The sequence below is a fragment of the Podarcis filfolensis genome (genome assembly GCF_964270895.1).
Source record: "Podarcis filfolensis genome assembly, chromosome: 13".
NCBI lineage: Eukaryota > Metazoa > Chordata > Lepidosauria > Squamata > Lacertidae > Podarcis > Podarcis filfolensis.
The window spans coordinates 963173-1098958 of NC_139615.1; the positions used below are offsets into that span (position 1 = coordinate 963173).

At 50.9% G+C, this 135786-nt stretch overlaps 7 protein-coding genes and 1 pseudogene across 15 annotated transcripts; 4 read left to right on the top strand and 4 right to left on the bottom strand.

The window, feature by feature from the left end:
• Nucleotides 1–6587: 6587 nt before the first annotated feature.
• On the bottom strand, nucleotides 6588–15736 carry LOC310746905 (2-acylglycerol O-acyltransferase 2-like). The gene is made up of 6 exons (XM_083581149.1): nucleotides 15571–15736; nucleotides 14247–14425; nucleotides 11080–11284; nucleotides 10202–10376; nucleotides 8425–8624; nucleotides 6588–7197 (listed from the first exon to the last, which is right to left on the bottom strand). The coding sequence occupies exons 1-6, from the start codon at nucleotides 15662–15664 to the stop codon at nucleotides 7043–7045; spliced, it is 1008 nt and encodes a 335-aa protein (XP_083437275.1). The 5' UTR covers nucleotides 15665–15736; the 3' UTR covers nucleotides 6588–7042.
• A 906-nt stretch (nucleotides 15737–16642) lies between these two features.
• Nucleotides 16643–43149, bottom strand: LOC310746861 (uncharacterized protein). 2 transcript variants are annotated; one of them, XM_083581051.1, is made up of 9 exons: nucleotides 42964–43147; nucleotides 41897–42013; nucleotides 39718–40104; nucleotides 25672–25788; nucleotides 23112–23498; nucleotides 20646–20759; nucleotides 20357–20384; nucleotides 18771–18835; nucleotides 16643–17877 (listed from the first exon to the last, which is right to left on the bottom strand). In XM_083581051.1, exons 1-9 carry the CDS (start codon nucleotides 43007–43009, stop codon nucleotides 17693–17695), a joined length of 1446 nt encoding a protein of 481 aa, XP_083437177.1. In that variant the 5' UTR covers nucleotides 43010–43147; the 3' UTR covers nucleotides 16643–17692. The 2 variants fall into 2 exon arrangements, with proteins under 2 accessions (XP_083437177.1, XP_083437178.1); XM_083581052.1 differs by lacking the exon at nucleotides 25672–25788 and having other exon boundaries at nucleotides 42964–43149.
• A 2522-nt stretch (nucleotides 43150–45671) lies between these two features.
• LOC310746830 (calpain-5-like) lies at nucleotides 45672–59187 on the bottom strand. Its single transcript, XM_083580974.1, has 12 exons — nucleotides 58994–59187; nucleotides 57342–57473; nucleotides 56595–56803; nucleotides 54264–54456; nucleotides 52525–52721; nucleotides 51754–51831; nucleotides 50797–50980; nucleotides 49771–49896; nucleotides 48141–48337; nucleotides 47296–47417; nucleotides 46658–46794; nucleotides 45672–46121 (listed from the first exon to the last, which is right to left on the bottom strand). The coding sequence occupies exons 1-12, from the start codon at nucleotides 59156–59158 to the stop codon at nucleotides 45942–45944; spliced, it is 1920 nt and encodes a 639-aa protein (XP_083437100.1). The 5' UTR covers nucleotides 59159–59187; the 3' UTR covers nucleotides 45672–45941.
• Nucleotides 59188–60193: 1006 nt separating this feature from the next.
• On the top strand, nucleotides 60194–64214 carry LOC310746932 (uncharacterized protein; the record flags this gene model as incomplete). Its single annotated transcript, XM_083581193.1, has 3 exons — nucleotides 60194–60373; nucleotides 61207–61327; nucleotides 63653–64214. 3 exons carry the CDS (start codon nucleotides 60194–60196, stop codon nucleotides 64207–64209), a joined length of 858 nt encoding a protein of 285 aa, XP_083437319.1. The 3' UTR covers nucleotides 64210–64214.
• Nucleotides 64215–65457: 1243 nt separating this feature from the next.
• On the bottom strand, nucleotides 65458–83432 carry TAF6 (TATA-box binding protein associated factor 6). Of its 2 annotated transcripts, XM_083580934.1 has the most exons (14): nucleotides 83261–83432; nucleotides 81138–81312; nucleotides 79507–79593; nucleotides 78215–78368; nucleotides 76950–77006; nucleotides 76527–76646; nucleotides 75803–75945; nucleotides 74093–74170; nucleotides 72194–72295; nucleotides 70116–70298; nucleotides 68478–68552; nucleotides 68245–68370; nucleotides 67237–67410; nucleotides 65458–66430 (listed from the first exon to the last, which is right to left on the bottom strand). In XM_083580934.1, exons 2-14 carry the CDS (start codon nucleotides 81291–81293, stop codon nucleotides 65837–65839), a joined length of 2049 nt encoding a protein of 682 aa, XP_083437060.1. In that variant the 5' UTR covers nucleotides 81294–81312; nucleotides 83261–83432; the 3' UTR covers nucleotides 65458–65836. The 2 variants fall into 2 exon arrangements, with proteins under 2 accessions (XP_083437060.1, XP_083437061.1); XM_083580935.1 differs by lacking the exon at nucleotides 83261–83432 and having other exon boundaries at nucleotides 81138–81749.
• Nucleotides 83433–83637: 205 nt separating this feature from the next.
• LOC310746894 (uncharacterized protein) lies at nucleotides 83638–94515 on the top strand. 2 transcript variants are annotated; one of them, XM_083581123.1, is made up of 6 exons: nucleotides 83638–83819; nucleotides 84967–86082; nucleotides 90435–90500; nucleotides 91831–91994; nucleotides 93025–93214; nucleotides 94252–94515. In XM_083581123.1, exons 2-6 carry the CDS (start codon nucleotides 85450–85452, stop codon nucleotides 94264–94266), a joined length of 1068 nt encoding a protein of 355 aa, XP_083437249.1. In that variant the 5' UTR covers nucleotides 83638–83819; nucleotides 84967–85449; the 3' UTR covers nucleotides 94267–94515. The 2 variants fall into 2 exon arrangements, with proteins under 2 accessions (XP_083437249.1, XP_083437250.1); XM_083581124.1 differs by lacking the exon at nucleotides 83638–83819 and adding an exon at nucleotides 83921–84060.
• A 2033-nt stretch (nucleotides 94516–96548) lies between these two features.
• Nucleotides 96549–101730, top strand: LOC310746951 (transmembrane protein 272-like; annotated as a pseudogene). Its single transcript, XR_014552308.1, has 5 exons — nucleotides 96549–96674; nucleotides 96904–97221; nucleotides 97914–97964; nucleotides 100177–100368; nucleotides 101510–101730. The product of XR_014552308.1 is annotated as a transmembrane protein 272-like (transcript).
• Nucleotides 101731–112355: 10625 nt separating this feature from the next.
• On the top strand, nucleotides 112356–132542 carry LOC310746895 (2-acylglycerol O-acyltransferase 3-like). Of its 5 annotated transcripts, none has more exons than XM_083581126.1 (8): nucleotides 112356–112654; nucleotides 113388–113483; nucleotides 114643–114822; nucleotides 122705–122775; nucleotides 122973–123177; nucleotides 124612–124783; nucleotides 129136–129338; nucleotides 129876–132542. In XM_083581126.1, the coding sequence occupies exons 2-8, from the start codon at nucleotides 113417–113419 to the stop codon at nucleotides 130028–130030; spliced, it is 1053 nt and encodes a 350-aa protein (XP_083437252.1). In that variant the 5' UTR covers nucleotides 112356–112654; nucleotides 113388–113416; the 3' UTR covers nucleotides 130031–132542. The 5 variants fall into 5 exon arrangements, with proteins under 5 accessions (XP_083437252.1, XP_083437254.1, XP_083437255.1 ...); XM_083581128.1 differs by having other exon boundaries at nucleotides 112369–112654; nucleotides 114715–114822; XM_083581125.1 differs by lacking the exon at nucleotides 112356–112654 and adding an exon at nucleotides 112961–113161.
• Nucleotides 132543–135786: the final 3244 nt, after the last annotated feature.

Consider the following 135786-nt stretch of genomic DNA (forward strand, 5'->3'; position numbering starts at 1 on the left):
CCAGCTCCCCACGAAACGTGTGGATTTACTGGAAATGTTGCAAAAGGAGTTTCAAACTCGATTTAAAGAGCTTCACATCCATGATCAGGGCATACAGCTTTCCCAGAACCCATTTTCATTGACTTTGAAACTGCTGATCCAATTTACGAAATGGAATTGATGGAACTACAGAATTGTGACTCTCTGAAAGATGCATTCAAATCAAGCAGGCTCACTAATTTCTGTGCATCTCTCCCCTCTGAGACATCTGAATCTCAGGAGTCATGCACTCAAATTTGCAACCATCTTTGACAGCACCTATGTCTGTGAACAGACTTTTTCCCAAATGAAACGCATGAAATCCCCAACCAGATCCAACACTTGCATCGCTTGCCACGACTAGCAGTGACAAAAATGGAACCGGACACTGACTATCTCATTAGCCAAAAGCAGGCCCATGATAAATAGAAGTTTATGTTGATTAAAATTGTTCTTCATTTTAAATTTTGTATTTTTCCTGTTTTTAGTGCACTACAAATAAGATATGTGCAGTGTGCATAGGAATTGGTTCATTTTTAAAAACTATAGTCTGGCCCCCAACAGTGTCTGAGGGACAGTGAACTGGCCCCCTGTTTAAAAAGTTTGAGGATCCCTGCTCTACATTGCCTTTTCCTTACCTGTCTTAAGGGTGCATTTGTGTACAAATAGAGTGAGCCTGTGACCTGGTTTCAGGAACTGAAATTTCAAAAGGAAATGCAAATAGGCATAAAAATGCGAGAAGCAGCCAGAGACACTGGGACTCAAAATGCCCTGATGGATAAGTTGCAAACCATGCACTCAGATCTCTCCTTCTTCTATTACATTTCTCCCACTTTTTGTGGGGAGGGTTTTCAATAATGGCTGGGCGAAAAGTGTACTTTGTCCGGGGCAATATAAGAAATTGAAGTCCCAAAAAATAAATGCAGGAATCTAAGTGCATTATCACATGTCCACAAGCACCAAAACATGACACCCCCTTTAAAGTCTTAAAGGACCATATTTTTCCTTTGCAAGAGCGGCCCCTACAGGAGCTCCTGCTGCTACTGCAGCCTTACAAAATGTTGCTTGCTGGCACCTTATCTGTCAGCCAGCAAGGGGTCGATTATTACTCCATTTCCAGCTTGTGTCCAAATGAAGTTGTTTGCTGAATTTATATACCGCCCTGTACCTGGAGTTCTCAGGGTAGTTCACAGAATATAAAAACCACAAAATACATAATAAAAATAAAAACAACCCAATACACTCCCCCCCAAAAAAACTCTCCAAATTTTAAAAGGGCATATGATTGATTAAGCCCTGTATCTCTAGCTTTACACACTTTATCAATGAAACACAAGCAGAAATAGTGCAGGGGGACCTGCAAACAACATGACGGCCATGTTTAAACCCTGGTCAACCTAGAAGACCCTCTCTCTCCAGGGAGGCAGGAACTCCTGGATGGATCACCTGGCTACAAAACCTGTCTGACAGGTGCTTGCCAAAAATAGAGCAGACTTGCAAAGCAGGAAGGAATGGGGTGGCAATCATCTCTGGGGCTACCTTTGCCATCCCTAAAGGATGTCCTAGGAAGGACCATTATCAAGGATCCTAATGGACAGGTGGGAAGTCAGGCCCTCAAATTTTGCTGGCCAATTCTTCCTTTCTTGACATTTGGTTATGCTTTGGAGTGGCCTTTCTGCCAAATATGGGGGGGATACTTTCTGAGGTTTTAAAAGGTGTTACACACCTTTGTGGGCGTCCCTCCTCACTTCGCAATTTGGCGGGGAGACACTGCTACCAGGCCAATAAAAATCAATAGTTTGTGTCCTTTTCAGGTTTATACATTTCCTTAATTTCACAATCATTTTAACATTTCAAAACTTGACTTCATTGTAAATTTTCTGTATTTGTATTTTAAACCAATAAAGATTTACCATGGGGGGGAATCAACTTCCTTCCCCCTCTTTCTGCGGTTCCTTAAAACTATGATATCTTCTGCATATGCAAATTCATATAATTTGCTCACCTATTTTAAATATATACTCTTCTCAAACTGCAGGTCATTACAACAATCCTGCTAATGTTTTTATCTGTTTGCAAGTTGTCTGTAAATATTCACTAAACCATTTCCATTCTTCTATAAAAGTTTCTTATCTTGATTTCTTATTCTTCCATATTCCATAAGTTTTTGTATCCATTCTTCCTTTGTGGGGACTTCCATGTATGTACCGTATTTTCCCCCCTATAGGACGCACTTTTCCCCCTCCAAAAATTAAGGGGAAACCTGTGTGCGTCCTATGGGGCGAATGCAGGCTTTCGCTGAAGCTTGGAGAGCGAGAGGGGTCGGTGCGCACCAACCCCTCTTTCTCTCCAGGCTTCAGCAAGCCTGGGGAGCCCGCGGGAGTTCCCGCAGGGCTCCCTAGGCTGCGGATAGCAGCCTGCTGCCCGGCGCGCCCTGAAGCAGAGCGCCACACCACCAGGCAGATATCCGCAGTCGAGGGAGCCCCGCGGGAGGTCCTGCAGGGCTCTCTAGGCTGCGGATAGCAGCCTGCTTCCCAGAGCGCGGGGCACGCTGAACGCAGAGCGCCCGGCGCTTCGGGAAGACATCCGGCAGCCCCACAAGCTCGGGGGACAGCGGGGAGGCGCAGCACTGCCATCCCGCTGTTCCCCGACCTGGTTTGGATTCCCCGACCTGGTTTTTTTTGGGGGGGGGGGGAAATAAAGGGAAATTTTTTTTCCTTTATTTCCCCCCCAAAAAACTAGGTGCGTCCTATGGGATGAAAAATACTGTATATCTCCGACCGACAGCTGACCTTGATGGACGCAAATTCCCTTGGATGGGGATACGGGCTGTAAAAGCCAGCCAGAATTTTCTTACAACAGGGGGTCTCTCTTCTCTTGCCGCTGGAAGTAGGAACCCTGTTGCAGCACCTGGGAGACCCCCCCCATGGGGAGAAGGCTCAGCCCCCCAGGGAGTGGGATGGCAATGAGTGGCCAGAGGGAAAAGACAGAAGAGGTGGTGTTGGAAGCAGAAGGGGTGACTGGGCTTAGTGAGCAGGGGGAGTCTATGGCAGAGAATACTTAGAATAATTTATAATAATTTATTATTTGCACACCACCCATCTGGCCAGGCCTCCCCAGCTACTTTGGGCAGCTCCCAGCAGAATATAAAAAACACGGTAAATCATCAAACATAAAAGACTTCCCTAAACAGGGCTGCCTTCAGATGTCTTCTAAAAGTCAGGTAGTGCTTTATCTCCTTGACATTTGATGGGAGGGTGTTCCACAGGGCGGGCACCACCACCAAGGCGGCCCTCTGTCTGGTTCCCTCTAACCTCACTTCTCGCAGGGAGGGAACCACCAGAAGCTGAACGATGGGGGAGGAGACGCTCCTTCAGATATACTGGGCCTTTGAGGCCATTTAGGGCTTTATAGGTCAGCACCAACACTTTGAATTGTGCTCAGAAACATACTGGGAGCCAATGTAGGTCTTTCAGAACCAGTGCTTTATGGTCTTGGCAGCTATTCCCAGTTCACCACTCTTGCTGCTGCATTCTGGATTAGTTGTAGTTTCCGAGTCACCTTCAATGGTAGCCCCACATATAGCGCATGGCAGTAGTCCAAGCAGGAGATAATCAAAGCATGAACCACTGGCCAGACAGTCCGAGGGCAGGGAGGGTCTCATCCTGCGTATCATATGGAGCTGATAAACAGCTGCCCTTGACACAGAGTTGACCTGCGCCTCCATGAAGAGCTGTGAGTCCAAAATGACTCACAGGCTGCACACCTGGTCATTCAGAGGCACAGTTACCCCATTCAGGAGCTGGAAGTCTTCTAGGCAGAGAGGCAGAGATGAGTCAGATGGTGAAAGGTCACAGGTGCCTCCTCCTCCTCCTCCTGCTGCTGCAACAATCTCCCCTCTTTTCGGGGTCTCCCAGAACCAGAAGAGGCATGAAGAGGGCGTAGGAGAGGTGGGCTGTGGGATCTCCCAGAACCAGGAGAGGCATAGGAGAGGTGGGCTGTGTGCAGGCACAGTCTCCGACTGCTTGCAAACAGAAAGCCCTGGAGAGGAGGGGACTTAGGTGGCTGTGGGGAGGCAAGGATTTTCAGTTTTGGCAACTGATCCATGGGGCAAGACCTACTGACTCCCGACAAACCCTGCAAATAGTGGCTCTGCTAATAAAGAGTTAACTCCATCTTTGACCGGTGTGATTTTTTGCCTGGTCTTTGACCTCAGGCTTAGCATCCTCTTTGTGTTTACTTAACCTGGTGGCTGCCTCTGATCCTAATCTGACCCTTGAGGCAGCGTAATAAGTCTCTAGAGTGGGGCTGGGGCCATTTTTTCCGCTCCCCACTCCGGGGAAAATGGCAGACAGAGTGTTTCATCACCAGCACCTGTTGGGTGGCTCTGAGGATGTGGAGGCAGATCTCTCTTTGCACAACTCTCTCCAATTCCGCCCTCCAGCGCGGAATCTTGGCAAAGGAAGAGGAAGGTGTCCCCAGTGAAGGTGGAAGGGGGGAGTCTCTGCTGCTGCTCCAGAACTCAACCGATCCGAATGACAAGAAAGGGGAATCCGACTAAATATCAGGAAAAACTTTCTGACAGCAACAGCCGTTCGATGGTGGACTCTCCTTCTCCGGAGGCTTTTAAACAGGGGCCGGATGGTCACTTGCCAGAGGGTTCTTCACCTGCGATTCCTGCATTGCAGGGGGTTGGACTAGATGACCCTTGGGGTCCCTTCCAACTCTATAATTTGATGATTCTTGTTTGGTTCCACTGAGGATTCAAAGCTGGGAGCTTTAAATCTCCTTTGGCAACATTTCAATCATGGTGGGGAGGAATCTAGTGTATTAAATCCACATTTGTCCAGTTGAAGCTGGGGGGTTGGGGAATTAAACACTCCCCCGCCCCATTCCAACTTGCACCCTGAAACGTATTTGCCAGCATCAAATAGCGAGGAGGAGGGAGGGTCTTCCCTATCCCAAGTTGTTGGGCTTCACCCCTGAACCTATTTGACCACCTTTGCTCAGCGCATGCGATGCTTAGCCAAGAATGCCTCTGAGCATGCGCAGAGCAGCCTTCCTCCTCACCCGACAGAGTTGAAGAGCTGCACAGGGCAAGCGTTAAGCCGCCTGCAGGATGCCAGCTGTGGCTCAGCTCTCGGCCGCAATTCCTGCATTGCAGCGGGTTGGACTAGATGACCCCGGGGTCCCTTTCCAACTCTACAATTTCGTGACTGCATGCAGCCAGTAATCATCTGCTTTAGGCCTCTCCGCACCTCCCCAGCCAGCCCTTGGGCAAGAAAGGTTATTCGCCTTAGAGGAGGCCTCCGCCACCGCAGCCTCTCCTGGGATCCATTTTCCGACAGGGCCTTTGGAACAGCTGGATGGGATGGGTCAAGCGAGGCTCTGCAAGGGGGAGCAATGCCCCTATCTGTCACAAAGCGCAGGAGGGGAAAGAGATAGAGGCAGGATGAGGCCAGGGGGCCATGATATGCCCCCAAAGAGAAGCCAGCAAGCAGGACTTGAGGGCACCAGTCTTCTGCAACTGTGGCTCCCCATTATCTGGTATTCACAGGTAGACTGTTCCTGGGCATGGAGGGTCAGCTGCAAGAAAAGGCCTCCATAAGAGACGCCTGCTGAATCTGGCAAATGGCCCACCTAGCACAGCATCCTGCCCCCCCCCCACAGTGGCGGAATCAGAAGGGACCTTGGCAGTCCTCTAGTCCAAGCCCCTGCAAGGCAGGAATCTTTTGCCCAAGGTGGGGCTCAAACCCACGACCCTGAGATTAGGAATACAGTGGTACCTCAGGTTACGAACACTTCAACTTACTTTTTTTGGGTTACGAACAATTGTAACCCGGAAGTAAGTTGTCCAAGCTCTTGGAGGCCTCGCCGCTGCCTGGAGGCAAACCTGGACATTGGCGGGGCCTACGGAGCTCTCGGAGGCCTCCGCGAATGCAGGGAACGAAGCCCCGACATTTGCGGTGTCTAGCCAAGCCAATCGTGATTGTGGAAGAGGACCTTGAGCCCCCTCCAAACAGTGAGTGCACGTAAGAAAAATACTGTCTTATTTATTTTATAGTACAGTACATTCTTCCCTTCATTTTATGGATCAATGGTCTCGTGAAACAGTAAAACTTGTGTTAAATTGCTGCTTTAGGGGGTGTTTTTCATTGTCTGCAACGGATCAATCCACTTTCCATTACTTTCAATGGGAAAGGCCGCTTCAGGTTAAGAACAGACTTCCGGAACCAATTAAGTACTTAACCTGAGGTACCACTGCATCGTGCTCTGCCGGCTGAGAAACCCACAAATCTCCACTCCTTGTGCTTCCCAGGCTCTGGAATTCAGACCAGAGCCCTCCTGGCTAGGAGCCATCGACAGCCTGAGGGAGTTCCGCAGTTTAACTCTGCGCTATGCAAATATTTCATCCTTGCCGCTTTCTTCATGCTGTATTTTTCGGGAGTGGATTGTGGGGTGGGGGGGCAGTAGGAGAAGAAGGTGGCAGCCCATCTCTGAACCAGGTAAAGAGGGCAAGGAGGGCAGGCAACTTTCTGTCTTTTGCACAAACCCTGCACCACACATCATTTTGAAAAGACAGCTCTGCCCTTTATTACTTCTGCAGAAGGAGAACAAGGGGGGGCAACTGCTTAGAGGCTGAAGGAGCATTTCATACAAGGGGGGGCAACCCACACCCCCCTTGGTTCAGGCAGGCACAGAACAGGGAACTACCCCCCAGGAGGCAAGTATACAGCTTTCATAAAAGCAGCCATTATCCAGCTCCCCCATCCATTTAAGTGCACATCACCCCCCTCCACCTCCTTCCCTGGAATCCTTCAAGGGTCAAAAATCAAGGTGCCCCCCTCCTGAGACTGGGGGACACCCCCCCCCCCCAGTATTGGAATGGTTCCTCATCCGTCTCCTTTGCCAGAAACCCCTTCATGCAGTCCAGGAAATAGGCTGTGACGCCCCTCCTCTCCCCACAGGGGATTTCTTTCAGGGTGGGGGGGGGTGTCCGTGGGTTTCTCTCCCCCACCCTGCCCTACACAATTTCGAGGTGCCTGTCTTCGGGGAGGCCGTACGCGGCCTTGTTCTCCTCAAAGAGCTGGTTGAGCTTCTCCAGGTAAGTTTTGTGCAGTTCGTCAATGGCCTCGGATGACGGGTGGGGGGTCTTGGGCACGAGGATCGGGGCCCCCACTGTGGGTGGGAGACAGAGAGTGTGTTAGTGCTCGAACTCGGCACAAAGAAGTATTCCAGCTGCTTGGCTTATCCCAGATTGCAGGGGGTTGGTCTGGATGACCCCTGGGGGTCCCTTGCAACTCATTTCTGTTATTCTATCCCTTGGGGTTACCTCCCCCCCCCACTGATGGCTTCTTTTAGGGTCACAACAAACTCCTCTGCTGGCTAAGTGGTTAGAGCAGGACTCAGCGGGCAAGGCCAGGATTCGGCCCTGAAGGATGCTAGTTGCACAGCCAAGTGCTTGACTGCCCCCCCATAAAAACCACATACACACACTCACACCCCAGGCTTAGGGGGCTGCTGGGGCAAGGGATTCCTTCGCTACGACTCCAGCATTGTGAAAGGGGGCTGGACTAGAGGACCTTTAGGGGAACCTCCCAAAGCTACAGTTCTATCCCAAGGCAAACACACTAGCTCCCCCCCCCCCATAGCATTTGGGTCGCAAATGTAGAAGCTTGCAGCAAAACATCTGGGCAGGGATTAGGAAAGGAAGGCGGCAGAGGGAAGGTTAGCCTTTCCCCGCCAAAGGGGGGGGGGTGTCAAAGGGTCCGGTTTTTGGCTTCTGCAAAGAGAGACCCTCCCCCCTGGGAGTTGCAGCCTGCTGAGTCAGCCCGAAATCCCCCCCTTCTGCCAAGGCCAAAGTCCAACGCAACAGCTCTGCTGCCAGGAAGGCCCCGAGGGGAGGGAGGGTTGCAAAAGGCAGAGATGGTACAGAAGTCAGCGTTGGGGGGGGTGTATGTGTTGCATCAGCCCATGAGCAAAGTGGGGCAGAGACGAGAGGTGCTGTGGGGCAGGCAGAAGAGGCCCAGGTTGGGTGGTTAGGAGGGGAGGCCCCACCAGCCTCATCCAGAAATGGCTTTGCATAGAATTGTAGAGTCGGAAGGGGTTCCCTGGAGGTCATCCAGCCCAACCCTCTCAAATGCAGGGAGTGACAGCCAAGATTTCCTGATTAAAAGCCTCCCGTGAAGGAGAGCTCACCGCCTTCTGAGGTCGCAGAAGCAAAGAACCGTACGCGGGTTGGGTGGGACCCCCCAGAGGCCATCTAGCCCAACCCCGGCAATGCAGAGATGGCGGCCAAAGAGTCCCAGGCAGGCGGATTGCCAACTTTCCAAGGGAGTCGACTCTGCTGGCAAACAGGTCAAGCCCACCTGGGAGACCCCCACACTGCCCCTGCGCTCTACCCACCGACGGTGTAGATGGGCCTCCGGAACGGCAGGAGCCCGAAGTTGTACTGGAAGACCCCCCGGGCATGGAAGAGGGGCAGCGCCAGCCCCATGGCCTTCTGGAGCCGCTCCTGCGCTGCCCGGATGAAGGAGCCCTGGGGGTTGGAGACCTGGTTGAAGAGCTCGTTCTCCCCGAAGGAGAAGACGGGGACCAGGGCAGCTCTGGAAGGGAGGGGAAAATGGGGGGCAGAGAGAGAGAGAGAGAAAATGAGCAATGGGGTGCAAGATGGGGGTTTTTCCTGGCCGGCAAGCTGCACCTTAAGGACGCTCCTGGATCAGGCCGGGGGGGGGGGCACCCAGTCCAGAAGCCTGTGGCCAAATACCCCTAAGAAATCTAGAAATCTGGATAGACTGCTCTTGGAACAGGAGGTTCCATAAAAAGAGCCCTGCTGGTATAATTCATAATCAGTTACAGCTATGGGTCTTATTCCAGTGCTTTAATAATAATAATAATAATAAATTTTATTTATAGCCCGCCCTCCCCGGCCAGAGCCAGGCTCAGGGCGGCTAACACCAATAAAATTACAGTAAAAACATAACAGCGAAAAAAACAACCAATATAAAATACAGGTTAAAATGCAATTTAAAATGCAGCCTCATTTTAAAAGTAGTCCATAGATTTGGGGGTGGGGTATGCAGGGGTATGCACACCCCTAAACATTTTGTTAATCTTTGTACTTTTGTCCATTTGCTGTATTTATTTTTCCTGATTTGAACTACAAAATGGTGATTTTCTTGAGTCAAAACGAGAGTACCCCCCAGAGCACTGTCTTATTCTAGAAACACAGCAAAGAAACTCATGAGGAATAAAGAACAAGGAGTGAATATTTCTTCCTAAATCGGGCGGTGAAGCTGTGAGGTTGAGACTGGAGGAAGATGAAGGCTGACTCTTACAATAAATAATAATAATAATAATAATTTTGGACTTTTGGATGGGAAGGAAAAGGAAAGAACCTGTGGTGCCTGGATTTAAAATTGGGAAAGTGTCAGCTAGCAGAGGGAGGAATATCTGGACATTACTCGGGATTGAACGTCAGATTATTACAAGGAATTTTGCAGGAATAACTGATGGATGGATAATTGCAAGTCATTTTTTCAAGTGAGGGGGAAAAGTATTTGATCCCCTGCTAAATTTGCCCTTCTGACGAAGAAATGACCCGTCCATCATTTTAATGGTAGGTTTATTGTAGCTGTGAGAGACAGAATAACAACAGGAAAAAACCCCAGAAGACAAAAGTCGGAGATTGATGTGTATTATAATGAGCAAAATAAGTATTTGTGAAGATACCAGGTAGTCCTGACATCTGGCTGGTTGATTGGGGATCAAATACTTATTTCACTCATTATAATGCACATCAATCTCTGACTTTTGTCTTCTGGGGATTCTCCTGTTATTATTCTGTCTCTCACAGCTACAATAAACCTACCATTAAAATGATGGACGGGTCATTTCTTCGTCAGAAGGGCAAACGGGCAAATTTAGCAGGGAATCAAATACTTCCTCCCCCTCACTGTTACTTCTCCCTCCCTCTCTCCTGTTATTATTCCTATCTCTCTTTCCTCTTCGTTCTCTTTCCGATATCTTTGTTTTGCTTCTGGTTTTTTTTAAAATTGCATGTTGAAAAGCCTTAATGAAATTATATTTGAAAAGAGCCCAGCTTGATCAGGGCTAGGGGATTTTGCTACGGACAAGTCGTGAGAAGCAACAGCAGAGGGGTCCCCTGCACCCCCAAACTCACCCGTGCTGCAGCGCCATCTTGATGAAGCCCTTGCGGTTGTGAAGCTGGAGGGTCAGAGCCCCGGGTCGGGCGTCAAGCGACTCAGGAGGCCCCCCAACAGCGATCACGGCCACCTGGCCCCCGCCTTCGTGGCCAAGGAGGTAGGCGGCGCTGCTCTTGTCCGAGGAAACCAGCCCTGCGGGAAAAGAGAGAGAAAGAGCTCCCTTCCAACTCTATAATTCTAAAGACAACAAACTTGGTAGCCATCCCCGGCTCCTGTGGCAGGGAGTTCCACAGTCTGTGCTACAAGAAGGACTTTCCTTTCTGTGTCCAGAACCTTTCAACATTCAGATTCCCCCAAGTCCCAGTGCTTTGAGAAAGGAAGAAAAACTTTCCTCCGTGATGTTTTAATTTGCTGTTAAGCCCCCAAAGAGTGGCTGGGGCAAACCAGTCGGATGGGTGGCCTACAAACAACAAATTATAGTAATAATAATAATAATAATAAATAAATTTTTATTTATATCCCACCCTCCCCAGCTGAAGCTGGGCTCAGAGCGGCTAACAAGAATAAACATAACAACATTCTAAAATGAATTCATTTTAAAATCAATTCAAATCAATATTATTATTATATCCACCTTCTCCATGCCACACATTATTTACTAGCCTCTTGCTTGCCTTTAAGCTTAAAAGCCCCCCCCCCTTTCCTCATAGGCGAGTCGCTCCATCATCTCCTTCTGAACTTCTCCCAACTCTTCGATATCCTTTCCAAGGCGAGGCGACCAGAACCGTATGCAATATTCAGTTCATATAATGGCACGTGGAGGTTCCTCTTGCCCCACACCCACCCACCCACCCAAGCCCAGCAGCCCCCTGCCCGGGTCCCCCAAGCCTCTCACCGCCGCTCATGATGTAGTCTCGGAAGAAGGGCACCTTGAACCAGAAGGGCAGCATCAGCAGGTGTGGGGTGAGTCCCGGGAAGAGGGTCGAGAAGCCGGTGCCCTCCGTGCAGAAGTTCCCGAAGGCGCCAGCCACCAGCACTCCGTGGGGGTGGAAGCCGAAGAGGTAGTTGCGCGAGGGGTCCAGATCCACCGTCTTCACCAGCTGCCGTGGGGCAGGGGGAGAAAGAGGGGGGCAGGGTGAGGAAGCAGCCAGAAACATGGGGGGGGCAGGCATCACAAGGGGGCATGAAGGGAGGCAGGGGAGATTCCACACACACACCCCTCACTTTTCGGGCAGGGGAGGGCACCCGAAGGTGGTAGGGGGAGAGGGCTATTTGGTGACCCCCGCAATGAATTACCCTAGAGGGATATGGGTGTTTCCCCCAGATGTTGTCACTGGACCCCTGCACTGCAGAGGGTTGGGCTGGATGATCTTTGGGGGTCCCACACAACCCTACAATTCTGCAGCTCAAAGCCGCTCTCTGGTTCCCAGGGCCAGCCCCATTGGGGAGCCCCACTTCTGACCCCAGATGGAAACCTGCAGCACACCTGTGGGGTTTTATTTATTGCACACACACAAATAAAAACCTGAGAGCAATTGGTGAATAATAATAATAATAATAATAATAATAATAATAATAATAATAATAATGTTTTATTTATACCCCGCCCTCCCCAGCCAAGACTGGGCTCAGGGCGGCTAACAGCAGGTATAAAAACTATGGATTAAAATACCACATAAAAGCAACATTAAAACACAATGTTAAAATGCAGCCTCATTTCAGTAGAAACTGAAAACAAAAAATTTGGGGATTTGAAAACGTCAAATCTTCACCAAGGCCAACTAAACTGAAGAGAGTCAGTCAATAAAAGTATTGGTAAAAGCAACTCTTCAGAACAATCGAAGAATAAAGCCAGCAATCAACTAAAAACAGATTCAGACATCGGCTTTCTAAACATCTGGACACGCCTTGGAATAACAGTTCGAAGGGACCCAAGGATCATCTAGTCCAACCCCAGGAATAGGCAGCTGTGCCACACAGGGATCGAACCTGCAGCCTTGGCATTATCAGCACCTTGGTCTAAGTATCAGCTATCCTGAAGGTCTGTCTCTGTGCAGAAATGTTCTCAGCAAACAGAGCCCTGCAAAAGCGCCTGATGGATATCAATAGGCAGGGAGTTCCAGAGTTGCAAAGAGGGTATTATGAGGCACCTGCAGCAGCGCCGGCACCACACTGTGGAAGGAAAGGCACTCTGCGCATGCTCCGTGTCTCAGCTCAGCCTTGCCATTGCAGCCTCCCCCTCCCACACACCTCTCCAATATGGGGCAGACACTGACCCCCTCCCATGGGGCTGCAGAGATTTATGGGTCTGCGAAGGACTCCAGGGAAGACCTCTCTATTCCACAGAAGGAATGTGGCTCTTCCTGAATGTTTGCTCCTGCTGTTCAAACAGAGGTGGAATGTGTGCCTGGGTCAAGTGGGGCAGAGAGGGAAGTCCGGCGAGGGCATGGGGAGGCAGGCAGTGGCCAAAGGAGGATGTGGAGAAGCCAGAAGGATATAGAGATTATATCTCTCTGCATATTAGATTTTCATCACTTTAACCAATTAATTCTCAATGTGTTACACATTTCTCTTATTTGACTTTACAGATAACAACTTTCTGTCTGCAAGAGGCGTTCAACTGACCCAGAAGCCAGTGGGCTCCCCTTCCGCAGAGGGTTTCTAACAGAGGTTGGCCGGCCATCCGGATCAGGGATTCGTTAGCTGCAATTCCTGCAAGGCAAGCGGGTTGGGCTAGATGTCCCTTGAGGGTCCCCCTTCCGACTCCTGCCTCTGGCATCTCTCTGTCTCCTGGGGCGAAGTCTAACCGCTGGGTTTGCAGCATCGAATGCACAAGCCTGGGCAGTGTGTCTGGAGGTCCTGGGCTGCCCAGATGCCAAGACCCCTTGGCCTCCAAAGGAAAGTAGGGCAAGACGTCTGGCACCAGCTGGGCTGCAACTCTCTGCACGCCACCCTGCCAAGGAGGGCACAGGCCACGCCAGGCCCTGTTGCAGGAATTTATGTATAGGTTGGGGGTGGGGGTTGCCCCTCCAGCAGATATCCTGCACATGCAGCCCACTACCAAAATCAGCACAATCACTTTTGTGACTTTTGTGATTTGCCCCCATCACAGTTTCTTCCTATCTATTCAAAGGGCCTCTGCTGCACGATACCAAAGGTAAGAATTCACTGATAAATGTCTCTATGTACTGGCTCCCTAGGAAAACTTCAAAAATTCCTATAGACTCGTGAGCTCAGCTGCCCAGCAGCTCCTCTGCCTGAATGATAATTCCTGGCATCCTGATACCTGAGTGCCAGACAGGTAGCCATTCCAGAAATAACAAACCCAGATGAAGACAAAAGGGTGGGATTCACTTGGCTGGGAAACAGGGAAATGTAAATATCTCTTTTGCTACACTTGATGGGTGTTTGGTGGAGGGCAAGGGGAACCATGGGGCAGGGTCCAGGATGCTCAGATTCCTGCCACCAGACCTCCCCTTTCATGATGTATGGGTGATGTAGTTGGGGGGGGGGGGGTAACATGAGAATTCAGGAGGAGGGTAGCGCTGTGGGTTAAACCACAGAGCCTAGGACTTGCGGATCGGCAGTTCGAATTGCTCAGTCCCTGCTCCTGCCAATCTAGCAGTTCAAAAGCATGTTCAAAAGTGCAAGTAGATAAATAGGCAGGAAGGTGAACAGCGTTTCCGTGCGCTGCTCTGGTTCGCCAGAAGCGGCTTAGTCCTGCTGGCCACATGACCCGGAAGCTGTACGGCGGCTCCCTCGGCCAGTAAAGCGAGATGAGCGCCGCAACCCCAGAGTCGGCCACGACTGGACCTAATGGTCAGGGGTCCCTTTACCTTTAACATGGGGATGAGCAAAAGTTTGGGTTCTCTTTTGTTTGGGGCTTCCATCTTGTTCCACCTGGTGGCAGGTGGGAGTCCTGTGGCGACAGTCTTCCATCAAGACCAAGCTGACTGGCTGCTGTTTTGCTCTGGGATTCCTGGCTGGGGTCCTTGTTTTTTGTCCAAGGGAGCCCTCAGATTTCACAGCCCCAAGACACACACACACACACACAGAGCTCACCGTCATGGGGAAGTAGTCTCGGAAGTAGCGCCACACAGTCCAGTTGCGGACCCAGTTGGAGCGACGGCCCCCTCTGGCCGGGGTCTCCCAGTCCAGGTACAGCCAGGCGGCGTAGAGGACAGCCAGCACCCAGCCGTCTCCCAGGAGCAAGACGAGGAACAAGACCAGGCAGCATTGCGCTGGGGAGAGAGGCAGGCCTGGGTTAGGTTAGGTGCCCTCAAGAGGCTAGTCCTCAGTGTTCGCCCCACCCAGGAAAACCAACACACATACAATGCCTGCAGATCCCACACCACCTCTGAGAGGTTGGCTGCTGGGAAAGGGACCAGCCCCTGCTCCACCGCAGCCGATTCCTGCCTCGGAGGGGGTTGGGCTGGATGACCCCTTGGGGTCCCGTTCAAGGGAGGCTCAGCTTGCTCCTTCACGATACATAAAAATGTTTCTCTTGAACATGATATGATGAAAATAATTTTATTATTCATACCCCACCCATCTGGCTAGGCTGCCCCACACTGTGAAAGGAACGGCACTCTGTGCATGCTCCATGTCTCGGCTCAGCCTCTGCCTCTGGCTGGTTAACACCCAATACCTTTTGAAATATGTATTTCTTTATTATTTTGTCTTATTATCTATTTTGCGTTTTTTACGTGGCATTTTTAAGCTGCAAACCGCCCCAAGACGAAGGTCAGTATGCGAAGTTAAACTATACAAAGCAGGAAAGTGGCGGTGACTGTCTGCTCAAACAGCCAGCAAAAGGGACCTCTCTCTGCACATGCTCAGAGGCACTCTGCTGCGGCCTTGGCTCTGGATGCTGCAGAAGAGACCCCTCTCCAAGCCCCCCCCCCATTTCCCAGCCTCCCACCCACCTGCGCAGCCGACCCAAAGCTCATTCCCTGCTTCCTCCAAATCGACGCCCTCTTAGCAGGGCGGATTCTGCACCCTGCTTTCAACCAAGGTGGCAGAATCGCCCCCTTTCCAAGTGGGGAGCTGGGAGGAGGGACCCCCCCCGCCAGGCAACGCACGTTCAGCCAAGCAAGGCAGCCCACAAACTCCTTGAAAGATGCCAAACTCTCCCCGCCTCGACTTTTTTTGTTAAAGAATCCCCGGAATTGCACAGCCCCCCAAAAAGGGAAAATCCTGCAGCCCCCCCTAAAATAGGCACTGAAAAGTCTCTTCTCCCCCCGCCCCGAAATGAATACCTGCCTCTTGGCCACCTGCGGGCAGCGCCCCCCGAAACCAGCCCCTTCCCAACGCGCCCCCCAGGCAGCAGCGCCCTGGGTTCCTGCCCCACAGGAGGAGCCCCCCCACCCCTTTCCAGAGCCCTCACCCAGCGCCAGGAAGGAAAAGACCCACTGCAGCACCGCGGCGGTTTGGAGGCGGCGGCGCAGCGGCAGCCGCAGCGGGGCGAACTGGACCAGCATCGCGAGCGCCGCGGGGCAGAGACCGGAGGCAGAAAACGCCGCCCGCGCCGGAGCCCGGCTTATCAGGGGCAAAGTCCCGCCCGCCTCGCCCCCCAGGCTCCCATTGGACGGGCAGCGGCCCCGCCCGCCTCCCAAATGGGCAGGCTTCACCTGGCGGGCCGTCATCCCACCGGGCAAAAGCTGCGCCGGTTGGATTTGCGCCTGTAAAAGCGCAGGGAGGAGGCGGACAGGCTGTTTCGGGGTGGGGCGAGCCTGTGCGGGCTCGGAAGCTGAAACGCCGCTTTTATTCAGGGGCCTAAGGAACCCTAGAGTTGTGGGGCTGAGAGGGACCCCAAAGGCCATCTAGTCCAGCCCCACTTCAATGCAGCTGACGAATCCTTCGCAGGTGGCCTGGCCCTCCGGCCTCTTTTAGAAACCTCCGCCACCTTCCCAGCAAGTTAAAGGGGACAGAGACCGAAAAAGGAAGCCACCCCAGGCACAGCCTCGAGGGAATCACTTTGCACGTGCTCAGGGGCACTCCTTTGCCATGATTTCACATGACACCCCCTACCAGCCGGCCTGTGTCCCCACCTGGCTCTGCCCCAGAGGGAGGTGTGGTGTCTTGAATGTGGGAAGAGAGCAGCAGCAGCAGGATCAGGCCCAAGATGCCCCCTGCCTCTCCCTCAGTGACCAGGCAGGTGCCCCAGCATGCAGGACTCCCCTGCCCCCCCCCCCATCATTCCATCCCATAATGCCACCCTATTGGGTCAGTCCTTGCCTCTGCAAATATTTGGAATGGAGACACACGAACCTGTTGGGACTTTATTATTATGCAAGTAGAAAGGTGGTTTAGCCCCCAAAATCGCCCCTTTCCCTTGAGAGGTTGGGCGCCCTGCTCTCTGTTGGCCTCAAGAACATCAGAAAAGCGCCAGGGCTTCATCCTGCACTCACAGGAGGAGGACCTGAGAGAGCAGCAGCAACAGCAACTCTCCTCACTGCTGATTTCCACCAACTGAAATTATTTATTATTATTTCCGAAGCTGTTTATTGTTATTATTAAAGTTTGAAAAACGGAAGAAAAAACAACATACAGAAATCAACATCTAACAGCAAGCACTATTTTTTACAACAAGAAAAAGAGAGAAAATAAAGGAAAGGCAAAGACTTCGGATTCTAACTTAAGGTTACTAGATTTTTTCCAATGAATGCAGGGACACTTTTCAACTTCAATGGATTTTGCCAGGGGACTGATTTGTAAATCTGGGGTCTGTCCCTGGGAAACGGGGACGTCTGGAAATCTTATTCTAACTATCAGCTTTAAAAACTGCAGACCTCTTACTCCATATAACAACGTGCAAATTTCCTACTTTCCGTAAACCAAACTTTTCAGTCTTCAGAGCTCTTTTTCCTTTTTCGCACAGGAAGTCCGTAAGGGGTTTCCAATCATTCATAAATCCAACAATGTTTTTCCCCTTCTAATTCAGAAAGTCAACTTGGCCATCTCTGCCAAATCCCTTAATTTCAGCAACCATTCTTCCACAGGGGGCAATAATAATGTCATAGGTCATCGAATTGTGGCGTTAGAAGGGACCATCAGGATCATCTAGTCCAGCCCCTGCAGTGCCGGAATCTTCCGCCCCACCTGGGACTCGAACCCACCACCTGGAGATCAAGGGTCTCACGCTCGACTGACGGAGCTGTCTTTCCGTCTCTGTGCATCTCTTGCCGCTGTGATCCCATATTGCAATAATTCGTTCGGGCATTATTCGGGGGCAGTTGGCTGGCAGAAGAGCGGGGAGCGTTTACAGTACGCCCCCCCCTCTGGTTGTCTCAGGGCTCCTTACGACACCCCTGCAGAGCAGGCTGGCTTAAACAGGCTTCCTTTGCAGCCAGAAGGCCATCCACCCAGGGCCCCGATCCTGCAAGGGAGGTTGCTCGCTCCCACCTGGGAGAGGGAGAAGCAAGCGGAAGAGGAGGAGGCTGGGGGCAGGAGGGGGCTGGAGGCAGCCAAGGAAAGCGCCCCCCCCCCCAGTCGTCCGTTGCCCCCTCTCAGTGGCGCAGGATGGCATAGGTGCTCTCTTCGGCCCTTCCTCCCTCGGGCATCTTCTTCTTCTTGCCTCTGCCTCCAGCCAAGTTCAAGTCGGCGTACAGGAGGCTGCCGGAGTCTTTGGGGGCAAGCGGCGGTGGGGCACGAGGAGGAGGTTGGGGGGAGGCGGGAGGGGGGGCTTTTGGACCTGGAAGAGGAGGAGGGAGGGGGGACAACGCAGGTTAGAAAGAGGAACAGAATACCACCCTTCTCCTCCTCCTCCTCCCTCCAGTGGCAGAGCAGATCAGAAAGGCCCTGGGCAGAGGAGGAGACTGCTCAGAGGAAAAGCCCAGCACCCTGTCCTCACAGTGGCCAAATACCCCCAAGAACCTAGGAACCAAGGTAGACTGCCTCTGGGCATGGAGGTTCCACAAGAACATCAGAACAGCCTGGCTACCTGCATCAGGCCACAAGAGACCAGCCCATCTAGTCCAGCATCCAAAGGGAACCCTGCAAGCGGGGCCTGGCTACAAGAGCAACTCTCCCCTCCTGTGGCAGGGAGTTCCGTAGTTTAACTTCACGCTGCACAAAGGTGCAACTTCCTTTTATCTGCCCTGAATTTTCTGCTTCACGGTATGCCCAGAGTTACAGCATTATGAGATTCAGGTAGGTAGCCGTGCTGGTCTGAGGCAGTCGAAATAAATTAAAGAATTAAAGAACGTCCACTAGCACCTTAAAGGTAAAGGGGCCCCTGACTGTTAGGTCCAGTTGCGGACGACTCTGGGGTTGCGGCGCTCATCTCGCTTTACTGGCCGAGGGAGCCGGCGTACAGCTTCCGGGTCATGTGGCCAGCAGGACTAAGCCACTTCTGGAGAACCAGAGCAGCGCACAGAAACGCCGTTTACCTTCCTGCCGGAGCGGTACCTATTTATCTACTTCTCCAGAAGCGGCTTAGTCCTGCTGGCCACATGACCCAGAAGCTGTACGCCGGCTCCCTTGGCCACTACAGAGAGATGAGCGCCGCAACCCCAGAGTCGTCCATGACTGGACCTAACGGTCGGGGTCCCTTTACCCTTTATCTGCTTTTCCACCCCAGCTCACCTTCAATGGGAAACTCCTCGTATTCTCTCTCCTCTGGCGTCTCCTTGCTCTGGGGTGAAGCTCTCCTGCAAGAAAAGTTCTGGGTGGTCACATGGGTGCCCCCCCTCGAAGCACCCTGGGGCTGTAGGGGGTGCCTTGCAAGAAGGACTGAATTCAAAAGAATAACTGATGTAAAAGGAAAGAGGCAGATTTTCACCACCAGGCTTAAAACGGTTGTTTATGCCTGTAACTACAGCAGCTAGAATTCCTTATACCCAGAAATGGAAAGATGAAGAAATTCCCACCGAAGAAGAACGAATAATTGGTAAAGGGATGATGGGCAGCCTTGAATCAGAAAACATAACAAGTTAAATTAAGAGAACCAAATGACAATTGTTTTGTGGATGAATGGAAGCCTTTTTCGGTCTATGCAAAGAAATGTTATAGAATGATGAATTTGTGGGCAGGATTTGAACTGAGCAACAGATGGAATGAGAGATTACTGCATTGTTATGATATAAGAGAGGGAAGACAGGGCTGTTGCAGGAATTTATGTATAGGTGGGGGTGTTTGCCCCTCCAGCAGATATCATGCACAAAACACTTCGTCACAGTTTCTTCCTGCCTATTCAAAGGGCCTTTGCTGCACGATACCAAATGTAAGAATTCACTGATCAATGTATCTCTGTACTGGCTCACTGGGAAAACTTCAGAAATTCATATCAGTGGTGCCTCGCAAGACGAAATTAATTCGTTCCGCGAGTCTTTTCGTCTTGCGATGTTTTTCGTCTTGCGAAGCACGGTCCGTCACAACTGCGCCTCTTCAAGCGGCTTTAAGAAAAAAGCGAACAAACTCGCAAGACATTTTCATCTTGCGAAGCAAGCCCATAGGGGAAATCGTCTTGCGAAGCAACGCAAAAACCGAAAAACCCTTTCGTCTTGCGCGTTTTTCGTTTTGCGAGGCATTTGTCTTGCGAGGCACCACTGTAGACCTGTGAGCTCAGCTCCTCAGCAGCCCCTCTGCCTGAGGGATAATCCTGGCCTCCTGATACCTGAGTGCCAGACAGGTAGCCATTCCAGATGAAATAACAAACCCAGATGGAGACAAAAGGGTGGGATTCACTCGGCTGGGAAACAGGGAAATGTGAATATCTCTTTTGTTCCACTTGATGGGTGTTTGGTGGAGGGCAAGGGGAACCATGGGGCAGGGTCCAGGATGCTCAGATTCCTGCCACCAGACCTCCCCTTTCATGATGTAACCATGATGTATGAGTGATGTAGTTTGGGGGGGTGTAACATGGGGATAAGCAGCCAATAAAAGTTTGGGTTCTCTTTTGTTCGGGGCTTCCATCTTGTTCCACCTGGTGGCAGGTGGGAGTCCTGTCGTGACAGTCTTCAATCAAGACCAAGCCGACTGGCTGCTGTTTTGCTCTGGTATCCCTGGCTGGGGTCCTTGTTTTTTTGTCCAAGGGAGCCCTCAGATTTCTCCATTAACAGGATGTCCTGCCCACAGGTCACCAGCCATGGCAGAGCCAATCTAGGGCCACGGTCAGCCCCCCCCCCCCGCAGTTAGGAAGGAGACCAGCAGGAGGCAGGAAAGGCACTCACCTCCTTGGGGCACACTTTGGGCAGCAACCTGGGGAGGAACAGAGAGGAGAAAATGTCCTTCAGAGAGAGCAGCTCCTGGAGGGGGGGAGCCCTGGAGAATGGGGTGGGGGCAGTGGTTTGGCCCAGGCTGAGCCTCACAGGGCTGGGGTGCCAGGTGCCTGTGCAGGTGAGATGCAGGAGCCATCGCCACACTGGGAAGAAGCGCCACCTGGAGGGCCAGGTCAGAGGGAGAGCCGGCCCCTGGCACAGCCACGACCCTCTCCCTGCCCCCCCCAAACAGCCCCCGTACCTTTTCTCCAGGCGACGAATGCCAGCAGGCCCAGAGCAACAGCAACGGCAGCAGCTGCCCCGCCGGTCGCCAGACCCACAAGGTTGAAGTTGGGGGGGTCTGGCACTGGAGGACCTGGTTGTGGGGGGAGAGAAAGCAGGGGTTGAGGCAAAAGCAGGGGCACCCACAAGCACCCTCCCCACTGCAGTGGCCAGGCACAAGGGCATTTCTTCTGAGGAGGGGGGCCCACACCTAGCTGCCCCCAGGTGAAGACAGTTCCCTGCGCCCTGAGTTGGGCGTCAGCGTTAGGCCGAGAGAGGCAGATGCCCGAGAAGAGGCAACATCTTGCAGAAACAGAGAATCGTACGGTTGGAGGGGACCCCCAAAGGTCATCCAGCCCAACCCGCTGCAGTGAAGGACTCGCAGCCAAAGGCCCTTTGACATGTGCTCATCTGACTTCAGTTTAAAAACCTCAGAGGAAGGCAGGGTTGAGGGCTCCTTTCTAGCAGATGGAAACCTTTAAGCACTGTACACCAGCCAGATTGGGTGAAAGGCTGAATGTCCAAAGCTTTGGGAATGAAAGCTGATCGTATTTTGCCTACGGTAGTAACTGGTTAAGGGATGCGGGTGGCGCTGTGGGTTAAACCACAGAGCCTAGGGCTTGCCGATCAGAAGGTCGGCGGTTTGAACTCATAACCCACCTACTTTCAGCAGCCAGAAACACCATAACCAGACACTGGAGAGACCTGTCAGGAGTAAGCATGGACCAATGGTACCAAATAGTATGGGAAACAGCCCTACTAGAAAAATTAACTAATAAACTGAAACTGACACGGGGACAAACAGAAGAAGACACCTTCACCCCGGTATGGCTCCCCTTTATCACATACACAGCCCAACAGGACAACGACAATAATCCACCAACAGCATACAAATCAATATGGCTAACCTGATCCAAAACACCCACCCACCTCACTCACACACGAAAACAAAGATCACCACAGCCAATCACAAACAAACAATCACACCCTAGGCCAACCCCAACCTCTCTCACCACCAAAGGAACACAAGTGAACAACACAAGCACGCTGACACCAAACTCTACATACATTAAGCATAACAGAAACACCGCTACCCGACCCCACCCCCATCCATCTCCCCTCCCTCCACCCCCTTTCTTTTTTCCTTTCTTTTTTCTTCTCTCCCTAATGCCTCATCAAATGAAACGGATTTGTAAAAATGTTACATGGAAGAAGAAAAAATACGAGGCATTACACTTACACTGTAAAACAAGAAAACCCTTAATAAAATATTAAAAAAAAAAAAAGAAGGTCGGCAGTTCGAATCCCCGCGACGGGGTGAGCTCCCGTTACTTGGTCCCTGCTCCTGCCAAACTAGCAGTTCAAAGGCACATCAAAGTGCAAGTAGATCAATAGGTACCGCTCCGGCGGGAAGGTAAACGGCGTTTCCGTGCGCTGCTCTGGTTCGTCAGAAGTGGCTTAGTCCTGCTGGCCACATGACCCGGAAGCTGTACGCTGGCTCCCTCGGCCAGTAAAGCGAGATGAGCGCCACCAACCTGAGAGTTGGCCACGACTGGACCTAATGGTCAGGGGTCCCTTTACCTTTAATAATAGAAAACCTCCAAGGAAGGAGAGGCCTCATGAGTGAGTCTCTTCCACTGTCGAACTGCTCTTACTCTCAGGAAGTTCTTCCTCATGTTTACTCCTGGATCAGGCCCTGTCATCCGGAGCAGCACCAGGGAGCAGGCTGGCTCCACTTTCCACAGGGCAACCCTTCAGATGTTTGAAGGCGGCTATGCTCTCAACCTAGGGACGCGGGTGGCGCTGTGGGTAAAACCTCAGTGCCTAGGACTTGCCGATCAGAAGTCGGTGGTTCGAATCCCCGTGGCGGGGTGAGCTCCCGCCATTTGGTCCCAGCTCCTGCTCAACTAGCAGTTTGAAAGCACCCCTAAGTGTAAGTAGATAAATAGGTACCGCTTTATAGCGGGAAGGTAAACGGCATTTCCGTGTGCTGCTCTGGTGCCGGAGCAGCTTCGTCACGCTGGCCATGTGACCTGGAAGTTTCTTCAGACGGCGCTGGCCCCCGGCCTCTTGAGCGAGATGAGCGCGCAACCCTAGAGTCGGTCACGACTGGCCCATACGGGCAGGGGTACCTTCACCTTTACTATGCTCTCAACCTCTTGTGTTATTTCTGCAGCCTGGGAGGAGCATCACTTGCGGAACTCCCTGCCTCAGGTGCTGAAATACCTTTGGGTACCCTGCGACCCCTCAGCTGGGGGAGGGTGGAGACCCATTTTCTGGTCTGCCTCAGGCACCACGGCCACACACACACCCCATACTCCTTTGAACCAAGCAGAAAAGAGGGCCAGCCCTGGGGAGAAGGGGGGTGCTGTGGAGAAAGGTGTGGGGCAGAGGCCCAAGAGAGATCCAGGCACAGAGGGGTCCTCCTGAGGATGGGGCAGCTCACCTGTGACCGTGAGGTTTGTCCCCTCGATGTTTCGCCAATACTTCACACCTTCATGAAGTGTCTGTACGGAGACGGAGCAGAAATATAGATTGGAGTCCGACTCCCGCAGATTCTCAATCTGGATTGAGGCATCGAGCCCCTTTGACAGGTCCCCGACCAGAGACACGCGCCCTGTGTAGTTCGGGTGGGTGTCCCAGTGGGTGGGGTCGTGGGTGTGGTTGAAGAGGAACTCTCCGTGAAAGTTTCCTAAGCGCCAATACACCTGGGCCGTCTCTTGAGCCTCCCAGGTGTAGTTGAAGGTGCAGGGCAGGGTGACGGATCCCTTTGTCCTGGCCGTGAGATGGCAAGGTTGCCAGATGTGGTATTCCGGGAAGCAAGTGGTACAATCTGCCAAGGAAGCTGAACAGAGAGAGAAAGAAAGAAAAACAGAAGAAAAGACTGTTTATTTTAGTATTGGGGTTAACGGAGAAAAGGAAATTTTTCTGGAGGCATAAATCCAAGTTTGGGAGCAAGTACTTTTTGACGAGACAGCCCCAGCAGAGATTTAACATCACAAAACAGGCAGCAGACGAATATAGGCTGTTTTACCTTTAAAATATCTCCTTCTAAGTCTCTTCCCAAAGTTTCCCACCTCCCTTAGCATAAAAATAGACCACCTGTTTGGTAAGTTAAAAATGGTTTACTTACAAAGTCTTTAAAGGTCATTTTCATGTGTTTTCCCATACAGCAGCAAGAGAACACAGGCAGTGCAACTTAGTTTCAAAAAGGGTAATAGTTTCAAAATTATTTGTACAGAAACACAATGGTAAAAAGGGTAAAGGTAAAGGACCCCTGGATGGTTAAGTCCAGTTAAAGGTGCTCATCTCTGCTTTCAGGCCAAGGGAGCCAGCTCCTGCAGGGCGCTTCTTGGCTTCTTATGGTTCCTAAAGGGAGCCTCCATGGGCAGAGCTAGTCTGTCTTAAAACACTGGAGAATAAGAGTGGGAGAAAGTTTTGCTCTCCCCTACTGCCCGGGGCTTTCCTATGTTCTTATGCTCCTTCCCAATGAGTTTTTGTGGGATAAATCCAGCCTTATATAACCAACCTGATTAATTGAAATGGAAATACTTGATTGTCACTTGTACAACTTGTATACAGTGAGATTACATGAGCATCCCCAACTCAGCTCTCTTAGTCTTAATTCCCCTCGTTTACTGATGCACACCCACCAAACCCGAAAGTCCGTTGCCCTGTTGTTATCTTTTCATTCAGCAGCCTAACAGCCCACAGATAGAAGCTGTTCTTTACCCTGTTGGTGCGACTAATCCTGCTTCTATATATCTTCTGCCCGAGGGTGCTGGCCTGGGGGTGAATAATCATCCCTGAGAATTTTCCTCACTCTCCTGAGGCAATGTTCTTCAGTGATGTCATCCAGTGAATTCACGGGACAGCCCATAATATCTCGTGCTGTATTCGCCACCCTCTGTAGGCACTTCCTATCAGTTGATGTCAAACCAGCGTCCCACACCGTGATTAACCACCTGGGTTGTATTTATTTTCCAAGTAAGGTCTTCACTGAGATAAACTCCTAAGAATTCAAAGGAAGAGGCTCTCTCCACACAGTTCTCCTCTCTTCCTCCAAAAGTCCAACACCATCTCCTTTGTCTTGCTGATATCAAGGTGCAAGTAGTTCCCTAGGCACCATGTAGATATTTTTTGGACCTCCCCTCTATACACTGATTCGTCTCCACCGGTTATTAAACCCATTATGGTGGTGTCATCTGCAAACTTAATAATTGCAGTAGACGGGTCAGATGATGATCGTATGTATACAATGAATACAGGTAGGGACTTAGCACACATCCCTGTGGGGTGCCAGTGCTGATTTTTAAGGAATTAGATGTTACATGTCCAACCCTCACTGTTTGTGTCCAATCTATCAGAAAGTCTTTAATCCATTTTTAACTCTACTGCACGAAGAGGTTAAGATCATAGAGTAAGCTGTCCTGACAGGTTAGCTAGGTCACATGCTCTCAACTTGGGAGGAAGAGTTATCAAACTCTTGGTTCTTTCTCTCTCTTCTTTTCACCATGTGAACGTCCCAGTTTGAGCTAGATGCCATGAGCTCAGACCTTGTGGAGTTAGCCATGCACCTTTGTGTTTCTACGGACGTGGGTGGCGCTGGGGGTTAAACCACAGAGCCTAGGACTTGCCGATCAGAAGGTTGGCAGTTCGAATCCCCGCAACAGGGTGAGCTCCTATTGCTCAGTCCCTGCTCCTGCCAACCTAGCAGTTCGAAAGCACGACAAAGTGCAAGTAGATAAATAGGCACCACTCTGGCGGGAAGGTCAACGGTGTTTCCGTGTGCTGCTCTGGTTCACCAGAAGCGGCTTAGTCATGCTGGCCACATGACCCGGAAGCTGTACGCCGGCTCCCTCGGCCAATAAAGCGAGATGAGCGTCGCAACCCCAGAGTCGGCCACGACTGGACCTAACGGTCAGGGGTCCCTTTACCTTTACTTTTGGTGATAGAGCCACAGCAGAGATTTAAAATCACAAAACAGGCAATATAGCCTGTTTTACCTTTAACAATTCCTTTCCAGCTCGAAGGGTCGGGTTCCAAGCGCTTGCATCTCTGAAACGCCCCATTGCTCTCGCCAGCTGCCGCCCCATGCAGCGTTTTGGATGAGTCCGTACTCCCTGTTGCGGGTAAATAAGAATAATAATAATTCGAGAGATGAAGCCACGGGTTCAAGTCCTGCCCTCCAGGAGCAGGAGAAAACAAGGCTGCTCCCTCTTCCATGGGGAGATCTTGGGAGATGGCCAGTATCTCAGCCTCCTCTTTCCCAGACCCAAAAAGGCAGAAGTTTGTGGGCTTCTGCTTTGGAAAGGAAGTAGCAAAAGCTCTTGGTGGTTTCAGGGAGAAGGAAATGGCATCACACGGCCCTTTCCCTTCGTGTCAGCAGGGGCGGCTCTGAGGGACACAACCGAAAGTGTCCTGTGACGGCAAATCAGGGGACTCATTTATCATTTAAGAACATAGACCAAGAGCCCTGCAGGCTTAGACCAGGGGCCCATGTGGTCCAGCCTCCTGTCCTCACAGGGACCAAGCAGATGCCCCAATAAGAAACCCACAATCAGGATTCGAACACAAGAGCCGCTCTCCCAGTTTTCACCAACTGGCATTCAGAAGCACCGCTGCCTCTGACAAATGGAGGCAGACCAGGGCCATGGATACGTCTCGTCCTCCTTTGAAGCCATCCAAGTCAGTGGCCATCCCTGCCTCCGGTGGGAGGGAGTTCCACAGCCTAACTACCCGCATTTTTCGCTCCATAAGACACACTTTTTTCTTCCTAAAAAGTAAGGGGAAATGTCTGTGATTCTTATGGAGTGAATGCCTGGCTCCCCAGGGTATCCAATCAAGTAAGCATTAACAGGAAACCTGCCAGACAGGAGATAAACAACAAACTCAGATTTCTGTTGTAGACTGCCCTTTCTGTGATGTATGTATGATGTTTCTGGGGGTGGTCTTGGACTCCAGGGCGGGCAATTTAAAATGTCTATATAAGGGCAGACGCACCTGCGTTCTGGGTCCTCCTCCTTTCCTGCGTGTGAGGGGAGCACCCTGTTGCAACAGTTCAATAAAGATCAGGCTTACTAGCTGCTTTGCTTCTCAATATTCTCTGCTTGGCCTCTGTTCCAGTGGCGTAGCGTGGGGGGTGCAGGGGGGGCCAGCCGCACCGGGCGCAACATCTGAGGGGGGGCGCGCTAATCTAGTGGAAGAGACTCGAGTGCTAAAATCCACAGGTTAGGGGGTGCAAATTACTTGCCTTGCCCCGGGTGCTGACAACCCACGCTACGCCACTGCTCTGTTCTTTTCTCCGACTGATGGAGAACCTGCAAAGGGCTCTTGTGTCCCCCATAAGGAAAGAAGGGCAGATTTCTGTTTATTACACCTGCTTCCTTCAGCCACCGTGAGAACAGGATTCTGGACTAGGTGGACGACTTTGGCCTGATCCAGGAGGGCTCCCCTTCTGTCCCCCCCCCCCCCCCGCCGCCCGAGCTTCCTTCCTTCCTTCCTGCCGCTGCCTCACCCTTTCACTCACCTCCACCCAGGACCAGGAGGAGCAGCAGCAGTCCCTGGCGGATCATATCCTTTGCTGGGGGTGGGGGTGTTTCTCTGGTGGCTTCAGGGAGCAGGATCCAGATCTCCCTGGAAGCCCAGCTGCAGTTGCAGGAGCCACACACGGCCAAATCCAGCAAGCCTCTTCTCCCTTGAGCGCTGGAGATTCGGGTGGCAGATTGCGCGACTCAGCAGAGCCCATCTGACAGGGAAGTCCTGTTGCCACAGCCAGCAAATAGGCAACGGAGAAGGAGGAGGAAGTGGGGTGTTGCTCGCCTGAAAATCTGGGAGGCCTCTGAGCAAAGGCAACCTAGCCCCCCAGCCCAGCAATGGATGAGGCCCCCCACCTTCCTGGCTGCCCCACCAGGCGGGCTCCTACCTCCTTGGCCAAGGACATCCTCATTGGAGATATTTAAGCAGACGTCGGATGGCCACCTGCCTGGAATGCTTTCGCTGAGATTCCTGCATGGTGGGGGTTCAGCTAGATGACCACTTGGGGTCCCTTTCGAATCTCCTGTTCTACGGTGCCCTGCAGAGCTGGCTCTCACACCACAACACTGACTGATGTTGTTGCCCAGTGAAGGTGCCCCCCTTTGCCCTGAGTCTGCGCGTGTGGGCATTTGGATTTCCGCAGCTAATGCTGCTTCATTTGAAACCGGATATTTCATTTTTCTTCTTCTTCTTGGGATTATTCCTTCATTTTTCTCTTAAAAGGTAAAGGGACCAGTGACCATCAGGTCCAGTCGTGGCCGACTCTGGGGTTGCGGCGCTCATCTCGCTTTACTGACCAAGGGAGCCGGCATACAGCTTCCGGGTCATGTGGCCAGCAGGACTAAGTCGCTTCTGGAGAACCAGAGCAGCGCACGGAAACACCGTTGACCTTCCTGCTGGAGCGATACCTATTTATCTACTTGTACTTTGACATGCTTTCGAACTGCTAGGTTGGCAGGAGCAAGGACTGAGCAACGGGAGCTCACCCCATCGCGGGGATTCGAACCGCCGACCTTCTGATCGGCAAGTCCCAGGCTCTGTGGTTTAACCCACAGCGCCACGCACTTAGGCTGTTTTTATTTCTGTCCTGCAGGGAAAAGATCAGATTCTCAGAAGCACTTTCAATCAAGAAAGAGATCACCCCTTCTTGCAAGAAACAGGCAAACAGGCATCTGCCGGACCCCCTGCAAGGTGAGAAGGGGATTCAGGGACACAGAACGGCACAGCTGGAAGGGAACCCCAAAGGCCATCTAGTCCAGCCCCCTGCAATGCCAGAACCACAGCTCAAGAATCCCTCTTTGGCCTGATCCTGCCACAATGAGCCAACACATGACCCCCCCGTACCCTCCAGATATTGTTCTCAGGATCCCTTGCAATGCTTGCTGACGCCATCAAAATGTCCATCAGCTTTTAAGTATTTGCAATGCTACAGATGATGTTTCTGCTTCCTCCTTTGCAGTGACACAAGCAAAGTGCCGGGGGGGGGGGCAAGGAGGGGGCAGTCGAGGTGGCCCCAGACGCCTGACTCACTGCCACAGAACCAGCCTCCTTCCTTCCTTCCTCTGAGGCAATGGTGCAACTGGACTTGAGCCCAGGGGGAGGAAAGGGGGAAGTTGAAGAGGGGTGGGGAGGGAGGGAGGCCCCATGGCACAAGCCTCCCAGCTGGCGGGGGAGGGGGGTAGAGTGGAATTACGAAACTTTGCCTGGCACCTCGTGCCATAACAGTGGAACCTGCAGACATTGAATGAAGCTGGATCTTGGAGGACTCAGGGCAGATGAAACAAAACCCTTCACGCAGTGCAGACTGTGGAACTCCCTTCCACCAGAAGCAGTGGTGGCCACCAGCTCAGATGGCTTTGAAAGAGGACTGGGCCAATTCATGGATCACATTCACCCGGTGCTATACCAGCTGCACTAGCTCCCGGTGGAGTACAGGATCAGGTTTAAGGTGCTGGTTTTAACCTTTAAAGCCCTATACGGCCTAGGACCCTCGTACCTACGGGACCGCCTCTCCTGGTATGTCTCACGGAGGACCTTACGGTCTTCAAACACTCTGAAGATCCCAGGCCCCAGGGAAATTAGACTAGCCTTGACCAGGGCCAGGGCCTTTTTGGCCGTGGCCCCAATCTGGTGGAACGCTCTGTCCCAAGAGACTAGGGCCCTGCGGGACTTGACATCTTTCCGCAGGGCCTGCAAGACAGAGCTGTTCCACCAGGCCTTTGGCCAGGGCACAGTCTGACCCCCTCTCTCCTTCTGTAATCCTCATAGCACTCTAGCCCAATGGTTGCCATTAATTTGATTTTAGAATGAATTGATTTTAGAATGCTGCATTACTTTTTATTGTTGTTAGCCGCTCTGAGCCCGGCATTGGCTGGGGAGGGCGGGATATAAATAAAAAAATGTTATTGTTATTATTATTATTATTATTAGTATTATTATTATTAAGTGGGAGGGGGCTATTGAGGGCTGCTAGCCAGGATGGCTCTGCTCTGCCACCACAGTCAGAGGCAGCAAAACTTCTGGATGCCACCTTCTGGAAACAGCAGGACAGGAGAGCTGGTCTTGTGCTCAGGTTTTCCCATTGGGGCATCTGGGTGGCCACTGTGAGAACAGGATGCTGGCCTAGACGGGCTCCCCCGAGCAGTGGCGTGGCACGGGTTGCCAGTGCCTGGGCAAGGCAAGCATTGCGTCAACTAAAAGCAGCAGCGTTGGATGCCCACCAGCCCTGGAGGTGACTCCTGGGTTTGCCACACACCTCCGTCTGAGGACCATCCCACGTTGGGCTTATGAAAGCTTGAAGGAGAGCCCGACCCTCGCCCTTCGCTTCGCTTCGCCCGGGAAACCTGAGAGGTCTCCAGATGAGGGCAAGGGCTGCTGCTGCTGCCTCCACGGAGTTCAACCCCCCCCCCCAGCAGCATTTGCTCCCAAGCCGAGGAGTCAACCGACTCTGGGGTTGCGGCGCTCATCTCGCTTTACTGGCCAAGGGAGCCGGCGTACAGCTTCCGGGTCATGTGGGCAGCATGACTAAGCCACTTCTGGCGAACCAGAGCAGCGCATGGAAGCGCCGTTTACCTTCCCGCCGGAGCAGTACCTATTTATCTACTTGTACTTGGACGTGCTTTCAAACTGCTAGGTTGGCAGGAGCAGGGACCGAGCAACGGGAGCTCACCCCGTCACGGGGATTCGAACCGCCAACCTTCTGATCCGCAAGCCCTAGGCTCTGTGGTTTAACCCACAGCGCCACCCTTCTAATCCCTCTTAAAAAGAATAAACACATGAATGTGACTAATGTTAATATAAAAGTAGTTTACTGACAGATTCATTCAGGTTCACAGGCATATCCCTGAAGGCAGGCTTTGGTTACATAAGAACTAGAACTATTCCATAAAGAAGTCAGTCCCAAGTGACTGCGACTAAGCAGCCGCTTCTCCAAACACACAGCAACATCCAAAATGGAGAAGAGACACAGATCCGAACATGGAGGCCATGGGCTCCTCCATGCTAGAACAACAGACCGCACCCTCTTCAAGTCTGTCCCAGCTCAGGAGGAAACTGGAAGTCTTCTTCTGAGTGGAACAAAACATCCCCTAACATGTCCGCTGTAGGAATGTTGTGCTTGACTGCAGTTTTACATCCCACACTCCCTGCACCCCGTTGCACCGCTCAAGCCCGGGTCTGCCTACTGGGAGTCTGCGACCTGGGAGTGTGTCCCTGCCATGGACGAACCTCCGTCTCCGGTGTTGTTTGTGACTTGTTCCTGCATAATTCGGATACTTGGCATGAATCAAGAGGCGCTCCTGGACCAATATATGTTAATGGGCTGCAATCAGTCAGCTGCCGAAAGGACTGGGCTTGGCTCTTTGAAGGTATCTGAATATTTTTTCCCCTGAAGCTTGAGAATCCTGACAACAGCCGGTAAAGGAAGGGGAGGACAAGGTACTTTGTGCTTTCTTATGGGTTTCAAATTGTCTCTTTTCTTCTTGTCCTCCCCTGCAAAATGAAAGAGACGTGTGCAGCCGCTGTTGTGCTATTCTGTTTGTTACTTCGGAAAAGGGGGAGAGACTTTTGATTTATGCTCAGCAAGGAACTTAACAAGTCTTGACTATGCCCTCCCCCCCTCAACCGAGGCTGAATGGACTTTATTTAAAATTATTCCTGGACTGGACCAGGAGCGCTGATGGAGCAATGAAGTGAAAAAAGAATGAACTGCTGGCGAACAGATCTGGCAAAGAGGCTGAAATAGAGAAAAAAATATTGTTTCTAACTGTGTGCCGAGGAAGAACTCCAGAGCGGAATTTTAATGGCGGAGACTGGAGATGCACTCTGTGAGTTATTTATGGCTGCAGCTCGTACGCTAGTCTGTAAACAGCGGAAGGAACAGAATGTGACCTTATACCGTCCAGGTAAACACTGCAAAGAACTGAATAATGGAAGATAGTACAGTTGCACCTCTGGTTATGTACTTAATTCATTCTGGAGGTCCGTACTTAACCTGAAACTGTTCTTAACCTGAAGCACCACTTTAGCTAATGGGGCCTCCTGCTGCTGCTGCGCTGCCGGAGCACGATTTCTGTTCTCATCCTGAAGCAAAGTTCTTAACCCAAGGTAATATTTCTGGGTTAGTCTGTAACCTGAAGTGTCTGTAACCTGAAGCATATATAACCCGAGGTACCACTGTAATGAACTCTCCCAGCACACCAGGTCTGGAACAACAATGTACATGAAGGAATACACGCGTGAAAGGGATTACTTATTTTAAGATGTAATGGAGGTGCTGTTTGTAAGGTAGGAAAAGCAGCCAGCTGGAAGAATGTCTAACGGCAAGCGAAGGACGTCAACTGGACTCTAAATAAGAAATGATGCGGCGATGCGAGGAAATGATGATGATCCTATGCTTGGAACCAGAGCGGGTTTTAAGAAATTGTATTAAGTTAATTCAATTTGATTTGTAATAATTTGGAAAACTAATAAAAATCATTGGGGGGGGGATTGCATCCTCTTGTCCTTGAACATTTAAAGAAACCTCGGACCCCCTTGCGCAACAGCGACCTTGTCCGTCAAACAGCAGGCAGTGAAGTGGAGACACGGGCTGAGTCCTGTTTTGTGAATGGAAATAGTTTAATGAATGGAATAGTTTGTGAATGGAACTCAAACCAAAGACCTCATGCACAGAGTGAACCGGAGTGATTCTCTGAGCAACAGCAAGCGTCCTGGAATTTCGAAAGCCACCTCAGCAAAATAAATATCAGGCTTACTAGCTGCCCTGCTTTCTATATACCTGGCTGCAGTTTCTTGCTTTCCTCCTGACCCACAAGTGGACCTTGCAGGACTGCAAGTCCCTCGAGTGAGGTGTGGGCTGCAGCAGCGACCCCTATTTTTCTTTAACCTCTGGCACCATGAGACAGCTATTGTTAATATTAATTAAATATATTTGATATATAATATAATATAAATATATTTGATTCATTAATAAATGTATTTATTTGTTATTGTTAATTAAATTTATATACAGCCCACTATGAAAAGACCTTGTAGGCACCTTGTGGTTATCCAAGAGATCGATTTCTGAGACATTTATTCACACACGCCGGCAGAAATGGGTCGGTTTCTTTTCTTTTGTTTTTGTTGTTTTTTTTTTAAAGAAATATTTATTAAGATTTTACAAAAACAAATATACAAAAACACATAATAATAAAAATAAAAATTAAAAAAATAATTAAAACATACAGAAGAAACAAGAAAAGTTAAAAACAATTATTTTTCATAACTTAAAACTCATTTGCTTGTTTCATTGACTTCCTCACACCTCCCCTTCTTGTATTCCCATTTAACTAATCAAATCAGCAAATCCTTACCCTCTTTCATTCATCTTATATATATAATTTAACATTTTATAACTCAGTATTTTCATCCATTATCAATTCATTTTTCCATATTCTTAAAGCATTACAGCTGGAAACCACTTAATTTCTATCCAACATCATTCTAACATTCATTAATTTTGCAATATTTCTGTAGGTAGTCTTTAAATTTCTTCCAATCTTCTTCCACCGCCTCTTCTCCCTGGTCCCGGATTCTGCCAGTCATTTCTGCCAGTCCCATATAATCCATCATCTTCATCTGCCATTCTTCCAAAGTGGGTAAATCTTGTGTCTTCCAATACTTTGCAATAAGTATTCTTGCTGCTGTTGTAGCGTACATAAAAAAAGTTCTGTCCTTCTTCGGCACCAATTGGCCGACAATGCCCAGAAGGAAGGCCTCTGGTTTCTTCAGGAAGGTATATTTAAATACCTTTTTCATTTCATTATAGATCATTTCCCAGAAAGCCTTAATCCTTGGGCACGTCCACCAAAGGTGAAAGAATGTACCTTCAGTTTCTTTACATTTCCAACATTTATTATCGGGCAAGTGATATATTTTTGCAAGCTTGACTGGGGTCATGTACCACCTGTATATCATTTTCATAATATTCTCTCTTAAGGCATTACATGCCGTAAATTTCATACCTGTGGTCCACAACTGTTCCCAGTCAGCAAACATAATGTTATGTCCAACATCTTGTGCCTATTTAATCATAGCAGATTTCACCGTTTCATCCTGAGTATTCCATTTCAACAGCAAGTTATACATCCTTGACAAAATCTTAGTTTTGGGTTCTAACAGTTCTGTTTCTAATTTTGATTTTTCCACCTGGAAACCAATTTTCTTGTCCAAATTATATGCCTCCATTATCTGATAGTAATGAAGCCAATCTCGCACTTTGTTTTTTAGTTTCTCAAAACTCTGCAATTTTAGTCTATCTCCCTCTTGTTCCAAAATTTCCAGGTTTCCTTTTGAGCGACAATCATGGCTTTGTGACAGATGGAGCAGCTCTCCTGGCACAGGCTGGTAAAAACAACAACAGGAAAAGAATGAGTCAGATAAAATTGCTATAAATTGTTTTGATGATTCGGAGGTCTAATCTGAAATCAAGATAGATTTAGGTGTAGGGATGTGTAGAGATGTGAGGAGAGGATTGTAAATATCCCACAGTACGTCTGTTGCTGTGTCTGGCATCGTCTCTCTCTCTTAACTCACGGATGTTGGAAAATCTTAAAAAGGCGAAATATTGTTAGAATTGGAGCTGTCAGAGATGCACAAGGGAAACTGCATTTTAATGATCAGGAACTCTGCAAAGTCAAGTTTTTATATTGTGGATTTTAAGATTATGGGTGGATGTTCTGTATAATTTTATTAATACTCTTGCCAAATACAAATTTGACATGGCCTTTGGCTAGAACACTAAACCAGGGGTCAGCAAACTTTTTCAGCCGTGGGCCGGTCCACCGTCCCTCAGACCATGTGGTGGGCCAGACTATATTTTGAAAAAATAATAATGAACGAATTCAAGTCTGGCTGGCAGGAGAGCTCCCAGGGCTTGGACCGGGTGACCCAACATTAAGAGATTGTAGAATTGTAATGTTGGGATTGTAGGGATGTGAATAGATGCTGAGAGAGCATTAGAGATTCTCCTTCCTTCCTTGTGAGTTCAGCAGAGAGCATCCCTTTGCAGCTTAGAGAGGCAAGTTTTAGGCCAGGGGTCAGCAACCTTTTTCAGCCGTGGGCCGGTCCACTGTCCCTCAGACCTTGTGGGGGGCCAGACTATATTTTGGAAAAAAATAATAATAATGAACAAATTCCTCCCCCCCCAATAATTTTTTATTATTTCCTTTAAACATACAGTTGTAATATACATATATCACATAATTACCTTAGCTCTGCTGAGCTTATGACTTCCCTCCACCCCTTCAACGAGTATCTTATATTTCCTTATATCGCGTATTCTATTTATTTAACTTTATATCTGCCATATGTTGTAAGTGTTATTCCAGTCCTGCCAGTGTTTTTAAGGTTTTAGAATTATCTTTTATGTACACCATAAGTTTACTCCAACTTCCTTGAAACTTCTGTTCATCCTGGTCTCAAATTCTTCCCGTCAATCTGGCTAGTTCTGTGTTACGCAGAATAATGAACAAATTCCTTTGCCCCACAAATAACACAGAGATGCATTTTAAATAAAATGACACCTTCTACTCATGTAAAAACATGCTGATTCCCAGACCGTCCGTGGGCCGGATTGAGAAGGCGATTGGGCCTGTTATGTACTGAAGTTCTCACCCTGGGCCAGCAGGGGGATACTGTAGATAGTTATGCATATGAAGGGTTGAAAGTGACATTCAGTGATTGGATAGTTTTAGAAAGTTGCTACAGTAACGTTGTAGTGGAGCTCTATATAAGCAGGCTGACTGAGCCCTTCAGTTCAGTTCTGTTGTGGCCTCTGAATAAAGAAGAGCTGTTTGAAGAATCGCTGTGTCGTCTGATATGTTCACCCACAACTTAACAGGGCCGGATCCAGCCCCTGGGCCTTAGGTTGCCTACCCCTGCACTAAACTTATGAACTGAATGTTGAAATACAATTCTCCTTGCCCCCACCTCCCTCCGCTCATCTTCCTCTGCCTCCCCTCTCCTCCCCAACATCTGGTGCTGGGAGCTTTTTCCTTTGGCCATAGAATCACAGTTGTAGAGTTGGAAGGGACCCCCAAAGGACATCCAGTCTGGCCCCCTGTCTTACAGGAATCTCAGCTGAAGAATCCCTGACAGAGGGTCACCGACCTCTGCTTAAAAACCTCCAAGGAAGGTCCTGTGCCTTTGATGTTTCACTGAGCAACCTGAAGCCGTCAGGGCTGGCATCTCACAGCCTGGTGGCCCTCCAGATGTTTTGGGCTGCCGATCCTATCAGCGCTAGCCAGCACATCTGTTACACTGTGGAACTCCCTGCTGCGGGAGGCAGTGATGCCAACTGTTAACAGAGAAATCCGAGGGCTCCTTTGGACAAGAAACAAGGACCCCAGCCAGGAATACCAGAGCAAAACAGCAGCCAGTCGGCTTGGTCTTGATTGAAGGCTGTCGCGACAGGACTCCCACCTGCCACCAGGTGGAACAAGATGGAAGCCCCCAACAAAAGAGACCCCAAACTTTTATTAGCTGCTAATCCCCATGTTACACCACCCCAAACTACATCACTCATACATCACAGTTACATCATGAAAGGGGAGGTCTGGTGGCCGTAATCTGAGCATCCTGGACCCTGCCCCATGGTTCCCCTTGCCCTCCACCAAACACCCATCAAGTGGAACAAAAGAGACATTTACATTTCCCTGTTTCCCAGCCAAGTTCATCACACCCTTTTGTCTTCATCTGGGTTTGGTATTTCTGGAGTAGCTGAGCTCACAGGTCTAGATTTTCTAGTTTTCCCAGTGAGCCAGTACATAGGAACATTGATCAGTGAATTCTTACATTTGGTATCGTACAGCAAAGGCCCTTTGAATAGGCAGGAAGAAACTGTGATGAAGTGTTTTGTGGGAACAAGTCACAAAAGTCACAAAAGTGATTGTGCTTATTTTGGTAGTGGGCTGCATGTGCAGGATATCTGCTGGAGGGGAAACACCCCCAACCTGTACATAAATTCCTGCAACACCACCATCCTAGATGGCTTGGAAAGAGGAGAGGACAAACCAGGCCAGGCTGAGCTCAAAGGCTGCCCCCCCCCCGCCCTCTCCTGGCTGGTCCTCAGGGGGCAGAAGGGCTGGCACAGAAATGCAGGAGGGGCTTCCCCGCTGCCGCCTCTGGAGGGCCAGGTTGGAGGGAGAGACCCGACCCTAGCGCAGTAACTGCCCCCTCCCTGCCTGCCCCACAACAGCCCCCCTACCTTTTCTCCAGACAAGGAACACCAGCAGCCCCAGAGGGAGGGCACCTACGAGGGCTCCCCTAATCACCAGACCTACAAGGCCGAAGTTGAAGCTGGGGGGGTCCAGCAGTGGAGGACCTGGGGGGGCAGGAAGAAAGCAAGACTTAGGCTGAGGCAAAAGGCAGAGGCTGAGGCTGGGCACACACTGCAGTGGCCTGGCACAAGGGCATTTCTTTCAAGGCTGGGGGGGACCCACAGGAGCCCACAAGCCGTTTCATGCACCCTCAAGGGCCTCCTGATCTGGGCGCCTGCCATTTGCAATTGCACCTCCTCAGCATTGGGGAGAGCGCGGCACCTCATTGAAATATAAAATTGCATGTTTGGAAGGGACCTTCAAGGTCATCCAGCCCAACCCCCTGCCGTGCAGGAATCATAGCTGAAGACCTGTTGACAGGTGGCCATCCAAGGAAAAGGCCCCAAGGAAGGAGAGGGCACCACCTTACGGGGAGACCATTCCTCTGTGTTGTTGTTGTTTTTTTTTTTTGAGACCGTTCCTCTGTTGAACAAGCTCTTACCCTGATAAAATTCTTCCTAATGTTTAGTCGAAATCTCCTTTCTTGCAATGTGGATCTGTTGGTTCAGGTCCTGCCCTCTGGAGCAGCAGGAAGCAAGCTGGCTCCATCTTCTCTCTGGGAAGATGTATCTAATGTGTTTTCTGTGGTGTGGTATTTTTGCTGTCTAGGGTGGTGGTGGGGAGGCACTTGTGGGTCTACCTGCCTCGGGTGGTCACTTTGGGTCCTCCGCAGCCCTTTGTCTGGGAGAGGGTGGACCCCCATTTTCTGCTCTGCCTCAGGCTCCACTGCCATCCCCCGGGGTCCCCTTTGAACCAAGCAGAATGGAGTGCCAGCCCTGGGGAGAAGGGGGCTGCTGTGGGCAATTGCTGTGGGCTGAGGCAGCGTTCGAAATTAGCCAGGTGCCAGGCACATTTTGTGACTGCGGATTGTCAGAATGTGAACACTTTGAGAAGTCTTGTCATCATGAATGGTGGCTGAGGTTCAAGAATAACATTGCCGCCATCGGGAAAAGGCCTTCGACAATGTCTCATGGACCTTTATGACAAAGATCCTAGATTATATGGACATTGGATTGGCCTTTACGAATGGTGTTCAAGCAATTATATTATGAAGCAACCTGTCTGAGCTGGATGAAGGAGTGGGTCAAATTGAAGGATGCAAATGTACTGGGCTTAGAAGGAGCTGATTTGCTCTATGGATGGTATGTGTACCTCTGGTATAAGAAAACTAGGGTGTGCAAGGGATTTTTGAATCACATGATTAGAAGGAGTCTATGGAAGGTTTAAGGTCCTTATAGTTAAAGCTCTGGTTTTCCCAGTAGTGATGTATGGAAGTGAGAGCTGGACCATAAAGAAGGCTGATCGCTGAAGAATGGATGCTTTTGAATTCTGGTGCTGGAGGAGACTCTTGAGAGTCCCATGGACTGCAAAAAGATCAAACCTATCCATTCTTAGGGAAATCAGCCCTGAGTGCTCACTGGAAGGACAGATCCTGAAGCTGAGGCTCCAATACTTTGGCCACCTCATGAGAAGAGAAGACTCCCTGGGAAAGACCCTGATGCTGGGAAAGATGGAGGGCACAAAGAGAAGGGGACGACGGAGGGCGAGATGATGGGACAGTGTTCTCGAAGCTGCCAGCATGAGTTTGACCAAACTGCGGGAGGCAGTGGAAGTGCTCTGGTCCAGGGGGTCACGAAGAGGCGGACACGACTAAGCAACTAGACAACAACAACAACAACATGGAAGGTTTGGATGAGACATAAAGGTATTTTGGAAAGAAAGACTCCTGGTTGGATCTCACCGGTGGAAGTGGTTGCAGTGAAAAGGCTAGACGTGGACAGGATATGTACAAAGATCTCCTTGGATACAAAGATGGCAACATAACATTAAAAGATAGGGAGGAGGTGTCTAATTGGATACACATCTAGTTTCAATACTTCCAGATAAAGGAGAAGCTTTAGAAAGAGAAAGAGAGAGGATTTGTCCAAGAAGGATCAGAATTTGAAAGGGTGATTTTGGGGCCCAATAAAAAGCTAATCTCTAAAATATAAACTGCTGCTAGAGTGGGAGACTAAAGACAAACTCATTAAGGAGGCTATGATAAAATGGGCTATTGATATGGGGCGTAATATCAGAATTGATGAGTGGGGAAAATTATGGACAATGAATTTTTCGGCATGTTATCAAATAAGAGAAAATAGATATAAAATGCAGTATAGATGGTATTTGACACAAGTTAAATTGGCTTAAATGTACAAAATAAATTCCAAAAATGTGTTGGAAAAGTCTTGAAGGTTCCTTTATTCATTTATGGTGGAACTGTAAACGGGCCAAAGACTTTGGGGAGGTGGTGTACAATGAGAAACAGGAATGAATTACCAAAGAAAGCCCACAACCTATTTTTATATGCGACAAGGATAGAATATGCAAGAGAGTGGAAACCAAGAGAATACCTAGGGGTATATTTGCAAAAAAAATGGACCTCAAATATAAATTCCCGGTAGGGGGTACTTTGTGACCAACAGTTGTTACTATGAAAGATGCGAGAGTGTGGAAAATAGGGAGAAGGAATAATTAATGTATTTGCAGCTAAGCAAGACGTAAAAAGAACAGACATGGGACGCTGGGTGGGAAGTCAAAGAAGGGGATGAAAGTGTAATTGTAAAACTGAAACACTCAAAAATAAGCATCATTTTTAAAAATGTGCCAGCTCACCTGTGACCGTGAGGTTTGTCCCCCCGATGTTTCGCCAATACTTCACACCTTCGCGAACTGTCTCTACCAAGACGGTGCAGAAATATAGATTGGAGTCCGACTCCCGCAGATTCTCAATCTGGATTGAGGCATCGAGCCCCTTTGACAGGTCCCCGACCAGAGACACCCGCCCTGTGTAGTTCGGGTGGGTGTCCCAGTGGGTGGGGTTGTGGGTGTGGTTGAAGAGGAACTCTCCGTGAAAGTTTCCTAAGCGCCAATACACCTGGGCCGTCTCTTGAGCCTCCCAGGTGTAGTTGAAGGTGCAGGGCAGGGTGATGGACTCCTTTGTCCTGGCCGTGAGATGGCAAGGTTGCCAGATGTGGTATTCCGGGAAGCACATGATACAGTCTGCCAAGGAAGCAGAACGGAGAGAGAGAGAAGGAGAGAAAGGAGAAAAGACTGTTTATTTTAGTATTTGGGTCAACGGATAAAAGGAAAATTATCTGGAGGCATAAATCCAAGCTTGGGAGAAAGTGCTTTTGGTGATAGAGCGACAACAGAGATTGAAAATCACAAAACAAGCAATATACCCTGTTTTACCTTTAAAATATCTCCTTTTGAGTTGCGTCCAAATGTTTCCCACCTTCCATGGCCTAAAAGAGACTGCATGTTTGGTAAGTTAAAATGGTTTACTTACAAAGTATTTCATGTGCTTTTCCATACAGCAGCAAGAGAACACAGACAGTATAATTTAGTTTCAAAAAGGGTAACAGCTTCAAACATTATTTGTATTAAAACACAGTGATGGCTTGATAACTCCACAAGGTCTACAGGGCAGGTGCCACTACCAAGAAGGCCCTCTGCCTGATTCCCTGTAGCTTGGCTTCTTGCAGGGAGGGAACCACCAGAAGGCCCTCAGAGCTGGACCTCAGTGTCCGGGCAGAACGATGGGGGTGGAGACGCTCCTTCAGATCTACTGGGCCAAGGCCATTTAGGGCTTTCAAGGTCAGCACCAACACTTTGAATTGTGCTCGGAAACGTACTGGGAGCCAATGAAGATCTTTCAGGACCAGTGTTATGTGGTCTCCCAGTCACCAGTCTGGCTGCCGCATTCTGGATTAATTGCAGTTTCCGGGTCACCTTCAAAGGTAGCCCCACGTAGAGCGCATGGCAGTAGTCTAAGCGGGAGATAACCAGAGCATGCACCACTCTGGCGAGACAGTCTGCAGGCAGATAGGGTCTCAGCCTACGTACCAGATGGAGCTGGTAAACAGCTGCCCTGGACACAGATTTGACCTGTGCCTCCATGGACAGCTGTGAGTCCAAAATGACTCCCAGGCTGCGCACCTGGTCCTTCAGGGGCACAGTTACCCCATTCAGGACCAGGGAATCCTCCACACCTGCCCGCCTCCTGTCCCCCAAAAACAGTACTTCTGTCTTGTCAGGATTCAACCTCAATCCGTTAGCCGCCATCCATCCTCCAACTGCCTCCAGACACTCACACAGGACCTTCACCGCCTTCACTGGTTCTGATTTGAAAGAGAGGTAGAGCTGGGTATCATCCGCATACTGATGAACACCCAGCCCAAACCCCTGATGATCTCTCCCAGCGGCTGCATGTTGAAAAGCATGGGGGAGAGGACGGAACCCTGAGGCACCCCACAAGTGAGAGCCCAGGGGTCCGAACACTCATCCCCCAACACCACTTTTTGGTTGGCCCCTGGGGGAAGAGGATGCTGGGCCAGGTGGCCCCCCTCTGGCCTGATCCTGCAGGCCCTCCTTATGGTCCTTGGAGGAAGGCCCTGGTTCCCCCTCTGCCCTGGGGGGTGTGTGAGAGTGCCCCGGGGGGTTTCTGTGCCCCCTTCCAACCTTGGATTGGTCCGTTCCACTTCAAAGGGTCGGGTTCCAAGCGCTTGCATCTCTGAAACGCCCCATTGCTCTTGCCAGCTGCCGCCCCATGCGGTGTTCTGGAAGAGTTCCGTGCGCTGCTCTGGTTCGCCAGAAGCGGCTTAGTCCTGCTGGCCACATGACCCGGAAGCTGTACGCCGGCTCCCTCGGCCAGTAAAGCGAGATGAGCACCGCAACCCCAGAGTCGGCCATGACTGGACCTAACGGTCAGGGGTCCCTTTACCTTTACTTTTGGTGATAGAGCCACAGCAGAGATTTAAAATCACAAAACAGGCAATATAGCCTGTTTTACCTTTAACAAATCCGTTCCACCTCGAAGGGTCGGGTTCCAAGCGCTTGCATCTCTGAAACGCCCCATTGCTCTCGCCAGCTGCTGCCCCATGCAGCATTTTGGATGAGTCCGTACTCCCTGTTGCGGGTAAATAAGAATAACAATTCGAGAGGTGAAGCCATGGATTCAAGTCCTGCCCTCCAGGAGCAGGAGAAAACAACGCTGCTCCCTCTTCCATGGGGAGATCTTGGGAGATGGCCAGTATCTCAGCCTCCTCTTTCCCAGACCCAAAAAGGCAGAAGTTTGTGGGTTTCTGCTTTGGAAAGGAAGTAGCAAAAGCTCTTGGTGGTTTCAGGGAGAAGGAAATGGCATCACATGTCAGCGGGGGCGGCTCTGAGGGACACAACTGAAAGTGTCCTGTGACGGCAAATCAGGGGACTCATTTATCATTTAAGAACATATCCCAAGAGCCCTGCAGGCTTAGACCAGGGGCCCATGTGGTCCAGCCTCCTGTCCTCACAGGGGCCAAGCCAGGCAGAGGCAAACCTGGCCCTCCAGATGTTTTGGGACTACAATTTCCATCATCCCTGGCCACTGGTCCTGTTAGCTAGGGATGATGGGAGTTGTAGCCCCAAAACATCCAGAGGGCTGAGTTTGGGGATGCCTGTGAGGACAGGAGGCTGGCCTAGATGGGCCCCTGGTCTAAGCCTGCAGGGCTCTTGGTGTTTGGGTGGAGCCCAAATTCACCTTTCTTTAAGGGTCAAAATGGCATTGGAATGAGGAGAGGAGGTTAAAGTATGGATTTTCTACGAATTTTAAATATGTGGCCGCCCCCATGTCATTTCCGTAACACCATCGCTTTATTATTTATACCCCACCCATCACTGACTGGGTTGCATTATGGAACCTCCAGGGCCAGAGGAAGTCTACCTTGCTTCCTAGGTTCTGAGGGGTCTTTGGCCACCGTGAGAACAGGATTCTGGACTAGGTGGGCCGCTTTGGCCTGATCCAGGAGGGCTCCCCTTCTGTCCCCCCCCCCCCCGAGCTTCCTTCCTTCCTGCCTGCCGCTGCCTCGCCCTTTCACTTACGTCCACCCAGGACCAGCAGGAGCAGCAGCAGTCCCTGGTGGACCATATCCTTTGCTGCTGGGGGGTCCCTGGTGGCTTCAGGGATCAGAGCAAAGCCCGGCTGCAGCCACAAGAGCCACACACAAGCAAGTCCAGGAAGCCTCTCTCCCCTGAGTGCTGGAGATTCAGGTGGAAGACTGAGCAATGGCGAAGCACATACAGGCACAGCCACAGCCACAGAAAGGAGGAGGAAGTGAGGCATTAGTCGTGTGAAAATTGTGCTGGCCTCTGAGCACAGGCAGACTGAGAGACCCACCCCCCCCCCCCCAGCCATGGAAGAGGCACCCACTTTTATAGGACTGGGAGTAAGCCGGCCCCACCAGGTGGGCTTCTGCCTCCTGGAGGAATTGGCTAAGGACCTCCCCCCATGGGAGTGGTCTTCCCAGCTGTAATAGAAAAAACCCTGCTCCTTTGTCCCTTATGGGGAACCCAAGAACCCTTATAAAGTCCTTATGTAGGTTCCCACTGTAATAAATGAAAATCTGCCCTTCTTCCCTTATGGGGGACACAAGAGCCCTTATGGAGTCCTTTGCAGGTTCTCCATCGGTCGGAGAAAAGAACAGAGGCCAAGCAGAGAATACTGAGAAGCAAAGCAGTTAGTAAGCCTGATCTTTATTGAACTGTTGCAACAGGCTGCTCCCCTCACACGCAGGAGGATGGAGGAGGACCCCGAACAAAGGTGTGCCTGCCCTTATATAGACATTTTAAATTGCCTGCCCTGGAGTCCAAGACCACCCCCAGAAACATCATACATACATCACAGAAGGGGCGGTCTACGGCAGAAATCTGAGTGGTTTGTTTACCTCCTGTCTGGCAGGTTACCTGTTAATGCTTACTTGATTGGATACCCTGGGGAGCCTGGCCAGTCTTTTGTAATGACAAATACTTAGCTCCTGAGCCAGGTCACAGGCTCACCCTATTCATACACAGACATACCCTTAAGGCAGGATTTGTGCAGGAAAAGACAATGGGGAGGCTTTTCCATTTTCCTGGGACCTTAAAAGTATTATAACGCCAGCCGTAGCTGGGAAAATGTGCTCCTAGCCACAGAGGGTTCTTGAGCGTGACAGAGAGGGGTCCAGGAGCACCCCAAAAACCCGCTCTTTCCAAGGGGGGGTTACCCTGCCCCAGCCAGCCACTCTCCAGCCTCCCCCAACCACAAAGCCAACATCCTCCCAGGTTCAAACTCTGTTAGTTTCTACTCTTTACACAAGTGCAGCTGTGCTTTTACAGATCCTGCTGGGTTTAGAAGACTTTATTAAAGCAGAATATAAAATTTGAAGTTCAGCAATTCACCAGCAGCAGTTGAAAGCAGCAAAGAAGTTCCAGAAGCTAAAAGCTTCACAGCTAAGTTCCTGGTGCCCAGCAAAGAGAGGTTTTGTAAATGTTTATAGCTTCCCTTTTCCGTTTGTGGCATGCAAGAAGAGAACCGTCTCCCTCGGAAGGTCCCAGGAACTAGACTTGACAATCAATTCCACCCATGCGCAACCGGACTCGTCCTGTGTGCCTCTTTCCCCCTTTTGTTCCCCACCTTTCGCTTCTCATTGGCTGCTGAAACCGTCCTCTCCATTTTTCGTACACGTTATAAAGTGAAATTTCAAGAAACGTCTGCAGAAATTGTAGTGATCAGGTGGGATCGCTATGAGGAATTATGAAATATGGAACAAGCCATTTGTGTCAGCAATGAAAGCATGGCGTTGACTGGGTTTGATTCATTGACAATAATTTCTAATCAAATCCCACAGGCCTCTGCATCTCTGCCACTTGCTTTCTCTACGCCTGACAGGCACGTATCAGCATTCTAAACACAGGCCAGTTGCTTCATCAGGCATCCTCGGGACATAAAGATAGTAGGTTACTTTGATGTAGTTTAATCTTTAGACAGATCTTAAGGGCCAGGAAGAGAGTTCACAAGGAAATGGTAAATACTCTTTCCTTGCCTGTTTATGACCTCTGGGGTTTCCCAAAAGCATTCCTCCTTGCTTTCTATTTTATTTACTCTGAACTACTATGCATGCTCAAGTAGGAAATCGTTTCTTTGTAGTTAACAGGATTTCTTCTCATCTGACTTTGTCCTATGAGGGGTTTTCTGAAATGCTCAGAGGAAATCTGATTGGTTCTTACGGACACTGTGTAAAAAATTCTTTTGTGAATAAAACGACCTGGGCCGAGGGGTGGAGAAGGAATTATTATTATACGCACCCCTCCCAGAGTCTTGCTGGTCAAGCCTCGTGTGTATTCTATTAATCAGGGTCCAATCCTTCCTTGCTTTGGGAACGCCGCAGAAATCAGTGGCAACAAGCAGCACAGCTTCTTCTTGAGCAGGACAGCGGCCCTTGCGTGTGTGCCTACAGGTCTCTGCCGCGGCACAGAAAAGCCTCGCTTCACATGCCCCTGTCACTGCCGGGATCGGATTGCAGCCATCAGCAGTCTTACTCTCCTGTAAGCGCCATGGATCTGGGCCCGAAACCATGTTGTTGGGATACTGCCGGGGAGATGGGGGCATCAGGCAGGCCCCCCCAGCTTGCTCCGGACGATCACCAGTCTCCCATGAAACAGCGTGAGTCAGACAGCGACACGAGCCTCAGATACGCTTAGAGACTTGTGCACCCTCTGTCAGCAGAGTGTGTAAACCATCACACAGCGGATGAGGCGGACAGAGGCAGATGTAAGCATTATTTACAGCATTTATTCAGCATAGTTCAGGAACAAAGGAAAACATGTCTGCATCCCTTCGTCTCCGGCAAAAGAGCAGTATAGCAAAAACAATACACAACGGAAGTTCCCAGCAGACTGTGCTGGACGTAAACAGGCATGTGATACACGAATATCATGCCTGTACCCTTTTAAGGTGGAATGGAACTATATCCTAACACGCCCACCCCTAGGCGGGCACCCAATGCACTCCCTGGCGTCCACAAAGGGCTCCTCGGCCGAGCTCACAGAGCCAGGAGGTCGGAGCTGGTGGAGGTCTCCACGAGGATGGAGCCTGGGGGACAGGCAGGGGGTCCCCCTTGCAGCCGCAGCACCTGCCCACTGCCGGCGTCTGGGGGGGTCTCCGCAGCCAAGACTTTGACGTACCCCAGCCGGGTGCTGCGCAGGAACCGCCTGGCCCACACCTGTGGAGCGGGGAACAAAAGGAGAGTAATGTGAGATGGTAGATTAAGAAAAGTTATGGAAAACAGATTTGTAATTTACAGCGTGTTGTGGATTGAAAGAAAACTACCTCCACTTACGTAACCCTCTGGCTTGGTAAATACTATCTTTCCTTGCCATCCTTCCTTTCCTGTTTACTGCCTGTTTATGACCTCCAGGGTTTGCTAAATGCATTCCTCCTTGATTCCTGTTTTATTTACCCAAAATGTATGCATGCTCAAATTAGTTCTTTGTAGTTTTAACTTGGTAGGTTTTTTCTTTTTTATGCTCAGAGGACATCTGACTGGTTCTTACAAGCGCTGTGTTACAAGTTCTTTTGTTAATAAAAGGGAGCTGGGCCAGGGTGTGGCAGATTATTATTCGCGCTGCCTCCCAGAGTCTTGCTGGCCAAGCCTCGTGTGTATTGTATTAAGCCGGGCCCAATCCTTCCTTTGCCTTCAGAACGTAACAGGTGGGAGATCATGTTGCTGCCCGTGTGCCCCCCCCCAATTCCACCCACCTCGATGCGGATGGGCTTCTGCGGGCGCCGGCGGCAGAAGACGGCCTTGAAGTTGAAGTCTGGGCTGGAGGCGGCCTTGTGGAGGCAGGATCTCACCGCCTGCCCTTCGGAGCAGACCTTGACGTAGACATCTGGGGCTGGAGAGAGAGAGGGAGGGGGACACACCCCGGTCATTTGCCCCCAGGCCTCTTGTGGGACCCCTCGCCCAGGGCCTAGGCCTTCCTCAAGAGCCCCTCCCTCACCAGCAACCCCCCTGGGCAAAGGTAGACTATGCCTGAATGTGGAGGCTCTGCAACACAGCTCACAGCTGCTGGCAGGCCTCTCCTGCCGCCTCCCCCTTGAATTTGCCCCGTTCCTTTTGGCAAGCCATCTAGGGCATGCCCTCAACACCCGCCTTGTGGCAGCGAGATCCACAAAACAATCTGCCGTTCCTGCATCACAGCGGGTTGGGCTGGATGACCCCCAGGGTCCCCCCTCCAACTCCACCATTCTGCAATTCTGGTCAAGGCTCCCAAAAGGGGTGGCATTTGGGAGAGAGGAGTGTCTTTCTTTGGAATCACAGAACCGTACAGTTGGGAGGGACCCCCAGAGGTCATCTAGAACAACCCGCTGCAATGCAGGAGTCATCGCAAGCTCACCTTTGCTGGAGTTGGGGAGTGCCAGCCCCACGGCCCGATGGACCCAGACGGAGGTGATGAGCTGGTGGGATCCGGAGCAGCAGCTGCAGCGCGGAGGTGGGGGGTCATTGCGGTTGATGGCCCTGGGGGGCGCAGAGAGGGAGGGAAAGAAGTGTATTTTTATTGTAATATGGGGGGGGGTAGCCTTACAGGAACATAGATCCCTTACCTTTCTCACCCTGACCTGGCCACAGTGATTCATGCAATGGTCACCTCCAGGCTTGACTACCATAATTTGCTCTACACGGGGCTGCCCTTGAAGCTGACTCAGAAACTCCAGCGGGTGCAGAATGCCGCAGCGAGACTCCGCACAGGGCCCTTGCTGCGAGATCACATTCACCCAGTGCTTTTCCAGCTGCACTGGCTCCCGGTGGAGTAAGGGTCAGGTTGAAGGTGCTCGTTTTGACCTTTAAAGCCCTATGCGGCCTAGGACCCTCGTACCTACGGGACCACCTCTCCTGGTCTGCCCCATGGAGGACCTTAAGGTCCACAAATGGCAACACCTTGGAGGTCCCGAGTTGCAAGGAGGTTAGATTGGTCTCAACTAGGGCCAGGGCCTTTTCAGCACTGGCCCCGACTTGGTGGAACGCTCTGTCACAAGAGACCAGGGCCCTGTGGGACGTGACATCTTTCCGCAGGGTCTGCAAGACAGAGCTGTTCCACCTGGCCTTTGGTTTGGACTCAGTCTGACCCTTATGTTTCCTTCCCCTTATGGTTTTGACTTTTAAAACGAGGCTGCATTTTAAATTGCATTTTAACCTGTATTATAAAAAAATACAGACTGGGGTTCGAGGGGCCCTGCTCACCGCAGCCTGGCCGGGCGCTCGCTGTAGATGCGCAGGAGGAAGGCGCTGCTTTGGCCGGGGTCAAAGGTCGTGGGCAGGAGGGCGTAGCGGCCCCCGGACACCTCCGCCCGGAGCAAGACGCTGCGGGAGTTGATGTAGGTGGAGCCGGCCATTCGGGGCGGGATGCGGTGCAGGCGCCAAGTCCGGTTCTGCTCCACCTGTGAGGAAGGGAATTACATGGGACGGGGAGGGGCCCCCAGAGGTCATCCAGCCCAACCCCAGCAGGGCAGGAATCGCCGCTCGAGAATCCCCGGGGGGTGACCAGCCGGCCTCTGCTCAAAGGCCTCCGTTGGGCTGGATGAGTCCCGGGGGTCCCTTCCAACTCTGCCATTCAAATTGCAGCGCCAACGCCCCCCTCCTCAGCCCCTCCCCTGCCAGGTCAGGCAAGGCCTCCCCCCTAGGGCCGTTCATTAAAAGCTTTGTTTTGAAAATGCCTTCTCCAAAGGTCTTATCTTACCACACTAGGGATTGTGTAGCTATTTCTGCAATTTCATGCATATCAGTTAATATCTTGACCCTCCTCTATGAAAATAGCTCTTTACTTGGCCGTTTCCCCATGTCATGAAGGCTGAAATTTCAATTCAGCAGAGCAGGGTCAAAATATTGCCGTATTTTTTGCTCCATGAGACGCACCTGACCATAAGACACACCTAGTTTTTAGAGGAGGAAAACAAGAAAAAAAATATTCTGAACGAAACAGTGGATGTATGATTTTTGTGGTTCATGCTGTGGCCACAGACATGTGATCTGATGTTGAATTTGGGGTAGCCCAATGCAAAACTCCTGAGGATCCATGTGGATCTGTGCTTTGTAACCACGTTTTTGCGCCATTGCGGCCCCACAAAACAGTGGGTGGGTGTTTTTTTGGTGCAGGCTGCAGCCATGGACATGCTATGTGATCTGATGGTGAATTTGGGGTGACCCAATGCAAAAGTCCTGAGGATCCATGGCCTTTTACCTCCCTCCTCCCAGGCAGTCTCCGCGTCCCTTATCTCCCTCCCAATCGCTTGCCAATCAGCTGCTTCCTTTCAACACTCCCTTCCCTCTTGTTTGCCTTAGTGTCTTTTCCTTAGCTGGAGCAGTTTTTTGCTCCTCCTTTTCTTCTAATTTCTCTCCTCATTGCTTGTTTTAGTCTTCCTGTCCCCTCCCCTTTCAAGTTTGCTGTCTTTACCTCCCCCTCCCAGGCAGCCTCCTTTATCTCTAGCCTCCCTTATCTCTCTCCCGATAGCTTGCCGATCAGCTGCTTCCTTTCAACACCCACTTCCCTCTTTTTTAAAAAAGAGCATGATCTGCTTTTTGCCCCTGGGCAATTCGGCTCCAGGGACCACACATTCACTCCATAAGACGCACAGACATTTCCCCTTGCTTTTTAGGAGGAAAAAAGTGCGTGTTATGGAGCGAAAAATACGGTAACTGATACGCTTGAAATTTCAGATATAGCTATATAATCCCTAGTGTAGCAAGATAAGACCTTTGGAGAAGGCATTTTCAAAAAAAGAGTTTTTTATGAACCGCCCTACTCTCCCCCGCACCCAGAGCTTCCTGCACCTCCCAAGTCCCCCCCCCCCCAGAACAAGGTGCTTGGACTCACGCTGAAGAGCTCGAAGCCAATGGGGAGGTTGTGCCCCCCAGAGCCGGACCCCCGGAGCTGACGGGTGTCTTCCTGCTGCAATGAGATCAGGACCGAGTCTCGAACCCCAGACACGTCGAAGAAGAACTGGGGGGAGAAGAGAGAAAACGTCAGCCTATTGTTTTGACTGCTTATATGGTATACATACACACACACACACACACACACACACACACACACACACAGATTTGTTCTTGTTCTTATTTTTATTATGTACCATACAGTGGTACCTCTGGTTGCAGACACAATCCGTTCCGGGGTGCCTTTCGCACCCTGTAAAGTCCGTAACCAGAGTGGCACTTTTGCGCATGTGCAAAGCGCAATAGAGCACTTCTGCACATACGCGAACCATGCAGAACGCTTCTGTGCATGTGGCGAAACACTGAAATAAACACTTCCGGGTTTGCCGCATTCTTAACCCGAAAAAAACACAACATGAAGCATTCGCAAGAAGAGGTATGACTGTATAGGCCTGACTATAAGCCTCACCTTTTTTTCCCCAAATTCCGACCGTGAAAAGTTAAAGTGTGCCTTAAATTCACGACCTTACAAAAATGGGCTTTTATGATATCACTGCTGAAACAGACAGACGGTAAAATGGAACAGGTGTGAGTGCCTGCGGAATTTTAAGGGAGCGGCTTATATTCGGGCCAATACGGTATTTTGTGTTTTTATCTTGCGTTTTTATGCTGTGCACCTCCCTGAGATCTACGGATGGAGGGCAGTATACAAATTTAATAAATAAATTTACATAATCGAACTGCAGAATTGGGAGCGACTCCCAGTGGTCATCTAGTCCAACCCGCCTTGCAATGCAGGAATCGCAGCAAAAATGGAAAAGCAAGGGCATTTAAAGCAAAAGAAATAAAACGCTCAAAAAGAGGAGAACTCAGCCTGCCACCCTTATTCTCAGCTTGCAAACAACCGAAACTGATGAGGTTTTCGAAATATGGGGTCCCAGAACGTCCATCGCTTTCCCCCAGTCACCTGGGGGTTCTCCAGGAAGGTGTCCCGGTGGTTGAGGCAGCCCCCTGCCCGCCTCTTCTGGGGGTCCCACTCCCCAAACTGCAGACCCTCCACCCAGCTCCGCCGGCAGCTCAGCCTCGCCGTGTTCATGCGGCGGCAGATGACGACGTCTGTGAAATGGGCGCAGAAGTCCTCAAAGCTCATCCTGCCGGGAAAGTCAGGGAGACGGGGAAGAAGAGTCAGGCTGGGACTGTTGAGGTCAGAAATATTCTACTTCAACCTTCCTGTACATGTGTGTGGCTTGGCTCACTTACTCGAGCCGCCTGGAGCTCCTTAGACACACTCTCTCAATGAACCAAAGAGAGCGAAAGATTATGAAACATTGGGGTGTGTAGACTTTGCAGCTTATTTTTAGTTGCAATTTAGTGAATATTGCTTCAGAGATTATAAACGCCTTATTGGTTTGCTAATCAGATGGTGTGTCATGCTCCAATTGTGACGTCCAGCTATTTTTTAGTTTGCTGGTTTGCTAATATAGTGTTTTATCGGTTGCAATTACTGACGTTATGTGGTTATTTGTTGCTTGTGAGCTGCTCTGGGACTCATTTGAACTGGAACAGAAATACTATCCGTCAGTCAGTCAATCAATCAATCAATCAATCAGCTGTCAGAGTCTGGTCTTGGCTGCCCCATGGAGAGGGAAACAGGAGCCAGCCTGCCTTGGGGTCTTTCCACAGGCATAGGCAAACTCCAGCCCTCCAGATGTTTGGGACTACAACTCCCATCATCCCTAGCTAACAGGACCAGTGGTCAGGGATGATGGGAATTGTAGTCCCAAACATCTGGAGGGCCGGAGTTTGCCTGTGCCTGTCCTAGAGACCTGCAGCCAACCCCTGAAATGGAGCCTTGCAGGATCTGACCCCGAGGGGCACCACAATCACAGAGAGACCAATGGAGCCCCCCCAACCCCAAACTTACCAGAATTCGCCATCGTCCCGGACGGTGACCCCCATTTGCTTCCGGTTTCTCTGGCTCACCTTCTGCCATTCTGGGGACCTGCGAAGGGGGGGGGGAAGGTTTTAAGTGAGACCCTCCGCCCCTCGAGCAGGACCCTCTCTAACAGCCCCCCAGAGCCCACCCGGTCTCCTTTCCCCTCCAGGGGGAGCCCACCACATTGCATTGCAGGGGGTTGGGCTGGATGACCTTTGGGTTCCCCTTCCCATTCTACATTCTAGGATTTGTTGGAGGTTTTTAAGCAGAGATCAGGCGACCATCTCTTTAGGGATTCTTCAACTGCGATTCTTGCATTGTGGGGGTTGGACTAGATGACCACTGGTGCCCCCTCCTATCTCTACAGACCCATAATTCTGTGACTAAGGGGGCTGGCTGCTCTCCTCAGATTCTTGCATTGTAGGAGTTGGACTAGATGACCGCTTGGACCCCCTCCTATCTCTAAAGGCCCATAATTCTGCAACTAAGGGGACTGACTGCTCCCCTAGATTCCTGCATTGTGGGGGTTGGACTAGATGACCACTGGGGTCACCCCTACCTCTACAGGTCCATTAATTCTATGACTAAGGGGGCTGGCTGCTCCCCCCCCCCAGATTCTTGCATTGTGGGGGCTGGACTAGATGACCACTGGTGCCCCCTCCTATCTCTACATGCCCATTATTCTGCGACTAAGGGGGCTGACTTCTCCCCCCGGGCCCCTTCCGTCCCCCCTAATGCAGCCTTCCCGCCCCCCCTTACTTGTCGCTCCAGGCCCCGTTCCATTCCACCGTCCCCCAGGGGTTCCGCATGCGAATCAGCTGCAGTTTCTTGACCTTGAAGAGCTCCAGGAGGTTCCTCCTGCGCAGGTGGACAGTCCTGACCGCCGTGACCCCATAGGCGTGGCCCCGGACCAGGCCACAGGGCAGCTCGGCCTCGGGCCCCTCGCCAGGGAGGGACTATGGGGGGACACAACACACACAGATTCAGAGAACAGCCATGCAGGACTAAGAACGCCGTGTGGTGGTCTTGCAATAAGGTTAAGGCTTTCTGGGAAACGATATACAATGAAATGAAAAAGATGTTCAAAATAAATTTGTAAAAAGAACAAAGCCTTTCTCTTGGGAATTATATTTCCCCCCCAAAAAAAATTTATTGGTTTTCACAATATTATAAACAAACAAACAAGACAAACAAACATAACAAACATAAATCATAGCCCTATTGAAAATTACAGTTATTAAATTTGTTAAAAGACTTCCGTGCTTCACCTTGGTTGCATTTCATTGCATGTCCTTTTAACACTTTTCCAAATCCCAATTTTTATAAAATTTAACTTAAACATTAACATCCTTAAATCTTCACCTTATATAATTAAACATATTAATTCATCACTTAACATAAACAAAATCCTAAGCCTGATTAAGTATCTGCAAGCTATTTCCGGTTAATTTAGCTTAACAAAATTAACTAAATAGACTTTCTCTTGGGACTTATAGGGACAGAACTAGCTAAATTGTACAGAAACTTATTCATGTCTGCAACTACAGCGGCAAGAATGTTACTTTCTATCGTATGGGATGGTCTTGCAGTAAAGTTAAAGCTTACTGGGAAACAATATACAATGAATTGAAAAAGAATTTTAAAGTAACATTTGTTAAAAAACAAACAAAACCCAGAAGCTTTTCATCTGGGACTTATAGGGACGGAACTACCTAAATTGTATAGAAACCTATTTATGTCTGCAACTACAGCGGCAAGAATGTTACTTGCCCGGAAATGGAAAGGAGAATTCCCAGCAAAAGAAGAATGGATACAAAAACTTATGGAATATGCAGAAATGGGGAAACTTACCGGAAGAATAAGAAATCCAGATAACGAACTTTTTTATAAAAGAGTGGAAATGGTTTATTGAATTATTTACAGGTAAATTGCAAACAGATAAAAAAAACACTGGCAGGATTATTGTAATAACCTGCAGTTACGTAAGAGTAAATATTGGAAGAAGATAAACGAGCGAGTTAAGTGAATTTGGAAATGCAGAAGATGTCAAAAAATAAATTTAAGGAGCTGCAGAAAGAGGGGGAAGGAAGTCAGGTTCTGAAATGTCCAAAGGATTGTAAAATCAGTGAAATGTATATATCTGAAAAGTAGAAATAAAACTGAAGCACACAGACACCCCCAGTTTATTACTGATTTCTTATTTATTTATTGCAAGCCTTCGCAGCAGCAGCGGGTGCTGTGCTTCTCTATTTACTTATAATGCCAGTTTAATCTTTATTTAATTTATTTATTGCACTGATATCCCAAAACTTTCCCTCTCTCTCTCTCCCCTTCCTCATTCAACCCCCAACAACAGCCCTGTGAGGAAAGCCAAGAGGCAGAGGCTGGCCTTCAGGGTCACACCAAGCGAGCGCCGGGGTTATTCGAACGCCGGTCTCTTTCCGCGCTCTAACCACTGCGCCACGCTGCCTCTCCTTCACCTCGGCCTCTTTTCTCACCCGGATGGAGCAGCTGACGAGAGCCGCCCGGGCGTGGGCTTTCTTCAGCTGCTGGAAGAGCTCCTTCCGCTTCTCGGGGTCCGTGCCGAAGCCCCCCTCGTCCAGCGCCAGGGGCTCCGAAATGCCCCCCGAAAAGTCCACCAGCGCCTCGGCCGTGTTGCCGCCCTCCAGGGCCTCGTAGCATCCATTCAGCCTGGGGAGGAGAGGGGAAAGAGGGTGGGTGGGCTGGAATGCCCAGTGGTCAGCGGGGAGGGGGACCCCCCCAATGCTGAAGATGGGGCTGGGGTGGGCTGGTCACTCCCCAATGACCGGTCTTTTGGACAAAGGAACAAGGCCCATCCTCAGAGCAGGTGCTCTAACCATTTGACCACACAGCCCTTGAAGGGGGGGAATTACAGCCAGCCAGCCGCCCCAATGGAGAGTCTGTCAGGAGGAGGGTCTGAGAATCCCAGCCGCCCGCCCCACACTTGCGAAGCCCATTATTGACATTTATTAAGACTGAAAGCGGACTTTAAATTAACTTCCTTTTCCTTCTGTGATGGAACCCCTATTTGGGGACTTCCCTGTCTTTTCTGACCCACGTAGAACCAGTCCGGAGAGTTGGCCTTGATGAAGATTTGCCGTTTTCTCCCCACAAACAGTTTTCTATCTGGGCTTCCACTGAAATGAGGCTGCATTTTAAGTAGTATTTTAATCTTGTTTTTAAGTTGCATTTTAATCAATTGTTTTTATACCAGGTGTTAGCTGCCCTGAGCCCGGTCTTGGCCGGGGAGGGCGGGGTTTAAATAAAATTAAATAATATCTGGCAAAAAATAATGGTTGATAGGAAATAGAATAGCTGAATATTAATTTGAGCGAATATATTAGTATATTCAGCTAGCAGATGGAAAATCAGAAGCCATTTCATCTTTTTCTATGTTTCCTTTCCTTTTGCTTTCCCCTTCTCCTGTTCATTTTTCTAGATTAGATTTTTTTTTTAAGTACTCTGGTATATTATAAAAAGAGCCACATGACATCTGTTGGCTTTCTGTCAGGGGTTCTTGAGCCGTGATTCCTGTGTTGCGACTGTGGAACTCCCTGCTACAGGAGCCAATCTGGATGCCTTTTAAAAAGGATCACACAAATTCATGGAGGAGAGGGCTATCAATTTTTGCTCTGCGTCCACAGTCAAAGCTTCTGAACCCCAGTTGCAGGAAATTGCAGGACGGGGGAGCGCTCTTGTGTTCGAATCCTGACCGCAGGCTTCTGCACTGGGGCATCCACTTGGCCACTGTGAAAACAGGGCTAGATGGGCCCCCATTGGCTCAATCCAGCAGCCAATGGGGGCTCTTCTGATGTTCTCATGGAGCCTCCAGGTGCAGAGTCAGTCTATCTTGTTAGGAAACTATGTACGTGCAGCTACTCACACAGAGTCAATTAAGGTTTGGCAGACAGCCAGAAGGTCATGTGAAGGAGTAAGTCTGCCTGGTGATAACAGAGACATGGAGACAGCTCCCTGATTGGTCAAGCTCTCTCAAGGGAGCGATAATTAATGGCCTACTAACTGGAATGTGTTAGTTCAGTGTTCAGAGGTTCAGTGTGTCAGTGAGTGTAGGAGTTGTGAGTCGTGTCAGAGAGAGCTAGCAAAAGGTCCGTGTTCTGCTCCTGTAAATAGGTAAAGGTAAATGGACCCCTGACCGTTAGGTCCAGTCGTGGACGGCTCTGGGGTTGCGGCGCTCATCTCGCTTTACTGGCCAAGGGAGCCGGTGTACAGCTTCCGGGTCATGTGGCCAGCAGGACTAAGCCGCTTCTGGCGAACCAGAGCAGCGCACGGAAACACCGTTTACCTTCCCGCCGGAGCGGTACCTATTTATCTACTTGCACTTAAGGGTGCTTTCGAGCTGCTAGGTGGGTAGGAGCAGGGACCGAACAACGGGAGCTCACCCCGTCGCGGGGATTTGAACCGCCGACCTTCTGATCGGCAAGTCCTAGGCTCTGTGGTTTAACCCCCAGCACCACCCGCGTCCCGGTGTTCCTGTAAATAGTACGCTGTATATAATAAACACCTAACTACAAGTTCCTGGTTCCTGCTTCGTCTATCCTGTCTGCAGCCAAGTCGCCAATTGCTTTCGTGGATTCTGCGTTGACTCTGCTAGGTCTGGCTAAGGTCCTGCAACGAGTCGGAAAGTTGTGAAACACCAATAGGTTTTGCCAATATATCTCGCTCCCAGGTTCTTGGGGTCCTTTGGCTATTTTGAGGCCAGGATGCTGAACCAGGTGGCCTGATCCAGCAGCAGGTCTCTCCTTGAGAAGACCCCCCACCCAATTCCCCCGCCATTTTGCCCCACCCACTTGGCGTAGGCCTTCTCCAAGAGGGCGCTCCAGAACTCGCGGGGCTCGGCCGAGCGGCAGAAGAGGAGCTGTCCCTGGCGGCAGGGCAGCCGGTCGTCCACCACAACCTCCGTCCAGCTGCCCCAGCGCCAGAAGCGGAAGCGGAAGATGCCGCCATATGTGTGGGGCCGGCGAGGGTCCCAATCCTGCTCCCGAGGGTTGGGGATGACCTGAGGGAAGAGAAGCAGGAAGGGCTTTGGACTCGGCAGGAGGAGGTCAAAGAAAAAGGCCAAGACACAAACTCAGTGGATCAGGGGAACGCTGAGGACATAGTTTATCTTGATTTCAGGAAGGCTTTTGACAAAGTCCCCCAGGATTTTCTCGCGAGGAAGCTGGTAAAATGTGGGTAAGATGAGGGAGCTGTTAGGTGGATTTGTAGCTGGCTGACTGACCGAACCCTTAATGGATCTTTTGCAATAATTATGTTAAATAAATTAATTTTAAAAAATAAAAAGAGAAGTACTGGATTCTGCTTGGGCGCAGCAGGCCTGGCACCCTGGCACCCCTCAGAGGGCACCCCTCTGGACAGGGCTGCATCTCTCTTTCGGGCACTCTGCACATGACCAGAGGCACCCTGGCCTGAACCAACCAGTCCCAGTTCACATCATGGCTAGATCCCGCTTGCAAACAAGAGAGAGGCTGGTGTCTGCTTGGGCAGAGAGGGGGCAGGGAAGGGGGGAAGGGGGTGGGCAAAGGAGGGGCCCCTACCTTCTTCCAGATGCTGGGCTCGCTGGCCAGGCAGGAGGCGGCCGCCACAAACCAGCAGTTCCCGAGGCTGCCCTGGTGCAGGTCCCTGGGGCTGATGCCGTCCACAAAGAGCCGGGGGTCAGCGCACAGCTCCTGGCCAAGGGAGGGAGAGAGGCTCTCTGGACATTGGAACCCCAAACGCCCCCCAGTATGGGGCAGGACTGGGCAGACCAGGGGGCTTCTCCCCACCCACCTCCCCCTGAGAAACAGCCCTGCCAGGTCTTCAGCTTAAGCAGCGGCAGTGGAAGGCAGCATCGCACGGAATCATAGCATTGGAAGAGGCACCCAGAGGCATCTAGTCCAACCCTGGCAATGTGGGAAAAGACGCTCCTGCCTTCCCCACTTTATATAAATAAGTAAATAAGTAAATAAATTAATAATAATAATAATAATAATAATAATAATAATAATAATAATTTATTATTTATACCCCGCCCATCTGGCTGGGCTTCCCCAGCCACCCTGGGCAGATTCCAACAAAATATTAAAACACCGTAATACATCACACATTAAAAGCTTCCCTAAACAGGGCTGCCTTCAGATGTCTTCTAAAAGTCTGGTGGTAGTTGTTCTCTTCGACATCTAGTGGGAGGGCGTTCCACAGGGCGGGTGCCACCACCGAGAAGGCCCTCTGCCTGGTTCCCTGTAACCTCACTTCTCACAGGGAGGGAGCTGCCAGAAGTCGCTAGGAGAGGGACCCCGGTGTCCGGGCCGAACAATGGGGGTGGAGACGCTCCTCCAGGTATTCAGGACCAAGGCCATTCAAGGTCAGCACCAACACTTTGAATTGTGCTCGGAAACGCACTGGGAGCAGTGAAGGTGTTAGGTGGTCTCGGCAGCCGCTCCCAGTCCCCAGTCTAGCTGCCACATTCTGGATTAGTTGTAGTTTCCGGGTCACTTTCAAAGGTAGCCCCACGTAGAGCGCGTTGCAGTAGTCCAAGCGGGAGATAACTAGAGCATGCGCCACGCTGGCCAGACAGTCTGCGGGCAGGGAGGGTCTCATCCTGCGCACCAGATGGAGCTGGTAGACAGCTACCCTGGACACAGAATTGACCTGTGCCTCCATGGACAGTGGTGAGTCCAAAATGACTCCCAGGCTGCGCACCTGGTCCTTCAGGGGCACAGTTGCCCCATTCAGGACCAGGGAGTCCCCCACAGCTGCCCAGGCCCCCACTCTCTCCCACCCACCCCTTTGGGGTCAAGGACACACCCTCCTCTTGGAGGGGACCCCAAGTCTATGGGGGTCTGCTGAGCTGAAGTCCTTTATATACAGTAGGATTTTCCCCACACCAAGACCCCATATTTATGTATTCATTTAATTCCCACCCCACATTTCCCTCCTAATACAGGGATAGCTCAGTTGGCAGAGTCTTAATCTCAAGGTTGTGGGTTCGAGCCCCACGTCAGGCAAAAGATTCCTGCATTGCACACGGGGTTGGACTAGACAGCCTCTGAGGGTCCCTTGAGACTCTGCAATTCTGTGATTCAAGGGGGGCTCCCCTTCTCAATAACCCCTGTGAGGGAGGCCAGCCTGAGAGAGGCGGGGAGACCGGCCCCCAAGGGAGCTTCACGGGGGCCGAGTGGGGGAATGTGAACCCCTGTCTCCTGCTCACCCCGGGGCGCTTCCAGGAGACTCCCTGCAGAGGGTCTCTGCGGTAGAAGAGGGAGGCGTTTGTGGCCGGGAACTCGGGGTCCTCAAAGAGGCTCTGCTGCTGCAGGCAGCGCTTCTTCAGGTGCTGGTAGTGCTGTCCCCGGAAGAACTTCAGCCTGGAAGGCATGGCGACCTAGAGAGGAAGCAATGGGGGGGGACACAGGGCAGGGGGCTGCAGCCCTTGGAGGAGGACGAGGGACCCCGGGTCAGAAATATGGGGGTGGGGGGGGAATAAAACCAAAACGCAGGTTAGGAGGCAGATTTGCATAGCTAGCATTCGATTGACGTTGGAGTGAGACTGAGTTGAGAAATAAGACTAAGAGCACATATTGATATAGGAATGTATTAGATAATATGTAAAGAAATATACAATAATAAGAGTACATTCTCTTAGGACTAGCTGCCTGAGAAACAGTTTCTACCCAAATGCAATTCTGGTTTTAAACACAGTATAAGGAGTCTCTATAGGAGAATATTGTATTTTAAAATGGGGTTTCAGAGTTTTTAGGGGTTTTTGAATGTCTTATGTAGATTTTTCAGTTTCATTGTTCTGTATGGGACAATGACAATAAAGATACCGTATTGTATCGTACATTCATTTGCAAAAGAGGAATATACAAACGGGAAAGACAGGAAGTCTAGTGTGTTGGTATGTATATGATTTGGGGGGGGAATTGGTTTTTGTTTTTTCTCTTTCTTTTTTTGTGTTTCATTTTACTTCTAGGTATATAAAATTTGTATATAATTTTTGTATACATGTTGGAAATTATATTACAGAAGTCCTGTAATGTAATAGGACAACGTTTACTGATGTAATATAAGAATGTTAAGAAATAAATAAAATGCAAATTCAAAAAAAGAAGAAGCCCCCAAAGCGATAGAATAAAACAGGAAGAAGAAAGAATAGGAGGCAGATTTGACTTTTATTCTTTTGAAATCTAATCACGGAATTGGCGAGTGGGAAGGGAGACCCCTAAAGGACATCCATCCCAACCCGCAACACAGGAATCAACGCAGCCTGTCAATTCCTTAAAAACTCCTGAGAGTTTGCCTTTCGCGGGTCAACGGGGGGCTTATAGGGCAGGGAGGGAAGGCCCCACACAATGCCAGGCCTTCACTGCCCCCTCCGCTCCTACTGTGAGCTCATCGCTGCCGCCTCACAATGGCTTCTCCTCCCTGCCCCCCCCCCCACTGGCTGGTTTCTTGGCCCTCAGTCTGCAATGGCTGCACGCCTCCTGCCATGTCTTCCAAGCACAGCTCCTGCCAGGAGGTCGGGGACTTGGCCATCAAGTTTCTGGGCGGCCTGGTCTTGCTCTGCGTAGCCAACAACGTCATTGCTCTGGTGAGGACGGGCGAGGGGTTTTGGGGGGAGGAATAATGCTGGCTCTGGGGCAGGAAATTCAAGAATTATAGACCCGTAGATTCAGGAGGGACCCCTAAGGGTCATCTAGATCAACCCCCTGAAATGCAGGAATGACCCAAGCCCAGCTGGCCCACCTGAAGCTGGGATTGGTTGTTGGAGGAGGGCACCTGATGCCCTGCTCACTGGACCTGCTGACCTGGCCTCATAAAAGCCAGCAGGGAAGGGCTGGGCGATGGGCTTCGTGGGGTGGTGAATGCTTCCCTCCGTGAGGGAGCCTTCCCAGACCCGCTGAAAGAGGCGGTCATTAAACCGCTTCTTTAAAAAAACAACTTTAGACGCTGCCAATATGGCCAACTATCGCCCAGTCTCAAATCTTCCATTCTTGGGCAAGGTGATTGAGCGAGTGGTTGCTGAACAACTCCAAGCATGCCTGGAAGAAGCAGACCATTTGGATCCCTTCCAGTCGGGATTCAGGCCTCATCATGGGACTGAAACCGGCTTGGTCGGGAGAAGTGAGGTTACAGGGAACCAGGAAGAGGGCCTTCTCAGTGGTGGCGCCTGCCTGGAATGGCCACATAAACAACTATCTGACTTTCAGAAGATACCTGAAGGCAGCTCTGTTTAGGGAAGTTTTTAATCTTTTATTGTTTTATTATTATTATTATTATTATTATTATTATTATTATTATGTTGGGAGCTGCCCAGAGTGGCTGGGGAAACCCAGCCAGATGGGCAGGATATAAAGAAATTATTACATTATTATTATTATTATTATTATTATTATTATTATTATTATTTCTCCCCCCCACCAGCTCTGCCTGCCTCCGCCGCCCTTCAGCAGCAAAGAGGTTCCCCGGAGCAAGCGCAAGAGAGAGAAGCAGGAAGTGGAGGAGCAGGAGGCGAAGGAGGCGCTGGAGCCGACAAGCAGCCGAGGTCGGGGAGTCATTTTTGTGGGATGAGAAAAGTTGGGGAGCCCCCAGAGGCCGGGGGGGGCAGGAACAACGCAGGGGCAGCCTTGGACCAAGATCCCCGTCCACATCAGGGCCCCCGAAAGATGCTCTCCCCCAGACTCTGCAGGGACCCCACACAGGATCTTTGCCTGGACTCTGCACAGTCCAGGATGGCTTGTGTTGCTCTGCCTGCAGAAGGCCCTGAGTTCGAGTCCTGACAGCATCTGCAGGCAGATCAGCAACCCAAGGAGAGATGCGGCCGGCCAGTCGGCGTAGGGCCCTGTTCTTTGACTTTGGGCTCTCTGGTGTTGCCTGGACTGCAATCCCCACCTCCCTCAACCACAAGCTGAAAGGGGGTGATGGGAGTTGTAGTCCAGGCGCTGTCTAGGCGCCGCTGGCCTAGCTTGGAGCATCAGGCAGGTTTTTCCAGGCTCCTTCCCTTTGCCCATCTTCCCGCCAAGAAAAGCTCCCTTCCCAATCTTCCGGGGCTTGTCTGCACTGCAGTTTAAAGCGGATCTGAGGCTCCTCCTGTCTCTTCGCCCCATCCCAGGTGAGGATGTCCCCAACCCACGGATAATCCAAGACCCCCTTGGGTGCATCTAGATCAGCACTGTCTGCACGGGCCGGCAGCAGCAGTGGTTCTCTGGGGTTTGCCAGGCCTAGCTGGGTGTGTTGTAAGGGGGGGGGCTGAACCCAAGGCTACAGCCCCCCCCTTTTCAGCTGGAGGTGGTACCAGGAACCCCACTGTGTGTGGGATGGGAGACACTCTCTTCCCTCTCTGCTTTTAGGTCCAAGACAGGGTGCATATCAAAAGTCAAGGAAAAACTGGAATTAAGGGCCGGGCAGCTTAGAGATGGCACAGGCGTAGCCGGGGGGGGGCAGGGGGCAGCCGCGCCCCATCAAGCAAAACAATTTTGTTTGTTTAGTCGTTTAGTCGTGTCCGACTCTTCGTGACCCCCTGGACCAGAGCACGCCAGGGTCTCCTGTCTTCAGCAAAACAATAGAAACACTTAACTAACTAACCAACCACATTGGTTCTCCCCCACCAACAAAAGTCCTGCCCCATCTAACTTGAATCCTGGCTACACTCATGGCTGGGGGGGCAGAGTCACTCGTGCCCAAGAGGGCCCAGCCCTCCCATTCAGCAGAGTGAGGTGGCCTCCTCAGGCAACTGGGGTGTTGAGAAAATGCATTTTAATAGTTGCATTTAAACAGTAAGGGAAAGAGAGACAGAAACCCGTGCTTGCAGGATTCTCTACCTCAGATGATGATAATAATAATGATATTTAATTTATATCCCGCCCTCCCCAGCCGAAGCTGGGCTCAGAGCGGCTAACAACAGTAAAAGTAACACAGTTTACATAAAATCACGGTCAATTAATTGAAATACATTCTAAAATCAATTCATTCTAAAATCAATTCAGAGTCAAATTAATGGCAACCATTGGGCTAGAGTTCTATGAGGATTACAGAAGGAGAGACGGGGTCAGACTGCGCCTCGGCCAAAGGCCTGGTGAAACAGCTCCGTCTTGCAGGCCCTGCAAAAAGATGTCAAGTCCCGCAGGACTCTAGTCTCTTGGGACAGAGTGTTCCACCAGATCGGGGCCACGGCCGAAAAAGCCCTGGCTCTGGTTGAGGCCAGCCTGACCTCCCTGTGGCCTGGGACCTCCAAGACCCGGAGCTCATGGGACCAACCACACACACACACCGCAGCCCCTGCTGCTCCGGTTGCAACCCCAGCAGAACTCAGCTCAGTAGCAGCTGGAGTTAGGCGCATAGGGCAGGCTGCTCTCAAGCATGTGCAGAGCGCCTTCCTGCAATGCTCCCTTGGAGGGGCTTCCCTTACACGAAATCTATAACTTAGTGTGGCAGCACATACAACTTTGGAACTCCCTGCGTTTTGACACCAGGCAGGAGCCTTCAACGGCACCACTTCCGGCGCCAGGTGCTTAGAAATTCCATTCTGTCTTGTGCGCATTAAAGTCGGGTTGCAAATTATTCCCCATTTTCCTGGGTAACGGTATATTTTCCTGGTAAACCGCTCGAGGGCGTTGCTGTCGCCGTTTCCTACAAACAGGCAGTTCCAAAAAAAATCTCATGCAATAAAAATCTCCCCTCGGTGGGCCGGTGTGACTTTGGGTACCGGAACGGCCGAGTGCCTCTGGCGCACGGAAAGGTCCGCAGATCGGGGCGCCCGGAGATGCCCCGAATTGGGACGGGGGCACAGAGAGGGAGCAGCAATTTGGGGACCCTCCTCCTTCGGACCTCACAATTTCTCTCTCTTCCCCCCCCGCACCCCAATTTGCAGAAGGTGGACGCTCCAAAGGCGCGCGCAGCACCCACCGCGCCTCCTCTCGACCAGAGACGGCTCCCCGGACGCACCGACACAGCTCCAGCCTGGCGGCCCTCGGCGGCGGCGGTGGCAGCGGAGTGAGCCGTCGGGGCTCCAGGCGGGACGGGACCGACGGGAAGCGCCCCGAGCCGTCGAGCAGCGCCCGGCGGCGGGAGCAGCAGCAGCAACCCGAGGAGCTGGAGGACCCGTCGGGGCGGCGGCAGCGCTCGCGGCAGCAGGTGCCGAGCCGCTCGCCGTCCCCTCGGGAGCGCCGCCTGCGCGCTCCCTGCCCCTCCAAGATCCTGATCCTGCGCACGGACTCCAAGGGCGAAGTCCCCAAAGGGAGCTGCGGCGGCGGCGCCCCTCGAGGGCAGGTGGTCTACGACGCGCGCTGGCTCCCCTGCGTCCTGGGCGAGGGCGGACAGGCGACGCTGCTCCCCCAGCAGCTCCGGGAGCTGTGCAGCCGGACGCCCCCCGTCAGGCGGCCAGGGGGGGCCTCGCCCGCCCGGGTCAGTAAAGAAGTCGCCCAGTGAGCCCCCGACGTGTCCGCGTGTTTGTGGGGAGCGGAGGCTGCTGCCGCCGCCGCGCGCCCGGGCGCTCGCGCCTCCTGGGAGGCTCGCCTCCGAAAAGCGGCCTTGGTGCGGAGCTAGGAAGGGATCCGTGGGAAAGGCAAGCCGGATCCTGCCCCTCTCCGACGGAGAGGCGGTGAGGGGCACGGTGCGTCGCAGGGGACTGGACAACTAGAGGACCCTTGCCAGCCAAAAGTGGTGGCACTCGCCATCTCCGGAGGCAGCAAGGGCTTCAAAAATCAACCCTGAAATTATAGAGCTGCAAGGCGCCTCCAGGGGCCATCTAGTCCAACCCCAGGCGATGCAGGAATCCCTGGCCAGCCAAACCCTTGTTTAAGAAGCCACGAAGGAGAGGCCACCCCCTTCTGAGGATCTCACCCTCAGAAAGTTCTTCCAGAGGCACCCCTTTCTCGCTTCTGCCCCAGGCTCTTTTGGGCATGGGTGCTTTTGCACAAACCCTTTTCCCAGGCCTTGCGCTCTGCCTCTGGTCCCACCCAAGGGACTTCTCCTCCTCCTCCCCTCACCTCCCAACAGGTGGGCAAAGGTGAGGCCTCTTACCTGCTTCCTCCCGGCGGGTCCAGCGCAGCTTCCTCTTTGCGGGAGGCGCAGGCTGGAGCTTGCAGAGAGGGGCAGGCCCACATCCAGACCTACCAGGAGCCCCACAGGAAGCTGGCAGAACCGGTTGGGGAGCCAGGAACCCCCACGCCCTGGACTGGCGTGCCAAGAAAGCGCCAGGATGCAGCAAAAGCAAGGGCTTCATATGCACACAGCAGCAGCAGCAGATGGAGAACTGGGGGGCCTGCAGTGTCGTCCACACCAGCGAGATTCTCCAAGCAGATGTTAGGAAGAACTTTCTGAAGGTAGGAGAGAGGGCCGGGCGCCCTCAGAAGAAGGGGGGCTCTCCTTCCTCAGAGGTTTCTCAGCAGAGCCACCTGTCGGGGATTCCCGTGCTGCAATTCCTGCATTATTATTTCGGGGTTGGGCTGGATGACCCTCGGGATCCCTTCCAAGTCCAGGACTCTCTGATGGGAGATGCATCTGCCGCACTCACAGCTGCCTGCTTTGGGTTAGAGGCCTGCCCTGCCAGCCCAGGTGGCCATCACAATCTCCCCGTGGCTTTCAAGACGAAGGGGGTTCCTTTTACTGTGTCCTAGATTTGGGGGGGGGGGAATCCCACAAGGGAACGGGGCAAACACCACTCTCACAGACAGGTAGAAGAGTTGAGTTTATTGGAACTTAAAAGAGGATCTATTTACAGTTCTGCGACACAGACAAAAGGACAGAGGGGGCTTTCCTACTACACCAAACGTGGGACCCCCCCCCAACGTTCACAAACACACACGCCCCCCAATTCGGCCCTGCTGCTCGCAGGCAGAAAAAACAACACACAAGAGTCTCGATTCCTTCTCCTCTGCCCCCCAAGTTGCTCCAAAGGTGGGGAGGGAATAGACAGCACCCTTAACGTCACGCAAAGGTTGTTCAGATGCCACCGTCGCCCCCCCTTCCTTGGCACGCAGTGGGCAAGGGGAGGTGCTGTGCCGTATTGCGGCCCCCCAGCCGTCTTGCAATCCAGGGATGTGCCCGGCCTCCCTCACAGGGAGGGCGTCTGCGGGGACTCCGGCACCAGGCCCTGCGCCCCGTTGGCCTTGGCCAGGAAGGCGGTGGCGGCCGAGGTGCTGGCACTGCTCCCGGGGGGTGGGGGGCTCTCGCCTTGCTCCTGCTTGATGCCCCCCGCCAGGGCCAAGCCGCCGGCCCCCGAGGAGGAAGGCGAGAGCTGGGCGGCCCCCGCTCCTTTGCCCTCGGCGGCGGCGGGCAGCGAGACCACAATGTACTTCTGGACGCTGCCCGAGACGGGGGGGCTGGGGGCGGCCTGCCCGCCGGAGACCAGCTTGACCAGGGGCTGGGTGCTGGGCACGGTGGTGGTGACGGGGGAGGTGGAGGTGCAGGCGGGCCCCCCGCTGAGCGTGATCACCTGCTGCGAGGTGGGCGTCCCCGAGGCCGAGGAGGACATGACGATGAACTTGGTGGGCGGCGGGGAGGGCTGGGTGGGGGTGGCCGGCCGGGCAGAGACCAGCGTCTGCATGGGGAGGGCAAGGGAGCCGGGCATCTTGATGATGCTGGGGGCCCGCGAGGCGCTGCCGGAGCCCCCCTGGGGAGCCTGGGACAGGGTCAGCGTGGGGCGAGGCTGCGGAGAGAAAGAGAGACAAAGGATCACGGGGATGTTACATTTTCCCCCAAGGTTCGTTTTAATCTTGTTTTTTAAGATGCATTTCAATCAATTGTTTTATAGCTAGTGTTTGGCTGGGGAGGTATAACAATAATAAAAATAATAATAGTAATTTATTATTTATACCCCACCCATCTGGCTGGGTTTCCCCAGCCACTCTGGGCGGCTCCCAACAAAATGTTAAAATACAATAGCCCTTCAGATATGAAAAGCTTCCCCAAACAGGGCTGCCTTCAGATGTCTTCTAAAAGTCTGGTAGGTGTTTTTTCCCATCTGGTGGGAGGGAGTTCCACAGGGCAGGTGCCACTATCAAGTGCGAGTTCCCTCAGTGGTTGGGCAAATGCACTCTGCACATGCACAGATGGCAACCAGTCTCCCTAATGCATCCTAGGCGTGCACACCACAGAACCCAGGCCCTTGTTCCAGGCCTTGTTCCTTGTTCCTAATAATAATAATAATAATAATAATAATAATAATATTTATTTATACCCCACCCATCTGGCTGGGTTTCTCCAGCCACTCTGGGCGGCTTCCAACAAAACACTAAAATACAATAACCTATTAAACATTAAAAGCGTCCTTAAACAGGGCTGCCTGTTTAAATAAAATTTAATTTTTTTTAAATTTAAATAAATAAAATTGATGATGATGATGATGATGATGATGATGAAGGGAGAGGGGAACCGCAGCCATGGGTGGGGCCGCCCAGGTAAAGACCCGGAGCCCATGGGTGCTTGGGGGTGGGGGTTCTGCCCCCCCCTTACCTGGGTGATGGTGAGGGTGGTGCGGTTCACCTGCTGCGCCTGCATGGCTGCCTGGGCGCGAGCCTTGACCACGTGGGTGCACAGGAGGGTGCCCAGCGCCCCGTACTCCGCCCGGTAGGCCTCCTGGTTGTCGGGCTGGGGGCGCAGCTTCGCCAGGACCGGAGCACAGTGTTTCTGCAGTGGGGGGAAAACGCAGGAGAGACTTAAGAAGAACCACCCAAGCCCAGCGTCCCACCCTCGCGGCAGCCGTAAGCGACTCAGAACCCGGGAATCGAGAAAGACTTCTCCTGGATGTGGAGGTTCCATCGGAAGAGCAGAAGAGCCCAGAAGCTGGTCGGGCAAAAAGGGGGCCCGCCTATTCCACCGTCCTGCCCTCACAGACGCCAACTAGATGCCCTTGGCAAGCCCGCAAGCAGGATTCAAGCGCAAGGAAGTTGCACAGGAGGAGACTGATGCACTGCCCAGAAATATTTTTCTGAATTTCCCACCCATGTTCTTCTCCTTGCTGCATGCAGTAACGCATGAATCCGACCTTTGAAGTTTGTAAGTAAAGCATTTAAACTTCCTAACGGTGTGGTCCGTTCGTTGCCAGAGGGGCAGAGAAGGGCAGTGGTCTAAATGGGATGTTTAAAGGATCTAACTGCCTATATAGTGGTGCAGCTAAGTCAGTAGAGCATGAGACTCTTAATCTCAGGCTTGTGGGTCCAAAAGATTCTCGCGTTGCAGGGGGTTGGACTAGATGACACTTGGTGTCCCTTCCAACCATTTCTACTATATTCCTCATGCTTCATCACTGTGCTGCATGACCTTAATACTTTTCTGGGAACTCCCCTCTTGCTGGAGAAATTGTCCGGCCCCAAACTTTGGATCTAGGGCTCCAGCCGATCTATTACCCCAGACGGGTGACCTATATTTTCCTCCCCACAGCTTCTCCCTGTGCTTGCAACCAGCTTTTTCTCTGTACGCCACACACACACACACACACACACCCGCCGGCTGCCCCCTTACCAAGAGGAGGCTCTGGACATGGTCGGCCCCGATCTTGTCGATGTTGCTCACCACCGGCCCCTCGAGGACGGAGCGGACCCTCTCCCCCTCCACCTGCAGCCGTGGCAGGATCAGGGTCTTGATCACCTGGGGAGGCAGGAGGAGAGAGAGGGAGGGGGGAGATGTGAGCCTGGCCCAGCGCTTGCCCCCAGGCTGCCCTTGCCGTCCCCACAGCCGGCTCCGAGGCTACTCACGTCGTGCCCCAACTCAGCCAGTCCTGCGATGGAGCCGTACCGCGTGGTCCAGGGGGTCTTCTCGTCCACCCAGCTCTAGTGGGGGAAGAAGAGAGAGAGAGAGAGGAGTCAGGGGTAGGGGAGAGGGCTCCCAAAATGCATATTTTGATCTGATTTCTTCCCGCAGAGCCTGTAATACAGAGTTGTCCCACCTGGCCTTTGGCTTGGAATCAATTTGATTCCCTTCCCCTCTTTCCTTTTTCCTTCTGTGATGGAACTCCTATTTGGGGTCTTCCCTGGCTTTTTTCTGGCCCATGTAGGACCAGTCTGGAAGGGACGCGGGTGGTGCTGTGGGTTAAACCACAGAGCCTCTTGGGCTTGGCGATCAGAAGGTCGGTGGTTCGAATCCCCGCAACAGGGTGAGCTCCCGTTGCTCGGTCCCTGCTCCTGCCAACCTAGTAGTTCGAAAGCACATTAAAGTGCAAGTAGATAAATAGGTCCCGCTCCGGCGGGAAGGTAAACGGCGTTTCCGTGCACTGCTTTGGTTCGCCAGAAGTGGCTTAGTCCTGCTGGCCACATGACCCGGAAGCTGTACGCCGGCTCCCTCGGCCAATAAAGCGAGATGAGCGCCGCAACCCCAGAGTCAGCCACAACTAGACCTAATGGTCAGAGGTCCCTTTACCTTTAGGACCAGTCTGGATAGTTAGCCTTGGTGAAGACTTGACGTTTTCATCCCCAAAAAAGTTTTTGAGTTTCTGCTGAAATGAGGCTGCGTTTTAACATTGTGTTTTAATCTTGTTTTTTGCCGCCCTGAGTGGCTGGGGAGGGCGGGGTACAAATTTAAAAAGAAATATTATTATTTATTATATGAACAGGAGGAGAGCCTGGCTGGTGCATCAGGCCAAACAGGGCTCATTTAGCATTCTGTTCTCACAGCGGCCAACTAGGTACCTATTACAGGAAAGCTGCAAGCAAGATTCGAACACAAGAGCAACTCTCCCCCCTCCTGCGTTTTCCAGGAAGTGGGATTAAGAAGCATCGCTGCCTAAGACTGGGGAGGCAAAGCAGAGCCACCCTGACAACAACAACAATTATTATTTATGGCTTATACCCCGCCCATCTGGCCAGGCCTCCCCAGTCACTCTGGGCGGCTCCCAAGAGAATATTAAAAACACCATAAAACATAAAAGATTTCTCTAAACAGGGCTGCCTTCAGATGTCTTCTAAAAGTCAGATAGTTCTTTATTTCCTTGACATCTGATGGGAGGGCGTTCCACAGGGCACCACCACCAAGAAGGCCCTGTGCCTGGTTCCCTGGAACCTCACTTCTCACAATGAGGGAACCTCCAGAAGGCCCTCAGCGCTGGACCTCAGTGTCCAGGCTGAACGATGGGGGTGGAGATGCTCCTTCAGGGATACTGGGCCTTTGAGGCCATTTAGGGCTTTCAAGCTCAGCACCAACACTTTGAATTGTGCCTGGAAACATCCCGGGAGCCCTCGATAGCCCTGCCCTCCGCCATGAATTCCCCCAACCCTCTTTTAAAGCCCTCCAAGACGGTGCCCCTCGCTGCCTGCGGTGGCAGGGAGTTCCGCAGTCCAACTCAACCTCCCCACGCTCAGCTCCATCGGAGGCCCGCGGGTTCCAGCGTTAAAATGCACCTTGGTGAAGGTCTTGGTGATGCGCGACTGAATGTTGTTTGTGGTGGTGCTGAAGTTCTTGCAGATCTGGGCGATGAGCCGGGCGGCGAAGTCCCGCAGCGCCCAGTGGTTGTCCACGTCCGGACGGAGGCACAGCTGGCGGCTGACGATGCAGGTCATGACGGCCGGAATCAGTTCGTGGAGCTGCCAGGGGGTGGGGAAGAAAAGAGGCCCATGGCGTTAAGGTCAGCGCCCGCTCCCGATTCACTTTGGGGCACCCCAGAACCCCCCCCCCCCCGGGGCTGGACAAGGAAGAGGAAGGGCTAGGAGAGGCTCCCTTGGATGTCTCCCCCTCACCCAGTGGCCCCCAGCCCCCCAGAGAGAGCAGGGCTGGATTAAGACCCTTCACACTCAAAAAGATTTTGGTGCCCCTGTATATACCTAATTCAAAGGATAATAAAAAACTGAGCCACTTGCAGACGGAGACTTTATTTGGACCAATACAGTCATAAAAAGGTAAAGGTAAAGGTACCCCTTCCCGTACGGGCCAGTCTTGCCAGACTCTAGGGTTGTGCGCTCATCTCACTCTATAGGCCTGGAGCCAGCGCTGTCCGAAGACACTTCCGGGTCACGTGGCCAGCGTGACAAGCTGCATCTGGCGAGCCAGCGCAGCACACGGAACGCCGTTTACCTTCCCGCTGGTAAGCGGTCCCTATTTATCTACTTGCACCCAGGGGTGCTTTCGAACTGCTAGGTTGGCAGGCGCTGGGACTGAACGACAGGAGCGCAACCCGCCGCGGGGATTCGAACCGCCGACCATGCGATCGGCAAGTCCTAGGCGCTGAGGTTTTACCCACAGCGCCACCCGCGTCCCTCGGGTTAAATGTGCTTCAGGTTGAGCATTTTCAAGTTACGCTCCGCGGCGACCCGCAAGTAATGGAGCGCGTTACTTCCAAGTTTCGCCGCTCGCGCATGCGCATACGCTCAAAATGACGTCACACACATGCACGGAAGCGGCAAAATGCGACCCGCACACACACAGACGCGTCTTACCTTCTACTCAGGATGCGAACGGGGCTCCGGAACGGATCCCGTTCGCATCCAAAGGTACCACTGTATGGTGATTATCTGGAACAAGTTGATACATAGATATTAATAGCCTGCTACATTTTGTATTTATTCAGATAATAAATATAATTTATAAAAGAATAAAAAAAAAATTTAAATTGTCCAGTAGCACCTTATAGACCAACTAAGTTTGTTCTTGGTATGAGCTTTCATGTGCATGCACACTTCTTCATATACACTGAAACAGAAGTCACCAGACCCTTATATATAGGGGTGGGGTGGGGGTTTTCTCAGAAGGGTAGTGGGAGATGGGGGATTGACTCAAGGGGTATGGTAAACCTGTGGACGACTGTTAACAACTGCTTATAAAAGAATGTGTGGGTTAGGGTAATTTTCACCTTGATTGGCTCCTCAAAACTAATCTTATGTAACACACCTGCTTCTGCACTTTGTCGAGACTGGGCATCCGGCCTGCCTAGTTGCTCTGCTGGGACTTCTAGCTGAGAAAAGGAACGCTCAGCTGAGCCATTTGACACCGTTCTTGTTAAAAATACACCAAGGCAAATACAGTGGTACCTTGGCTTAAGAACAGCTTAGTTTATGAACAGCTTGGATTAAGAACGCTGCAAACCCGGAAGTAGGTGTTTTGGTTTGTGAACTTTGCCTTAGAATAAGAACATGCTCCGCTTCCTGTTGAGTGTGTCCCATTTGTAAATTGAGTCCCCCGCTGCTATGGAAAAGCACGCCTTGGTTTAAGAACGCTTTGGTTTAAGAATGGACTTCTGGAATGGATTAAGTTCGTAAACCAAGGTACCACTGTATACCAAAGCGTTTGGATGAGGCACGCTCGATATAGTCTTCTACACTTATTTAATAAGTTCAGTCTTTTTCTCCCCCACCCGCCGGTGGAGCCTGGTTCAGCTGCACCACGTGGCCCATGGACCATGTCTGTGGTTCCTACAGAACAGGCTTATTTTGCTTAATGGTCCCTCCATCCCTGAGAGAGAGAGAGAGGAGAGAGAGAGGCTCACGTATTTCTCCAGGTAGAGGGTGGGGTTGTCCATCAAGGCCTTCACCATCCGCATCAGGTAGATCAGGAGAGCCAGGTTGTTCTGTACCACATTCACCCGCACCTGGAGGGAGGGAGGGAATGGGACCTCAGGTGAGAGGCTCCAGATCAGACTGGGAAAGGCAGCTGGCAGCCGGCAGCTACAGAGGCGTACCTCTAGGCATCTTTTACCATATGTGGTGGGCTGGTACACTGGTAAAGGCTTTCTGGGAAATGATATACCGTATTTTTTGCTCCATAAGACACACTTTTTTCTTCCTAAAAAGTAAGGGGAAATGTCTGTGCGTCTTATGGAGCAAATGCGTGGTCCCTGGAGCCGAATTGCCCAGGGGCAAAAAACAGATCATGCTTCTTTTTTTGAAAGAGGGAAGGGGGTGTTGAAGCAAAGCCACTGATGGTTTACGATCGGGGAGAGAGATAAGGGAGGCTAGAGATAAAGGAGGCTGCCTGGGATGGGGGAGGTAAAGACAGCAAACTTGCATGGAGAGACAGGAAGACTAAAGCAATGAGGAGAGAAATTAGAAGAAAAGGAGGAGCAAAAAACTGCTCCAGCTAAGGAATAATAGAATCATAGAGTTGGAAGAGACCACAAGGGCCATCGAGTCCAACCCCCTGCCAAGCAGGAAACCCCATCAGAGCACTCCTGACATATGGTTGTCAAGCCTCTGCTTAAAGACCTCCAAAGAAGGAGACTCCACCACACTCCTTGGCAGCAAATTCCACTGTCGAACAGCTCTTACTGTCAGGAAGTTCTTCCTAATGTTTAGGTGGAATCTTCTTTCTTGTAGTTTGGATCCATTGCTCCGTGTCCGCTTCTCTGGAGCAGCAGAAAACAACCTTTCTCCCTCCTCTATGTGACATCCTTTTATATATTTGAACATGGCTATCATATCACCCCTTAACCTCCTCTTCTCCAGGCTAAACATGCCCAGCTCCCTTAGCCGTTCCTCATAAGGCATCGTTTCCAGGCCTTTGACCATTTTGGTTGCCCTCCTCTGGACACGTTCCAGTTTGTCAGTGTCCTTCTTGAACTGGACACAGTACTCCAGGTGAGGTCTGACCAGAGCAGAATACCGTGGCACTATTACTTCTCTTGATCTAGATGCTATACTCCTATTGATGCAGCCCAGAATTGCATTGGCTTTTTTAGCTGCCGCGTCACACTGTTGGCTCATGTCAAGTTTGTGGTCAACCAAGACTCCTAGATCCTTTTCACATGTACTGCTCTCAAGCCAGGTGTCACCCATCTTGTATTTGTGCCTCTCATTTTTTTTGCCCAAGTGCAATACTTTACATTTCTCCCTGTTAAAATTCATCTTGTTTGTTTTCGCCCAGTTCTCTAATCTGTCAAGGTCGTTTTGAAGTGTGATCCTGTCCTCTGGGGTGTTAGCCACCCCTCCCAGTTTGGTGTCATCTGCAAATTTGATCAGGATGCCCTTGAGTCCATCATCCAAGTCGTTGATAAAGATGTTGAATAAGACCGGGCCCAAGACAGAACCCTGTGGCACCCCACTAGTCACTCTTCTCCAGGATGAAGAGGAACCATTGATGAGCACCCTTTGGGTTCGGTCAGTCAGCCAGTTACAAATCCACTGAGTGGTAGCATAGTCGAGACCGCATTAGGAAAAGACACTAAGGCAAACAAGAGGGAAGGGAGTGTTGAAAGGAAGCAGCTGATCGGTGGGATCAGCAGAGAGATAAGGGAGGCTAGTGATAAAGGAGGCTGCCTGTGAGGGGGGAGGTAAAAGCCCATGGATCCTCAGGATTTTTACATTGGGTCACCCCAAATTCACCATCAGATCACAAAGCATGTCCATGACTTTTCTAAAATCCAACCCCCCTTTGCACACAAACCCCTTACCCCTTCGGAGATGAACGTGCTGAAGCGAGGCAGCATCTGGTAGAGGCCAGGGTCTGTGGCGATGCTCTGAAGAGCTTCCTGCAGAAAAAAAGGCAGAATGTCAGGAAACAGGGAGGGCGTTGCAGCCGGATCAGGCCATTGGCATCCTCACAGCGGCCGACCCAACGCCCCAAAGAGAAGAAAGCCCCCAAGGAGGATGCGAGGGCAGCGGCCTCCTCCCGCTCTTGTTATCCGCCATTCTGAGGTAGACTGGCTTTGTCCATGGAGGCTCCACATAGGAATCGTAGGAAACTTGGCCAGCATCCTGGTCTCACAACCAGACACCCCAAAGCGAACTCCAGAAGCAGGATCTGAGCAGCAGAGCAATGGTCTCCCTTCCTGTGGTTTCCAGCCACAGGCCTCAAGAAGTGGTGGACTCCACTTCCCATGATGCATCAGCGCTGGGCATACTGGCTACTGGGAGTTGTAGTCCAAGTCACCAGCAGGAGGCCTCCAGGGTGGGATTGCAGTGGTACCTCGTTTTGAGTCCGGGATCTGTTCTGGAGCCCCGGACGCTCAACGAAGCGCCGTTTTGCACACGCGAGTGAGCGGTTTTGCACTTCTGCACATGTGCAAAGCGCGATTCAGCGCTTCTCCACATGCACAAGCGGCAAACCCGGAAGTAACCCGTTCCGGTACTTCCAGGTTTGCCGCGGACGTTCCACGAAATGGACACTAAGTGGGGCGGACTCACAAAGAGGTCCTACTGTATAAACTGGCCACACGAGCCCCTCACTCTCCCTTCTCCAAGGCAGTGCGGTGGTGGAGGGAGAGCTAAGAAGATTCAGGACAAAGAAAAGCACTTCTTGAAAGACCTACACTGGCTCCCAGGACGTTTCCAAGCACAATTCAAAGTGTTGGTGCTGACCTTTAAAGCCCTAAACGGCCTCGGTCCAGTATACCTGAAGGAACGTCTCCACCCCCTTTGTTCAGCCTGGACACTGAGGTCCAGGGCCGAGGGCCTTCTGGCAGTTCCCTCACTGCAAGAAGCCAAGCTACAGGGAACCAGGCAGAGGGCCTTCTCAGTGGTGGCGCCCGCCCTGTGGAATGCCCTCCCACCAGATGTCAAGGAAATAAACAACTATCTGACTTTTAGAAGACATCTGAAGGCAGCCCTGTTTAGAGAAGCATTTAATGTTTAATAGGTTATTGCATTTTAATATTCTGTTGGAAGCCACCCAGAATGTCTGGGGAAACCCAGCCAGATGGGCGGGGTATAAATAAATTATTGTTGTTGTTGTTGTTGTTGCAGCGCAGGGTTAAGCTGTGGAACTCCCTGCCACAGCAGGCTGGGATGGCCACCAACCTGGCTTTAAAAGAGGATTAGGCAAATTAATGAAGGAGTGAGGGCTCTGCCACAACAGCAGGCGCTCTGAATCCCAGTTGCTGGCAACACCAGGAGAGGAGAGGGAGCACGTGCTCAGATCCTGCTGCCTGTTTCCCATAACGGGCACTTGGCTGCCCACTGCAGGAAGAGGGTGCTGGGCCAGATGGGCAACTGCTGGCCTGATCCTGCTGCCAGGCTCTTCTGGTGCCCTAAGCCAGCTGAGCTTGGATTCAGAGCCGGCTCCCTCTGGGCAGGATCAGGTCCCCAGCTCCTGCGACTGCTGCCTTGTGCAGGGGGCTGGACTAGAGGACCTCAGGGGTCCCTGCCGTCCCACGGTTTCTCACCGCCCGCTTTGCCTCGCAGGAGCCCACGCAGGCCTCCGTGATCTCCTTGTAGTACAGCTGCTGCTCGACGGAGAGTTCGTGGATGCTCCGAGGCTTCAGCTTCAGGGGGGTGCCCTCCAAAAGGGGGCCCTTCTTCTCTTTGCCTGGCAGGGAGAAAAGGAAGGCAGGGTCACGGCGGGGCAGCAAAGGGTTTGGTGACTGGCGCAGGTCCAGTTGCCACCAGCTGGAGATCTCTGGGCGCCAGGTTGGTTGACAACGGACATCTCCATCTGGCTGACCCCTCCAGTTTCTTTCCGCAGGTCAACAATGTTTAGGCAACACGACAACCATATACATACCTAATAGGCAACCTTTACAGAATTCCTTTAAACAATAACAAGTTCAAAATGAAATATTAGACTCAAAGTCTCTGAAAGTCTTTAAATGAAGTGAGGTACCAGGGACTACGCATTTGCTCCGTAAGACGCACAGACATTTCCCCTTACTTTTTAGGAAGAAAAAAGTGTGTCTTATGGAGCAAAAAATACGGTGCCTCGTCCAGTCCACATTTTACCAGCTTCTCTGCAAGAATATCACGGGGGACTGTGACAAGAGCCTTCCTGAAATCAAGATATACTACATGCACAGCGTTCCCCTGATCCACCAAGCTTGTAACTCCATCAAAAAAATAAATGGGCAAACATTTATCAAAATACAGAGCACCGCTGCCCTGCCAAGACCTGACCTTTGCCATCGGGGGCCGCGGTGGTCTGCCCTTTGCCCCTGAGGGCGCCGTCCTCCTCCTGCCCTGGTTTCGTTGCTTTGAGGGGCTCGGTGGCCTCTGTTTTCTGCTGCTCCTTCGGGGCTGGCGAGGAAGGAAAAAAGATGGATTGAGGTCAGGGTCTGCTTCTTCTTTGTGTAAATGAAGTTTCGTTTATTGACTTCCTAACGTGCACCAAACAGAGAGAACACTCCTAACATGGGAAGTCCCATTAAAAAAATTATAATTTGGCAGAATATTTGGATTATTGGATATGTATATGTATAATTTGGAATATTTAATGTGATTGGATTGGATTGTTAAAGTGGAAAACTTAATAAAAATGAATTTTTAAAAAAAGAAAGTGCCCCATCAGATTCATGGCATCAACCAAAGCAGGCGACTCACCTGGGGGTGGGTTTTCCGGGATGGCGGGCTGGACCCCCTCGATGCTCAGCCAGTGGGCTATGAGAGAGGGGAAAAGAAACCTCAGAGAGAAAGAGAGAGGCAAACCTTCACACCCTTTTGCTCAGCTGCCAACCCACAAGCTTGAGGATCCCAGCGCGGATCTCAAGAGTCGCATCTCCTAGACGCTTGGAAAACACCTCTTCAAAGATCCCTGCAGTGCAGAGGGTTGGACTGGATGACCTTTGGGGTACTTTCGAAGTCTACAATTCTAAGGTCCCTCACACCAGGGCCAGAAGGGACTGCCGAGGGTCAAGAATAATAATAATAATAATAAAATTTATTTCTACCCTGCCCTTCCTGGTTCAAAAACTGGGCTCAGGGCAGCTAGCAACAAATTTAAAACAATTATAAAAGCAGCATAAAATACAGTATAAAAACATGAATAACAACAAGGATTATAATAACAAGGATGGCAGTATCCTTGTGAACTCTCTTCCTGGCCCTTAAGATCTACTGTATTTTTCACTCCATAAGACGCACCAGACCACAAGACGCACCCAGTTTTTGGAGAAGGAAAACAAGAAAAAAAAAATATTCTGAATCCCAGAAGCCAGAACAGCAAGAGGGATCGCTGCGCAGTGAAAGCAGCAATCCCTCTTGCTGTTCTGGCTTCTGGGATAGCTGCGCAGCCTGCATTCGCTCCATTAGACGCGCACACATTTCCCCTTGCTTTTTAGGAGGGAAAAAGTGAGTCTTTTAGAGCAAAAAATACATCAAAGTAACCTACTATCTTCATGTACGGAGGACGCCCAGTGAAGCCACTGGTCTGTGTATGTGACTTGCCAAGCAAGAGAAATTGGACAGGGATGCAGAGGCGTGGATTGATCAGAAATCTTCTCAGAATGGCTCAAACCCAGACAATGCTTTCATTGCTGGCACAAATGGCTTGCTCCATATTTTTTATAATTCCTCCTAGCCATCCCGCCTGATCACTACAGTGGAGGGCAGTGACTAGCCATCAATAATAGAAATAATAAGTTTTATTTATACCCCGCCCTCCCCAGCCAAGGCCGGGCTCAGGGCGGCTAACAACCAATAATAAAAACAAGATTAAAATACAAGATTAAAACGTGGCTGCTTGGCCTCCATCGCCCTCTCCTCCTGCATGAACGTTGCTTTGCCAACAGGAGGCACCCACCTTCCCCGGAGCCCCCCACCCTGGATCTGAGCGCCACACAGCCCCCGGGCTCCCACCCCCACCTCACCTTTGAGGCAGACGTCGAGGGGCACGCGGGGCAAGGGGGTGTTGATGATGTCGCTCAGGTCGACCTCTTTCTCCTCGTAGAAGTGCAGCTCGCGCCCCCCGCCGCTGGCGTAGCGGAAGGGGATGAACTCCTGGGCATGGAAGCCGTACAGTGGCTGTGGCGGAAACAGAGGAAGGAAGCGGGTCAAGGGGTCGCCCCGGATAAGGCCCTGCCGCCTCCCTCCCTGAATCCAACTCAAAACAACCGGCTGCCACCCAGCCCCGACTCAGCTGGTAGAGCAGGAGACTCTTAATCTCAGGGTCAAGGATTCAAGCACCACGTTAGGCAAAATATTCCTGCCTTGCAGGGGGTTGGACTAGATGACCCTCGGGTTCCCTCCCAACTTTGCAGTTCTATGAATCTAGGATCGCTCATTTATTTTTAGTTCTTTCCTATGACACAGACCAGGAGAAAAAGCAAATAATGATGGGAAAGTACGGTTAAGTTCAACACAAGGAGCTTTCGAGAACAGGGTCAAAATCTGGGGAGAATGAGACGGATGCAATTGTACCTGGGGCATGAAAACACAACGAAAGAGGCAGGGAAAGAAGCAAAAGGGTCTCATCCATTTACAGGTGCCACCAGATGTAAGGAATTTGGCACCCATGTGGCTGCGATGGAAACTCGAAAAATTAGAATATCGTGGAAAATTACCTTTCGAGGCTTTCCCTCCTATGGAGGGTCTCAGTGATGGCTTTCTGCGCAACTGTCAGGTCAGCAGCCTACCCCATGATTGTGGTTCCTACTGAACCAAACAGAGAGACCATTTAAAGGCTCAAGAACCCATTGCAGGCATTATGGATTGAATAGCTACTGCACCTTTCCACAATATTCTAATTTTTTGAGGTTGTTAATTTGGGTTTTTCATAAGCTGTACGCCATAATCATCACAGTTATAACAAATAAAGGCTTGTCATATCTCACTTTGCAGTCTATCTCATATATTAGTTTCACCTTTTAAGTTGAATTGCTGAAATAAATGAACATTCCCACAATATTCTAATTTTTCAAGTTTCCCCTGTATGTGTAATAAAAAATAACCCCCAAATAGAGGTGGGATCACCCCTTAGCCACTATGCCAATTTCTCTGAGGCAGCAATGAACACACAATCACAGAAGTGTTGGAAGGGACCCCACGAGTCATCTAGTCCAACCCCCTACAACGCAGGAACATGCAGCTCGAGAAGATGGTTCTGCTTCCGCACAAACACCCCCAGCCCTGCCGAAATTGCCCACCCCACCCAAACACTCACCTCCACATTCTTCAGTTTGAGGGCCAAGTCGATGTCTCCCGTGGTGAGCGTCCGGCGTTTGCCCATGCGCATGAATTTCAAGGCATCCTGAGCGGGTGGAAGTCGCAACGGGAAAAAGAGAGACGGGGCAAAGGGTTGGGTGCACCTCAAAGAGGGGGGCCAAAGATTCTGCTCCCTCTTCCCCTACCCACCTCCCCAAACCCTGCAGGGCAACCGCCTGCCAATCAACCGATGGCACACTGACGCTTTCTGGGCCTTGCACAGTTAGAAGTCAAGCAGGGTGAGCGGAGGTGAAACACACAGCCCCACAAAACTTTGGGGTCCCCCAAATCTTTACGTGAACACCAGAAGAGCATTTACTGCCTCCAAACTTGGCGTCAGAGCGTAGACATCGTGGCTGGTAGCCTCTCTGTCATCTTTCAAAGGCAACACGATGGCCAGAAACAATCACAATGTGAAAAACTTTAGGGAATAATTCAAAACATCAAAACTAACAAGCTGAAGTCTCTGCAAGTCCTTAAATGAATCACGGTGCCAGACTTTACCCGGCGGAAAGCAAGCTGTGAACAGCTTTGTATAATCAGCAAATGTCCGATTCTGATGTCCAACTCTGAACTCTGCTACAGTGTTTCCGGATAACAACTACTGCTTCGTTGAATTCTTTTTTTAATTTTCAAAGATCTTTATTGAAACTTAACATGTATACATAATAACCAAAATTCCCAATGATGCCCTCACATAAAATATAATATCTAAATTACAACAGCTGCATAATTATGGACTTAATTATAAAACCCACCCACCCACGCCCTCTACTTCCCTCCACAGCAATTCGACTTCTTTATATATTTTTTCTACCTTTCCCCCCTTGCATTCTATAATAAATTATTTTTGTTAAATTCTGATCTTTCCTTCTTTCTTTATTGGTTTTGTTATTGCTTACATTTTTTACTCTAAGCCTATTAACATGTCATTTTTAGAACAATATTTTGACATGTTTCGTTGAATTCTTCATCAGCCAATTAGTTCAACACTCGTAAGTAGAAAGATATGCAATTTCATCATTAACCAATCTTTTTTCTGAATAGATATAATATACATGAGAAGGAAAAAATACTCCGGAACAGGGCTCATGCACGATGAAGAATTCAACGAAACAGGACTTGCAGAGACTTCAGTTTGTTAGTTTTGATGTTTTGAATTATTCCATAAAGTTTTTCACATTGTAATTGTTTCTGGCCATCATGTTGCTTTTGATATTGCCGATTCATATTTTGCAACACAGGGGTTTGTTGGTTTGCTCATCCTCTTCCAAAGCTAGCCTTGCTGAAGACCTGATGTTTTCATCCCCCAAAAAGTTTTTGATTTGAGTTTCTATTGAAATGAGGCTGCATTTTAATGTTTTAATGTTGTATTTTAATCTTGTTTTTAAGTTGTATTTCAATCAATCGGTTGAGCCCAGTCTTGGCTGGGTAGGGCGGGGTATAAATAAATTTATTATTATTATTATTATTATTATTATTATTATTATTATTATTATTACTATTACTATAAAGCTATCTGAGTTGGTGGCCAGCCCTGCCTCCTGTGGGAGGGAGTTCCGCAGTTGAACTCTGTGTTCAAGTACCGACCTGGGCGATCTCCTTGATGCGATAGCTGACTTCGTCCGCCAGCATCTGGCAGGTCTCCTCAGGGACCTGCCCGATGCCCATCGACTCGGCCATGACCTTCATGGACTCGGTGGGCAACTGCATGTTGCTCAACTTCATCTTCTTCTCTTCCGCCATCTTGGCTCAACGGCTGCCCCTGCGAGTGGAAAGACCACCAAGATCTGCTCTGGTCACAGGCATCCCTCACTCCAGGCAGCCTTCTGCCTCAACCCTCTCAGATCCCAACATTGGCCAACTCATAGCAAAGCCTTTTCAGTGGTGGCTCCCCGCTGGCGTAATGCCCTCCCTGGAGATGCGCTGCTGCGTCCCCTGCTATTATTGCTTTGCCAACTGATTTTCATTGAGATTTCTGTGGTAATGTAAGAAGTACACGGTAAGAAACAAAACATACATAACAAAACCTATCTGTGAACTCAATATTATTTGTTGGAGCACGGAAAAGAAACAGAAGCAGCTGAGGAAAGCCAAGAAGATATGGAGTTGGTAATCTGGGTAACAAATGGAAGTAGTTTTACGCACTGCAGTCCAGAGACCCCCAATGCTGAACTGCAATGCAGTCATACCTCGGGTTACAGACGCTTCAGGTTGCGCTTTTTCGGGCTGTGGACCACCGAAACGCAGAAGTACCGGAACGGGTTACTTCCGGTTTTCGGCGGTCGCACATGCGCAGAAGTGATAAATCACGCTTTGTGCATGCGCAGAAGCGCTGAATCCCAACCTGCGCATGAGTAGATGTGCCGCTGTGGGTTGCGAACGCTGTGGGTTGCGAACGTGCATCCTGCACGGATCATGTTTGCAACCCGAGCATCCACTGTACTTGCCCACAATCTCTCCCTCACTAGGCAGCCCTGTTTAGGGAAGATTTTAATGTTTGATGTTTTATCGTGTTTTCAATATTCTGTTGGGAAACCCAGCGAGGTGGGCGGGGTATGAATAATAAATTATTACAGTGGTACCTCGGGTTAAGTACTTAATTCATTCCGTACTTAACCTGAAACTGTTCTTAACCTGAAGCACCACTTTAGCTAATGGGGCCTCCTGCTGCTGCTGCGCCGCTGGAGCACGATTTCTGTTTTTATCCTGAAGCAAAGTTCTTAACCTGAAGCACTATTTCTAGGCTAGCGGAGTGTGTAACCTGAAGAATATGTAACCTGAAGTGTATGTAACCCGAGATACCACTGTAATAGTTTAAAAACCGTAAAAGCAGTGGTTTATGGGTTGCCCAGAAGAGCATCATTCAGCTGTCGGAATACCTAGTCTTTAGATTTCCTTCCAAAAGTCCCTAATAATAATACAGTGGTACCTCGGGTTGCAGACGCTTCAGGTTACAGACTCCGCTAACCCAGAAATAGTAAAAAATTTTCCTTCCAGTAGCACCTTAAAGACCAACTAAGTAGTTCTTGGTATGAGCTTTCGTGTGCATGCACACTTCTTCAGATACACACTGAAGAAGTGTGCATGCACACGAAAGCTCATACCAAGAACTACTTAGTTGGTCTTTAAGGTGCTACTGGAAGGAATTTTTTTTTTGTTTTGACTATGGCAGACCAACACGGCTACCTATCTGTAACCAGAAATAGTACCTCGGGTTCAGAACTTTGCTTCAGGATGAGAGCAGAAATCGCGTGGCCCCATTAGCTCAAGTGGTGCTTCAGGTTAAGAACAGTTTCAGAACGGACCTCCGGAACGAATTCAGTACGTAACCCGAGGCGCCCCTGTACTGGGAAGCTGCTTGCCAGCGGGGGCTCCTTCAGGAGGCAGACCAGAAGCGGAAAGCAATGGGAAATGAGGAGGGACGGGCGCCCAAAGGGCAGAGGCAGCTGAATGCCAGCCCCGCGACTGGCGAGGGAGCCGGACGGAGAGGCGGCGGGCTCAGCCCTTCGGGGCCCGGGACCACCGGGGGAGAAGGAACGGACAAGCGGCCAGACATCAGGACGCGACGCCCAGCGGGGGCGAGGCTGCCCGGGGGACCGAGGTGGGACCCCCAGGGGCCATCTAGTCCACCCCTCCCTCGTCACGCAGGAACCAGCTCGCCCGCCGCCCCCGGGGCATGTGCAGAGCGCAGCCAGTGGCGCGCCACTTACCGCCGGCGGAGGCCTCCCTGGCCGCGGCCGCAATTACGGTACAGCCGCCTCCGGGCGGCGCCCCTACATCCGCATATACGGTAGCCCGCTCCAGGCGGCGTCATCCGACGGCGCCCCTGCCCCGCGACGGGGAGACGCAAGCCCCGCCCACAGCCCCACCGGAAATGCCCAAAGAGAGCCGCTGAAGGAGGAGGAGGTGGGCGGAGCTTCCCTCCTCGCCCCGGCGCCTGGTTGGTGGAGGTGGCTTTTTATCCACATGCGCATGCGCACTCCTCCTCCTCCTCCTCCTCCTCCTCTTCTCAGGATTGGCGAAGGAAGACGCTGCGGCGAGAGCACAGAGGAGGAGGTGCTAGAGCGGCGCCTGCGTGTGCGCGCGTACTTCCGGTCCGGAGACGGTACGTGCAGCGGACGTGACGTCACGGGGTGGGAAATAGAAAATCTGCAGGTGTCTTTACTTCTGTCACTGTTTGCTTGCAATTTAATGGTTAATTTCCCCCCTATTTTCGTTTTTTTCCAGCGGTTCTCGTTTTGTTTTTCTTTGGTAAAGGTGCTTTTCCAGGTATGAATAAATTATTTATTTCTTAAATTCCCCTGCCTCTCTCCAGGGTGGTTTACGGTATGAAAAAACAGGAGGAAAATGCGTAAGGAGCAACAGCCCGAGAGAGAGACGCAGGCAGGTCAGCCAAGGCCTGGCGGAAGAGACAGGAAGGCGCCAGGGGAGCCTCCCTGGGGAGAGCAGCATCCCGCAGACGGGGAGCCACCACAGAGAAGGCCCCGTTCTCATGTTGCCAGGGAGGGAGGTGAACGCCACAGCCGCCTTCTCCCCACGCCAGATTCCTGGCATGTGGCTCTCAGGGCACCTTTCCTGCCCCCAAAAGTCAAGGGAGGAAAGGGCCATTGCGGTGTCTCCTCTTTCCAGCCCCAGCCTACCTTCTCTTCCTCTGCCCGATCCTCTTGGATGAGCCTGATGGGTTTTGGATTCAGTGGAGGCCACAGGGAGGCTGGGGGGCCACACCTGCATGCGCCTGGTCCGTTGTCCCGGGCCAGGTGGGTGGGGGGGTCTCCTTTCTACTGGCCTCATTTCACCCCTGATGTTGCCAAGGTTGGTGCTGTGACCTCATTTCTCCGGGGGTTTGGGGGGCCACTAGCAACGCTAGTGTATTTTAATTAATTGATGTCTGTTTTTATGCATATTGTGTTGTTTTTATGATGTTAGCCGCTCTGAGCCCGGCCTCAGCTGGGGAGGGCAGGATATAAATAAATTATTATTATTATTATTTTCCTGTCTGATCCTTTCCTGGCAAAGGGCAGCCTCAGAAATCTCTGCCAGGTTGGCAAGCAGAGCCAAGGTTGCCCCAGCCCCTGGTCAAGGATCCCAGTGTCACAGGCAGTTGGGCTAGATCAGGGGTCGGCAACCTAAGGCCCATGGCCGGATGTGGCCCAATCACCTTCTAAATCCAGCCTGCGGACAGTCTGGGAATCAGTGTGTTTTTACATGAGTAGAATGTGTGCTTTTATTTAAAATGAATCTCTGGGTTATTTGTGGGGCATAGGAATTCGTTCATTCCCCCCAAAAAATATAGTCCAGCCCCCCACAAGCTCTGAGGGATGGTGGACCAGCCCCCAGCTGAGAACGTTTGCTGACCCCTGGGCTAGATGAACTTTGGAGGGACCCTTCTAACTCCTTGTTATCCCGTTTCTTAAAGGTCTTCAGGATCTGCTTTGCCAGGACCTGTCTGGAGTTTTGCCTTCAAGCCGTCCCTTCACCAGGCAGAAAGAAAGGACCCCCCCCCCCGGACCCTTTCCCCTCCGGATCTCCCTCTCCATGGCTCTCTGCTCCCCGGCCTCCACCTCTTCGAAGCTACGGACAGCCCCCTTCCCCGCACGGCTGATCCCCGGCTCCCCCTACTCGGTGCTGGTCCTCCAGGAGGGCTTTTCGGAGGAGCTTTGCGACGGCAGCACCCGAGCGGACGGGACCGTCTCCCTGGTCTTGGGTCCCCAGCTCACCCTGGTGGACACCGGGGGTCCCTGGGGCCGTGAGCGGCTGCTGGCGGGGCTGGCCGAACAGGGCGTGTCCCCTCGAGACATCCGCCACGTGGTCTGCACCCACGGCCACTCGGACCACGTGGGCAACCTCAACCTCTTCCCCGAGGCCCTGCTGGTCGTGGGGACGGACGTCAGCCGGCCTGATGGACGTTACCTCCCCACGGATCTGCGCCGGGGGCTCCCCTACCCACTCCACGCGGGGCACCTGGATGTGCTGCCCACCCCCGGCCACACGGGGAACGACGTCAGCCTGCTGGTCCGCGGCACTTCCCTGGGGGACGTCCTGGTGGCCGGAGACCTTTTTGAACGCGAGGGAGACGAAGGAGAGTGGCAGCCGCTCAGCGAGGACCCGGCGCGGCAGTCAGGGAGCAGGGCCCGTGCCCTGGGCATGGCGGACCTCATCGTGCCAGGGCATGGGGGACCCTTCCAAGTCTTCAGGGAAGGAGGTGGGTCTCGAGGGGAGGGTCTGGGTGGACTCCACAGCCCCAGCCAAGAACTTCAAAGCTCTGCGTCCCCTAACAAAAATGGTGACCAAGAGGATGAAGGGTTTGGAAACTAAGCCTTGTGAGGAGCGGTTGATGGCGGTGGGGACGCTTAGCCTTCAAAAGAGGAGACGGAGAGGAGATACGAGAGGCAACTTCAAATATCTCAGGGGCTGCCCCATGGAAGATGGTGCCAGCATCTTTTCTGCTGCTCCAGAGCGCAGGGCCCAAACCAATGGCTTCAAGCTCCAAAAAGGGAGATTCCGACTCAGCGTCAAGAAGAATTTTCTGATGGTGAGAACAGTTTGACAGTGGAAATTCGGGGGGGTGGGTGTTTAGCAGAGGTTGGATGGCCATCTGCCATGGATGCTTTAGCTGAGATTCCTGCGTTAGGTTTCTAGATGACCCTAGGAGTCGCTTCCACCTTTACAATTCTATGAAATAAATAAATATTTTCAAGTACCTGAATTCCAATTAATTCTGTGCTTTTAACCCTTGTACTAAGGGACGCGGGTGGCGCTGTGGGTTAAACCACAGAGCCTAGGACTTGCCGATCAGAAGGTCAGCGGTTCGAATCCCCACGACGGGGTGAGCTCCTGTTGCTCAATCCCTGCTCCTGCCAACCTAGCAGTTCGAAAGCACGTCAAGTGCAAGTAGATAAATAGGTACCACTTCGACGGGAAGGTAAACGGTGTTTCCATGCGCTGCTCTGGTTCGCCAGAAGCGGCTTAGTCCTGCTGGCCACATGACCCGGAAGCTGTACGCCGGCTCCCTCGGCCAGTAAAGCGAGATGAGCGCCACAACCCCAGAGTCGGCCACGACTGGACCTAACGGTCAGGGGTCCCTTTACCTTTACCTAACCCTTGTACTAATTGCACCCAGAAACACCTTGACACTGGCCACAGAAGACCCTCCTCCCTCTGTTTAGTGACCCTGATGGACTTCTTTTTTTTTTGTTTTACACTCCCCTGCCAGGTGCACCTTGGCTAGCTTGCTCGAGCCTTTTCTGGCTGTTGTTCCTTTGCTTCCTGTTTATATCCCCTTAGTGGTCTGGAGGTGGTGAGCAGGATGCAGGATCCCTGTGTTGCAGAAGGTTGTACTAGATGTGGGAACGTTTATATTATTTAGCAGAGTTTAAAGGGTCCCCTGTTTGAGTTTATGCAGCGTCAAGCGGGTTGCTAACTCATTTGAGTCCTATCAATACCTTCCTGGTTGATAATCCCTTTCTGTCCCTCTTAAAGAAAACACACATGAATCTAAATTGTATTAACATAAACTGCTTTATTATCAGATTCATTCAGGTTTTACAGAGTTGTTCCTGAAGGCAGGCTTAGGTTACATAACAAATAAACTATATACTAGATAGTAGTGAGTCATGTCAACCACAGCAAACTATGGCAAGTTCTTAAAGAAATGGGAGTGCCTAATCACCTCATCTGTCTCCTGAGAAATCTCTATGTGGGACAAGAAGCTACAGTTAGAACTGGATATGGAACAACTGATTGGTTCAAAATTGGGAAAGGAGTACGGCAAGGCTGTATATTGTCTCCCTGGTTATTTAATTTATATGCAGAATTCATCATGCGAAAGGCTGGGCTGGATGAATCCCAAGCCGGAATTAAGATCGCCGGAAGAAATATCAACAACCTCAGATATGCAGATGACACAACCTTGATGACAAAGTGAGGAGGAATTAAAGAACCTTTTAATGAGGGTGAAAGAGGAGAGCGTAAAATATGGTCTGAAGCTTAACATCAAAAAAACGAAGATCATGGCCTCTGGTCCCATCACCTCCTGGCAAATAGAAGGGGAAGAAATGGAGGCAGTGAGAGATTTTACTTTCTTGGGCTCCATTATCACTGCAGATGGTGACAGCAGCCACGAAATTAAAAGACGCCTGCTTCTTGGGAGGAAGGCGATGGCAAACCTAGACAGCATCTTAAAAAGCAGAGACATCACCTTGCCAACAAAGGTCCGTATAGTTAAAGCCATGGTTTTCCCAGTAGCGATGTATGGAAGTGAGAGCTGGACCATAAAGAAGGCTGATCGCCGAAGAATGGATGCTTTTGACATTCAGAAGACCTCTTAAGGCAGCCCTGTTCAGGGAAGTTTTTAATGTGTGATATTTTGGTGTATTTTTGGTTTCTATGGAAGCTGCCCAGAGTGGCTGGGGAAACCCAGCCAGATGGGCGGGGTACAAATAATACATTATTATGATTATTATTATTTGAATTCTGGTGCTGGAGGAGACTCTTGAGAGTCCCATGGACTGCAAGAAGATCAAACCTCTCCATTCTTAAGGAAATCAGCCCTGAGTGCTCACTGGAAGGACAGATCCTGAAGCTGAGGCTCCAAGACTTTGCCCACCTCATGAGAAGAGAAGACCCTGATGTTGGGAAAAGACCCTGATGTTGGGAAAGATGGAGGGCACAAGGAGAAGGGGACGACAGAGGACGAGATGGTGGGACAGTGTTCTTGAAGCTACAAACATGAGTTTGACCAAACTGCGGGAGGCAGTGGAAGACAGAAGTGCCTGGCGTGCTCTGCTCCAGGGGGTCACGAAGAGTCGGACACGACTAAACGACTCAACAACAACAAAGTGAGTTATGAGAAGACTGCATCTGAGCAGTTTCCAGTTAACACTCCTTGCAGAAACCAACCAACTGACCAAACTGCCTGGCACACAGAGGCAGCTAGTCCTCTCAGTATGTTGGACTTGACTGACAGCTGTATATCCCACACTAGATAGCCCTCAGGGGTTTCCCCAACTCTGCAATGATTCATGCGTTCGTTACGTCAAGGCTGGGCTACTGCAATGTGCTCACTGTGGGGCTTCCCTTACTCTTGATCTGGAAGCTGCCGCTGGTGCAGAATGCTGCAGCACGATTGCTGACGGGATGGAGGCCTTGTCAGTGCACGACACCTGTGCCAGAAATCTGAACTGGCTGCCGGTTTGCTACTGGGCCAAGTTCAAGGCCTTACTATCAGTACACAAAGCCCTTAACAACTTGGGACCAGTTTACCTGCAAGATTGACGGCTTCAGTTGGGCAAGTTGGCACAATACCCCTTCCACATTTGTAAGAAGTGGGTCATTTACACTCTGGAACTCCCTGCCTGTTGATACGAATGATATCAAGCAGGAACCTCCTCTGTTCTTTCTCAAAAAACTTCCTTGTTTAGACAAGCCATCCCAGATGCTTAGAAAGTGTTCAGCCTTTTAACTTTGGGTACGTTAAAGTCTTGAAAATGTTTCTTGGTCGTTTTATCTTTTTGTGAAACTGCTGTGAGAGGTCTTTCTCTTTTTTTGCAGTAATGCGGGGTGTAGATTTTAGGAGAGAAATGTGGTTCTGTCATTCTGTGACCTCGGAAGGGGGCAGCTTCTACTTCCTTTTACTCAGCGGTCGGGTGGCCATCGCATCAGCTGCCACTCCTGCACTTGCAGGGGGTTGGACTGGATGACCGCTGGAGGTCCCTTCCACCTCTATGCCTCTCTGACTCATCCTTTGGAGGAGTGGGCTCTGCCCACGCCAGGAACCCCTTGCCCCCAGCGCCACTATCTGCTCACCCCACGTGCTGGACAGCATCCGAGGGGACAAAGGTGGCATTTACGAGCCAATTGCGCTGAGAAAGTCCAAAGACTTTCCCCACTTCCTCCTCTCGAGTCTGCCAGGTGCCACCCCCCGCCACCCCCCGGGCGTATAAGGCTGCCTCTTGCCCCGCAGAGCCCCATTTCGGCATTGCCATGTGCACGGGGGCCTGTTCCCGCGTGCTGGGGGCTGCCCTCTGGCCTTTTGCTCTCCTGTGCATTGTGTGCAACATCGTCCTTGCCTTCCCGGACTGGAAGACCCAGTATGTCCACCACTGGGGAGAGTACCTGACCCCCGAAATCCTCTACCTGGGCGGGATCATCGGAGGGGGCATCATGGTAAGCACCAACGGCAAGAGGGAGCCGCTGTTAGGAATCCTATACGGTCTTTGCAACAGAAGGAATAATCTGGCAGAGGATATGGGGGGGGCTGTGCCGACACCCGGCTCTTTCTCTCCTACTCCCCCTTCTTCAACTCCCTCTGGGACACTAGCAGGATGAAGGGCCCTTAAGGGAAGGACCCTGGGCAGTTTCGCCTCCTGAGATGCTTTCATTTTGCTCGCAAGCTGCCTTGAGAGGCTTTGAGAATCGTGGCCTGAGGGACCCAAAGGTCATCCAGTCCAACCCCGGGCAAGGCAGGGATCGCGGCTACCACATCTCGGTGGAGAATTGCCTTTAGTGGGTTTTGCGACCACATCATGACTCTGTGTGTGTGATAAGTAGAATAAAGCTGGAAAACAGTTCCTAATCAGCTGCACGCCAACCCTGAAGAGCAGGCCACTTGCCATACAGATTAAGAATTCCCCCTGCGGCGGGTGGGTGAGGACTAAGGGAGAGGGCATGATCTGTCTCCTGCAGAAATGGGATCTGAATGCCAGGCTGGCTGCCTTGTTCACACCCAGTGCCAACAGCTGGCCTGTGGGTTCAGAATGGGGGGGGGGAGGATGTCATGGTTATGGGGAAGCAGGAGACCCAGGGAGGGGGGCATTATCTGTGTGTTTCGGAGGGGGAACATTTTGATCACGTTTCTTGAGCTGACGGGTCTTCTCTCCTCCCCAGGTGATGGTTCCAGCCGTCCACATCCAGGCCACCGGGCGCAAAGGCTGCTGTGGGAACCGCTGCGGGGTGAGATGTGGGGTAGAAACTCCTGTTTCCCCCACCCCCTTGTTTGTTTGCACATGCCAGCGTGGAGCGAGGGCGGGCAAAGTGCCACAAACTCCCAGGCGAAACCTCATAAAACTGTAGAGCGGCAAGGAACCCACGGGTTGTCCAGTCCAGGCCCCCTGCAGTGCCGTGAAACGTCCCCTTTCTCCGTTCTCACCTCGGCACCCTCTCCATTCTGCGCTCCCATGCTGTTATTTCAAAGCCCCCTCCCCAAATAAATATATATATTACTGCATGCCACCCCAGTCTCCGAGCAGCGTGACATTCCAGGCGCTTCCGTCCGTGTTTCCTTTCGGGAATGAGGCACATCTGACACCATGGCGGTCATTTCTTCTCTGTTCATTGCTATGGACTTGGCTGCCCGTCTCCAGGCACCGATATCTCCTGCAAGGGATTCCCACACGGCGGGGTTGATGTTGCCAGTCTTCACGTCACGTTTGCAGACAGCTTTGTAGTGCAGAGTTGGTCTGCCAGCAGCTTGGTACCAGAAACCAGCTCCCCGTAGAACATATCCTTGCGGGATCCTGCCCTCTTCCATAGACATGGCCAAGCCAGCGTCCGTGAGACAGGAGTGAACATGCTGGGAACACTTGCTAAATCTCAGGACTCGAGTAAGACTCCAAGCAGGGGTTAAATCCTAGCCCCTGCTGGAACCAGGAATTTAGAGGGTGAAACTCATAACAATATTAGCCCTATACGGCCCAGGACCCTCGTACCTACAGGACCGCCTCTCCTTGTGTGTCCCACGGAGGACCTTACTGTCCTCAAATAAAAACATCTTGGAGGTCCCGGGCCATGGGGAGTTTAGGCTGGCCTCAACCAGAGCCAGGGCCTTTTCGGCCGTGGCCCCGATCTGGTGGAACGCTCTGTCACAAGAGACTAGGACCCTGCGGGGCTTGATATCTTTCCGCAGGGCCTGCAAGACAGAGCTGTTCCACCAGGCCTTTGGCCAAGGCACAGTCTGACCCCCTCCTTTGGTAATCCCCACAGAACTCTAGCCCAATGGTTGCCATCAATTTGATTTTGAATTGATTTTAGAATGAATTGATTTTAGAATGCATTTCAATTGATTGAGTGTTATTTTATGTGAACTGTGTTGCTTTTATTGTTGTTGGCCGCTCTGAGCCTGGCTTTGGCTGGGGAGGGCGGGATATAAATAGAATTATTTTATTATCATGATTATTATTATATATCAGGGGGAACTGGTGCTCCACCCAGAACCAAGTCCCACCTTCAGGGCTCTTATTTCCCTGGGCTGGCCACTAACCCCCGCCCCACATTTCCTCCCCAGATGTGCCTTTCGATCATCTTCGCAGCTGTGGGGGCCTTGGGAGGCGTTTATGCCGTCACTACCTCCTCTCTGGGCCTTGTTCATGGGCCCATGTGTCAGTACCCCCTGGCCAACGGGACGCTGGAGTGGGGCCGCCCCTTTGAGAGCAGCTTGGAGGACTTCAGGTGAGCCAGGCGTCTGGAGGGTGTTGTGGGGAGCGGCGTCAGCTAGGTCGAGTTTTGGCACATGGGAGACCCTTCAGAGCAGGCACGGCGGTGTTTCTGATTTATTTTAAAGGAGACATTACTCGCGCCGGGCGTCTCAAGTGGCAGGGAGTTCCAGGGGCTGTGCAAACCAGGCTCCCTTTGAAGGAAAGAGCTCTGGAGGCACAAAGCCATTTTTTGTTGGTATTTGATTTATGTACAGATGTGTAGAAATGGAGCGTCACTGGAGGCAAAGAGAGGATGCCCCTTCAAGATCAGCTTTGCTAACGTAAAGCTCTTTTTGTCTCTTCCTAACCCAGGGACGCGGGTGGCGCTGTGGGTTAAACCACAGAGCCTAGGACTTGCCGATCAGAAGGTCGGCGGTTCGAATCCCCGCGACGGGGTGAGCTCCCGTTGCTTGGTCCCTGCTCCTGCCAACCTAGCAGTTCGAAAGCACGTCCAAGTGCAAGTAGATAAATAGGTACCGCTCCGGCGGGAAGGTAAACGGCGTTTCCGTGCGCTGCTCTGGTTCGCCAGAAGCGGCTTAGTCCTGCTGGCCACATGACCCGGAAGCTGTACGCCGGCTCCCTCGGCCAATAAAGCGAGATGAGCGCCGCAACCCCAGAGTGGGCCATGACTGGACCTAATGGTCAGGGGTCCCTTTACCTTTACCTTTAACCCAGGGTGGGGCCCTGCCCTGGCCCTCCTTGTCTGAGTCAGAGCAGTGGCCCACCTGGTCCAGCATCCCGTTTGTTCTCGCAGGTGATCCGCAATCAGGATTCGAACACAAGACCAACTCTTCCCCTCCTGCGGTTTCCAGAAGCTTAACCCCCTAGGGGCTAGCAGCCCTCCATAGCCCTCTCCTCCTCCCTGAATCTTTCTCACCATCCAGTTTGAGGGCCCTCACTGCCCTCATCCAGGGGTGAAGGAGAGGGGTCCAGGGCTTGTGCGAGGGAGACAGCTGTGAGCGTGACGAGGCGGCCCATCTCTTCTCTGCCCCGTTCTCTTCCAGTGAGAACAACTACCTCTTTGACACGAGCTTGTGGGACGTCTGCCGGGACCCCCCCGGCGTCACCCGCTTCAACGTCATCCTCTTCTCCATCATCCTGGCCTCCGGCCTGGTGGAGTTCTGCCTCTGCGCCCTGCAGATCCTCAACGGGCTCTTCGGCTGCGTCTGCGGAACCTGCAACGAGGAAGAAAAGGTGGGTTCGCTGCAGCCCCCTCCCTAGCCCAACCTGGGGGGGGGAGCCCAGTCGCAAGCAGCCCTGCGGAGGAAGCCTCGCTGAGCTCCTGGAACCACAGAACGGTCGAGCTGGAGGGGAACCCAAAGGTCCTCTAGACCAACCCCCGTTATGGGGGCGGGGTAGTTATCGGTCTGTACTTGCTCTTCTTTCTGGTATTTTGTGCTTGTGTCTTTATGTTGCCAACCACCCTGAGATCTACGGGTGAAGGGTGGTATGCAAGGTTAGTTAATTAATATCCAGCTGATAATAAAACAATTACCGTACTTTTCCGTGTGTAAGACCAGGGGTTTTTTTATTTAAAAAATATGTTCAAAATTGTTGGTCGTCTTATACATGGATACATTATCCCCCCATTTTCTCTATTTGGAGTCCACAAAAATAGGGGGCGTCTTATACATGGGGGCGTGTTACACACGGAAAAATACGGTATATTATTATTATTATTATTATTATTATTATTATTATTATTATTTACTCAGTGGGATTGCGGCTCTTTGTGAGCAGAGGCCTCGCAGGAAGGCGGATGGGGGGAGATGCAGGAGGAGCTCCTGCAGCCCCCCTTTCTCTGGAGGAGGAGGCAGCAATGGGGCATGTCTGGGGGGGACCCCCTCTTTCCTGGGGGCTTCCTGGGTGCCCTTCTTGCTTCCAACTCCTGCTGCTCCTGCTGCCCTAACCAACATGTCCCAGTGGCGAGATGGAGAGCTTAAAGTGAGGGCGGGGCGGAGTCCGCAATTTGTGCCTTTCAGCGGGTTGGGCTAGATGACCTTAGGGATCCCCGCCATCTCCACAAGATCCGTAGCTGTGCCTTGGCCCCCCTTGGCCAGCAAGAGAGGGGCGCCCCTGTGGTCCTTTGAAGGGACAGTGCCACTGAGCTGGACTGGGCCCAGTTTGCAAAGCCAGCATTGGCAAGGGAAGCCTGGGGCCTGCCCCACTCCCCACAGAAAGCCTCTTCCTCCGCCCCACATTCACGCTCTGCCTTGTTTTTGTCTTTCCAGGAAACCTACCACTGATCCCTCGCTGGCTTCCTGACCTCCCCCTCTACCATCCCGTGATTTATTTTTAGCTGAGATTCCTGCATTGCAGCGGGTTGGGCTGGATGACCTCCGGGAGTCCCAACATGACGATTCTGTGATTCTTTCACTGCAATCCAGTGCTTCTGAGTCGAAGCGAGAGGAACACCTTTGCCCTCCGCCTCTCTCTCTCTCTCTCTGCCTTCCGAATCAGAGCAGCCACAATAAACCGTTTTCTTCCGCCTCCGAGTCCTCTTGCGTCACCAGCTGCTCTGAGATAGAGCCCAAGCAAAGGTTGATGATAAGAGGGGCTGGGCTGGGCCAGCGTGGGCAGGAAGAAGTCATGGGGTCTCTCCGTCACCAGGGTCCCCCGCCCCACCCAACGCCCACCCCACGGCCAGGCAGGAAGTGGGGAGAGTCAGCTGGTCCTCTGCGGGTGGCAGATGAAGGGTGGGGTTTCCCCACAAAATCGGGGTCCCTGGGCTGCGAGGTCCTTTGTGCACGGTTTCCCCGGACACAGGTAAAAGAGAGAGAGGGGCAGACCCCCTTCCCTCGGCCCTGCAGTGTGGGCTTGGGGGGCTTTGGCAGGTGAGCCGGGCACGCTTTGGGGTCTCCTGGAGGGTCTAGGGTGGCTGGGCAGGGCTGTGGGTGGCCCCCTATCTCGAAAAAAGAGGGCTATAGGGTGGGTGCCCCATTTTTTGAACACCCAGCGCACTCACCCCGACCCCAGAAAAGCGCCCTGGTCTATAATGAACTTAAGAAAATATTAAAATTTACCTTCCCCAAAAAGCCAGAGGCTTTTTAAACTCTGCTCGACGGGAAAGGAGATTAAGATAAAAGATGATTTATGTACGCCGCAGCTGCTACAAGGACTTTGTCGGTCCAAAATTGGAAATCAAAAGCGGTTTGGAGCGGCAGGCGAAAGCGACTGAATACGCGGAGTAAGCCAAACTGACCGGAAGAATTCGGGATCAGGACGATTGGAGATTCCAAGGAAATTGGAGTAAATTTACTGTATGCTTAAAGGGTAGCTGTATAAAACTAAAGGCACCCGCAGGACTGAAGTAACTCCTGCAATGTAGAGGATAGGAAATGAAAAGATGAAATAGGCGAATGGATGGAATATGGGATACCAAACTGAAGGGAGGGGAGTCATGGGTGTGTGTTGACGAAATGTAAGAAAAGAATATGTAAAGAAAATAATAAAAATTACGGGGGAGGAAGGGCCCCAGGGCCCCATCTCCCAGCTGTACCCCCCCACTCCCCCCATATTTCCTGCCCCCATCCTCCCCCCGCTTGCTCCTTCCTCCAGTTTGCACTAGGGCAGGAAAAGAGACAGGATTTTCTGAATCCCACCGCAGTGCTTGGGTGCTGAGCTCAGGGTGCCAGCAGGGCCCAGGGAGGGGGTCTTGGGTGGGGGGCATAACGGCAGGTCTCGGCCACAACCAAGGAAGGGATAATTACGGCGGGAGTTCCTCTGAGCATGCCAAGAGTATCATTCCGTTGAAGCCTGTCCTCTCCCCCCGCTTTTCAACATCTACGTGCAGCCGCTGGGAGAGATCATCAGGGGGTTTGGGCTTGGTGTCCATCAGTATGCGGATGATACCCAGCTCTACCTCTCTTTCAAATCAGAACCAGTGAAGGTGGTGAAGGTCCTGTGTGAGTGCCTGGAGGCGGTTGGAGGATGGATGGCGGCTAATGGATTGAAGTTGAATCCTGACAAGACAGAAGTGGAGGACTCCCTGGTCCTGAATGGGGTCACTGTGCCCCTGAAGGACCAGGTGCACAGCCTGGGAGTCGTTTTGGACTCACAGCTGTCCATGGAGGCACAGGTCAAATCTGTGTCCAGGGCGGCTTTCTACCAGCTCCATCTGGGACGCAAGATGAGACCCTGCCTGCCCGCTGTCTGTCTGGCCAGAGTGGTGCATGCTCTAGTTATCTCCAGCTTGGGGCTCCCTTTGAAGGTGACCCGGAAACTACAACTAATCCAGAATATGGCAGCTGGACTGGTGACTGGGACTGGCCGCCGGGACCACATAACACCAGTCCTGAAAGACCTACATTGACTCCCAGTACGTTTCCGAGCACAATTCAAAGTGTTGGTGCTGACCTTGAAAGCCCTAAATGGCCTTGGCCCAGTAGACCTGAAGGAGCATCTCCACCCCCATCGTTCTACCTGGACACTGAGGTCCAGCTCTGAGGGCCTTCTGGTGCTTCTCTCATTGAGAGAAGCCAAGTTACAGGGAACCAGGCAGAGGGCCTTCTCAGTGGTGGCTCCCGTCCTGTGGAACACCCTCCCACCAGATGTCAAAGAGAACAACAACTACCAGACTTTTAGAAGACATCTGAAGGCAGCCCTGTTTAGGGAAGCTTTTAATGTTTAATAGATTATTGTATTTTAGTGTTCTGTTGGAAGCCGCCCAGAGTGGCTGCGGTGTGCACGCCTAGGATGCATTAGGAAGACTGGGTGCCATCTGGGCATGTGCAGAGTGCACCCCCCTCTCCCCTGACCAAGCCACACTGTGTGCGGATAGGAAGTGCTCCGGTGCAAAATGTGCCCGCCCCCCCAGCACCCATGAGCCCCACTCCAAGGTGGGGCGCGCATTTGGCCCCAGGGCCGGCACCTGGCAATGCCAGGCTTACCTGCCCTCCCTTCCCTTGACTGCAGGCAGGATGTCGGGGCCTGATCCTGCAAGGACAAGAGCACAATCATCTCTTTCCCAGGTGCAGGTGGGGCCTGGCCACACCTGGTCCCAGCAGCCCCTAAGAGAGAAGCAAAGGCTACTTAAAGCTTGGAGGGGGGATATGCTCCTGTTCCTTCCACCTGCTTGGTTTTATTTCCTAGGCTCACAGCTTCCGTTGGCACCATGGCCGAGGAGACCCCGCTGCTGGAGGGCAGCCGTTCGGCCCTCTTGGCGGCCACAGAGGAGTCCACGCTCCACTCCGTCCTGATGGGTGAGTCGCCGCCTCTTCCATTCCCAAATTTGCCAATTGTCGAGTTGGAAGGGGTCCCCCAGCGGTCATCCAGCCCACTCCCTGCGATGCGTCATGTGAGGTCCTTCTCCCTGGATCCTGCCCCCCGCTGTGAACGGAGAAATCTGAGGTCTCCCTTGGGCAAAAAACAAGGACCCCAGCCAGGAATACCAGACAAAACAGCAGCCAGTCGGCTTGGTCTTGATTGAAGACTGTCGCGACAGGACTCCCACCTGCCTCAAGGTGGAACAAGATGGATGCCCAGAACAAAAGAGCCCCCAAACTTTTATTAGCTGCTAAAGACATCGTTTAGGGACAGGGGTGGCGCTATGGGTTAAACCACAGAGCCTAGGACTTGCCGATCAGAAGGTCCCCATGATGGGGTGAGCTCCCGTTGCTCGGTCCCTGCTCCTGCTAACCTAGCAGTTCCAAAGTACATCAAAGTGCAAGTAGATAAATAGGTACCACTCTGGCGGGAAGGTAAACGGTGTTTCCGTGCGCTGCTCTGGTTCACCGGAAGCAGCTTAGTCATGCTGGCCACATGACCCGGAAGCTGGACACCGGCTCCCTCGGCCAATAAAGCGAGATGAGCGCCACAACCCCAGAGTTGGCCATGACTGGACCAAACGGCCGTCATTATATCTCTTATTTCAGATTTGTTTTCTTCCTTTCAGTTCTGGTGAAGATCCTGTTTGCTGCACCGACCATTGCTGGGATTGTTGTAGGTGAGTAGGGAAAAATAATGTGCAATGCTCTCCTTGCGCAGAGACTCACTCTCTGCCTGCCTGCCTGCCTGCCTGTCTGTCTCTGCCCCTGTGGATTAATAATAATAAATAATAAATTTTATTTATACCCCACCCTCCCCAGGCAAGACCAGGCTCAGGGCGGCTAACACCAAATATAAAAACAATGGATTGAAGCACAGCTTAAAAAACAAAATTAAAATACAACATTAAAACATTAAAATGCATTAACCTGGATTAACCTGCTAATGCATTGCTACTGACCAGACCAGAGATTTCCCAGGGTTTTTTCTGAGTCCTTGCCTCCCCTTAGTACTAGAAACTCACCCCAACATCCCCAAACCATGCGCACAAAAGCATCATTCAGAATAGCTGCTTGCACGACCCACTAAAGGAAGGCGATATTAACCCGATCCGATTCAGCAAGAGAGCACTGCAGGACAAGGGAATTTGCAGCACAAAGCGTTTATACCTAACTGCTCACAATCTTGGGGTTGTGGGTTCGAATCCTGCCTTGGGCAAAAGATTCCTGCATTGCAGGCGCGGGTTGGGCTAGATGACCCCTGGGTTCCCTTCCAGTTCTGCAAGTCCACGATTTGGCCACTATCTCCCTGGAGAAGCCAGACTTGGAGATTTCCTTGTTTGGGGAAAGGGCTGCTTTTAAAGAAAGGGCTGGAGCTGTGCTGTTTTTATTGCCATTATCTGTTATGTTTTAAACGGATTTTATGCACGGGTGTAGAGATATTTCCACCAGTGTTTAATAGTTACCTTTTTCTACGATTCGTATTATTTTTCTGCAACATGCACATACCTTCCCCTCCCGCAGATGTGCGGCAACTAATTCGTCAGGAAATCAACAGCTACAGTATCTTGCAATCTGTGACAGCTCAGAACTGCAAGTACAGATGCAACCGAAGGAAATGTGATAAGGAAATGCAACCTTGAAGGCGATAAGAGCAGAAAAACCTTGAGCTCAAAGTGAGGGAAGTGTTTCGCACCCAGCTCCAGCTCAGCTCAGAGAAGCTCTGGGCAGCGGCCTGTGTTGTTAACAGGCTCCTCCAAAAACACTCGCTGTGCTGGGCTTGAGGTCTGGTTTGTGGCCAGACTAGGGAGGGAACACCAGGGGTCATCTAGTCCAACCCCCTGAAATAAAGGAATCCCAACTTTAAAAATCCCTGATCGGTGGCTGTTCAGCTAGTTGGTTGGGGTTTTGCGTGTGGCCTGCATGGCTTCTCCCCCAACTCCGATTCTTCGGCAAACATCCTGGAGTCGGGTGCGAGTCTTCCTGCTGCTGCTGCCATAATAGGATTGTATTTGCTTTATTTATGCTCAAGACGGGGTACAAGGTTCTCTACCCTCCTCCTTTAATCTGAGAGGTAGACCACCACCACTACGCCAATGTCACACCTAGCGAGCTACATGGCTGAGCAGAGGGATTCGAACCCTGGTCTCTCCCAGGTCCTAGTCTGGCGCTCCAACCACTAAGCCACACTGCCTCTTGGGGCTGCCGTTTGGGGCGGGGCGCCTCCTTCTGGGTCCCCACCCTGGCAATGGGCTGCACCCAAAGGGCGGGCAGCAGCTGTGATTTCTTGGACTGGGGGGGTCTCTCCCAACTCTGAGCACTGGGAAACAGCAGAGGGGGAGGGGGGTCCACATCTGCGGCCAGGAGGAATAATAATAATAATAATAATAATAATAATAATAATAATAATAATAATATTATTTATGCCCCGCCCTTCCTGGTTCAAAAACCGGGCTCAGGGCGGCTAACAACAAATTTAAAACACAGTATAAAAACATGAATAACAATAAAATTCAAAAATCAATTTAGGGGAAATAAGCATGAGATAATCGCCAGGGCTAGCTGGCTGAATTGGTCCTATTTGGACCAGCGTCAGGCTTAATTCAAATTAAAGGCCAGGCGGAATAGCTCTGTCTTACAGGCCCTGAGGAAGGAGGTTAAATCCTGCAGGGCCCTGGTCTCCTGGGACAGAGCATTCCACCAGGTCGGAGCCACCACTGAGAAGGCCACGGCCCTGGAGGAGGATAGTCTGACTTCCTTAGGGACCTCTAAACTATGGTTCTTCATGGACCTTAAGGTCCTCTCTGGGGCAGACCAGGAGAGGCCGTCCTGTAGGGGGCGAGTCCAGGGTTCCCGGGCGCTGAGCCTCTCCCGCTGTGCCTCCACCTGCAGGAGCAGTCTACCTGGGCCAGTGTCCCCAGCAGCCTCTCATCCCCATCTACCTGATCGTCCTGAGTGCGGTTGTCTTCCTCCTGCTGCTGCTCAGCTGCCTGCCCTGCGGAGATGGCACAGACCGACCCAATCCCTGGGCACAGCGCTTCCGGGCCGCCTGCTGCCTCTTCCTCTGCATCTGGTTCCTGGCAGGTGAGTCTTCCCCCACCTGCCTCTTCTCCACATACCTGGTGGGAAGTGCTGCCCGGCAGAAGGGGGTGGGAGGTGGAAATCGAAGGTGGTGTGTGTGGGCTGGCCTGGCCCCGCTCCGGGCGGAAACCTACCCTTCCCCATAAAAGGGAGCCCAGGACTTTCCATCACTTAGCAGAGGTCTGCCGGGATGCCTAAGCTGCGATTCCCGCATCCTGGAGGGTTGGGCTGGATGGCCTCTGTGTGCCCCTTCTGACTCCCACAAACCATTCAAAAGAGGGGTCTTCAGAAAGGGGGTTCAGAAGGGGGTTCGATGGAACTCCCACAATTGAATTGGGGGTTTGCCTCGGATGGGCAGGCAGGACATGCAGGTCTGGGTAGTTCTACTCCTCCCTTGTTCTACTCCTCCCTTGTTCACCCCCCAACAAAATCTCCAGGGGTGGAGGGGGAGAGGCAGGAAAGGCCCTTATTTTCCCGCTGTAATAAACAAAAGTCTGTCCTTATGGGGGACACAAGAGCCCTTAGAGAGTCCTTTGCAGGTTCTCCATCGGTCGGAGAAAATAACAGAGACCAACCAGAGAATATTAAGAAGCAAAGCAGCTAGTAAGCCTGATCTTTATTAACTGTTGCAACAGGGTGCCCCCCTCACACGCAGGAGAGAGGAGGAGGACCCCAGCCATGCGCGCAAGCCTTTATATAGACATTTTAAATTGCCCGCCCTGGAGTCCAAGACCACCCCCAGAAACATCATACCTACATCACAGAAAGGGGGGTCTACAACAGAAATCTGGGTGCGTTGTTTATGTCTGGCAGGTTACCTGTTAATGGTCACTTGATTGGATCCCTGGGGAGCCTGGCCAGTCTTTTGCAATGATAAATACTTAGTTCCTGAACCAGGTCACAGGCTCACACTATTCATACACAGACATACTCTTAAGACAGGATTTGTGAAGGAAAAGACAATGGGGAGGCTTTTCCATTTTTCTTCGACCTTGCAGAGAAATCATTTGGTCAGTTTGGGAGTCAAAATGGCTTCAGGTCGGTCTTCCTGTGCTGATCTATGTACGTGCTTGGTTGGTACACTTACGAACATTGAACATATACCTAAGACCTCAAAATTTCTATTACACCATTCTCCCTACAGGCAACGTGTGGGTCTACACCATCTACCCCCCCAACTACGACCCGGCCGGCCACCCCGCCTTCTGCCAGCGCACCGTCTTCCTCTTCGCCTTCGCCGTCACCACCGCCGTCTACGTGGTCCTGGCTGTGGCGCTGCTCTTCGCCCTCTGCGTCCTCCTGGGCCTCTTCATCTTTGACGCCGTCCGGCCGCGCGGGGGGTGTGGCACCTGGCAGGGCCCTTGACAGCCCTTGGGGTGGGGGGGTCTTTCTTTGGGGGTGTACATTTTTTGCTATTAAAGCTGCCGTTGCATAATTTCCCCCTTCTCTTAGCCTCTGGGGGAGGGAGGGGGCCAAGGCAGCTCAGCAATGCCCTCCACTCCAGAAACTACCCAGGCAGGCAGCCATGGCACAGGTGTGTTTTTCAGAGGGGGGTGGGTTACAGGCTGGTTCGCGTCAGACCCCACCTAGAATCTGGTGTGGGTGCCACGGTTTAAGGAGATTGACAAGCTGGAATGGGAGGGTGACTGAGATGTTCAAGGGTCTGGAAGCCAAGCCTGATGAGGAACGGTTGAAGGAGTTGGGGATATTTAGCCTGGAAAAGAGGAGACTGAGAGGAGATCAGAGAGCCATCTTCAAATATCTCAAGGGCCGTCCCATGGAAGAGGGAACATGTTGCGTCCCAAAAGCAAGGCAGGATTGGACTCTATATTGTAGCACCCTGCTTGTGGTTAACGCTTAGCTGGAATGAAATATTCAACGCAGCAATAGAGAAATTAAAATAATAATTTATTTGTCAGACAAATAAATGAGAGACACAGTGGTATATGGTTACCAAAGCTCTGCCCTTTCAGCCCTGATGGCCAGCACTTATATTCCCTCAGCCCAGACCCCTTGCTCCTCCTTTGGCTGCCTCTGTCCAATCAGCCTGGTTGAAATTCCTATTGGCTGTTTGCTAGAACCAATCATAAAAGATACACCCATTTCCTATTACCTTTTATGGGAGACAAAGAGCTATATTTCCTTCTATTTATAAATGGCAAATAAGTAGTCATATATCTTACATTTACCTCGACCAGGCACCTTAATTACCAGATAACCTTTGGCCCCCCTTGCCCTATTCCCTGCAAAACAGATGGCTAATGGTTCTAATTTTATCTTAAACAGAGATCTTGGGTTCATCTCCTCACACACCATCTATGAAAGATCTCCTTCTTTGGAGGTCTTGAAGCAGAGGCTCGACAACCGTATGTCAGGAGTGCTCTGATGGTGTTTCCTGCTCGGCAGGGGTTTGGACTCGATGGCCCTTGTGGTCTCTTCCAACTCTATGATTCTATGATTCTATGAAATAAGAATCTAACATTTCTTACTTTCTAAATCCTTTGCATAATTACATTTAAGCCAATATATTTCATAACATAAATAGTTTTTTAGAAGAAAGGGAACTTGGTAAAAGCTAAGCTAAATTCTAAGTTCTCTAAAGATTCAAAGCAGTTTCAGAGAGCTGCTTTGCCTAGTCCAGCTGCTGTTTCTATTTGCCCTTTTAACCTTATGAAAATGTGGCTCAAGTTTCTAATGGGAGGCACAATAATTCTTACTATTTACCAACTCTTAATTGTGTTTTGCAACTTGATTATTCTGTAATTTGTATGGTCAGTGTGACCTTTTGCTCCTAGCCTGTAATTTCCTTTTACAACCCTGAGGCACTGCTATAGATCAAGAAGATAAACAGCTGCCAGAGTATGGTTTCTGCCTGGCATGAGAGATACAAACATTTACAAATATATATATATATTTTAAGCTCATTTTAAAATACAAATCTTGATCAGATGCCTCAGATTAATAAAATACACATGAGGCTTGGCCAGCGAGACTCTGGGAGGAAGTGCGTATCGCCACCCCCTCGTCCAGGCTGTTTTATTAACAAAAGAACCCTTTACAGTGTTCGTAAGAAACAATCAGATTATCTCTGAGCATTGTTACCGGAAAAATCCGAGGGCTCCCTTGGACAAAAAGTAAAGACACCAACCAGGATAACTTGGACCAAAACAGCAGCCTGTAGGCTTGGCCTTTATTGATCTGTTGCAACAGGGTGTTCCCCTCACTTGCAGGTGAGAGGAAGGACCCAGAAAAAATGGTGTGCAAGGTCTTATAAAGACTTTTGAAATTCCCACCCTGTAGATCAAGCCCACCCCCAGAAACATCATACATACATCACAGAAAGGAGGGGTTGAGGGAGGAGTTGTGGTGGTAACCTGAGTGTCCTGTCACCTGGCTGGTTCCCCCTTTCCCCCTCCCCATGAGTACTTTCCAGGAGACAGAGGGGAGTTTGCAGTTTCCTGCCCCCAGAGGGAAGATCTGATGATTATCCTTTGTTCCAGTCCGTGCTGAATCTGTTAAGTTGGGGGCAAACATATCAGACGACACAGCGATTCTTCCAAAGCAACTCTTTATTTGTAAGCTGGAACAGAACAGAACTGAAGAGCTCAGCCAGCCTGCTTATATAGAGCTCCAGTACCTTGTTACTGTAACAACTTTCTAAAACTATCCAATCACTGAACGTCACTTTCGATCCTTCATTTGCATACAAACTATCCAATCACTGAACGTCACTTTCGATCCTTCATTTGCATAACTATCTACAGTATCCCCCTGCTGGCCCAGGGTGAGAACTTCAGTACATAACAGAATCCACTCCCATATGCAAGTTCTTTGTGATCTTGATGGTCTTCTGTCTAGGACAATCAGGGTTGGCATAGCAACTGGGCAGGGCTCCTGTGGATGTGCTGGGATGGTGAAGGGATTATGGCTGCCCTGTATCAAACCTACCCCATTTTGTCGTCCTTCCTTCATGAAGTAAAATAAAAGTGGAACAGTGCAAATCCGATGTATGGTTGATTTTCTATGAATTTATAACAGAAGCGTAACGTATGTAGTGTGTGAGTGTGAGTGTGTGTGAAGTTTGTACAAACTGAATGATTGGGGCGGGGTTCCTGCTACACTTTCAGGGTGTGTGGCAAAGGCCTCTGGGCATGTTGAGAGGTACTCTGCTTTTAAGAACTTTTCAATACATGCAGAGAGCATTTTGCTCAGGGCTCTTCTCTTTCCCCAGCGAAATGCAGAGCTTGCCAGCAAAATTCCATAAAGGGAGCCCACTGACTGAATTCCTATATTAGATGCTCTAAGCTACTTTTTGGTATGAGTAATTCACAAAAGACCACTTCATTTATTAGTGAAATGCTTGTTGTATGTTTAGGAAATACAACCAGACAGCTGTCGCTATTCAGTGTACAGTGGTACATCGGGTTAAGTACTTAATTAAGTACTTAAAGCTGGAAGCGTATTGAGAGACTGTGCAGATCAACTAGCAGGAGTTTTCACTGGGATTTTAAATCGATCCCTAGCCCAGGCTATTGTTCCATCCTGCCTAAAGTCCTCTATTATCGTTCCAATAGCAAAAAAACCTAACCCGGAAGATCTGAATGACTTTCGTCCAGTAGCACTCACACCTATAATCATGAAGTGCTTTGAAAAGCTGGTACGAAATCATGTCATTGCCTGCCTACCAGAGGGACTGGACACATTCCAATTTGCTTATAAAACGAAAAGATCGACAGAGGACGCTGTGGCGATTGCCCTCCATGCTGTCCTTGCACATTTGGAGCAGCGGGGGGGTTATGCCAGACTGCTTTTTTTAGATTTCAGCTCGGCATTTAATACCATTCTACCACAACGTCTGATGTCTAAACTGGAAGATCTGGGGCTTCCGTTATCACTTTGTGGGTGGATATTGGACTTTCTGTCAGACCGCTCCCAGAGGGTTCGGTTGGGCCCTTATACCTCTAATATGCTTAAGACTAACACAGGAACACCACAGGGATGCGTACTCAGTCCGCTCCTTTATATTCTCTACACGTACGATTGTGTCGCTGCTCACCCTAGTAATAGGGTTGTCAAATTTGTAGATGACACAACCGTGATTGGGCTCATTTCTGAAAGGGAGGGCGAAACGGATTATAGAGATGAGGTGGAGCGGCTGACAGAGTGGTGCAGAACTAACAACTTGCTCATAAATACAAGGAAGACAAAGGAGCTTGTGGTGGACTTCAGGAGACAGAAGAGCAATGTCCAGCCACTTTTGATTGATGGGGTCTGTGTGGAGAGGGTAACAACGTTCAGATTTTTGGGCATTGAATTACAAGAGGATCTGTCCTGGAGTGTCAACACAAGGGGGCTTGTGAAGAAGGCGCAGCAGAGACTGTACTTTTTGAGAATTCTAAGGAAAAACCATCTTCCGCAGAAACCGCTGCTTGCCTTCTATCACTGTGCCATTGAGAGCGTGCTCACTTATGGCTTATGTGTGTGGTACGGAAGCTGTACTACCCAGGACAGGATGGGGTTGTGCAGAGTTGTTAAGGCAGCAGAGAGCATTGTTGGCTGCCCACTCTCCACCTTAGAGCAGATTTATGCCACAAGGTGCCATAGGAAGGCACTGGACATAGTAAAAGATCCATCGCATCCTGGTCACTGTCTCTTCGAGCTCCTGCCGTCGGGACGGAGATACAGGACGATGAAGACAAGAACGAGCCGTCTTAAGAACAGCTTCTTCTCCAGAGCGATCTCAGCCCTGAATGGGAAGCCTGGACTTTGAAAGTCATCTAATCTTCCTTGCTGTACTATACTGTATTGTTTTAATTAGTGTTTTCATGGAGCAGTCAAGTAATTTCGTTGTCCCTGAGAGGGGGCAATGACAATAAAGATATTATTATTATTATTATTATTATTATTATTATTATTATTATTATTATTAATTCGTTCCGGAGGTCCGTACTTAACCTGAAACTGTTCTTAACCTGAAGCACCACTTTAGCTAATAGGGCCTCCTGCTTCTTATCCTGAAGCAAAGTTCTTAACCTGAAGCACTATTTCTGGGTTAGCGGAGTCTGTAACCTGAAGCGTCTGTAACCTGAAGCGCGTGTAACCCGAGGTACCACTGTATCATTCTTCTTACTAAGGTGCAGGAAGAAAATAGAGAAAGCATGTTGGTGTCAGTGGATGTGAAAAATAAGCCTGTTTGGCTGACTTTGGTTAAACAGAGCACACACACAAGATATTCCCTTTAGGCTTTCCCCATTTCCTTCCTCCTTGCGGAGGAATATTCGAGGTCAATTTGGGAGAGTCGAAATGGCTTCAGGATTGCTCTCCTGTACTATTTCAGACACCTGCTTTATATACTGATGTAGGTGTTTGCCTTGTACGTTTATGAGCATTTATATTTGAGACCTTAGCATTCTTACAACAATACGCTCGCCTTGAAACCCTAAAAGGGGCAGGAGGCTGTTTGCCCCCCCCCCCCGCTCAGCCTCTCCTACAACCGCCCCCCCTCCAAGGCAGCCATTTTGTGACCGGCACCCATGGCACCCCCCCACCCCCTGGGGGACCTGCCTGGACCCCACCTCGCCAGCCGGGAGCATATGGGGCAATGGCCCTGAGAGGGGAGGAAGAGACTTGCTAGGATAGACCAGGCCCAACAAAAGCAGCTTCCCATGAGGTCAACACTGTAACAGGGAACACTGGCGCCTCATGAATCCTGAGTTATGGGCCGAAGATAACCCCTCAGGCATGGCTAGAAATATACTCCCCAAGACCATCTGCTAATCCCGTAGCTGCTAGACAGTATCCCATCCCACGCCTAGCGGCAGAAGGGGTCTGGTTCCAGATTCTTCTTTGCTTTCCCCTTCGTTAACAAACAAACACAGTGCACCCCCACTGTCCCAGAAACTGGATAACCCTTTGCTGAATGGTTGGCAATACTTTGTCTGAAGTAATAATTTTGTGTGGGAAGACTACGGCCCTGATCCAACAATGGTTGTTCAATGGTTGTTCTACAAATTCTCATCTGTTCTTGCTAAAGGCTGTTGCAGCAACAGCACAGCACGGCTTGGATCTTGAGACTGTTTCTCAGTTCATGCAAGTAGTAGGACATCAGTTTTGCATGCTTTTCTCTTGGCTGCTATGTCATCATCCTGAACTGCTGGTCATACTAAAGGTAAAGGTAAAGGTACCCCTGCCCGTACGGGCCAGTCGTGTCCGACTCTAGGGTTGTGCGCCCATCTCACTTAAGAGGCCGGGGGCCAGCGCTGTCCGGAGACACTTCCGGGTCACGTGGCCAGCGTGACAAGCTGCATCTGGCAAGCCAGCGCAGCACACGGAAACGCCGTTTACCTTCCCGCCAGTAAGCGGTCCCTATTTATCTACTTGCACCCGGGGGTGCTTTCGAACTGCTAGGTTGGCAGGCGCTGGGACCGAGCAACGGGAGCGCACCCCGCCGCGGGGATTTGAACCGCCGACCTTTCGATCGGCAAGCCCTAGGTGCTGAGGCTTTTACCCACAGCGCCACCTGCGTCCCTGCTGGTCATACTGCCTGGAGCTAATTAGGAGCTACAGTCCCACAACATAAACCCAGAAGGCAAAGTTTACCCACCCCATGCTCTAAGCAAGGACCTCAAGAGTAACTTCTTTTTTAAAAAAGCAAGTGAAAGTTTTTTGGGAACTTTGTCAAAGTTTTTTTTTCAGGTGCTGTTTCACTCTGGAAGCGTTGTAATCGCACCTTCCCAGCCCAGACAACCGTGACTGAGTCCGCACTGTTACGGAAAGCGGGGGGGCATGTCTTCTTCACCTTCTTCTTCGCTACAGTATATCCATTTATTCCCAATTGTCAATGTCAAAAGGGACTAAAATCTATAAAATCCATAGAAAATCAACGTGCCAATTTGCTCAATTTCTCTAGGACTCTATGACACCTCCCCTGTCCTCCATAATCCCTCAAGTAAGGTGCTCTGCCAAGCCTTTCCTCCGGGCAATGCCAGGTGGCAGACTATGCGTACATGGACCATTGTCTTCTCATCACCGGCACTCAGGATGTGCTTATCTGCGCATATCTCCAGCTCTGCATATTCCCCCTCCCTCCTCCATATGTTAATCGGGTGTAACCGAACCTCTCCTTAATGTATTCATGATGTAACTGGGATGTGTTTTGCACTGTATTCTGGGACATGGGGGGAGTTTCAAAAGTTCATGTCACCCCTTTCTCGCTGTTCAATCTCGCCTTGAACCTGTTGCGCAATAAACTTGGATCTTCTGCAGTTTGCTCCTGTCCGGCTGAGCTCATTTTCTTCCGCAGGGACCCACGGACTTAGTCCGACGAGCTGGGTGGCAGAGTAGCCCCGCACCCAGATTTTAGCCGTAACAGCTGACTTTGGTTAAACAGAGCACACACACAAGATATTCCCTTTAGGCTTTCCCCATTTCCTTCCTCCTTGCGGAGGAATATTCGAGGTCAATTTGGGAGAGTCGAAATGGCTTCAGGATTGCTCTCCTGTACTATTTCAGACACCTGCTTTATATACTGATGTAGGTGTTTGCCTTGTATGTTTATGAGCATTTATATTTGAGACCTTAGCATTCTTACAACAATACGCTCGCCTTGAAACCCTAAAAGGGGCAGGAGGCTGTTTGCCACCCCCCCCCGCTCAGCCTCTCCTACAACCGCCCCCCCTCCAAGGCAGCCATTTTGTGACCGGCACCCATGGCACCCCCCCACCCCCTGGGGGACCTGCCTGGACCCCACCTCGCCAGCCGGGAGCATATGGGGCAATGGCCCTGAGAGGGGAGGAAGAGACTTGCTAGGATAGACCAGGCCCAACAAAAGCAGCTTCCCATGAGGTCAACACTGTAACAGGGAACACTGGCGCCTCATGAATCCTGAGTTATGGGCCGAAGATAACCCCCCGGGCATGGCTAGAAATATACTCCCCATGACCATCTGCTAATCCCGTAGCTGCTAGACAGTATCCCATCCCACGCCTAGCGGCCGAAGGGGTCTGGTTCCAGATTCTTCTTTGCTTTCCCCTTTGTTAACAAACAAACACAGTGCACCCCCACTGTCCCAGAAACTGGATAACCCTTTGCTGAATGGTTGGCAATACTTTGTCTGAAGTAATAATTTTGTGTGGGAAGACTACGGCCCTGATCCAACAATGGTTGTTCAATGGTTGTTCTACAAATTCTCATCTGTTCTTGCTAAAGGCTGTTGCAGCAACAGCACAGCATGGCTTGGATCCTGAGACTGTTTCTCAGTTCATGCAAGTAGTAGGACATCAGTTTTGCATGCTTTTCTCTTGGCTGCTATGTCATCATCCTGAACTGCTGGTCATACTGCCTGCAGCTAATTAGGAGCTACAGTCCCACAACATAAACCCAGAAGGCAAAGTTTACCCACCCCATGCTCTAAGCAAGGACCTCAAGAGTAACTTCTTAAAAGCAAGTGGAAGTTTTCTGGGAACTTTGTCAAAGTTTTTTTTTCAGGTGCTGTTTCACTCTGGAAGCGTTGTAATCGCACCTTCCCAACCCAGACAACCGTGACTGAGTCTGCACTAGGAACTCTTTCTGGCTGTAATCTAACTAGGTGCCTAACGCACTTGGCAAGGGCTTTGGAAGGGGGATGTGGTGTCTCTGCTCAAGAACATGATGTGTATTTGGTGTGTGGAAAGCTGGCTTATCATATCCTGCCAAAGGGGTGGTATGGAGTGCGCTTTCCAGCCTCTTTAATTCCTCCCATGTGGATTTATGAGCCGGTTGCCACTGCACCCTGTTGGAGGAGACGCTCGGTTGACCTAGTAGCAGTTGCAGGAGGCAGCTCCCAAAATTGGGGTAAGGATCAGTGGCCTCCAGAAAGGATAGTGGCCCATTACGACCCGGCCTCATGGAATCGGGGAGAAAAAATCACAGGGGCAAGGGGGCCAATTTATAATTTAAACCGCATAATAAGACTCCAAGCGGTAGTAGAGATTGTCGCCAATGCCACAGCCACAGCCCTCCGGTTAATCGCCACCCAGTCCTTCAGCTCCACTTAGGGCTGGACTTTCTCCTGGCACGACAGGGCGGGTTTTGTGTTGTGTTAAATTTGACAGGAGGGGCCTGTTGCTTTAACGTCTCTGACCATGGTGAAGCTATTCGAAACTTGGCAGCAGAAATTGAAAAAGTGGCCCATGTCCCTGTCCCTACTTGGAACGGATGGGACATGTCCTGGTGGACTGATTGGCTTCCGAACCTAGAGGACTTTTGATGATGTCACTAGGCCCATTGATAATTTTGCTTCTTTTCTGTTCCTGTGTACCTTGCTTATTGCAATGCTTGCAAAATATGATGCATAAAATGGTGTCACGAATGGTTCGGCCCCAGACTATAGCACTAGCCCGAGAATATCAGCCAGTGCCTCCTTGGGACGAGCTGGAAGGCTGTCCAAAATAAAAGAGGAATGAAGGGACAGGATACCCAAATCCTGACTGTGTGGTCACCCCAATTAGTGTGTAGTCACCCCAACTAGGCCTCCAGACTTCCCAAATTCTTTCTTTGAGGATGCAAACCTGAAATGCATTAGCTCTGCTGTATAACACAAAGCATAACACAAAGTAGCTGAAAGGAACAAAGATTTCTCCTCTTCTCAGGAAAAGATGACCTAGCCGAGAGCAGAGCATCCAGCAGATCAGCCTGCTGGCAACTTTCATGGCTCGCTGACAGGAGCAATGCACGCCCGACCCGTGGGAAAGGCCTGAAAGGCTACAACCCAATGCAAAAACCCTGAGGATCCATGTGGATTCGTGCTTTGTAACCACGTTTTTGCTGCATTACGGCCCCACAAAACAGTGGGTGCGTGATTTTTTTGGTGCAGGCTGTAGTCACGGACATGCTATGTGATCTGATGGTGAATTTGGGGTGACCCAATGCTAAAATCCTGAGGACCCCTGGGCTTTTACCTCCCCCCTCCCAGGCAGCCTCCTTTATCGCTAGCCTCCCTTATCTCTCTCCCGATCGCTTGCCGATCAGCGGATTTGTTTCAACACCCCCTTCCCTCTTTCAAAAAAAGAAGCATGATCTGCTTTTTGCCCCTGGCCAATTCGGCTCCAGGGACCACGCATTCGCTCCGTAAGACGCACAGACATTTCCCCTTACTTTTTAGGAAGAAAGGTGTTATGTACTGAAGTTCTCACCCTGGGCCAGCAGGGGGATCTTGTAGATAGTTATGCAAATGAAGGATCGAGAGTGACGTTTAGTGATTGGATAGTTTTAGAAAGTTGCTACAGTAACGTTGTACTGGAGCTCTATATAAGCAGGCTGACTGAGCTCTTCAGTTCACTTCTGTTCTGGCCTGTGAATAAAGAAGAGCTGTTTGAAGAATCGCTGTGTCGTCTGATATGTTCACCCACAAAAACCTAACAAAAAAGTGCGTCTTATGGAGCGAAAAATACGGTAGGTGGAAATCAGTCTTCCCCCTCTCCTCCCCCCTTCCTTAAAAACCCTGCTCTTTCCTCTCTCTCCCCACCCCCAGCCAACCCACCTCCCCATTCCTGGGTTATGGGTTTGAGCCCACGCTGGGCCAAATATTCCTGCATTGCACAGGGGGAGGGTAGACTAATGACCCTTCCAGCTCTGCTATTCTATTATTGTATATATGGGCAACTTAAAAACACTGATAGGATTGTAGAGCTGCCATTAGATTATAAACTACGTCTTATACAACCAAAAATAATATTGGGCTCCGATACATCAGTATAGAAAGGGATGATCTACAAGGACGTGTTGCTGGAGGTGCCAAAAACGAGAATACGCCTCTTTGAAGCGTCTGCTTATGCAATGTCTGATGCTTACAGATTTCTGGAGGAAAGTAATGGGATATATAAATGCTAATTTGTAGAGAGGCTGCCCTGCCCTGAGGCAGGAAGCAGTGTCGTGGCCAAGAAAGGTTTGCATAATTTCTACCTCTGCCCCCCTCACTGCCCTGCCTGGCAGGAGACGGAGGAGGAGGAGGGGGCAACCTTTGAACTGCACCCAAGACCCCCACCCACAGGGTGCTTCAGAAACCCTGGTGATTTCTCACCCTGTCTTTCTTCCAGGGGCACCTAAAGGCCATCAGGAGGAGCTGTGCTTGGTCCCTTTGAAAGGAAGGCAGCTGCAACTGCGGATCCTCAGAGCACTCTTCACCTGCTCAGAGGCACTCTTTCTTCCTTAGAGCTACAGTGCCACCAAAGCTGCGATTCCTGCCTTGCAAGGGGTTGGGCTGGATGACCCCTGGGGGTCCCTTGTAACTATACCGCTTTATGGTTCCACCGTAAGTACCACTGTTTTTGAAATGCGTCTGTTGTTTTGAAAACGGTTGTTCCCTGCTTTTTATTGCATTTTATGCTGCTCTGAGCCCAGCTTTGGCTGGGGAGGGTGGGATATAAATAAAATTTGATGATTATTATTATTATTACCTCCTAGAGCGCAGCTTCCTCCGTGGTTTGGAGAAGGGAGGCGGGCAGATGGGGCAATCGCTCCTGGCACCCCAACCTTTGTCTTGTGGGCCAAGAGGGCAGGGCGGCCCTGGGATGAGGGCCAAGGGGAAGGAGCCGAGGGCCAGGAAGACAGGTGCCAGGCAGGGCTGGGAGTCAAAAGAAAAGAATCTGACACGGCTTGTCTCCTTTCGGAGGAGGAGAGCTCAGCCAGGTCCCCATTGCCTCACCTGGGTGACAGCAGCATCCTTACCGCAGGCCCACCTGGGGACCAAAGTGCAGGTGGCAGAGAGAGAGACTTGTGCATTGCAGCCACGGATAGGACAACGTCTTCTCCTGGACAAGTGAGGCTCTTTCCTCCTCCCCCTCCTCCTGCCCCACATGCTGCCCCCTTCCCGAGGGCACGGCTGAAGGGGAGCAGCTGGGCTTTGGGATGCAGGTCAGAGGCCACCTGTGCTGAACACACCTGCGTCTTCACGCTCTCCCTTCTGCCAAGGCAGGGGCCCCTCCTGGCTGGAGTCCTGCTGCACATCCCCCCCCAACTCCCCCCCTTGTGGATTTTCTCCCCAGGATCTCTTCCTGCAACCCAGGGTCAGAAGATGGCTCTGAAGACATACCTGGAGGCTCTTAGCGTCTTCCAGTTGGTCCTCACCTTCCTCTTCTTTGGTAAGTTGGGAGCTGGGTGGGTGGGAGGGAGGGAGGGGCAGGGGGTGCTCAGGGAAGAGGGGCAGCTTGGCCTCCTCCTCTTCCTGGGGCCATGGCCCTTGGGAGGTCCTCTGGCAGGCCAGGCCCCTGTAAGAAACTTAAATCTGCCCTTATTCCCTTATGGGGGACACAAGAGCCCTTAGAGAGTCCTTTGTAGGTTCTCCATCAATCAGAGAAAAGAACATAGGCCAAGCAGAGAATACTGAGAAGCAAAGCAGCTCGTAAGCCTGATCTTTATTGAACTGTTGCAACAGGGTGCCCCCCTCACATGCAGGAGAAGGAGGAGGACCCCGAACCCAGGTATGCCCGCCCTCATATAGACATTTTAAATTGCCCGCCCTGGAGTCCAAGACCACCCCCAGAAACATCATACCTACATCACAGAAAGGGCGGTCTACAGCAGAAATCTGAGTGCGTTGTTTATCTCCTGTCTGGCAGGTTACCTGTTAACGCTCACTTGATTGGATACCCTGGGGAGCCTGGCCAGTCTTTCGTAATGATAAATACTTAGTTCCTGAGCCAGGTCACAGGGTCACCCTATTCATACAAAGACATACCCTTAAGACAGGATTTGTGAAGGTAAAGACAATGGGGAGGCTTTTCCATTTTCCTTCAACCTTGCAGAGAAATCATTTGGTCAGTTTGGGAGTCAAAATGGTTCCAGGGCTGTTTTCCTGTGCTGCTTCAGACATGTGGTTTATATATTTATGCACGTGTTTGATTGGAACATTTATGAACATTTATTATATATATAAAACACCTTAATTTTTTTATTTCACCCCCCTCCCCCAAAAGCCAAACCCCCTCTTCTTTTCAAAGCAGCTTTGGGCCAGGTGAGTCTGGACTAGGGAGTCAGCACCGCAGGGGGTTGGGCTAGATGACCCTGGGGTGCCCCTTCCAACCTAAAATGTTCTTCTGGGTTTAGGGGGGCTTCAGATCACATCCTCGGGGGTCCCGTGAAATTGGGGTTGTGGTCCCAGGCAGGGCTCTGAATCCCAGCGCTGCCTGTGGGTAGTGTTGGGCGATATATTGATATATCATCCACAACCAGTTTGATGTCCACATTGTGATATTGGTTTCATATTTTTTTAAAATTTATTTATTGGGTTTTTCAAATCAGAATTTTGCAATCACATATCCAGCATACAACATAAAAACAAGATTCCACAGAATCTCCTCCCCCCCCCCCCAGGTGCCTTCTTCTCCGTTCTCCTGGTCTACCTGCTCTTCACCTCCTACTGGCCTATCAGCGTCTTGTATTTCGCCTGGTGGATCTTCGACTGGGATACGCCAGAGAGAGGTGAGTTCGATTCTCCCCAACCAGGGCCGGATTGGGGTTTGATGAGGCCCTCAGCTACTGAAGGTGATGGGGCCCTTTATATGTCCAGCTGTCCTTTGTCCACAACAAATTGTCACTGTTTTTTGTGTTGAATATATGCTATATGGTAATTGACGGACCTAATAAGTATCTCAAGCCATGCAAACAGTCCATGCAGATCGTAAGGTAAAGGGACCCCTGACCATTAGGTCCAGTCGCGGCCGACTCTGGGGTTGCGGCGCTCATCTTGTTTTATTGGCCGAGGGAGCCGGCGTACAGCTTCCGGGTCATGTGGCCAGCAGGACTTAGCCGCTTCTGGTGAACCAGAGCAGCGAACGGAAATGCCGTTTACCTTCCTGCTGGAGCGGTACCTTGACGTGCTTTTGAACTGCTAGGTTGGCAGGAGCAGGGACCGAGCAATGGGAGCTCACCCCATCGCAGGGATTCGAACCGCCGACCTTCTGATTGGCAAGTCCTAGGCTCTGTGGTTTAACCCCCAGCGCCACCCGCGTCCCAGATGCAGGTCGTAGGTACCCTATATATAGAAATGAACAAACCAGGGATAATTAAGGGAACAGGCTAGCAGGCGAGGCCCATGACTTACATCACAGGAGCCTACACAACACAAAACACTGTTCCTGTAGGTAGCTTTTATTTTATTTGTTTTTTATCTTATATTTCGGAAATGTACATCCAGGTTTTCTTCCTTTAAATTTTTGTGGGGCCCTAAGCTAGAGCTTGTTTAGCTTATAAGTAAATCCAGCACTGTCCCCAACCCCACCCAGAGGTGAAAGGCGCCTCTCCTTGTCTGAGAAGGGTGCTGAGCCCCACACCCAGACCCACACAGCTGGAGCTGCTGCTTCACCCTGCCCCTCCTCCTCCAGGTCACCCCCTTCCACTGGGGCAGCGTGTGACCATCCCAAACCTGTTTTCCTCACTGCTATTTACTGTTATCTACCGTATTTTTCACCCCATAGGACGCACCTAGTTTTTTTTGGGGGGGGAAGAAAAAAAATTTATTTCCCCCCAGGCGCTTGTGGGGCCGGCAGCGGGGAGAAGCGCTCTTCTCCCCGCCGCCAGCCTCCAAACCACGTCGGGAGACAGTGGGATGGCGCACTGCGCCTCCCCGCTGTCCCCTGAGCTTGTGGGGCTGGCGCTGGGGCTCTCCAGGCGTCCTCCGGAGGGCGTCCCATGCTTCAGGCTGCAGGCTGCTGCCCGCAAACCTTGTGAGCCCGCGGGAACTCCCGCCGGGCTTGCAAGGCTTGCGGATAGCTTCCTGAAGCCTGGAGAGTGAGAGGGGTTGGTGCGCACCGATGCCTCTCGCTCTCCAGGCTTCAGCGAAAGCCTGCATTCGCCCCATAGGACGCGCACACATTTCCCCTTCATTTTTGGAGGGGGAAAAGTGCATCCTATAGTGCGAAAAATACGGTGTTTTCCAAGACAGCTTCCAATAGATGACACAATGGCAGAAGGCATTTCATTTCTCTCTCTCTCTCTCTCTCTCTCTCTCTCTCTCTCTCTCTCTCTGTATGGAGGGCAGAAAAATCAGCTGCATTTATTTATGTATTTATCATTATTTATTAAATTTTGCTATAAAAAACACACAAAATCCTGTAATTGACAGGAATCAAAAGTTTGCGGAAATAAATCCTGCGTCCAGTCAGGCTTCCCTGCGTGGCTCTGCTTGGGAGCTGACCTGGCAGGAGAGCAGAGTAGCAGCGGTCCTGCATCCGTGTGAGATGAGGGATAAATCAAGTCCAGAGACAGTTCGGTTCTTATCTCTAGAAGCGTTTATTTACAAAGCAATAAAACCATCAGAAACCTCCGCCATTTCTCCGTGCTCCAAAAGCACACACACGCAGCCTCTCAGGCTGAACTGTGTCTCAGTCAGAAGCGAAAGCAAGTCTGAATGCAGACACACACTGTGACGCACTTCTCTGCATCAAGCTCCTCCCAGATACAGGATACCACGGAGTTTTAACCCTGTCAGTTCCAAACTCCACACCCCCTCTTGTCCTGCATCTGGGGACAATAGCCAACAATGCTTTCCCCATACACAAACCCTCACAGAACTCCTCGTGCTTCTGGAAGGTTAATGGTTTTGTGAAACCATCAGCGAGGTTCTTGGTTGAGGGACAGTATTTCAGAGCAACTAGCCCCTCATGAACGCTCTGACATACATTCCGGAACCGTATGTCCAAATGTTTGGTCCTCGCCTTGAATTGCCCCGTCTCGGCCAATTTGAGGCATGGTTGATTGTCTTCATGCACCACAACGGGCAGACAATTCTCTCCACAGATTTCCTCGACCAAACACACATAGAACTCCAGCTCTCTGCAAACCTCTGATAGCGCACTGAACTCAGCTTCAGTAGATGAAAGCGCTATGAGACTTTGCTTCCGGGACCTCCACCCAATCACTGAGTCCCCAAACTTCACCACTGGGCCTGACACTGATTTGCGGTCCTCAAGGTTAGCCCAATCCGAATCCACCCAGGCGGTCAGCTTGACATCACCCTCAGCTGACATCTTGAGGCAAAAGTCTTTGGTATCTTGCAGGTAACGTAGCACCCGCTTAATACCATTCCAGGCCTGCACACTAGGACTTGAAGCCTCTCTACTGAGCAGATTGACAGCAAACGCTATGTCTGGTCTGCTCCACTGTGACAGATACAACAGACTACCCAGAGCTGACTGAAAGAGTTCAGTATTTTCGAACACCACGCGTTCTACTTGCTGACACTCCTTCACGTATCCAGCCTCCATGGGTGATCTGGCACCTGCACAATCAGACATCCTGAACTTCTCAAGCAACTGTTCAATCTGACCTTTCTGGCGAAGCAAAAAGCTTCCATCACTTGCTTTTGTGATCTCCACGCCTAAATACGATTTGACATCTCTTTTTTTATATAAAATTTTTATTGGTTTTTCAACATATAATATAAGACATTACAAACAACAATACACAAACAAACAAACATATAAACATGTATAATTTCATAGTCTTTTTTTCTTATACCCAATTTCAACGACTTCCCCATGCCTCCCTTTTCTGCATCCCTGTTTTAAACTTTTTCAGCAACCCCTGATCTAAATTACTTATAAAATCCCTTTCCTTAACCCTTTTCTTTCCTCTTGTCCAATCATTTATCACTGCAAATCTGCTATGCTTTACCCATGACATTTTAACACTCACTAATTTTGCAACAATTTTAAAGATAAAATTTAAATTTCTTCCAATCTTCTTCCACCGTCTCTTTCCCTTGGTCACGGATTCTGCCCGTCATCTCTGCCAGTCCCATGTAGTCAATCACCTTCGTCTGCCACTCTTCCAGCGTGGGTAGTTCTTGTGTCTTCCAATACTTTGCTAGTAGAACTCTTGCTGCTGTTGTAGCATACATAAAAAACGTCCTATCTTTCTTTGACACCGATTGGCCTACCATGCCCAGGAGAAAAGCCTCTGGTTTCTTATGACATCTCCAAGCTGCTTCAGCTTGAACCGCTTTCCAAGCTCCTTAGCAAACTTCTACACCTGTTCACTTGTCTGTGCCATGATCAAGATATCATCAACAAACACCTGAACCACTTGCTGTTGCAAGCCTGAATCTCTAATGTAAAGACAACTGTCTGCAAGAGATCTCTTAAAACCTAGCTCTTCTAAGGCTTCATGTAGGCACATATTCCAATTCCTGGCAGATTGGCGTAATCCATAGATGGATTTGTGCAATCGCCACACGACGCCTGGCTCTCTGACTTCAAACCCTGGAGGAGGAAGCATGTACAACTCCTCCTGGAGATCTGAGTTCAGGTAGGCGACATCTACATCAAAATGGTTCACCTTCCAACCTCTCTGTGCTGCTATCGCCAAAAACGTTCTCAAAGTCTCCGCTCTCGAGGTCGGCGCATAGACCTTCGTGAAGTGGACACCCTTCCTCTGTGTGAATCCTCGGGCCACTAACCTCGCTTTATACCGTGGTTCTCCTGCTTTTGTGGGTTTAAGTCGGTAAACCCATCTGCAACTAACAGCTTGCTTATTGGCCGGCAGCTGAGTGAGTGAGAACACACCAAGAGACTCCATTGAGTTCATCTCCTTCTGCATCGCCTCATGCCATTTGCTGGCTTCTTCCCGAGGCAACTTCTGAACATCCTCAAAGGATTCAGGTTCACATCTAGCCACACCAACCCAGACACTCGTGGCTTCATACCTTTCAGGTGGCTTCCCTTTGGTTGATCTTGCTGACCTCCTCAGCGTGAATTCTGGAACTGCGCCTGATTCACCTGGATCAACCCTACTATCCTCTGTGTCAGAAACATCCCCCTCTGACCTGCTGCGCCGTTTAGGGCGTACAGCTGGTTCTGCTGGCGAGGATGGTTCACTCCTTAGCTCAGACTTGACAGAGACCTGTGGAGGGGTCCCGGGACTCCCTTTCGGAGAGATACGGAGCCTCTCCCTTGGAGATCCCGGCTCTGGACTCTGTGGCTGTGGACTGTGCACCTCAGCAACAGGTTCAGCCTCGTCCTCCTCCTCTTCCTCATCTGAGTCTAACAGAACATCCGGATTCCCGTGAAAACGCTTCCACCCACTCTGCTCGCAAAACTCAGCACTGCCGCTAATAAGGAGCTTGGACTGGTTGCCAGTAGGGTATGCGAAACGCCACGCCTTTGAACCCGGCTCATAGCCTACAAAGATCATCTTCCTAGACCTTGGCTCACCCTTTCTGCGCATGGCCTTTGGAATGAGAACCCAAGCCGTAGACCCAAAAGTGCGCAGAAAATGCACTTTCGGTTGCTTCCCATGAAGCAGAAAGTACGGTGTGTCTCCTACACTTGAATTGAACACCCTGTTCTGCAGAAAACATGCTGTCTTATAACTCTCAGCCCAAAAGCGCTGTGGCAAACCCGAGTCTGCCAACATAGCATTCGCTGATTCCTGTAGTGTGCGAAATTTTCTCTCTGCAACCCCATTCTGTTGCGGAGAGTGGGGGGCCGTCAGTCGATGACTGATACCCTTCTGCCTGAAGAACGATTGCAGCGCAGAACCTGTGAACTCCCCCCCGCGATCAGATTGAAAGGAAATCACCCTGGTAGAGAACCGTAGCTCTACCGCTGTGATCCAATCCCTGATCAGTGCAGCTGCCTCTGATTTCTGTTTAAGAGAAAAGACCCAAGCATGTCTCGAAAAATCGTCAACCAGAACCAGAACCCATTTAGATCCTGCTAAAGAAGGTGTCGGCATGGGCCCTGACAAATCTGCATGCACAAGTTCAAAGGGTTTGCTGGTTCTCCTCTCTGACCTGGGGTATGTGCATGTTGTGACCTTCGATTGCTTACAGGCTTGACAATCTAGGTATTTGTCACATGCCTTGAACCTACATCCAATTGTGTTGCCTGTGGCTTTCCTCACATATGACCACCCTACGTGCCCAAATCTCCTGTGCCACAAGTGTATACAATCATGGTGTGGTGGGACATTAGCACACTGCCCTTGGGCGTCTTCAATGGACTCTCCACTAGCCCCATTTTCCACCAGCCCCATTTTCCCACCAGTCCCATTTTCAATGGGCATCTCCACCAGAAAGAGCCTGTCTTTTCTCTCGACACTGTAGATCTTCTTCCCATCCCTGTAGAAGGAACACAAATTGTTAGAGAACAGAACATCGAACCCAGCAGCCATGAGAGCTGGCACACTTAAAAGAGAGTGGGCAAGCTCGGGGACCACATAAGCTTGCACCCAATGATCTATAAAAGAACAATAAAGAAACCCAGATTCAGTCAGTGGTCTATGAGACCCATCTGCTAAGGTGACATAACGTCCAGTTTTAACTGTCTTGCAGTTCCTCAGGAGCCCTCTAGAGGTCACTAGGCAATGCGACGCTCCCGAATCGACAATAAGAGATAAAGAGTGTCTCTGGCTGTTTTCCAAAGATGCCATGGCATTGCTCACACTCCCATCGGTTGCCATGGCCACAGCCTCCCCCCGACTGAGGCTTTTGCCTTTTCTCAGAGACACCATCGCAGCTGTGAGGTGATAAGACGCCTTGTCTTTGTTTTTCTCCTGGCCTGCTGCTTTCCCACGTCTTTCCTGGGAACTGGCCCTGGGACCCTGCTTTGTTGACATTCCACGCCAGCCGGTGTCCTTGGCAGCCTGGGCCTCTAGCGGATGCTTCCCAGCGCTGTTGGACATCGTCTCAAAGCACAAACATCTTTCAGAGCTTTTGGCATTCTCAGAGCTCTTGGAATGGCCTGCCTGGCCTGCCCCCCCACTCCTTCTTGGGGTGCAGCCTGTGCCCTCTTTCACAGCTCTCAGCCTCTCTCCAGCACACAGTCCACCACACAGACGTGTCGAAGCATTGAAACAGCTTCCCAACACAGTCCCAGCCCCCACTGGGCATTCTGGGCGTCCCTCAGCCCCTTCTGGGCTTCCAGCCCCCTCTGGTCTGGCTCTCACTTCGGCCTGAGGCTTGCTCCCTTGGCCCTCGGCTTCCTCCCGGCCCTTGGCTCCTGCTGAGCTTTCGCACACTCCTCAGCACCTGCCAGGCGGCCTGAGCCGATTTAACGCCCTCCAGGTGGGGCAACAGCAAAGCGTCCACACTTGCTTTCAACATGCAGAGCTGTCTCTGCTCTCTCTCACTCAGCAGAGCAGTAGCATGCATGGGTGGGGCCGGCTCCTTCTGGACTGGACTCCAGAGCCCTATGGCCACAAACCACCCCCTTGCTGTTCTTGACCAGGCCTCCCAGTTGGCCCCATTCAGTCTCTCACCGGGGTAGCTCTCTTGGCTCTGCAGTGCCTGTGCAGCAGCCATTCTCCTCCCCCCGGGGCTTCAGCGTACTCACACTGCCAGCAAGCTGGACTCTCGAAGCAGCCGTCCCTCTTGGCCTTTGGCTCCGCTCTCCAGCATCTCCCACTGCCCTTCCTGGCAGGAGATCACAGCAACTCAACGCTGGCAGCCTTCCTCCCTTCTCACACTTGTCAGGAAACACGTAACTTCCATAACCTTTGCGGAAATAAATCCTGCGTCCAGTCAGGCTTCCCTGCATGGCTCTGCTTGGGAGCTGACCTGGCAGGAGAGCAGAGTAGCAGCGGTCCTGCGTCCGTGTGAGATGAGGGATAAATCAAGTCCAGAGACAGTTCGGTTCTTATCTCTAGAAGCGTTTATTTACAAAGCAATAAAACCATCAGAAACCTCCGCCATTGCTCCGTGCTCCAAAAGCACACACGCAGCCTCTGAGGCTTGAGCTGTGTCTCAGTCAGAATCGAAAGCAAGACTGAATGCAGACACACACTGTGACGCACTTCTCTGCGTCAAGCTCCTCCCAGATACAGGACACCACGGAGTTTTAACCCTGCCAGTTCCAAACTCCACACCCTCCCCAAAATATAACATGGAATCAGAGTTGGAAGGGACTCCAAGGAGCATCTTGCTCCTCATTATTGATTGATTGATTGATTGATTGATTGATTATAATTTTATTTATACCCTGCCCATCTGGCTGGGCTGCCCCAGCCACTCTGGGCGGCTTCCAACACACACACACACACACACACACACAATAATAATAAAACATCAAGTATTAATAGTAACAATCAGATCCTATAAAAAAGTTGGAATAACTTTGAAATAACATACCAAGTAAAGCAATATGCAATAATACATTAGAATCCAATAATAAACATTAAAATTAAGCATCAGTAAGTCATAACTAAATAAATGAATTTTTAAGCAGAGGTTGGGTGGTCACCTGCCAGGGATTCCTCAGCTGTGATTCCTGCATTGCAGGGGGTTGGGCTGGATGACCCCTGGGGGCCCCCTTCCAACCCCACAGTTCTCTGGCTCCGTCCCCTGCCTGAACCCTTGTCTTCGCAGGTGGGCGCCGCAGCGACTGGGTGAGGCGCTGGAGAGTCTGGGAGCTCCACCGGGATTATTTCCCCATCCAGGTATGAGGAGGGGGCTGGCAGGGCGAAGGAGGGTCCGCCTTCCTCAGAAGGATGCCCAGGGTCTCTGGAACCCCCGGAGACCAGATCACAGAGAAGCAGGAGGGGGCGGCCGTCAAAGGCTGCTGGCCATGGAATCTGCTCACTGACATTCAGGTGGGGGTCCAAATGCCAAAGGCCTCGCCCCTCTTGCCTTGCAGCTGGTGAAGACGGCCGAGCTGCCCCCGACGCGGAACTACGTCCTGGGCTCCCACCCCCACGGGATCATCTGCGCGGGGGCCTTTTCCGCCTTCTGCACCGAGGCCACGGGCTTCCCCCGCGCCTTCCCTGGCCTCCGCCCCAGCCTGACCGCCCTCGCAGGGGTCTTCCGCGTGCCCGTCTACCGGGACTACATGATGAGCTTTGGTGAGGCCAACAGAGAGGAATGGTTGGGGGGTGGGGAAGTGGGGTGGCCCCTCCCCTAAGGACCATCTTCAAGAACCCTGCCTGGCCCATCAAATGGGAGGAACCACCCCACTCTCAGGAATGCCCTCCCAGAGCCCCTGGGAATAGAATTCCCCAGCAAGATTGTCTGTTTTTCCTGCAATTCTTTGCTCCTGTGCAAATGAAAAGGGGCCTTTGTTTGTGCAAATGATGATGATAATTATTCTTATTTATACCCCGCCCATCTGGCTGAGTTTTCCCAGTCACTCTGGGTGGCTTCCAACAGAATATTAAAAACACGATAAAACACCAAACATTAAAAACTTCAGATGTCTCCTGGTTATGGGTTCGCTGGGCAGCAGCAGCGGGTGGCAGGCTCTGTGCTGAGAGGAAGCTACACAGCGATGCTAAGCCGGCTTTGCTGGGGGGCTTCCTCCCGGTGTGGAGTGGAACCCACCGCCCACTGTTGCTGCCCAGCAAAGCTGCCGCGTATAAGACTGGCCATATAAGTCAACCCCCCAAATTGGCAGCTGCCCAGTCGCCTAATACGCCGTAATCTACGGTAATTGTTTTTCTCTTTGACATCTGATGGGAGGTTGTTCCACAGGGCGGGCACCACTACTGAGAAGGCCCTCTGCCCTGTAGCTTCACTTCTCGTAGGGAGGGAACCGCCAGAAGGCCCTTGGCTCTGGACCTCAGTATCCAGGCTGAACGATGGGCGTGGAGAAGCCCCTTCAGGTCTACTGGGCCGAGGCCGCTTAGGGCTTTAAAGGTCAGCACCAACACTTTGAATTGTGCTCAGAAACGTACTGGGAGCCAATGTAGGTCTTTCAGGACCGGTGTTATGTGGTCTCCCAGTCACCAGTCTGGCTGCTGCATTCTGGATTAGTTGTAGTTTCCAGGTCACCTTCAAAGGTAGCCCCACATAGAGCACATTGCAGTAGTCCTGGTGGGAGATAACCAGAGCATGCACCACTCAGGCCAGGCAGTTTGTGGGCAGGGAGGGTCTCATCCCGCATCCCAGATGGAGCTGGTAGAAAGCTGCCCTGGACACAGAACTGACCTGTGCCTCCATGGACAGCTGTGAGTCCAAAATGACTCCCAGGCTGCGCACCTGGTCCTTCGGGGCCACAGTTGTCCTATTCAGGACCAGGGAGTCCCCCACACCCGCCCGTCTCCCGTCCCCCAAAACAGTACTTCTGTCTTGTCAGGATTCAACCTCAATCGGTTAGACAGCGTCTCTCCTCCAACCACTTCCAGATGCGCTGATCCTTTGCCAGCAACCCTGTTGCCGACTCACAGAATTTCAGAGTTGGAGGAGAATCGCGAGGGTCCTCTAGTCCAACCCTCTGCAAAGCAGGGAACCCCTGGAGATGTTTCACACCCACAAGCACCTTTGCTTTCTCCCACTTCCAGGGTTGGTCCCGGTCAACAAAAGGTCCCTGGACTTCCTCCTGAGTGGCCCCCCCGGGCACGCGGTGGCCATCGTGGTGGGGGGCGCGTCCGAGATGCTGGACAGTGTCCTAGGAAAGCATCGCGTCCGCCTTCAAGGGAGGAAGGGCTTCGTGCGCCTGGCGCTGCAACACGGGTAGGGGCACCGAGGGGGCGAGGGGGGTCCGGGGGGGGTGTTGGGCGCAGGTCAGCAATATCTCGGGCCTAGTGAGCACGGCGGTGCTTCCTGGTGGATTTTGCCCCAATGAGCCATTGCGAGAATGGAAGGTCCCTGCCCTTCCTTGTTGTATAATTTTTTATTACATTTTTCTTACGTTTTCACAATAACCTTCCTAACAAATAATTCCACCGTTCCATAAGTGGACTTTCCACCTACAGTGTTTTTACTCAGACCTTTTCTACTGTGCTGTATCTTCATCTATTACAAAAAAATTAGTACAATTATTTTGACATTTTTCTTCTGCTGCTTTTATCTTGAATTCTGTCCGTGATTTCATTTGACTGTAATATTTTTTAAGTAATCCACAAACAGCCTCCACCCTTCTGTAAAAAGTTAATCATTCTGATCTCTTAATTTTGCTGTGAGCTTTGCCGTTTCTGCCTAGTCCATTTCCTTCAAAGGCCACTCCTCCTTCGTTGGGACCTTCTCTTTTTCCCAATTAAGTTTTCTCTTAATGTATAACAGGCCATGAATTCCATATGCTAAGGTCCCTGACTTCCCACAGCCTAGCCTTCCTCAAAGGTTCTTGGTTGGATTAAGTGCTCTCCCTGACCTGACATTCCATCTGTGAGTTATGAGCCATAACCTGTTCTGCTGGACGTCTGTTTCGACTGTTAACAGCTGAGTGCTTTGGCATCCAGCACTCTTCTGATGTGCCACTCTGCTCCTCCCGGCTTCAGCAGACTATAACAGATAGCGTGTGTGTAGGAAACAGTTGTAGGAATGATTCAGAGTGAAATTTGCCATTTCCCAAGCTTCCGCCCAGAAGCGGTGTGGTAAGCCTGAGTCAAAAAGCATTGCTTCCGGGTTGGCGCCTCCGGCAATGGCGGAGCTCCTCCGATCGGGAGGAACTTGCTCCGTGGAAAGCAGGGTCTGACCGCCACGGCGAAGGCGGAGACCCACTGAAATCACAAGCGGGAGAAGCTTGTGAACCTGGGATTCGGCTGGCACCGTTTGCGCCTCCCCTACCCGCGGGGAAACCCTGTTTTGGGGATCCGGAGCAACGTGGGGTGAGTGGCGCGGTGCTTCGAATTGACTGCTTCTTTCACGGAGTGAAGCCGCATTGCTGTTGCCAGAGAGCGCTGACTTTTTCCTGTGGACAATTGGACTTTAAACAACTACCCGTGAGTAGAACGGAAAATTGGATCTTTAAATACCTTAATTTGGCACCGAAGTGGGAAGGTCTTAAACAGGAAGTCCGCCTTCCGCTTTTGTAAATATATTGAAACAAAGACGTTACAAGCTAAAGTCTTTGAAAGTTTTTGGCAAAGGATTAAATCTCCACCGGTTAAAATTACAAAAAACCCCTTGGAAGCAGGAGAAGAGGGGGGAAATTTTGGACCTAGAGAGCCTGCAGGAGAGAGTGAAAAATCAAATTACCACTGCTCAAAACCTGGAAACGGGCTGCTAGAAAGAGTTCATTAATTGCGAACAGAACATATTTGACAGCTAGCTAAATAAGAGAAAGATACTCTTTCCATTGTCCTCTTCTGCGTTTAAAAAGGAGGAAAAGTAACTGAAAATTGAAACTATTTTTATGGTTTGAGTTGTGTTTGAAAGGATTGATACAAGTGGAAACTGTTTCCCTCTAGAAGGAGCTTTTGAAACTGTTACAGGAGTGTAACTGGGGAATCACCAGCTGCAAGATAAGGAATTGTGAGAACCAGAGATTGACCTTGGACCATTTAAAAATGTTGACAGGAGAAGCAATTGTGACTGTATTATGTAAGATAAGCTATTCGCTGGAACAGCTTCATAAGAAGACCGATGACATGACTTTTAAAATTCATAACTTGGAACAGAAAGTGATTGAGACAAAAGGTGAGCACCAACACAGAAATAATTCAGGACTTGGTACAGGAATCTATTTTGGCAGGACAAATTGTGGAGGAGAAGGAGAAAGCACCTAAAGTAATACAAGCAGGATCCTTAGTCTTACAGAAGCAAATTGAGGACTACAAGTTGAGGCCTTTTATGATTGAATCTAGAAAAAGTCAGATTTTGAGGATTGGATCCCGGCTCGGATTGAAGAAGGAAAGTTGGAAAGATCCCTCTATGCAGGGATTAACTGACTTCTGGGACATGGACTTGGGTCTGGAGGAGATTGAAGTTTTGGGGGCCTTTGGATTTGGAGGAATCTTGAAACATGTCCTGAAATACTTTATGGACTTTAGCTTCAACTATGGAAATTTGGCTGACCTGTCCAGAAGGAATAAAAGTATTGTTAGGTTGGAGTTTTCCCGAGATTTGCTCTTTAGCATTAAAGAATATGAAGAAGACCTGCAGAAGGGACCTGGAAAAGAGTTAAGAGCCTCGGACATAAGATCTCCAGGTTGATGGACTATATGGAATTGACGGAAAGGACTGGCAGAATCCGAATCCAGGGAGAGGAGATGGTGGAAGAAGATTGGAAAATTTAAAGTGTATATATAGAAATATTGTAAAATTAATGAGCGATAGGAAAATGGTGGAATGATATTTTATGGCCTTAGCAGAAATGTTATAAGGAGTTAAGCATATATAAGTATTTTAGTTTTAATGGAAAATAAGGTTAAAAAATAGGTTATTTATAATATGATAAAAATTAGAGAAAGATGGAAAGGATTTGCTGAAACAATTAACAGAAGTGGAATACAAAAAGGGAGGTGAGAGGAGGTCGAGGAAACAAGGGAATGAAAGATAGAGTATGGAAAAGGTGTGATGTATGTTTTTTAAATTGTTTTTGTTTTTTTCCTTCTTTTAGGATTAGGGTAGGGATTGGGTTTTGTTTAGTTTAGTTTAATGTGTTTAGTTTAATGGGTTTAGGTTGTGTTTTGTATTGTCTATATATTGTATTGTCTTTTTCCCCCTCTTTTGTCTTCTTTTTTTCTCTTTTCCTTTTTTGTAATCCTTAAAAGCAATAAATATTATTTTATAATAGAAAAAAAAATAATAAAAAAGCATCGCTTCCACCGCTTCCTGGAGCGTTCTGTTCCGCCTTTCTGCCACCCCATTTTCCTGTGGTGAGTGCAGAACCGTTAAACTGTGATGTATCCCTTTCTGGCAAAAGTAATTCTGCAACGCAGTGAACTCCCCACTGCGGTCTGATTGGAAACTGGAAACCCTCAGTGAGAATTGGAGCTCCACTGCAGTGACCCACTCCCTCAGCACGGTGGCAGCTTCACCCTTGTCCTTCAGAGGTATCACCCAGCTGTTTCTGGAGTAATCATCTGTCAAGGTTGAAACATATTCAGCCCCACCCAGACTTGCAACGGGCATAGAGCCACAAATATCTACATGAACCAACTCAAAAGGTTTCTTGGTTACCCCGTGAGACCTAGGATAACTGCACGTTTATACCTTTGCCTTCTTGCATGCTCTGCAATCCAGGAACTTGGCACATGACTTCATTTTGCACCCCTCAATGCACCCTGGTATTTTTCTCACATATCCCCAATTGCAGCGGGACATCCTCCTGTGCCACAAATGATGACACATACAGTGAGTGGGAACATTTGCACACAGTGCCTTTGCTGACCCAGTGTTACCCTTACCTGCTTGAGACGTTTCCAGAAGAAATAGCTTGTTCTGACATTCAACACTGACCAACTGGTTCCCACCCCTGGAACTAGAGCATACATTATTCTCAAAGCAAACATTAAACCCATCTCTAACTAGAGAAGACACAGACCATGGACAGCATTTCATCCCTGGGACCACAAATGCTTCCAGTTCAGCCTGCAAAAAAGGAACAAAAGCAGAGCCAACAGTTGTCAGGTGTCTCTTGGATCCATCGGCAAGCGTGACTGTTTTTCCTTCAGAAACGGCTCTGCAGTTCTGCATTTGGCCACCAGATGGCAGCAGATGATGACTGGCTCCACTGTCGATCACCCAGCGCTGTACATTGCTCTGGTCGCTGTCCTTCACTGTTGCCATGGAAACCGCCAAATGATGTGACGTTGGACCAAGGCCATTGCCCCGGGCAACCAGATTAGGTGCAACTGCTTGGGTGACCTTGGGCCAGTCACACTTCTTTGAAGTCTCTCAGCCCCACTCACCCCACAGAGTGTTTGTTGTGGGGGAGGAAGGGAAAGGAGAATGTTAGCTGCTTTGAGACTCCTTAAAGGGAGTGAAAGGCGGGATATCAAATCCAAACTCTTCTTCTTCTTCTTCTAAGAAGCGATTTATTGTACAGCAGCAAAATAAATCAACGACCCAGGAGAGCGTGGCGACATGCTCTCCCTCTCTCAAAACAGAAAGTAAATTCTTCCTCCTCTTCCTCCTCGCAGGGCTGACCTGGTGCCCGTTTACACCTTCGGGGAGAATGACATTTACCGACAGATCCGCTTCCCCGAGGGCAGCTTCGCTCGCCGCTTCCAGCTCGGTTTCAAGCAGCTGACCGGCTTGGCCCCTTGTCTCTTCAGCGGGAGGGGCCTCTTCTCCAGCACCTCTTGGGGGATCCAGCCCATGGCTGCCCCCCTCACGGTGGTGGGTAAGGACCCACAAGGCTCCCCGTTCCTTCCTTAGCCTTCGCCCTGCACCCCAAAATCCCCCCAGCTCACCAACCTGCTTGCAAAGAGCCATAAACTCTTCAGCATCGTACAAAACAGCATGTTCTGGTGCATCTCCCTTTCGCCCTCTCTTCGAACTGAATCGGAGACCTGTGGAGTTGAATGGGACCCCCAAGGGTCATCTAGCCCAACCCCTCTGCAATGCAGAAATCAAACGAGCCGCCTCATTTTATGGGGCTTGCTATGGAGGGAGCTGCGATTGCGTGTGTGCGTGCACACACACACCGACTTCCTTCTCCCCTTCCTTGGAGGTTTCTAAGCAGAGGTTGGTTGGCCATTAATCAAGGGGTTGGGCTAAATGACCCTTGGGGTCCCCTCCATTCCTGCACCTAAGCCACCCCTGAAACCCAAGGCCAGGGTGCAAAGCTGCTGGGGTGGGGAGGCCCTGGCTGCCATGGGGTGGGGGCGAGGGGCAGAGCAGCCCCCCCAACTGTCCATGCTTCTTCTCCTTCCTGCAGTGGGGAAGCCTATCCCGGTCCCGCTCCGCCCGCGCCCCACCGAGGACGAGGTGAACAGCTTCCACGCTCTCTACATCGAGGCCCTGAAGGAGCTCTTTGATGCCCATAAAGAATCCTGCGGCCTCCCGGCCTCCCAGCAGCTCCTCATCACCTAGACGGACCCGAACTTGACCTGAAGCAGCATCAGGGGACGCAAGGTTGTGATGGGGGGAGACACGCGGGAGACTTTGCCCCCCCATCCCCATCTGTACACACTGATACGGAAGGGGGGGCATGTCTTCTTCACCCTTCCGCTGGTCACCAGAGGGTCCGAGGCGATGACCTCAAGGGCACCCAGCCCCACATGGACCCCTCAGCCCCCACACCATTGCACAAGCACCACACTTTACCCCAAGCCCCATAAATAAAGTGCCTTTTCCCCCTTTCCTACACTGATCCGCTATTACGGGCGAAATAAGCCCCAAAATCTTATGCCTTCCCTCCCGCTCTAGTTTTACTATGGGTAGACCGTATAAAGTTGTATTTCCTATCTTTTGAATGGGTGCGTTATACCCAATCAGAACCATGCATTCGTCTTGCAGAGCTAGCTCAGCGAGCTCCTGCACGCCTCATTTAACCTTTGACAAGCTGCTGACGGCTCTCCGCTGGGAGAACAATGGAACCGAAACTTGTGAACTCACAAAACTGTCAAATTTCGCTACAATGTATCCATTTTGTTTCTGACTTCAATTGTCAATATAAAATGGGCTAAAATCTTTAAAAATTCATATAAAATCAACCACAACACCGATTTTCTTGCTTTTGGTGCCAATCGGCTCAATTTCTCTAGGACTCCATGACACCTCCCCTGTCCTCCATAATCCCTCAAGTGAGGTGTCACGTACTCTCAGGAAGACCCTAATCCTGTCAAATCCCTCTGCCAAGCCTTTCCTCCGGGCAATGCCAGGTGGCAGACTATGCATACATGGACCATTGTCTTCTCATCACCGGCACTCAGGATGTGCTTATCTGCGCATATCTCCAGCTCTGCATATTCCCCCTCCCTCCTCCATATGTTAATCCTGTGTAACCCAACCTCTTCTTAATGTATTCATGATGTAATCTGTGTAACCCAACCTCTTCTTAATGTATTCATGATGTAACTGTGATGTATTTTGCACTGTATTCTGGGACATGGAGGGAAGTTTTAAAAGTTCATGTCACCCCTTCCTCGCTGTTCAATCTCGCCTTGAACCTGTTGCGCAATAAACTTGGATCTTCTGCAGCTTGCTCCTGTCTCCGGCTGAGCTCATTTTCCTCCGCAGGGACCTGCGGACTTAGTCCAACGAGCTGGGTGGCAGAGCAGCCTCGCACCCAGATTTTACCGTAACAACACCGTTTCCAATAAAAGGCGCCGTGCCTGATGTCTGATTTTGGGTCCTTGGTGCCCGAACCCCCTTTTTGTGCTCGCCTGCGGAGCCCAAGGCTGGTTGTCTCATTCACATGTGCATTATGAAGGCAAGGTCTGCAGGGCCCGGCAGCCAGAGAAGCAGGCCGTGGCCCTGTTAGAATACCTGCTCCATGATTGCAGTCATGGGATTGTTGTCTTTTACATGACGGTGTATGTTTTGACTCCACAGAGTGGGAAGTGACGGAGACAGGATCTTTGTGTTCTGTGATGTGGGACTATTGTCCTTTGTTCTTCCTCTTTGCCGTCTGTTGCTAGAAAGAGAGGGAGCCATGTTGCGGTGCTCCGTGTGTGTTTATATGTAAATAAAGTAGATTAGCCAAAATGCTGAGTTCTGTTACGCATGATGTGCATACTCTGCAGATCCCTAAGTGTGCCGGTGTCGGTTGGCATCGGTCCAGGCTGAAGAAAGCTTTTGAAGCTCCCGAACGATCGATCAGGAGGGAGAGAACATGCCAGTCGGGCATGTTTCTCTGCCAGGGTCCTACTTGGGTGTAGGCCGAGCTCCTGACAGGCCCTGGATCCATGGCGCTGGCTTGAGGCTGCTGCCCACATGCCCTCCGGGTGAGCAGCTAGGAGCTTGCCTGTCTGCAAGAGAAAAGATCATTTGGACATGCAGGCCTAGCTCTTACACGGAAAATGGGGGCTGTTACAGAAATTACGGGGGGGCACATCTTTAAAGTTAAATATTACAAATATTATGCCTGAGTGTATCCTTTCAACTTGACAGCTCAGGGAAGTTACCTAGCTTTAAAATAATATAAAATCATCTCCTTTCCCAGTTTCCTCCATTCCAAAGCTATTTTCCCCTTGAAAAAGGACTCCAGAAAGTTCTCAGATTTGACAATTGCTGGGCTCATGGTTAGCCAAAGGAAGCCAAATCTCATCACCTGACTCGCCTCAGGCTCCAGACATGCAAAGGAACTTCTATTGTACTTTTGGGTGGTGGTACTTAAGACATATTTGTCTATGCTAATCTTATACCTGAGTCTTGCCCCGCCACGTCTGCTTATGCTAATCTTGTACCAAGGACTTGTCTGGACATGTTTGCCAAGGTTAATCCCTCCCCTTTTGTGACATGGCAGTGATGTAGCAATGATGCTGTACGAACTGTATTCTGGGATGTGGTGGGAAAGTTTAAAAAGTCTTTGTCACCCCATCCTCGGGGTTCAAAATTTGCTCTTTGAAACTACTGCGCAATAAACTTTGGTCTACAGCTATTTGCTCCGGTTGGCTGGACTCCTTCCTTTATTCCACAGGGACCCGCGGGCTCTGCCAGACCAGCTGGGGAACTGAGCAGTCTCGCACCCAGATTTTTCCTTAACAGGGGCCCTGCTCTTTGGCCAGGAAAAAGAGGGAGGGTAAGCTGGGCTTACTGCCAACCTAGCAGTTCGAAAGCACGTCAAAGTGCAAGTAGATAAATAGGTACCACTCCGGCGGGAAGGTAAACGGCGTTTCCGTGCGCTGCTCTGGTTCGCCAGAAGCGGCTTAGTCCTGCTGGCCACATGACCCGGAAGCTGTACGCCAGCTCCCTCGGCCAATAAAGCAAGATGAGCGCCGCAACCCCAGAGTCGGCCACGACTGGACCTAATGGTCAGGGGTCCCTTTACCTTTAAGCTGGGCTTGGGGATCTGTTTTCCCAAGGGGCTCTGACTGCAGGAGCAACGCAGGACATGCCTGGGTCGGGTGGAGGAAGGGCAGGCAGGTGCCAGGAGTCTCAGGCCAAAGGGGGATGGGAGAGAGGGCCACGGTTCAGCATCCCCCTTTGCCCACCCATCGTGTGCACTCTGTGCATGCCCCGAGGCAACTCCCAGTTTGTACCCTGGTTTTGAGTGGAAATCTGGGTACTGTTATCCCCTGAGGTCCTCGTGCAGGTCAGAGAAATAAATGCCAGCAAAAAGCGGCTATTCAGCCCCATCGTCCTTTCGTGGTTGCCAAGGTGACTTGAAATCTGGGTATCCCTGGTTGCAGTGCTCCCCGCGAGGTCCTTCCACCAGTCAGGATAAATCAAGTGACCAGGTACAGGAAAGCAAGAAGCAGCTATTAAGCCCCTTCTTTATTGTTGTGATAAGATTTCAACCTCTAAGCCAGGAAAGAATAAGCCCCAAACAAAGGCATGTAACTCCTTTTAGAAGTTACATTTCCCCCCCTACAATTCATTTCAGAGAAGCATCATTCAAACCTTATTCTTCACCTTAAAACAGGTAGAGTGACAGACAGACCTTTGAGGCCATGACCTGTCAGCTGTCAGTCAAGGTGTCAGTGTATTGCCTGCCTTTTCCTCTCGGAGCAAATATTTTACGTTCCTTTTGGCATTACAGTTATGTCAGCTCAGTTCTGCTCATCCAGTCTCTTGTGCCAATATTGTGAGTATACAGTATTATTTTTCTGTCTGTCCTTTATCAGGTCTGGTGTTGCCCATTGACAGCTGAGAGGAAAAGGTCCAAATTGGTGCTCTTCTGCTTCTGGGATTATGGCCACCCCTGCTCTGCCCAGCACTTTATTTATGCTTTTGTATTTCTTGTTTTACCCTCCTGTACAAAATAAAACAGTTTGTTTGGATATTTACAGTGTTTTTCCATTGCTTTCCATTCATATAATAGGGTTTTATTGACTTAATTGATGATTTCCACAAACCTGGGAAAGCTCAGCCGGTAGAGAACGACATTAAATAAGTTGGAGTTCTGTTATTAAATACACCAAGAAAAATGCACACCAAGAACTCTGGCCAATATAAGTTTCAATAGTGAGAGTGGTCCCTACTCGCAAATCAATAGTCAATAGTAACAAAAACTAATCCGTTCAAAAGTAAGTATTCTGACAAGGATTACAAACTCAAATAGAGATTATGAACTGAAAGATTACAAACTCATATGTATAATACAATGATTCGTTACAGTATTAGAGATAAGAGTTTATGAGTATAGAGAAAAGTTCATCTTAGTCCATAGTCAAATTTGACGTGAAGGTCTGAGTTTCAATCATTGAGCAGAAGTCAGAAGTCAATTATGGATCAGAAACCAGAACAGGGCCCTGTTTCGACGTATTCATCTTCATCAGCTAATTTTTAAAGGGTTGCCTAAGTTTGAAGAATTCGGGTAAATATATCCTGTTATTTTCTATGTTTCTCAGAGATAACAACTCAGTGTGGATAGATCAACCTGTATCTTGAGCTTTTCCGTAAAGCAAAAGATTCCCGTGTTGCACCGGGTTGGATTAGATGACCCTCGTGGTCCCTTGCCGCTCTACAATTCTATGATTTCATGGTTCTGTTTTAAGCCCTGCTGTTCGATGGGTGAGATGTTGACCTGCTCTTTGCAGAGGGTTTTTCAGAGCGCTGCAGAGTTTGTCTGCTATTTACGCAGCTCTTCTTATAAGGGCCATTGTCCATTAAGGGGATTTGAAGTTTAAGGGGCTGCCAGCGCTGTTTCTGATTGGGTGGCTGTCAAACGAAGTGGCTCCTGATTGGTCAGTTTTCAGGTTACAAGGAGATTGGAGGTTTCTCACCTTATTTTGGCAGAATGTTGTGAATGCACCTGTCTATGTATAGGGGGTTGAACTTATGTTCTTGTGCACCTGGTTTGTGGAGGGGAGCGGGGTTGGACTTGTTACCGGAAAAATCCGAGGGCTCCCTTGGACAAAAACCAAGACACCAACCAGGATAACTTGGAGCAAAACAGCAGCCTGTAGGCTTGGCCTTGATTGAACTGTTGCAACAGGGTGTTCCCCTCACTTGCAGGAGAGAGGAAAGACACAGAAAAAATGCTGTGCAAGGTCTCATAAAGACTTTTGAAATTCCCACCCTGTAGGTCAAGCCCCCCACCCCCAGAAACATCATACATACATCACAGAAGGGGTGTAACCTAAGACCACCCCTCAGATACATACATCACAGAAAGGAGGGATTGAGGGAGGAGTTGTGGTGGTAACCTGAGTGTCCTGTCACCTGGCTGGTTCCCTTCTCCCCCCCTCCCCACGAGTCACTTCCAGGAGACAAAGGGGAGTTGGCAGTTTCCTGCCCCCAGAGGGAAGATCTGATCTTTGTCCTTTGTTCCAGTCCATGCTGAATCCACTCCCATATGCAAGTTCTTTGTGATCTTGATGGTCTTCTGTCTGGGACCATCAGGGTTGGCATAGCAACTGGGCAGGGCTCCTGTGGATGTGCTGGGATGGTGAAGGAATTATGGCTGCCCTGTATCAAACCTTCCCCATTTTGTAGTCCTTCCTTCATGGAGTAACATAAAAGTGGAACAGTGCAAATCCGATGTATGGTTGATTTTCTATGAATTTATAACAGAAGCGTAGCGTATGTAGTGTGTGAGTGTGTGTGGAGTTGTTACAAACTGAATGATTGGGGGGGGGGAGGTTTCCTGCAACGGCATTTAAAAAAAAACCCCACGTGGGGACAAAGTTAAAGTTAAAACTACAAAGAGCTAATGTGAGCATGCATACATTCTGGGGTAA

What these genes read in the sequence shown, in the direction of transcription:
- LOC310746905 (XM_083581149.1), bottom strand. Translation starts at nt 15,664, where the DNA reads ATGCTGGTCCAGTTCGCCCCGCTGCGGCTGCCGCTGCGCCGCCGCCTC. An exon ending in GAGACTACTTCCCCATGACG is followed by an intron (nt 11,285 to 14,246) that starts GTGAGCTCTGTG and finishes GCCCCACGGCAG; the next exon opens with CTGGTGAAGACGGTGGATCT. An exon ending in AAGATGGCGCTGCAGCACGG is followed by an intron (nt 8,625 to 10,201) that starts GTGAGTTTGGGG and finishes CCTCCCTTCCAG; the next exon opens with AGCTGCCCTGGTCCCCGTCT.
- LOC310746861 (XM_083581051.1), bottom strand. Translation starts at nt 43,009, where the DNA reads ATGGTCCACCAGGGACTGCTGCTGCTCCTGCTGGTCCTGGGTGGAC. An exon ending in CCTGCTGGTCCTGGGTGGAC is followed by an intron (nt 42,014 to 42,963) that starts GTAAGTGAAAGG and finishes TACCCGCAACAG; the next exon opens with GGAGTACGGACTCATCCAAA. An exon ending in GACAAACCTCACGGTCACAG is followed by an intron (nt 20,760 to 23,111) that starts GTGAGCTGCCCC and finishes CCCCACAACCAG; the next exon opens with GTCCTCCAGTGCCAGACCCC.
- LOC310746830 (XM_083580974.1), bottom strand. Translation starts at nt 59,158, where the DNA reads ATGCCTTCCAGGCTGAAGTTCTTCCGGGGACAGCACTACCAGCACCTG. An exon ending in CCTTCCTGGAGAACCCCCAG is followed by an intron (nt 49,897 to 50,796) that starts GTGACTGGGGGA and finishes TTCTCCCCCCAG; the next exon opens with TTCTTCTTCGACGTGTCTGG. An exon ending in TTGGCTTCGAGCTCTTCAGC is followed by an intron (nt 48,338 to 49,770) that starts GTGAGTCCAAGC and finishes CCTTCCTCACAG; the next exon opens with GTGGAGCAGAACCGGACTTG.
- TAF6 (XM_083580934.1), bottom strand. Translation starts at nt 81,293, where the DNA reads ATGGCGGAAGAGAAGAAGATGAAGTTGAGCAACATGCAGTTGCCCACC. An exon ending in TCAAACTGAAGAATGTGGAG is followed by an intron (nt 78,369 to 79,506) that starts GTGAGTGTTTGG and finishes TTTCCGCCACAG; the next exon opens with CCACTGTACGGCTTCCATGC. An exon ending in GCACGTTCATCTCCGAAGGG is followed by an intron (nt 72,296 to 74,092) that starts GTAAGGGGTTTG and finishes CCCTCCCTCCAG; the next exon opens with GTGCGGGTGAATGTGGTACA.
- LOC310746894 (XM_083581123.1), top strand. Translation starts at nt 85,450, where the DNA reads ATGGACGTTACCTCCCCACGGATCTGCGCCGGGGGCTCCCCTACCCAC. An exon ending in TCAAGAAGAATTTTCTGATG is followed by an intron (nt 86,083 to 90,434) that starts GTGAGAACAGTT and finishes TCTCCTCCCCAG; the next exon opens with GTGATGGTTCCAGCCGTCCA. An exon ending in GCTGTGGGAACCGCTGCGGG is followed by an intron (nt 90,501 to 91,830) that starts GTGAGATGTGGG and finishes TTTCCTCCCCAG; the next exon opens with ATGTGCCTTTCGATCATCTT.
- LOC310746895 (XM_083581126.1), top strand. Translation starts at nt 113,417, where the DNA reads ATGGCTCTGAAGACATACCTGGAGGCTCTTAGCGTCTTCCAGTTGGTC. An exon ending in CTGGGATACGCCAGAGAGAG is followed by an intron (nt 114,823 to 122,704) that starts GTGAGTTCGATT and finishes TTGTCTTCGCAG; the next exon opens with GTGGGCGCCGCAGCGACTGG. An exon ending in CGCCTGGCGCTGCAACACGG is followed by an intron (nt 124,784 to 129,135) that starts GTAGGGGCACCG and finishes TCCTCCTCGCAG; the next exon opens with GGCTGACCTGGTGCCCGTTT.